This window comes from Rana temporaria, chromosome 8 (assembly GCF_905171775.1).
Source record: "Rana temporaria chromosome 8, aRanTem1.1, whole genome shotgun sequence".
NCBI classification, from domain to species: domain Eukaryota; kingdom Metazoa; phylum Chordata; class Amphibia; order Anura; family Ranidae; genus Rana; species Rana temporaria.
Window position 1 is genome coordinate 84605411 of NC_053496.1, and position 144179 is coordinate 84749589.

Consider the following 144179-nt stretch of genomic DNA (forward strand, 5'->3'; position numbering starts at 1 on the left):
AAAATGATGTCACTTCCCGCAAAGCACGGCGGGAATTTCGAAACGGAGCATGCGCAGTAGGTCCGGCGCGGGAGCGCGCCTAATTTAAATGGCACACGCCCTTTTGAATTACGCGGGCTTACGCCGGAGGCCGCCGGCGTAGGTTTTCATTGCAAGTGCTTTGTGAATCAGGCACTTGCGATGAAAACTTGCGGCGGTGTAACGTATCCACGATACGTTACGCCGCCGCACTTCTACGTGAATCTGGCCCTTAGATATCATGTTTTACTTGCTTATTTTACTTAAAGGTTTTCTAAACTCAAGAACAAAAAAGTAATATATTGCAGCTTATGCATCCTTACCTAGTGTAGCTGCATTAGGCTTATCTTTTCAGACTTTTTGGCCCAGATTCTCGTAGAATCGCGCAAAACTGTGCGGGTGTAACGTATCTCATTTACGTTACGCCGCCGCAAGTTTTGCAGGCAAGTGCTTTATTCACAAAGCACTTGCGTGTAAAGTTGCGGCGGCGTAGTGTAAATCCCTCCGGCGCAAACCCGCCTAATTCAAATGATCCGGGTAGGGGGCGTGGATCATTTAAATTAGGCGTGTTCCCACGCCGAACATACTGCGCATGCTCCGTTTTGAAATTTCCCGCCGTGCTTTGCGCGAAATGATGTCGCACCGACGTCATTTTTTGAACGTCGACGTGAGTTACGTCCTTTCCTATTCACGGACGACTTCCGGAAAAAAAAAAAAATTTAATTCGACGCGGGAATGACGGCCATACTTTAACATGGCAAGTCTGAATATAGGCCACAAAATAGCAGCTCTAACTATACGCCGGGAAAAGCCGACTAGCGACGACGTAAGAGAATGCGACGGCCGCGCGTACCTTCGTGGATCGACGAAAATGCTAATTAGCATACCCGACGTGGTATTACAAAGTATTACACCTACGATCCGAAGGCGTACAAAGCCGTACGCCTGTCGGATCGAAGCCAAAAGCCGTCATATCTTGATTTGAGGATTCAAACTAAAGATACGACGCGGCAAATTTGAAAGTACGCTGGAGTATCAGTAGATACATCGGCGTACTCTCTCTGTGAATCTGGCCCTTTGTTTCTTTAATAGTACCAGGTGACTCTTTCAGTATCATGCATCCTAGATTGTCATCTTGGGCTCCTTGCTCCTGATTTGAACTACAGAACATAACCTACTTTCCTCGCCTTCATAACAGGGTTGTTCTGTAGTTCACAGATTAACCTGGACATGGCTAATAAGACTCTTATGCCGCGTACACACGGTCGGAATTTTCGATGCAAAAAGTCACATCGGATATTCCAACCGTGTGTATGCCCCATCGGACTTTTTCCGTCGGAAATTCCGACGGACTTAGAAAGAGAACTTGTTCTCTTTTTTTCCCGATGGAAATTGCGCTCGTCTGTATGGAATTCCGGCGGAGAAAAAAACATGCGTGCTCGGAAACAATTTGGAAGTAGTGAACTTCATTTTTCTAGGCTCGTCGTAGTAGAGGCAGTCACTGTAGAGCTGAGGGGGACATGCAAGGAAAATTAAAAACAGCATTTTTGCTTGTATATGATTGGGTAATAAAATCAGCAGAGCTTCCCCTCATTTCAGATCTTCCCCTCAGATCAAAAGCGACTGCACTTCCAAGAGCACTTGCAGTGCCCTTGTAGCGCAAAGTGGATTTGCCTTTAGTAAATCAACCCCGTTGTCTTCTATGGCATCTTGAACAGTTCCTAACGAAGGTTAAAAAGGAGCTGCACCCTAAAGTGGAACTTCCGCTCATCAGAACCCTCCCCCCTCCAGTGTCACATTTGACACCTTTCAGGGGGAGGGGGGTGCAGATACCTGAGACAGGTATTTACAACCACTTCCGGCCATACAGTCTGCGGGTAGACTGCGGGCAGAACGTTAGTCCCCCTTCCCCTCCGCCCCCGTTGTGTTCTGGGAAACACACAGCTCCCAGAACACAGCGGAGACCAGTGAGCACGGCGTAGCATGACTCGTGTATGCGGCAAAGGGAACCGTGCAGTGAAGCCGCAAGGCTTCACTTCCTGATTCCCTCACCGAGGATGGCGGTGGGGCAGCAGAGTGACGAGCGATCACTCGTCTTCTGCTGCCGACGGCGCTGGACTCCAGAACAGGTAAGTGTCCTAATATTAAAAGTCAGCAGCTGCAGTATTTGTAGCTGCTGGCTTTTAATATTATTTATACAGCGGAGCTCCGCTTTAATATGAACTCACCCACCTGGGTCCCTAGCTTGGCATTCAGGATATTCCTCAAGCGTCACCGTGTTTTTGATAGTCAGAATTTGGTGTGTCCGTGTGTATGCAAAAATCAGGTGAAAAAGTGCAGCGCAAACAAAATACTAATACATATACAAATAACAGTGAATCAACTGAGCAGTGAAAACTAAAAATAAATAATATGAACCGGTGATAATAAATGTCCACGTGTCCAAAAAAGTCCTTATAAGAGTGTATGATTACACAAATGAATCCAAAAGGAGTGAAGGTGAAGATATAACACCAATAGGGAATCCACCACCGCATGCAAGATGGACTCTCACCTTAATGCTTCGACCCGTGAAGGTCACAAAGCATATCAGCAGTAATCTCAATTAGTAACGGACCTCCAATGGAAACACCATACCAACATTGGTACCAGCAGACCACCATACATAGGAAAAAACACAGAAGATATCTAGTGCTCTCTGTATGAAAAAAGGTTTATTGCTGCAAAAAGGAATAAACACTCATGAGCCGAGTGTATGCTGTAACAGCGTGTCACAATCAACAGCGGCGATGATCGGGGTGACGTCCTGCGTAGCTCCTCCCCTTACGTACGCGTTACGTCCCGTGGGCGGGACTTCTTCAGCGTCAGGTGGAGGGAGTACAACAGACATCCCTCCACGTGTGTATGCAAGACAGCTAGAGCGGAATTTCGTCGTAAAAACCTGTCAGAGTTTATTCCAACGAAAAAAACGGTCTTGTATAAGTGGCATTAGGGATTTTAGTGCATCATTGTATTGTCAGCTCATCATGACCATTTCTGCCTAGATTATGGAGAAAGGTCAACAGAAGCACACAGCAGATCCCAGTATTATCTTATCCGTGTGCAACTTATCAGTCCCAAAAAGCCTCCACTGGTGGTGTCTGATGGTGCCCCATACACATTGCATTGTCTCCATAGGCGTGCGCACAGGGTGTGCCAGGTGTGCCCAGGCACACCCTAATCACCCTGAGCAGCACAGATTCCCCCTACTGCCCTGGCTCCCATATTTCCCCCTGCAGCGCTGCCAGCTTCCCTCTTCTCCTATCGGCTGTTGCTGCTGGGATGTTTTAGGAGTGGGGAAGGTGCCAGTAAATATGTAATTTACCGGCCCCTTCCCTTTCTGAATGAACATCGTGAGTGATCGGTAGTGTGTGTTTGGGCTTTGGGGTGCACACCCTAATGCAATAGGCTCTGCACACCTATGATTGTCTCCCAGATCTTTGTTTGGTCTCTTATGTAAAGAACAAAGAATTGTTGAATACGTATATTTGGAAGTGCAAATCCTTGTATATTTGGGGTCATTAGTTGCTGTTTCTGTTAAAGGTCTCCTTGTGCAGATACTAAAATCTTATCAGATTTTCACAGCTTGTTCAAGTCTCAGATGTCACAGGCACCAACCGTGTATTGATCCTGAATGGATGCCAATACGTTTTAATAACATCAGTAGGATTATGTTCTTCAATATATTGCCAGCCCATAAATCTAAAGGTTACTTAAGATATCTATAAAGCCTGAAATACTACCATAAGTATCTTATAAAATGTTGCTATTCTAATACCACTTTAACTTTTGGCATTGGTACATGCTTGCCAAGCTGAGCAGAATATATAATATATTTTCTTGTCATATAGCACACCTCTCATTACTGACCACTTTACAAGCAAATGCAGTTTCCTGCAGATGGATGATACCGACATTGAAGCCTTTTCATATACATTTGGATTTTATCACAATGTAAATGCTGAGAGATCTATCTCATGTGAAATGAGTGTGCTCAGATCATCAAAACATTAATTTCTATGGCTTTGGAGGAGGAAAAAGAGCAGGAGGTCATCCCTGGAGTCAACTTCTCTAAGGGGAAAACAGTAGCATGTAGTCATAATAAGTTAGAGGCTGGCCTAGGCTGAGGGGAAAGGGTTAAAGGGTCGTACACACAGGCTGAATATCGGGCGGCATCGGCCAGTTCAATAGAAACCAGCCGACATTCAGCCCATTTGTACATGTGTGCTCAGTTCTTAGGCCTCGTACACACGACCGAGTTTCTCGGCAAAAAACAGCAAGAAACTTGCTGGGATTTTTTTTTTTGCCGAGGAAACCGGTCGTGTGTACATTTTTCGACGAGGAAACTGTCGAGGATCCCGTCAAGCCAAAAAGAGAGCATGTCTTCTTTTTCCTCGACGGGAATGGAGAAACTTGCCTTGTCGAGTTCCTCGACAGCCTAACAAGGAACTCAACGAGGAAAACGATGTGTTTCGCCCGTCGAGTTCTTCGGTCGTGTGTACGAGGCTTTAGGCTTTCTGGTCCCAGCCAGCCCAACTATGGTAGAAAAAGGGGACTGCTGAGGTCCAGGAATCTCCATTAGACTCCCAGTCTTGGGACTGCTGCACTTTGTAGTTTGTTTGAGGCAACAGGGTTCCAGGGGACATCCAAATCATGGAGAATATCAGCATTGACTACCACCCCGCAGAGGTATGCCTGGGCAGCCACACAGCTATAGTTAAGATTAGGGTTTGTACTGTTCATATTGGAATCTTGTTATGGGTGGACATCATATGATGTTGTCCCAAAACGGCCGCTCTCGCGTGCCCGTGGGGGTGCGCAATGTGGCCGATCGCAGCTGCGGCGTGTTACTAGGATCATCTGTGCCCTGATTACAATAAAGCCCCAGCAGTGCCAGCAATCAGTGCCCACCAGTGCCAGCAATCAGTGCCGACCAGTGCCAGCAATTAGTTCCTATTAGTGATGCCAGTCAGTGCTGGCTTCCAGTGTCCATCAGTGCCACCTATCAGTGCTGCTCATCAATGGTCATCAGTGCCACCCATCAATGCCCATCAGTGCTGCCTATCTGTGCCACCTGTAAGTGTCACCCATCAGTGCTCATCAGTGCCACCTATCAGTGCCCATAGTGTGGCATATTAGTGCCTCCTCATCAGTGCCACCTAATCAGTGCCCATAAGTGCCGCCTCATCAGTGCCCATCAGTGCAGCCTATAATTGCCCATCAGTGCAGCCTCATCAGAGCACATCAGTGCAGCATCATCAGCACACATCAGTGAAGGAGAAAAATTTACTGGCAGAAAGGAAGAAAAACTTTTTTTTTCTCTAAATTTACTGTGGTTTTTTTAGTAAAAAAAAAAAAAAACAGTGGTTAAATACCACCAAAAGAAAGCTCTATCAGTGTGAAGAAAATGATAACTATTTCACATGATTACAGTGTAGCATGACCGCGCAATTGTCATTCAAAGTGTGACAGCGCTGAAAGCTGAAAAATGGCCTGGTCAGGAAGAGGGTGAAAGTACTGAGGTGGTTAAAGTCTCTTCAGTAAAGTTGCATTAACTGTTTTAAGCCTGGTCTGAAGGTAAAAAAGGGGTTCTTGTGGGTTCTGATGTTCAAAAGCACTAAGGAGTATGAAGTAACACCATTTAAAAAAAAGGGGTTAATTTGGCAAGACAAGAAAGAAGAATGTAGTTAATATGAGGAACAAAGTACAAGGTCAAGCAACCAGTCGTTAGGTGTGGTACCTGGTAAAGGTGATAGGTCCTCCCATAGCGAGGAGGTCCCTAAAGGTCGGTTAACAGTAGCAACCAGAATCGAACCCACGTAACTGAAATCCATGACTTAGTCACAAGGTATGGAAAAGTGAAGGAGTGAACAAGTGTAGCCAAGTCCTGGGCCCCCTTTGGTCTAATGAGAACCTCCAGAGTTAGGGACAGCTGACATCCTTCAGTGTAGAGTGGGTTACAAGGCATGGTGGATGTAATACAAGGTAGATTCATGGGCGCCAGACACTTCTTGAATGCAAAGAGATTTATTGTCTCTTGAACAGAACTGTGGGAGAGAGAGTGTTAGGGCCAGGACACCTTTAGTAGTTGCAATGTTAATTGGCAGACACCTAGACTCCTATAGGTAGACAGTCGAGCAGGGAAAAGCACCCAGCTGTGCACCACATCTACTTGTGTAGACACGTTGTCTTCTATGGCAATCATCTTAAACAGTTCCTAACGAAGGTTAATATGAACTCTTTTACTTCCTCTACAATCTCCCCTTGCATATCTCCCCTCAACTGAGCTCCCAGTCTCTCCAACTTGACTTGCTGATCCACTGCCACCAGATCTCCTGAGCTCTTCCAATCTCTTCACTGAGTATCTTCCTCAAGCGTTACCCCCCTGGGTCCCTAGCTTGGCATTTGGGATATTCCTCAAGCGTCGCCACGCTGGCCTGCTTGGTCCCTGACTTGACACACAAGGCTGTTCTGCAAGCGTCACCTCCACTGGCTGGGTCCCTGGCTTGACACCTGCTGAAGTTTCCCAATTCTTCACTGTCCCCGGTTGGTGAGAATACTGCTCTGGTACTTGCTTCAGCTACTAACTGTGGTCCCTGGTAATAAAGTGGATGGTCCCTTAGTGGCAACAGTTTCCCTTCTACCGCCGACCATGACAGGTTCTCCGGCCAGAAGAACTGTCATTTCTGGTTGGACTGCAAGCCACAATCCCAACTCATCACAATCTGTTCTCTTGCTTCTGGATAGGCCCTCAGACAGCCTAGCTGCCAGATGTCCCTGGGATAGGCCTCAGGCTCTGGCCTAGCAGCCTGGGGCAGCACAACACCATCCAGGTGGCACAGAACCCCGATCACCTGACCTCAGCCAAATAAATAGGCTCTCCCAGCAGGCCAAGGGACCCAAGAAGATCTCTGCCCATTGCCTGGGATACCCATCTATTCCTAATCTGTCCTTGCAATACCCTTGTCTTATCTCATGCCATTAGATACCCGGCCATCTAGTGACAGAAGAGAGAAGTGCAGCAATTGCAGAATTAGGGTGAAATTAATTGATCTCCTAATATTTGGCCAAGGCAACTATACTTTGCAGGTAAATTTACTAGCAACCCTGCCTAAACATCAGGGTGCTACACGAGTGCATGCATGAGGACCACTTCTGCGCAACCAGCCCGTTTATTAAAGTTTATTAACAATCAGTGCCGCAGGCTACAGCCAGTAGTGCTGATTGTTTATTCTGACAGCGGGGGACCCCCGCCCCCGCTGTCAGAGCACAATAGCTCCAAGGGGGTCATTCCCCCATTTACATTGAATGTGTCGATAGGGGAATTCATTTTTTATGTTTAACCCGCCAGTTGAACAAAAAACAAAACCCACTAATGTATGGGCTGCCTTAGATCAGATCCTGTTTAATAATAAAATATAATCATGTAAATATTCAGTCTTTCATGAAACGGGTATTTAGGGGTCACTGAGATTAGGATACGAGAGAGAGAGAATCCACAAAATGCTAATTATTTACAAGAAGCGTCACAAACATGTTTTATCAGCTGCTGAGCCAATCAAATAGTGGGGTCAAGGACAAAACACAAGTTTATAAGACATTTAATCTTCTTCCTAATCTAAACGTGATGCACAACAGCAAATATGAAATGTGGTAAACGGAGATTGGGAGCAGGGATAATTGAAGCTATTTATGACTCCAGCTGTTACATAGTCACGATACATGGCTAACCTCCAGAATTACCTATTGTGTGCATGTGTCCATTTAGAAATTACAAGGGATAAATGTGCATTTTTTTCACATAGAAATAAAGTAGAAAATATTTGCTTCTATGCGGAAATAAAACTGTATTGTTTTCCTGTCTCTAATGTGATCCATGCTCAATGTGCAACGAAAGTTTAGCAATAGACATTGGGCCAGAAAACCCTGGAGATGTAGATACCTAGCCGAATAGACATATAAAAGAAGAAGTATTATAAAGAGATACACAAGACATGGGGTAAAGATTAGAAGAAGAAATAATATAAGCATACGTTTTTTTGGATAGAATAGGAAAGGTTTAAAACACCTACCAGTTTATTTTTGCTGTCTGTGTACCATTGGGGAAATTTCCCTTCACTTCCTGTCCCAGAGATGCAACCAAATTGAGAGAAATACCCTTTTAGATGGTTGTCCCTGGAACAGGTGTCAACATTTTAAGGTTTCCTTTACATCTGTAGCTTAACCACTTGCCGCCCGCCAATGACATATTGACGACGGCAAAGTGGTTGTAGAATCCTGACCGGACGTCATATGACGTCCTCAGGATTCTGAGCCGCTGCGCGCGGCGGTCGTTGTTGCGGGGTGTCAGTCTGACACCCCGCAACACCGATCTCGGTAAAGAGTCTCTCACGGAGACTCTTTACCACGTGATCAGCCGTGTCCAACCACGGCTGATCACGATGTAAACAGGAAGAGCCGTTGACGGCTCTTCCTCACTCGCGTCTGACAGACGCGAGTAGAGGAGAGCCGCACGGCTGCTCTCCTGACAGGGGGGGTTCGCGCTGATTGTTTATCAGCGCAGCCCCCCCTCGGATCGCCACACTGGACCACCAGGGAAGCCCACCCTGGACCACCAGGGAAGGGCAAACTGAAAAAAATGCCCCCCCCCAAAAAAAAAAAAAGTCCCAAAAAATAAATAAAAAAAAGGCTGAAAAAAATAAAAATAAATAAAAGATGCCAATCAGTGCCCACAAATGGGCACTGACTGGCAACATAGGTGCCGCCCCACAGTGTCCATCAGTGCCACCCCACAGTGTCCATCAGTGCCACCCCACAGTGTCCATCAGTGCCACCCCAGTGCCCATCCATGCCCAGTGCCCACCTATCAGTGCCCATCTGTGCCACCCATAAGTATCCATCAGTGCCACCCATGAGTGCCCATCTGTGCCGCCTATGAGTGCCCAGTGCCGCCCATGTGTGCCCATCACTGCCGCCCATGTGTGCCCATCAGTGCCGCCCATGTGTTCCCATCAGTGCCGCCTATGTGTATCCATCAGTGCCGCCTATGTGTGCCCATCAGTGCCACATACCAGTGCCGCCAATCAGTGCCACCTTATCTGTGCCCGTCAGTACTACCTCATCGATGTCCATCAGTGCTATCCCATCAGTGCCGCCATATCAGTGCCTGTAATTGAAAGAGAAGACTTACTTATTTACAAAAAAATTAACAGAAAAAAATAAAAACTTAATTTTTTTAAAACATTTTTAGTCTTTTTTTAGTTGTTGCGCAAAAAAAAAAAATCGCAGAGGTGATCAAATACCACCAAAAGAAAGCTCTATTTGTGGGGAAAAAAGGACGCCAATTTTGTTTGGGTACAATGTAGCATGACCGCGCAATTGCCATTCAAATTGCGACAGTGCTGAAAGCTGAAAATTGGCTTGGGCAGGAAGGTGCGTATGTGCCCTGTATGGAAGTGGTTAAAGCGGGGTATCCACTACATTTTGCATTTTTTTTAAGTATGTTCGTTCTCTAATCGTTTTATCTGTACACATAGGGTCACTTACTATTGCTAAATGCGCCGCCGTTCCGCAGACTTCTTACAAACAAAGGCCCGGATTCACGTAGGAGATACGACGGCGTATCTCCAGATACACCATCGTATCTCTGAGTCTGAGGCGTCGTATCTTGGCGCCTGATTCAAATAATCAGATACGCCAAAATTTCTCTAAGATACGATCAGCGTAAGTCTCCTACACCGTCGTATCTTAACTGCATATTTACGCTGGCCGCTAGGGGCGTGTACGCTGATTTACGCCTAGAAATATGTAAATCAGCTAGATACGCCTATTCACGAATGTACGCCTGGCCGACGCAGTACAGATACGTCGTTTGCGTTAGGCTTTTTCCGGCGTAAAGTTACCACTGCTCTATGAGGCGTAGATGAGGCGTACCAATGTTAGGTATGGACGTCGGAACAGCGTCAAATTTTTAAAGTTTTACGTTGTTTGCGTAAGTCGTTCGCGAATAGGGCTGGGCGTCATTTACGTTCACTTTAAAAGCATTGGCTTTTTGCGAGTTAATTTGGAGCATGCGCACTGGGTTACTTTCACGGACGGCGCATGCGCCGTTCGTAAAAAGCGTAATTTACGTGGGGTCACAATAAATTTACATAACACACGCCCACATCTTCCACATTTGAATTAGGCGGGCTTACGCCGGCCTATTTACGCTACGCCGCTGCAACTTTGCTTTGTGAATACTGCACTTGCCTGTCAAAGTTGCGGAGGCGTAACGTAAATAGGATACGTTACGCCCGCACAAAGATGCGCTCTCCTACGTGAATCCGGGCCAAACACTTTATTATACCGGTGTGCTGATGGTTGTCATTTTGCTTGTGGGCATTGTGAAGCCAACAAGCAATTACTTCCTGGATTTCTCTGGAGACGAATCAGAAAGCGCCGCCCGTCCCGCCCCAATCTCGCACATGCGCAAGGCAGCATCAGCGCCGCACCATCAACCACTTGGTTTGCCATGACAACGAGCGGCGGCTGCAAAAGTGCACGCGATTCTTGCACAGGGGAGGCGCACGGCATCATGTGTCATAATTTCCCAGGAGCATTAGCGATGAGAGCCGAGGGAGCTGACGTCAGCATCCTTAGGCAATAGGAAGGCAGATTTTGTGGGACTGCATAACAACAGGTATTTCAAGGTGAGTAAACATTATTTTTTTTTTTAGGTCTAAGCTACACTATAAAGCAAAATTATTTTTTTTGATGGAAACTCCACTTTAAGGGACAAAAATCGATTTTTGGACTTACCATCAAATCTCATCCTTGGATTACATTAAAGGGGTTGTAAAGGTTTGTTTTTGTTGTTTTTTAAATAGGTACCTTTAAGCTAGTGCATTGTTCACTTACCTATTCCTTCGATTTTCCTTCTGCCCAAGCTGAAAATTGGTCTGGGCACGAAGGGGGTTTAAGTGCCCAGTAATGAAGTGGTTAAGAACCACATTACTTATTGAATTCATCCTACGTTGTTATTATACGACAGTACAGTTTCCTGACCAGCTTCACCTTCTGACTTTCTCATATAAACAAAATGTCAGCAGTGAAAACGGTTCATTTTCTTTACACTCGAACAGGAAGTACAGATCGCTTAAACGGGTTGTAAAGGTTTGTTTTTTATTTTCTAAATAGGTTCCTTTAAGCTAGTGCATTGTTGGTTCACTAACCTTTTCCTTCAATTTTGCCTTCTAAATGTTTTTTTCTTTGTCTGAATTTCTCACTTCCTGTTCCTCCTCAGTAAGGTGTTCAGTAAGCTGTTCTAAATGACTTTCCACCGCTCGGATGATGGTGGAAAGCTTACTGAGGAGAAACAGGAAGTGAGAAATTCAAACAAAGAAAAAAAAACATTTAGAAGGCAAATCAAAGGAAAAGGTAAGTGAACCAACAATGCACTAGCTTAACCACTTCCTTACTGGGCACTTAAACCCCCTTCCTGCCCAGAGGACTTTTTGCGATTCCGCACTGCGTCGCTTTAACTGACAATTACGCGGTCGTGCGACGTGGCTCCCAAACAAAATTGACATCCTTTTTTTCCCACAAATAGAGCTTTCTTTTGGTGGTATTTGATCACCTCTGCGGTTTATATTTTTTGCGCTATAAACAAAAACAGAGCGACAATTTTGAAAAAAAAAAATAAATTTTTACTTGTTGCTATAATAAATAGCTAAATTTTTTTTTTTTTGATTTTTTTTTTTTATCCTCAGTCTAGGCCGATACGTATTCTACATATTTTTAGTAAAAAAAAAAAAAAAAAAATCGCAATAAGCGACTGGTTTGCGCAAAAGTTATAGCGCCTACAAAATAAGGGACAGAATTATTATTATTATTATTTTTTTTTTTTACTAGTAATGGCGGCGATCTGCGATTTTTATTGCGACATTATGGCGGACACATCAGACACTTTTAAAACATTTTTGGCACCATTCACATTTATACTGCAATCAGTGCTATAAAAATGCACTAATTACTGTATAAATGTGACTGGCAGGGAAGGGGTTAACACTAGGGGGTGAGGAAGGGGTTAAATGTGTTCCCTATATCGTTTTCTAACTGTGGGGGAAGGGGGGTGACTGGGGGAGGTGACCGATCTGTGTCTCTATGTACAAGAGACACAGATCGGTCTCCTCTCTCCCTGACAGCACCGCTGTCTGCGAGAGCCGGCAATGAGAAATGATCTCATATGTAAACATATGAGATCATCTCTCATTGGCCGCACAGATCACCTAGCAAACGGCCACTCCGATTGGCCGCTCACAGCGATCTGTGATTGGCTGTGTCCAAGGGACACGGCCAGCACAGAAGTTCCCCGCTGCGCGCCCGGGAGCGCGTGCGGGGAACGCGGAAAGGGGCGGACGTCAAATGACGGCGCCCCAGAGAAGTAGAAACACCCTGCGGCCGTATAAAGTCGTACGGCCGTCGGGAAGTGGTTAAAGGGGTTGTAAAGGTTTGTTTTTTATTTTTTAAATAGGTTACTTTAAGCTAGTGCATTGTTGGTTCACTTACCTTTTCCTTCCATTTCCCTTCTAAATGTTTTTTTTCTTTGTTTTCTTTGTCTGAATTTCTCACTTCCTGTTCCTCCTCAGTAAGGTGTGCAGTAAGTTGTTCTAAATGACTTTCCACCGCTCGGATGATGGTGGAAAGCTTACTGAGGAGAAACAGGAAGTGAGAAAGTCAAACAAAGAAAAAAAACATTTCGAAGGCAAATCGAAGGAAAAGGTAAGTGAGCCAACAATGCACTAGCTTAAAGGAACCTATTTAGAGAATAAAGAATGAACCTTTACAACCCGTTTAACTTCATTGGGTTAAATAAAAGGTTCTCTTGTGTTTGTGAAATCTAAACTTCCCAGCAAGTGGGGAAAGTGGAAAACTTAGGCTGAAGCCTAGCAGCAAATAAGAATAAGGAAATAGATAACTGAGCAGTGGTAGTGTTACAGAGGCCAAATTTACCGCAGCGGAGTCTAATTTAAAATCTAACATTCCTCTATGGTGCCAGCCGCCGGTTCTGCCCTGCAAGCAGTCTGGTGACTTTGGCCTGATTATCACCTTTCATCTAAACGCGGAAGATATTGTCCTTGTAGTAGCCCGATATATTTAAGTATTATCTGCTAACTACAAATCATATCATTTAGGTGGTAGAGAGGATGTCATCAGAGCAATGAATTACTAGGAGAGCGTCCCGCTCACACAGTGGATCCAGTTTCATTGTAGAGGAAATTTTGTCTCTGGCTCAAGCTGTTATGATCTGTCGCTGATAATTTAATACTGATGTATTTTTCTTATGGCCTTCTGATTTCTGTAGTTAAAGTGGAGCTCCACCCAAAAGGGGAAGTTCCGCTTTAAGCGTCCCCCCATATGCCACATTTTGCATGCAATTTTTTGGGGGGGGAGCGGGGACCTCATTTTGACAGGTACCCGCTCCCACTTTGCTCGGGCCGCTTAGGCGATCTGAGCAGAAGTTCTCCTCTCCCCCTCCCTGCAATCTTCTGGGACACGTCACAGGTCCCAGAAGATTCCAAAACAATTGAGGAGGCGCACCCGACTGTGAAGCCACAAGCCATCAGAGCTGGGTGCCCACACTTGTAATGCCGGCTCCGGGGGAGAGGGAGAGAACTGAGCGTTCGGGCGGGCGCATTGCTGAATGAGTGTGTGTTTATGAGTGTGTGTTTATTAACCACTTCCATACCGCGCCATAGGGAAATGACGGCGGCAGGAACCCCCCTCGCCGATCCGGGTGGACGTCATATGACGTCCTGTGTTCCCGGCGATCTAGGGCACGCACGCGGCAGCGCTCAAGACCCGGCGCGGGTGCCCAGCAGCCGCGATTGCCGCCGGGTGCCCACGATTGCCGGTAATCACGGCAGGAGTGTGGATCTGTGTGTGTAAACGCACATATCCACCTCCTGTCAGCGGTGAGGAGACCAATGTGTGTTCCCAGTACAGAGGAACACACATCGGTCTCCTCCCCTTGAGAGTCCCCTCCCCCCTACAGTTAGAACACACTTTAGGGGACATATTAACCCCTTCAACGCCCCCTAGTGGTTAACCCCTTCTTTGCCAGCTTTACCCTCTTTATTTGTCCTGGTGAACTGGCTATTGTGAGAAAAAGGCTGGGAAACTTCTCACTGTCAGACAACAATAGCGCAGCGAGGCACCGCTTCACTCTTCTCCTGCCCAAGCAGTGGGGGAAGGAGGAGATAGCCAAGCTGATGACGTAATTCGCCATGGATCGGTCTCCCGGAAGTGGGGACAGGGTACCTATCATAGACAGTTATCCGCTCCCACTCGAATGGTGCTAAATGTGGCACCAGAGGCAGGGGTGGAGACAAATGAGTGGACATTACACTTTTGTGATAAACATCAATAGTATGCAAGCTCTTGGAGGAAATAATAAGGGACTATATCCGCTTGCCGACCGGCTCCTGTACATTTGCGTTGGCAGACTGGCACGGCTGCGCAAAGTAATGTGTATATATAAGTTTCTTTGAATTTCGCACCGTGCGGGCGTGCACGCGCCCCTGCTGCGAGCTCCGTGACCGTGTCCGCCGGTGTCCTGCGATCGGGTCACAGAGCTGCAGAACGGGGAGAGGCCACACTGGCACACAAGGCATCTCCCCGTTCTGCCTAGTGACAGGACATTGATCGTCTGCTCCCTCTCATCGGGAGCAGCGATCAGTGTTGTGTCACAGTAAGCCCTGCCCCCCTACAGTAAGAATCACTCCCTAGGACACACTTAACCCCTTCCTAGCCCCCTAGTGGTTAACCCCTTCCCTGCCAATCAGTGCGTTTTTATAGCACTGATCGCTTTTTAAATGGGAATGGTCTCAAAATAGCATCAAAAGTGTCTGAAGTGTCCGCCATAATGTCGCAGTCACAATAAAAATCGCTGATCGCCGCCATTACTATTAAAAAAAAATATATTAATAAAAATGCCATAAAACTATCTGCTATTTTGTAGACGCTATAACTTTTGTGCAAACCAATCAATAAACGCTTATTGCGATTTTTTAAATAAAAATATGTAGAAGAATACGTATCGGCCTAAACTGAGGAAAATAAATGTTTATATATTTTTTGGGGGATATTTATTATAGCAAAAAGTAAAAAAAATATTGCTTTTCTTTCAAAATTGTCGCTCTATTTTTGTTTATAGCTCAAAAAATAAAAATCGCAGAGGTGATCAAATACCACCAAAAGAAAGCTCTATTTGTGGGGAAAAAGGACATCAATTTTGTTTGGGAGTCACGTCGCACGACCGCACAATTGTCAGTTAAAGGGACGTAGTGTCAAATCGCAAAAACTGGCCAGGTCATTTGGCTGCCCAATCCTCCGGGGCTGAAGTGAATATACAAGATTTTAGTAATGAGAACGGTATCATTAGCAGTAACAGGTTTATCACAACAATTCAATGCTAAACCCTACCCCTTGTGTACTTCATATAAAGACCCGCTCTCTTTTCTCTTTGTACAAAGGACACTACAGTGGGGGGGGGGACCCTATTAGGGACCCCATCACCCCTGGGAACAAGGATGCCTTCTCACCTGGGGACAAGGACCCCTTTATCATTTGGGGACAAGGACTCCTTCTCATCTGTGGACAGGGACCCCTTCTCACCTGGAGACAGGAACCACATCACCCCTAAAGACAGGGACCCCTTATCACCTGGGGACAGAGTCCACATCACCCCTGGGGACAGGGACCCCTTCTCCCCTGGGAACAGTGACCCTATCACCTATGGGGACAGGGACCCCTTCTCATCTGGGGACAGGGACCCAATCACCCCTAGGGACAGGGACCCCTTATCACCTGGGGACAAAGACCACATCACCCCTGGGGACAGGGACCCCTTCTCCCCTGGGAACAGGGACCCTATCACCCCTGGGGACAGGGACCCCTTCTCACCTGGAGACAGGAACCACATCACCCCTGAGGACAGGGACCCCTTATCACCTGGGGACAGAGACCACATCACCCCTGGAGACAGGGACCCCTTCTCCCCTGGGAACAGTGACCCTATCACCTCTGGGGACAGGGATCCCTTCTCATCTGGGGACAGGTACCCAATCACCCCTGGGGACAGGAACTCCTCACCTGGGGACAGGAATACCTTGTCCCCTGGGGACAGGGACCACATCACCCCTAGGTACAGGGACCCCTTATCACCTGGGGACAAAGACTTCATCACCCCTGGGGACAGGGACCCCTTCTCCCCTGGGAACAGGGACCCTATCACCCCTGGGGACAAGGACCCCTTCTCATCTGGGGACAAGGACCACTTCTCACCTGGGGACGGGGACCCAATCACCCCTGGGGACAGGGACACCTTCTCACCTGGGGACAGGGATACCTTGTCCCCTGGGGACAGGGACCCCATGATCCCTAGGGACGGGAACCCCATCTCCAGACCATGCTGGCTTGCAGGGCTGGCATCAGCCACCCTTGGGTGCCAGGATGGAAGAGGGGACAGTAGAATCCGTATCCCCAGCCACACGCTCCCTCAGGGTGAACTGGCTTTGTATTAGTGAAGCACTTTAAAGTGAGTAAAACCTGTATTGTTATTATTACTATGTTAGGATATTATCTTAATTTATTATCAGGTGAATGCAGCCCTCCATGCATTCACATACATTGAATCCGGCCCTTGAATGGAAAAAGGTTGCTGACCCCTGCAGTTGTGGATTGTGGAAAATCAGTCCTGTTCCTTTAGCTTTAAATTGAACTTGCCAAGATGTGCATATATCACAGGGCGGCTACTGACTGTGAATACAACTTATCCTAATGTACCAACGTCCTGAAAATGTGGAAATGGAAACTAATCTGGATTAATAAATTGGACTTTTGGCAGTAAAAGTAATAGTATAAAAAGCTATAAATATCCCTTTTAATTGTCTGGTCACAGTAGTGGATTGTAATAAATCAGACCTGTATCTTTATTGACTTATCACAGTAGTGGATCCTGAGAAATCAGTCCTGTATCTTTAAGTATCTCATCACAGTAGTGGATTGTGATAAATCAGTCCGGTATCTTTGTCTGATCACAGTGGTGGGCTGTGATAAATCAGTTCTGCCCCTTTAATTGACTGATCACAGTAGTGGATCCTGATAAATCAGTCCTGCCCCTTTAACTGACTGATCACAGTAGTGGATCCTGATAAATCAGCCCTGCCCCTTTAATTTACTGATCACAGTAGTGGATCCTGATAAATCAGCCCTGCCCCTTTAATTAATCACAGCAGTAGATTGTGATAAATCAGTCCTGTCCCTTTAATTGTCTGATCACTGTTGTGGATTGTGATACATCAGTTCTGCCCCATTTGTTGTCTGATTACAGTGGTGGATTGTAATAAATCAGTCCCTTTTATTGTCTGATCACAATCGTGGATCCTGATAAATCAGTCATGTCCCCTTAATTGTCTAATTACAGTAGTAGATTGTGGATACAGGACTGATTTATCACAATTGTCTGACCACAGTAGTGGATCCCGATAAATCAGTCCTGTATCTTTAATTGTCTGATCACATGAGTGGATCCTGATAAATCAGCCCTGTCCCTTAAGTTGTTTGATCACAGTTGTTTGTGATAAATCAGTCCTGTATCTTTGTCTGATCACAGTGGTGGATTAGGATAAATCAGTTGTGCCATTTTAATTGACTGATCACAGTAGTGGATCCTGAAAAATCTGTCAAGTCCCTTTAATTAATCACAGCGGTAGGTTGTGATAAATCAGACCTGTCCTTTTAATTGTCTGAACACTGTTGTGGATTATGATAAATCAGTCCTGCCACTTCAATTATCTGATCACAGTGGGTGGATTGTGATAAATACATCCTGTCTCTTTAATTGATTACAGTGGTGGATTGTGATAAATGAGTCCTGTCCCTTCAATTGTCTGATCACAGTAGTGAATCCTGATAAATCTGTCCTGTCCCTTTAATTGATCACAGCAGTAGATTGTGATAAATCAGTCCTGATCCTTTAATTGACTGATCATAGTAGTGGATCTTGATAAATCTGTCACGTCCCTTTAAATTGATCACAGCAGTGGATTGTGATAAATCAGTCCTGTATCTTTGTCTGATCACAGTGGTGGGTTGTGATAAATCAGCCCTGTCCCTTTAATTGACTGATCACAGTAGTGGACCCTGAAAAATCTGTCCTGTCCCTTTAAGTAATCACAGCAGTAGGTTGTGATAAATCAGTCCTGTTCTTTTAATTTTCTGATCACAGCGGTGAATTTTAATAAATCAGTCCTGTCCCCTTAATTGTCTGATCACAGTAGTGGATCCTGATAAATCAGTCCTGTATCTTTAATTGTCTCATCACAGTAATGGATCATAATAAATCAGTCCTGTATCTTTAATTGTCTGATCACAGTAGTGGATCTTGATAAATCAGCCCTGTCCCTTTTAATTGACTGATCAGCAGTAGATTGTGATAAATCATTCCTGTCCCTTTAATTGTCTGATCACAGTAGTGGATCCTGATAAATCTGTCCTGTCCATTTAATTGATCGCAGTGGTGGATTGTGGTAAATCAGTCCTGTCCCTTTAATTGATCACAGCAGTAGATTGTGATAAATCATTCCTGTCACTTTAATTGTCTGATCACAGCCGTGGATCCTGATAAATCTGTCCTGTCCCTTTAATTGATCACAGTAGTAGATCCTGATAAAGCAGTCCTGTCCCTTTAATCGTCTGATCACAGTAGTGGATTCTAATAAATCAGTCATGTCTCTTTAATCGTCTGATTACAGTAGTGGATCCTGATAAATCAGTCCTGTCCCTTTACTCATCTGATCACAGTAGTGTATTGTGATAAATCAGTCCTGTCCCTTTAATTGTCGGATCACCGTGGTGGATCCTGATAAATCTGTCCTGTCCCTTTAATTGATCACTTTTGTGGATCCTGATAAATTAGCCCTGTCCCCTTAATTGTCTGATCACAGTGGTGGATCCTGATAAATCAGTCCTGTCCCTTTAATCATCTGATAACAGTGGTGGATTGTGATAAATCAGCCCTGTCCCTTTAATCATCTGATCACAGTGGGGGATTGTGATAAATCAGTCCTGTCCCTTTAATCATCTGATCACAGTGGTGGATCCTGATAAATCTGTCCTGTCCCTTTAATCATCTGATCACAGTGATGGATCCTGATAAATCAGTCCTGTCCCTTTAATCATCTGATCACAGTGATGGATCCTGATAAATCAGTCCTGTCCCTTTAATCATCTGATCACAGTGGTGGATTGTGATAAATCAGTCCTGTATCTTTAATGCAGTGCACGCCCACTCAGAAGTCACACAGCTCCAGCCCAGCAGTGTGATGTGCAGGCTGTATGGGGAAGCACCATGATTCATAGCACTCTCTGGGGCTTTGCTGTAGATTCTGGTAAGTTTCTCCATGCTGTTCTCCCGTCTGCTGTCCCATGAAGTTGTGCTGTATGCTCAGCCAGGACAAGTCAGTGTGGTCCTGGGGGGGGGGAGAAGCGGGCACACTTCGCTGCTATTCCCTCTACTCATGTTTCATAACAAACTGACAATGATCCTGGATGGTGTACACGGGGTCGGGGGATGGGGAGAGGTGTCATTGTAACTTGCTGCCTGTGATCGCACACTGCGATGGAGGGCATGGACTGATACACATTACATGACTGTGTTATTTATCTGTGTGGGAGGAGGAATGAGCTGATAAGTCCTCTTGGAGGATGCTGACGCAGGTCCTGATGTGTTGAGCTCAGTGAGCCACCCTGACATAGCAGCCTTGTATGGGGAGGTGATGGGTGATATTACATAAGAACTGGGAGTGATGGGGAGGAGGGTGCGGGTGCTGATGCTGATCATCACCTGTGTATGGCATGAGCTGGGGGGGTGACAGGTGTCACATGGTGTGCGTTTTCTACTTAGGAACTACGATGACTGGGGAATTTTCCATAGAAGGCTGACACTTTCTGAATCATACCCCTCCACATTTCCTTTTTTAACTTGAGATGTGTAACACAACAATGGTATAACAATAATACTGTCACAATGGTACACTTATGGTTAAAAGAAACCTTTGCTGACCATTTCCTGAAAATGCTACCTCCCTGGCTGTCTTACTGCCCCATGCAGATTTGAGGCAGATCTGATGTGCCTGCCTGTTCTGAGCTTAAAGCGGAGGTCCCACGAAAAATGTATAATATTAAAAGCCAGCAGCTACAAATACTGCAGCTGCTGACCTTTAATAAATGGACACTTACCTGTCCAGCGTGCCTGCGATGTCAGCAGCAGAAGACGAGCAATCGCTTGTCTCTCTGCTGCCCCCGCCACCATCCTCAGTGAGGAAATCACTGCCCGGTTCCCTGCTGTGCATGCATGAGTAGTGCGGCGCTTTCCCAGTGCCCCGCTGTCTCCTGGAACCAGTGTGTTTCCCAGAAGGCTGCGGGGGACAGGAAGTGGAGTGACTCCCGTGGGAGTCTCTCCCCGGAAGTGGGTACAAATACCTGTATTATACAGGTATCTGCACCCCCTCCCCCTTGAAAGGTGCCAAATGTGACACCAGAGGGGGGGAGGGTTCCAAAAAGCAGAAGTTCCATTTTTGGGTGGAACTCCGCTTCAAAGAGGATCTTCACCCCGTAAACAAAAATATAAAAGTCAGAAGCTACAAATACTAAAACATACTACACACACTTACCCAGGATACAGCGATGTCCTCACCCAACCCTTCTCTTTGCCAGTCTTCAGGTCCAGGCGCTGGTATCTTAACTCCCCGCGGCTTCACAGCAGTCTGCCCACCGTGCATGTGCAGGCCGCGCCGGGCCCTGTGAATGGTCCCGCAGTCTTCAGGGGCCTGTTATGTGCCACAAGAGGCTGCGGTGGGGGGGGGGTGAACCGGGGGTGCAAAAATAACCTTTAGTAGCTTGAACTACATACAGCTGTGGCCAAAAGTTTTTAGAATTACACAAATATTGTTTTTCAGAAAGTCTGCTGCTTTAGTGTTTATGATGGAAATTTGCATATACTCCAGAATGTTATGAAGAGTGATCAGATGAATTGTAATTCATTTCAAAGTGCCATGAAAACGAACTTAAAGTGGTTGTAAAAAAACAAAAAAACAAAGGCATAATGAGCTAGTATCCATAGTATCTTTATGAATTACTTACCTTACATCGACGCCCCAGCAGTGGTCCTCATACTCCCTCTCCAGCCGGTGACATCACTTCTGGGGGTTTCTTCCAGGTATGGCGGCTCCGACTCCGGAGCCACGATGACATCGCTGGCACATACAGTATGTGCCATTGCTTCAGTGCGCATGTGCCGGTGAAATGAGCACATGCAGGGGACAGGGGATATCTCCTAAACCGTGCAGAAAAGTATATTATTATTTTTAAAACAAAATCTCCAGATGGGTGGTGATCACAAACCCAATACCGTTAAAAATGAGTGCTCTAGGTCAGCGTGGGTTCCACAAACCGTAACTTCGCTAGACCGGAACGCACGCTGACCTAGAGCACTCGTTTTTAACTGTATTGGGTTGGTGATCACCACCCATCGGTTTTTAAAGGAGATTTCGTTTTTTAAAAATCTATTTTTTTTTAATAAAATACTATTTAAACTATGAGAGCCCGTCTCTTTTCTGTATGAGGATACAACATCGGGGTCACAGAGAAGGATATTGTTACAAGATGAACCAGTGTCAACAGCGGATCTCAAACTGTCTTTTGAGGGTTTGGTGACGTGGGCATGGGCATAAAAACGCAGTGCTCAGATTTGTATGTAGCGGTCAGAGACTTCACTACCTCTGACTGTATTGTTTTGCCAAATTTGGGCCTCTGTTCCAGCCGTGGCTGTACTGTGAGTGACCACTATTGTTGTCTGGGGTGTTGGTACCACCCCAGGACAAGGGTGGCAGCAGTCGAGTCAGGGCGTATTGGGTGTTTTTCCTCGGCAGCCAATCAGTGGGGGTTGATCGCCTCGCTGTACATGCTGGGAGAGAGTTGTTAAGGGACAGACGTTATTAGTTCTGGGTCATCGGTCGTTATCGCGGAGCCTGGCCTGTCGCCCCCCCCCCCCCCCCCCGTGTGTGGCCCTCCTGGCCGGGGGTGCGTGTTCAAGTGTTCCTGGCCTCGGGACCACGTTGGTCTGGGGTTGTGATGTACTGAATAGGCCCGGTAGTCAGACTGGGTCTACATTTGCAGAGTGGTCCTGTGCTGTCCGTCCTAGAGGGTGGAAGCCGCTCAATGAAGCACCTATTCTGGAGAGCACCGAGCAGAAGGCTTGTACGCTCAGGAGAGGCCTTGAACTTCATTGAAGGACGCACTAATACTGAGAGGCCAAGTGAAGGTCGCCTGTCAGTTCTGACTTCACAAGAACTTATTTCAAGAAGAGATCCGGGTGCTTAATCCTATGCTGAGAGGATTCTGGACCGAATACATCTTCACATTTGGGAAGGTCTGTGACATAGACTTTGCTAAAGTTTCCGTGTGACACCCTGGCTGCTGGGTTAGTGAGAGAGGCCTATCCGGGTGCACAATACCCACTCTGGCTAAAGTAGCGACGAAAGCTGCGTTTCCGAACAAAAGTTATACACCTGAACCTGTTACCTATCACCCTTCCACCCCTTTAACTACTACTTTTATTCTTTTACCACATTGGGTAATAAAGCAAAGAAAAAGAAGCCTAAAGTGTGGACATTGAAGTTTTTCTCAACTCTCATCCGATACCCTAGAGTAGACGGCAAAGAAATAGAGGTAACATGCAGCCCAAAACAATCCAGCAGCTCCTTCGGGGGTAGTGCTACACGTACAATGTGTGTGTGAGTATATATATATATTTATCGGCGTATAGCGCGCACTTTTTTGCCCTGAAAATCAGGGCAAAATCGTGGGTGCGCGATATACGCCGATACCTGCTTTCCCGCGCCGAGTTTGAACACTGTGCCGGCATATACCGAGCGCAGTACAGTCGTGTATAGTCGGGCAGGCTCGGCTACTCTCGCGCTCACGTCCTGGGCGTACAGGACGTGAGCGCGAGAGTAGCCGAGCCTGCCCGACTATACACGAGTGTACTGCGCTCGGTATATGCCGGCGCAGTATTCAAACTTGGCGCGGGATCGAGCGGGGAGGACGCCGCAGAAGGACGCCGGACCCGACGAAGAGGACACCCGAAGCCGCAGACGGACCGTTCTCATCGGATGGACTGATCGTGTGTACGCGGCCTAAGGCATCCAGGAGAGTCTACTTTATAAGGTTATGCCTCGTACATACGATCGGTTTTACCGGCGGTCAAAAGTCAGCCGGGAAAACCAAGGGGAAAACCGAGAACCTGCTTGTTTGTTTTTCCCCATGTACACCAACAGGAAAACTGCCATGACAGCTTTGGCCATGTGGATGCTCCACTGCAGTATTTCCCATAGGAAAACTGCCGAGCGAAAAAACGCTGAGAATTGCGGCGGGGAAAAAGAGAACAAGTTCTAATTTTTTTGCTCGCAGTTTTCCTGTCGAGAACTGCTATGGAGCGTACACACGGACGGTTTTCCCAACCAAAAGCAAACATGGCAGTTTTCCCGTCGCATTAGGTGTCCCGGTTATAGGGGGACTTTGATTTATAGCGCCCAGGGCTTCCAGATTGCTTCAAACCTACCTGTCTAGAAGTTTTGCTACAATTTGTGCTTGGGTCATGATCCAAGAGATTTTACGCTTTGATGCTAGTATCGAGGCCCTGGGTTTCTTCCAAGCCCCCACTAAGGTAATTTTTGCTCCCATGAGCATGAAGAATATCAGGGTTTGAGTGTGTTTAGGAGTCTTATCCATTCTATGGTTCAAAAAAGCAGTTGTAGAGTCCTGGAGAGCTGCTAAACCAGTGACCTTCTTTACTAAGCCTCTAACATCCCAAGAGTCTCAAGGACAATTATCTTTCAGCAGTTGGTGGCTCGGTGGCTCGGGGATCAGGAAGTGACAACAAGCTCCTCAATCAAAAAAAAAAAAAGAAGAAGCGAAGACTTCAGGTGTGAGGAAGATAGTCCTGGACTACACGGGCTGATAAGTATGTTTTTATAAAAGTCAGCAGCTACAGTAGCTTAACTGCTAGTGTCTCCAATAGTCATCTCCCCCAGTGGTTGTTACAATATAGTAGTTGTTGGCATTATATAAATCCTGTTTAATAATAAAACAACAGTGCTTTAGAAAATAAAGGGAGACAGCAAAGTTACAATACAAATCCATTAGGAGGGCCTTGCTCATAAGAGCTTACAATCTAAAAGGGAAGAGCAAATGATACAAAAGATAATAACTGTGGGAATGTAAAAATGCAGTTTGAATGTGAAGGTGAGATAGGCTTCTCTGAAGAGGCAGACAGATTGGGAAATAGCAGGACAGATTTAGCTAGAGAGTTCCAGAGGATGGGAGAGGCTCTAAAGAAGTCCTAAAGGTAGGCATGGGAGGAGGTAACGAGGGAGCTGGAGGTCTTGGGAGGAACAGAGTGGCTGGTTTAGGCGATATTTTGAGCTGAAGTTGGTGATTTATCTTGGGACAGAGTTGTGGATGGCTTTTTATGATGTTAGTATTTTAGCAGAGATGGGAATCAAAGTAAATGTCAGGGTCCAAGATTACATGTAGTACCAGTGGAGGGACTGATAGTTGTGCTAATGATCTTGATGGACATGTATAGCAATGATCTAGGCCAGGGGACTCCAAACTTTCTAAACAACAGTTTCCTGTCCTTCAGACTTTAGGGGGACTGTGACAACTGGGAGTAGACAATGCCCTGGTGTCAGTAGGAGTTAACAATGCCTTATTTTGAGGAATAATGCCCAATCATTGGTGTCAGTGGGAGCAATAGTGCCCCATTGTTGGTGTTAATAGGAGGAATAGTGTCCAGTCTGTAAAATCAGTGGGAAGAGTAGTGCCCCAACACTGGTATCAGTAAGAGGAATAGTGCCACATCACTGGTATCAGTAGGATTAATAGTGCCCTATCCAGGGCTGGACTGGGACAAAAATTTGGCCCTGGAATTCCTCCAGACTGGCCCACTTTGACAGGTCTCTCCCATGGCGGCCGGACAACTCCCGCGCCCCCGGCCACCCAAGCCCCCTCTTCCCCTTCACTAGCCACTAGCTGTTCTACTTTTATTAGAGTAGAACGGCTGGTACTGGTACTTTTATAGGCGGTACCAGTGGGAAAGCTAGACATTATTTCACCCAGGTAAAATAATCAGTTTGGTGCCCCCCCCTTTTGGGACAAGATTAGGCAGAAGTGAGAAACTCCCAGGCCATAGCTGTTGAGTCAGCTGTCTGTCCCCTTGCTCCTCTGTCATCCCCCCTGCTCCTCTGGTCCTCCCCCTGCTTCTCTGTTCCCCAAAGGTGAGCGCTGCGGGGAGGAAGAGGAGATGAGCGCTGCAGGAAGGGAGAGAAAGAGGAGCGGAGGGGGGCGGCGGTCTGCTGTCACTGAAGCCGGCCCACTGAGCCATCGGCCCACCAGGAAACTCCCTGTAGTCCCAATGGCCAGCCCATCCCTGGCCCTATCATTCGCGTCAATGGGAGAAAAAGTGCCACAAGGACCGGATAAAGGCAAAGGGCCAAATGAGTGATTAGAGGGAAAGTTGGGCCTCTGCTTTAGTAACCAGGGATTCATTTAAAAAGTCTTGATTGGTTGCCATATGTTGACTTTTATAAAATACTCTGTTTTCTGAGAAAGTCAAACAAGTTTTTCTTTTTATAAAAGGCTTAACAGCTCCTCTGTGTTGAGACCTAAAATCCCTGGTGCTTCATTAGCGTTTACCCTTGCATGGGTGTATAACACTTCTCCCCACACGCAAAATGGCACACTCGGAGAAAAGCAATGTATGCTCATAGGTGGGTAAATGCCCATGCAGAAGCCATTGCCATTCATGCACGCACAGCTGCGAACGGTGGTTATGTGCTACTCCTTGGGCGCCATAAAGCAACTGAGATTTTACACCTCAGTACACAGGAGCTGCTAAGCATGAGGCCTAAGTGTTTTATCAGCACTTCCAATCTTTGTGCCCTCTGTGTTTTCCAGAGAAGAAAGAATGTAAGAGGTTCTAAATACTTGAACTGGTTTATGGAAATGTAATTAAGATGATGTTAACCCAGTTAATGAGTAAGCGACTTGGCAAAGTATGCGTGCTTAAGGTGAAGGTGTAAATGTGACATATGAATGGAACATTGACTATGGAGGATTTTACAGATTACAGAGCTCTTCTGTGACAGGCAGTTCTGTCAATACTTGCTGTTGAAGACTGGAACAAGTCACAGCTGTACATGTTTATATGCTCAATAAAGTTTAGCAGCGCATATTTTGCAAGTGTCATATACCAAGAGAATAATTCTATTAGGTCCCAGGAATCTGTTACAAATGACATACCTACATAGAGAACATCTTTAGAAAGACGGAGATAAACCTGATTATTTCCGCATCTCGGTATCACAGCAGTTAGAGATATTATTAACGGATTTAATGAAGGAATGTAAAGACCAAAGTATGAATTTATATATAGAAGTCGCAAATACTTGGAGAAAGCAACTGGTAGATAATCGCTTGATGGCAGGACTTAGATATGCACACATCTTTAGGTTCTTTGTTGTGTAGTGTCTCTTTAATCCAGAAAGATCTGACAGCCATATAGATGCCTTTTGTGTCATTATATAGTCCTATAGCAAATCTCCTGTCGGAAATCATGGATCTTCTGTGACCATTGGTGTCAATACAAGATTCCAGAGTCTAAATCAGTGGGCCACTTTGTTTTGGTCTATCATGGGGGTCGGCAACCCGTTGATTGTGAGCTACATGCAGGGCCGGCCTTTGGGGTGTGCGAGATGTGCGGCTGCACAGGGCGCCATGGGCAACAGGGGAGCCGTGCGGCCAGAGCTGTACTAAGTGGGGGTGCCACACACTGGGGGGCGCCCCCCCCCCCTCCGTGACTTAAGCGGTGACAGGGTGACCGTCACTCCGTGACTTTAGGCAGCACCGTGGCAAATAAGAGCTGCAGAGAGACTCCAGGCACAGGCAGATACCGTGATACAAAGGGGTGGGGGTAGCGGGGTGACATCGCTGCACCATCCATCCCCCTCCTCTCACGGCCGCGGCTGAGCTGTCCTGATTAGCACTGATCGGCACTTCTCACAGAACACCTGATGTCACACAGGCACAGCCGAGTGAAGCCGCCTCCCCCTCCTCTCTGTTTATGTGTACAGAGGGGGAGGGACCTTCTGTGCATGTGCTGCCGCACGCTGATCTGAGGTACTGAATGGGAGGAGTTTTCACTGAGGGGGTTTGTGTAATGTCAAGGGGTCCAGTGATGCAGGGTGCTGTGTAATGTAAAGGGGTCCAGAGATGCAGGGTGCTGTGTGATGTAAAGGGGTCCAGAGGTGCAGGGTGCTGTGTAATGTAAAGGGGTCCAGAGGTACAGGGGGATGCGTAATGTAAAGGGGTGCAGGGTGCTGTGTAATGTAAAGATGTGCAAACTGTTAAAAATATTGCAAATATTTTTTTCCTCGTTGTGTATGTTTAGGTGACCAGGGGGCGAGGGGTGAAGATGGGGGGGGGGGGGCGCCAATGGATTAGCTCGCACAGGGCGCCTGAACACCTAAGGCCGGCCCTGGCTACATGTGACCCCCGCCTTCTATTGCTAGCTGCAGGTCTTCGCCCTCAGCCTCCTTCGCTGAGCTTTCGGTCCTCCTCTCTTCCTCCCCTCCTGCCTCCTCTGCCGCTGTCATCAGTGAGCAGTGGAGAGCGAGTGGCAGCACAGCTCAGGACAGAGGGCGGGGTAAGGAGCTAGCCAAGTAAATTTTTCTGGTTAACCTGCAGGTGATTGGTTGCTAAGTCCTAAGCAACCAATCACCAGCTTGTTACATTGAAAAATTACTCAGCCAGTTCCTGCTACCGCCCCCTTTCCAGAACTGTGCTGCCTCTCGGTCTTGTGTGCACAGGAAGGCTGCAGTGGAAGACTGCATTGGGTGGGAAGGGGGAAAAAGAACACTACTGTGTGGGTGGGTGGGGGGGGGGTTGATGTAATGTAAAGGGGACAGTGAAAACTGCAAAGGGCCCTAAACACGTATACAGCCCATTACCAAGTTCAGCACCATCCAGCTGCAAGCAGCGGGACTGGGTGCTGCACCTGTCCCTCCCTGGTGCACTAAAACACGTGGAGGGGAAAGCAATGCCTCTGTGTGCAAGGAGCCTAAATGGTAATATCCCATTATATTCTATTAATTTAGGAATGCATCCAGGGTTTTTTTTTTAAAGCAATCAGCTGAGTTGATGGTAACAGTAACAGTTGACTTAAGCCTCGTACACACGAGCGAGAAACTCGATGGGCGAAACACATCGTTTACCTCGTCGAGTTCCTTGTCAGACTGTCGAGGAACTTCGACAAGCCAATTTTCTTCATTCCCGTCAAGGAAATGGAGAACATGCTCTCTTTTTGGCTCGTCGAGTTTCTTGACAGTTTCCTGAACGAAAATGTACACACGACCGGTTACCTCGGCAAAAAAATATCTCCCAGCAAGTTTCTTGCTGGTTTTTGCCGAGAAACTCGGTCGTGTGTACGAGGCCTCAGGCTTACCATTTGAGGGGGTCAAATGTAAAACTGCAAGTAGGCTTACAAACAGCCCCGTCGGAACAGGACATGCAATACAAGCAACTGCTTGGGGCCCCGAACTGGCCAGGGGCCCCCAAGCAGGAGCCCGCACGCCCGTCCACTCTGGCCCGAGTGTGCAGCCTCCCCCCCCTCGCACCCACGGCACTGAGCACCATGTTCCTTCCCCACCCCCAGCAGTGCATATTCCGTACGAGGAGGAGGAGGTAGGCTAGGTCTGCCCCACCTCCTCCCCATGTGCCCGCCCACAACCCCTTCGTGCAGCCAATCTGTGCCTGGAAAGGGGGTGTGGGCGGGAGATTTTAAACGAGCCAGCTAATGATCATTCCTGCCTGATGTCACTGCCTGAACGCGGCGCCTGTGCCTCTGAAGACAATGCGGCCTGGGTGAGTGATCCCCCCCCCCCTCTGCTCTCTAAATAAGCCATAGGCTTCCATGTGCTGCACTCATTCCACCCCCCCACCAGCACAGCCACTCATAGTGGGGGGGGACTCTGATGGGGACACCACCTGCTGTGGGGGGGACTCTGATGGGGACACCACCTGCTGTGGGGGGACTCTGATGGGGACACCACCTGCTGTGGGACTCTGATGGGGACACCACCTGCTGTGGGGGGGTGACTCTGATGGGGACACCTGCTGTGGGGGGGGCTCTGATGGGGACACCTGCTATGGGGGGGGACTCTGATGGGGACACTTGCTGTGGGGTGACTCTGATGGGGACACCTGCTGCAGGGGGACTCTGATGGCGACACTACCTGCTGTGGGGGGGGGACTCTGATGGGGACACCACATGCTGTGGGGGGGGGGACTCTGATGGGGACACCACCTGCTGTGGGGGGGACTCTGATGGGGACACCACCTGATGTGGGGGGGACTCTGATGGGGACACCACCTGATGTGGGGGGACTCTGATGGGGGCACCTGCTGTGGGGTGGGCTCTGATGGGGACACCTGCTTTGGGGTGGGAGGGGGGAGTAAGAAGTATGTTGGATTTAGTTATTGTGCACTTTTTTTATGTATATTATTTGATTTTATGGTCCAGTGGTGTTTTTTGCAAATGTTCAATTGTTGAAAATGTTCAAATTTTATGCACATTATATGCAACAGCAGTATTTGCACTGTAAACCTTTTTTATTTATATAACGTGTTGGTGAACTTAAACTGTATCGATATGCTGTGGTTCCTGTAGGCTTTGCGTGCGGGCGTGCGGGGGAGGGGGGGGGTAGGGGTTCCTGGTGTTTGGGGGCCTCCATGTCCATCTCGCTTGGGGCCCCCAAATTCATTCAAATGGCCCTGCTTACAAAGTTATAGTAATTGAGGATTTAATATTCTAATGATTCTTCCATAAGTCTTAAGTGCCGGTTCACACTACCGTGACTTGGGATCCGACTTGTGTCGCCCCAAGTCGCGTGACATGAGAAATTCAATTGAAGTGAATGAGAGCAGTCTTAATGCACACTACTGAAGTCACTCCGACTTCAGAAAAGGTTCCTGTACTACTTCAAGGCAACTTGTAGGCAACTTGTACCCATTGATTTCAATTGAAGTTGCCTCCAAAGTCGGATCACCGTCTTAACTGAAACAACTTTGCAGGAAGAGAAAATCGTTTTCTCAGGCAAACCCCTCCCTCCCACAGAGCGGATTATTGTTTGATTGGCCACTGGCAAAGTTGCCTGTCCTGGAGGCGCCTCGAAGTTGCCTTGAAGTTGCCTCAAGTTGCCTTGCAAAGTCGTGCCGACTTTCATGTCGATGTAGTGTGAACCGGCACAGCTTTGCGAGGCATTTTCGAGGCAACTTGAAGTCACCTCCAGGACAGGCAACTTTGCCATTGGCCAATCAAACAATAATCAGCTCTGCGGGAGGGAGGGGTTTGCCTGAGAAAACTATTTTCTCTTCCTGTAAAGTTGCTTCAGTTAAGAGCCGGTTCACACTGGGGCGGCACGACTACGGGGGCGACTCGGCCAGGCGACCTGAGCTATGAATAAGCACTGAGATACAGTGCGAAACGCGTCAGCTTTTTGTTCAGATTCTTTTGGCCGTGGCATGTAATTTTGTGACCAATTTTTATTAAAAAGGAATTTTTTTGGAGTGCGGCTGTCCCAGCCTTTTTCTTCGAGTCGGCCAGGCGACCTGAAGACGACTTCTAAGGCGACTTGCAAAATGACTTCTGTATAGAAGTCAATGCAAATCGCCCCGAGTCGCCCCCGAAGTCGTACAAGAACCTTTTTCTAAGTCGGAGCGACTTGCGTCGCTCCTTTTAGAACGGTTCTATTAACTACAATGGGACGCGACTTGTCAGGCGGCTGTGTCGCTGTTACGGAACCATGAACCAGACGTACAACAAGAGATAAGTGAAAATAAGAAGGCTTTATTGAAAATCAAGCTGTAAAGCAAAAGTCCAACGGATGGTGAAACCAGAGGTCAGGAACCAGAAGAGTAGTCAGACGAAGCCAGGATCAGGAACCAGCAGGGAAGTCAGACGAAGCCAGGATCAGGAACCAGCAGAGAAGTCAGACGAAGCCAGGATCGGAACCAGAAGCAGCAGCAGTCTTAGAAGCATGTGCACACAGGAGGACCAAGCAAGGAACTGAAGTCACAGACCTCCTATATATGTGAGCCAGGTATCCAGCTCCTCCCAGTGGGAAGGAGGAGCCGCAGGGTGGGAGGCTACAAGAGACCTAGAAACCAAGATGGCCGCCAGCACATGTCAAACGAAGGAGACAGGAGAGAGGTAAGACCATGACAGTACCTCCCCCTCAAGGGCCCCTCCTCCGCGGTGCAAAAAACGGTTTCTGAGGGAAGCGTGCGTGGAAGGCTCGGAGCAAGGCAGGAGCATGGACATCTGCGGAGGGAACCCAGGAACGCTCCTCAGGACCATAACCACGCCAGTGGACCAAAAACTGCACCCGACCGCGAACCAGGCGTGAGTCCAGGATATTGCTCACCTCATACTCCTCGTGATTGCCCACTTGGACCGGACGAGGCCGAGGAACCGAGGAAGTGAAGCGATTGCACACCAGTGGCTTCAACAGGGAGACATGAAACACGTTGGAGATCCGCATGCCAGGTGGAAGCGCAAGGGCATAGGCTACCGGGTTTACCCTGCGAAGCACTCGGAAGGGACCAACAAAGCGAGGAGCCAGCTTGGGAGTGGGCACTCGAAGGTTGAGGTTGCGGGTGGACAACCATACACGGTCTCCGACCTGGTAGGAAGGAGCAGGCGCTCGTCTGCGATCAGCCTGGAGTTTCTGGCGCTGCGCAGAGACCTCAAGGGACCTCTGGATCTGTACCCAAGAAGCACGTAGAGCAGAAAGGTGATCCTCCACAGCCGGAATATCCTGGGGAGAGAATGCCTCCGGTAACACGGCAGGTTGGAACCCATAATTGGCCATGAAGGGAGACGTCCCAGAGGAAGAGTTCACAGCCGTGTTCCTGGCAAACTCAGCCCAAGGCAGGAGGTCAACCCAATTGTCCTGGTGATCGGAGACATAGCAACGAAGGAATTGCTCCAAGGCCTGATTGGATCGTTCTGCGGCCCCATTGGACTGAGGGTGGTAGGCCGAGGAGAAGGAGAGATGAATCCCCAACTGGGAGCAAAAGGCGCGCCAGAACCTGGACACAAACTGACTCCCCCGATCCGACACTATCTCTTTGGGCAAACCGTGCAACCGGAAGACCTCCCGGGCAAAAATTGTGGCCAACTCTTGTGCAGAGGGTAACTTCTTGAGAGGAACACAGTGGCACATTTTGGAAAACCGATCCACAATCATGAGAATGACCGTATGGCCTCGGGATGCAGGGAGGTCCACAATGAAATCCATCCCCAGGTGTGACCATGGGCGCTCCCCGGTGGCTATGGGTTGCAGCAGGCCCAACGGAAGGTGCCGAGGGGACTTACTTTGGGCACAAACAGAGCATGCCGCTACATATGCGGCGATGTCGGAACGTAGGGAAGGCCACCAGAACAGACGTGAAACAGCCCAGGACAGCTGATTCTTACCAGGATGCCCCGCGGTCTTGGAGTTATGGTAGGTTCGCAACAACCGAGTGCGCAACTCCTCAGGCACAAAACATCTGCCGTTGGGTGTCCCAGAGGGAGCACCAGACTGAGCCGCCAAAATCTGCTCACCAAGGGGAGAGGTCAGCTGGTGCGAATGGCGGCCAGGATCTGATTCGGAGGTATGACCGAAGTCGGTATAGATTCCTCCCTGGACAGCTCGGAGTACTGCCGTGATAAGGCATCCGCCCTGATGTTCTTGGAACCAGGTAGGTAGGAGACCACGTAATTAAAACGTGGCAAGAGCAGAGCCCATCTGGCCTGACGTGGTGTCAATCTCTTGGCCTCAGAAAGGTAGGTCAGATTCTTGTGGTCCGTCAGGATGAGAACCGGAACCACCGAGCCCTCGAGCAAGTGCCTCCACTCTTTGAGAGCCTGCACTATGGCCAATAACTCCCTGTCACCAATCTGATAGTTGCACTCCGCGAATGACAGTTTCCGGGAGTAAAACCCACAAGGAAGCAGCGGACCCTCTGGTGTCCTACGCTGAGACAGAAGGGCGCCTACTCCCGTCTCGGACGCGTCCACCTCGAGGACAAAGGGCAACCCAGGGTTGGGATGAGACAGAATCGGAGCTGACACAAAGGCGGATTTTAGGGCCTCAAAAGCCCGGATGGCCTCGAGCGGCCAGACCTGGGAATTACTGCCCTTCCTGGTCAGATCCGTGAGAGGCTTGGCCAGCATGGAGAAGTCCCTGATGAACTTCCGATAATAATTGGCGAAGCCCAAAAAACGCTGCAAGGAACGAAGACCACTGGGCTGAGGCCACTGTAAGACAGCCGAAACCTTCTCAGGATCCATGGAGAACCCCTCAGCGGAAATGATGTAACCTAGGAAGGTTACCTGGGATCGGTGAAATTCGCATTTCTCAAGCTTACCGAACAGCTTGTTCTCTCGTAACCGTTGCAACACTCGTTTGACATCCAGAATGTGGGCCTCCCTGGATTCAGAATATACCAAGATGTCATCCAAATAGACCACCACACACTGCTGCAACAGGTCACGGAAAACATCGTTGATGAATTCCTGAAAGACTGCGGGCGCATTGCACAACCCAAAGGGCATAACCAAGGATTCATAATGACCGGTCCTGGTGTTAAAGGCGGTCTTCCACTCATCGCCCGCCTTGATCCTTACCAGGTTATATGCCGCCCTCAGGTCGAGTTTGGTAAAGACCGTGGCCCCTTTAAGGCGATCGAACAGCTCGGAAATCAAGGGTATCGGGTAAGCGTTCTTGATCGTGATGCGATTGAGACCCCTGTAATCGATGCAAGGCCTCAACTCACCGCCCCTCTTTTTCACAAAGAAAAATCCAGCCCCTGCCGGGGACGAGGATTTGCGAATGTGACCACGGGACAGCGCCTCCATCACGTACTCCTCCATGGCCTCATTCTCCGCAACCGACAGTGGATAGACCTTGCCGCGAGGAGGAACGGCACCAGGTTGTAACTCAATGGCACAATCATATGGGCGGTGCGGAGGTAGGGCAACTGCGCGTACCTTATCGAATACATCCCGGTACTGCTCGTATTCAGGAGGCAACAGAGAGTCCGAGGAAGTACACAGCAACTTGACAGGCCCATGGATGCACTTAGCCCCACACTGTGGTGACCATGAGAGGATCTCGGCCGATCTCCAGTCAAAAGTCGGATTATGCTTCTGGAGCCAGGGGTACCCCAAGACCACCGAGTAGTGTGGAGACGAAATAACTTGGAAGCAGACCGACTCTCTGTGAGCGGCACCAATGGCTACCCCCACTGGAAGGGTCTCATGAGTCACGTGTGACGGTTGGAGGGGTCTGCCGTCTATCGCCTCTAGAGCCAGCGGGGAACCTCGAGCCTGTAGAGGAATGGAATTGGCGGCAGCGAACTCACTATCAATGAAAAAACCACCAGCACCAGAGTCCACCAACGCCTGGGTCGTCACCGAGCCCCCGACCCAGGAGAGGACAACAGTGATCAGTGGTTTATCAACACGGGAAACCGGGGACGAGGAGACTCCACCCAAGATCTGCCCCCGACAGGATCTCAGGTGCGAGCGTTTCCCGGACGGTTCGGACATGCCAACCGAAAATGCCCATCGAGACCACAGTACATGCATCGGCCCTCGCGTCTCCGGAGTACCCTCTCCCCCTCGGACAAGCGAGCAAACCCCAGCTGCGAGGGTTCACCCCCAGACAAGTCAACCCCAGGAGGCGTGGGAGGAGAGGGAGGCACGGGTGGGACAGCAAACTTAGGCGCCAAACTGTTAGGAGGCCTCCGCAGGCACTCCTTAAAGGAAGGTCTCTCCCTGAGTCTGGTGTCAATCAAAATCAGGAAAGAAATAAGAGCCTCGAGCTCCACTGGTAGGTCCTTAGCTGCAACCTCATCCTTCAAGGCATCCGAGAGACCATGAGAGAAAGCAGCGACCAGGGCCTCATTATTCCAACCTACCTCTGCTGCCAGGGTACGAAACTCAATGGCGTATTCGGCTACGGATCGTGAACCCTGTCTGACGGACATAAGGAGCTTCGCAGCAGAGGCGGCGCGAGCCGGCACATCGAATACCTTCCGAAGAGAAGCAACAAAACCGGAAAACTCGGCAACCACCGGATTGTTGTTCTCCCATAAAGGACTGGCCCAGGACAAGGCCTTGTCAGAGAGCAGCGAGATCAAGAACCCCACCTTTGATCTCTCAGTGGGAAAGGCATGTGGCAGCAACTCGAAATAAATGCCCACTTGGTTAAGGAAACCTCGGCACTGAGTTGGCTCTCCCCCAAATCGCTGTGGAAGGGGGGCAGAACCGGACATACCCCGAAACACCGCAGGCGCAACATCAGGTGTCGGGGTAGACTCTGGCGCAACAACCGGAGCGGCAGTAGGAGCGGGCCCAGGAGCGACAACCGACCCATCGGCAACGGGAGCGACATGAACCGTGCGTTCAAGCAGGGTTTGCAACGCCACGGCGAACTGACCCAACAGGGACTCCAGCTGATCAAGTCTGGCAACCAGCGTGGGTAGCGAGGATGGCTCTGTACCGTCAAAATTCATGGCTTGGTCCTAATGTTACGGAACCATGAACCAGACGTACAACAAGAGATAAGTGAAAATAAGAAGGCTTTATTGAAAATCAAGCTGTAAAGCAAAAGTCCAACGGATGGTGAAACCAGAGGTCAGGAACCAGAAGAGTAGTCAGACGAAGCCAGGATCAGGAACCAGCAGGGAAGTCAGACGAAGCCAGGATCGGAACCAGAAGCAGCAGCAGTCTTAGAAGCATGTGCACACAGGAGGACCAAGCAAGGAACTGAAGTCACAGACCTCCTATATATGTGAGCCAGGTATCCAGCTCCTCCCAGTGGGAAGGAGGAGCCGCAGGGTGGGAGGCTACAAGAGACCTAGAAACCAAGATGGCCGCCAGCACATGTCAAACGAAGGAGACAGGAGAGAGGTAAGACCATGACAGTCGCCTGACGAGTCGCCCCAGTGTGAACCGGATCTAAGACAGTGATCCGACTTTGGAGGCGACTTCCATTGAAATCAATGGGTACAAGTTGTCTAGAAGTCGACTTGAAGTAGTACAGGAACCTTTTTCTGAAGTCGGAGTGACTTCAGTAGTGTGCATTAAGACGGCTCTTATTCACTTTAATGCAATTTCTCATGTCGCACGACTTAGGGCGACACAAGTCGGATCCCATGTCGTGGTAGTGTGAACGGGCACTAACTAGTTCTCTTTAATAACAGTTGCCTGTATCAAGCATTAAATTAGATTAAAATATTCTTACTTCAGCTGTCGTTTTTCAGTGCAGATTTGGATGTGATCATTTGTTTTGGACAGTATATGTAATTTACATTACATGCAGTATGATAAATGAAGTCTTTATGCTTGTCCTTTTCTGTAATACAACTATATACCATCATTCTTGTAATTGAAGTTGGCTTTAGGAAAAAAAAGTCACTGTCTGCAAAGCGAATGGGGGAAGAAGGTAGTTCGTGTTTGGACATATAATTATTTCCAGGAGCTGAAGTTCAAAGCATTCAGAATAAAGACAGTTCTTGAATGAACTTTCTGTGTTCTTACAAGAAGCAGGTAGAACGTTACACAAGAGTATAGTGTATTTCAAATGAAATCAGCTCAGTGCAGAAAAAGCATGCTACAAAGCCTCTTTGTACTAAATGATGATTTTTTTTTTTTCTTTTTTCATTTTGTCATGAACACATTTACCTGAAAGACTATTAATAAAGGTAATGGCATGGTCCCCATGGCATCTACACGTAGGTAGAGTTTCTAGTTTTATTTTTTTTTAAGAGAAATATTAAAAAGTCTAAGGCCTCATGCACATGGGCACATGAGACTATACAAAGTAAATTGTGGGCTTATTTCTGCACCCAAGAGACACAACTGCAGCGAATAGCCAGCCATGATAAAGAATAGCTGCACGCGGGTATATGCTGTGCTTGCATAAACATGCATGTAAATCCTCAGTTGCCTGCAAGCTGCACCCAGGGATTTATATCTGTGCCTGTGCTTTTGCAATGTATACTGTATGCTGTAGCAATAATCACTGTGTTCTCCCGGCAGGAAAGGCTCCCTGTGCTCTTCCCCCCTGGAGAACACATTAGGGGTTATTTACGAAAGGAAAATCCACTTTGCACTACAAGTGCAAAGTGCACTTGAAATTGCACTGAAAGTGCAGTCTCTGTAAATCTGAGGGGTAGATCTGAAACGAGGGGAAGCTCTGCTGATTTTATCATCCAATCATGTGCAAGCTAAAATGCTGTTTTTAACCACTTAAGCCCCAGACCAATATGCTGCTAAATGCCCAAAGGCGTTTTTACAATTCGGCACTGCGTCGTTTTAACAGACAATTGCACGCTCGTGCGACGTGGCTCCCAAACAAAATTGGCGTCCTTTTTTCCCCACAAATAGAGCTTTCTTTTGGTGGTATTTGATCACCTCTGCGGTTTTTATTTTTTGCGCTATAAACAAAAATAGAGCGACAATTTTGAAAAAAATGCAATATTTTTTACTTTTTGCTGTAATAAATATCCCCCAAAAACATATATACATTTTTTTCCCTCAGTTTAGGCCGATACGTATTCTTCTACCTATTTTTGGTAAAAAAAATCGCAATAAGCGTTTATCGGTTGGTTTGCGCAAAATTTATAGCGTTTACAAAATAGGGAATAGTTTTATTGCATTTTTATTAATTATTATTTTTTTACTACTATTGGCGGCGATCAGCGATTTTTTTCGTGACTGTGACATTATGGCGGACACTTCGGACAATTTTGACACATTTTTGGGACCATTGTCATTTTCACAGCAAAAAATGCATTTAAATTGCATTGTTTATTGTGAAAATGACAGTTGCAGTTTGGGAGTTAACCACAGGGGGCGCTGTAGGAGTTAGGGTTCACCTAGTGTGTGTTTACAACTGTAGGGGGTGTGGCTGTAGGACTGACATCATCGATCGAGTCTCCCTATAAAAGGGATGACTCGATCGATGCAGCCGCCACAGTCAAGCACGGGGAAGCCGTGTTTACATACGGCTCTCCCCGTTCTTCAGTTCCGGGGAGCGATCGCGACGGAGCGGCTATAAACGAATAGCCGCGCCGTCGTCCTGGATCGCTCCCCGCGGGAATCCGACCGCCGCATGTAGCGGGGGGGTCCCGATCGGACCCCCGACCCGCGGAAAGGCAAGGACCTACCTGTACGCCCATTTGCCTGTACGTGCCATTCTGTGGACGTACATATACATGCGGCGGTCGGGAAGTGGTTAATTCTCCTTGCATGTCCCCCTCGGATCTACAGCGACTGCACTTCCAAGTGCACTTTGCACTTGTAGTTTGCACTTGTAGTGCAAAGTGGATTTGCCTTTCGTAAATAACCCCCATTGTGTCCATGGGAGGGATTACTCAACACTGACTGTGTTGTTGGGGGGACTCGAGCGATTTCCCTTCCTGCAACAAAATACAATTGTAACAACTATGGCCAGCTTTAGGCTCCATGCACACTGGGCTTAAAAAAAATCTGTTATTTTTGGAGTGAAAAACGTCCATATAGAGCATTTTTGGTACAAAGTTTAGATGAGTTTAGGAGAGTTTTACGTTTTTACTGCCAGTGAGCTCCAATCAGAAACGCGAATGAGAAGGTTTTTTTTCCTGCCTCTAAACGTTGTTCTCAAAAATATGCCTGTAAACGTCCTAATGTGTATGGACACCTAGGCCCAGTTTCTCAAAGGGCTTACGACGGCGCAACGCCATGTACGCCGTCGTAAGTCCTAATCTGGGCCGTCGTATCAATGCGACTGATTCTTAGAATCAGTTACGCATAGATATCCATTAGATCCGACAGGCGTAAGGCTCTTACGCCGCCGGATCTTAAATGCAATTTTTTTTTGTCCGCTAGGTGTCGCCTCCGTCGTTTTCCCCAATGAGTATGCAAATTAGCTAGATACGCGAATTCCCGGACGTACGCGTGGCCGACGCAGTAAAGTTACGACGTTTACGTTAGGCTTTTCCCAGCGTAAAGTTGCCCCTGGGTATATGAGGCGCAACCAATGTTAAGTATGGCTGTCGTTCCCGCGTCGAAATTTATAAATTTACGTTGTTTGCGTAAGTCGTCCGTGAATGGGGCTGGACGCCATTTACGTTCACGTCGAAACCAATGACGTCCTTGTGACGTCATTTGGAGAAATGCACCCTGGGATATTTTACGGACGGCACATGCGCAGTACGTTCGGCGCGGGAACGCGCTTAATTAAAATGCTACATGCCCCCTACCTGCCTAATTTGAATTAGGTGGGCTTGCGCCGGGTGATTTATGCTACGCCGCCACAACTTTACAGGCAAGTTCTTTGTGAATAAAGCACTTGCCTGAAAAACTTGCGGCGGCTTAACGTAAATGAGATATCTTACACCCGCCCTAAGTTACGCCATTCTACGAGAATCTGCCCCATAGGATAATATTGAGTTGCTTCTACAGGCAGAACACAAAACTCCTGTAGAAGCAACGCTTTTTATTCCAGTGTGCATGGAGCCTTAGAAGCATTGTATAACAAGAGGGAACTAATTTCATGAGACAAACTGAAATTGTTAGAATATGATTGCAGTCTGTCATTACCATTAGACTTTACCCTGATCCAAAAGGTGAGAATATTTTTTAAGGTATGGTGTGTGAATAGGAACACATAACCCACATGTAGTGGGTTTATTCAAATTTAACTGCAAAGTGGAAATATACTTTACAAGCACATTGGACGTTTTTACAGCTGCTGTTTTTGGCTTCAGACATTTTTTGTTCTACAGTCAAGAAACTCTCTAGCATGTTTTCCTATGTGTCCTTGCACACATAGGCTGTTATCAACTGTTTTTGGCTGGTGTGTTCTTTGGCTGTAAAAAAACAAAACAAAAAAAACGAGGCTCGCCAGCATTTTTTAAGGTTTTTGATTCCATTGGGTAAAAAAAAAAAATATGCTAAAAAATTATGAAAAACACTAAAAAACGTTATTGCAAAAACGTTGAAAAGCTCACTGCAAAGCTACTGGCGTTTTTATAACGTCCAGTGTGCATGAGGCCTAAGGAACGGCATTGATAATACATAGACATTCAGAGATGGTGGATAGGGTTGTACAAAAATATGTTGTATGGGGTTTTTCAACATTTTTCTGTGATTTTCTTTATTTTTTCTAACCTGCATCTGCTTTTATTTTATTTTCTAAAATAGTTAAGATTCTCTCTTTGCTCAGCAAAAAAATTAAAAAGAAATAGCTGTGTAGCTCTATTGTAACTTGTAGGTCTCTTATCAGAATATTTTCTGTTTTAATTATTTTTTTTATTGAGTTATAATGTCATTACAGTATTACAATTTGGAACAATTATAGTAAATTGAACAGTACATTGGAGGCCTGCAACTGTAGATCTCCTTACAGTGTAAGTACATAGCTTTTCCTAGTAGTTGTTGAGTTTAACAAACAGAGGCTTTCTTTAGTAGTTAACAGTGAGGTTCCTATGAAGGTGAATGGTAATATGGTGGACTATAAGGTTGCGTTCAGCTTTACTTGTTGCCCCAGCGATGGTGTAAGACAATAGAGCAGGGGCCATATTCACGGGGGTTATGGTTGGCGGTGTAGTGAGCAATGGGTTAAACAAATAGTCAAGATTAAAAAAGCGAGATGAAAACAAGATGTAGGTGGTTGGGGTGTTGGTAAGGAGTGAGGAGGAAACCAAGAAGTGAATTCTTGCCATCATTTCGATATCTTTTAACACACATACTGTATTTATCGGGGTATTGCGCGCTCCGGCGTATAGCGCGCACCCCTAAAGTGGACCCGCATTCCTGTGGAAAAAAGATTTTTGTACTTACAGTTTTGGTGTCTTGCGCGGCGTCCATCGGCGGCCTCGTCGGGTCCGGCGTCCGTCTGCGGCTTCGGGTGTCCTCTTCGTCGGGTCCGGCGTCCATCTGCGGCGTCCTCCCCGCTCGATCCCCGCTTTCCCGCAACGAGTTTGAATACTGCATATACCGAGCAAAGTACATTCGTGTATAGTCAGGCAGGCTCGGCTCCTCTCGCGCTCACGTCCTGTACGTCCAGGACGTGAGCGCGAGAGGAGCCGAGCCTGCCCGACTATACACAAGTGTACTGCGCTCGGTATATGCCGGCGCAGTACACTTGTGTATAGTCGGGCAGGCTCGGTTACTCTCGCGCTCACGTCCTGCACATCCAGGATGTGAGCGCGAGAGGAGCCGAGCCTGCCCGACTATACACGAGTGTACTGCGCTCGGTATATGCCGGCGCAGTATTCAAACTCGGCGCGGGTATCGGCGTATACCGCGCACCCATGACTTTGCCCTGATTTTCAGGGCAAAAAAAGTGCGCGGTATACGCCGATAAATACGGTAACTGTAATGTTCCATAGCAGGGGTCTCCAAGCTTTTCAAGCGAAGGGCCAGTTGACTGTCCTTAAAGCTTTAGGGGGGCCGGACTGTGGCCAGTGGAAATACATAATGGGAGGAATAGTGTCCCATTGTTGGTATCAATGGGAAGAATAGTGTCCCTTTGATGGTCTAAGTAGGTACCCCAGCCTTGATGTCAGTTGGTTTGAATAGTGCTCCACGGGCCAGATAAACACCAGCAACGTTCTACAGATTGGAGACCACTGTTCCATAGTAACTACATTAATTCAGCTCCCACTTTTTTGCCATGTGCCAGGTTTGGTGCTTGTAGTCTCACTACTAAGAACGTGGAATAATTTGTATTTGGTGACTGGTTTTCTTTTACCGTTTGCACTTGGTAATGGTGAAGGTGACAAGTGAACCATCTAGAGACTGAGTGTTGAACCTTTTCTTAATAAGGTCCACCTCATTGCAGAGAAGTCACAAGATCAGTCACTCGCTGTTTGTCACGCTATACTTTACGTCTGCTGTCGGCAAATGTACGATATGTATGTCTTTCACATCTATGACACAACCTTGCTGAACCAACATAGCTAAGGGTCTTATTATAGGATCAGACTGGCAGCTGGGAGCCACTCTACAAACACTGTTTAAACTTGGCCTTCATGCCAGAGTCCTAAGATTCTATGACAGACCACACAGAGACCTTCCTGTCTTTAGTTTAGGATTAGAACTGATTGCACCAGACTTTGAGCCCCGTGTAAGTGTGCGGATTCAGTGTGTGAGGGTTCTGATTGGTCACACTTAAGAATCCAAGTAGCTGATAGTGTAAAGCTGAACTCCGGGTAATTTTATTTAATTTTTTTACAGCACCAGTCATATAATTAGAGATAATTTATGTCTAATGAATAGTGTACTATGTCCTGCAGGCTGCTGGTTAATGTACAAATCCTCCCTATAGTGATGCCGGATAGGCGGATACCACCCACATCAGCGATCTTCTGGTGCTGCAGGGGGGAAGAGCTGAGGCTACATCCATTCACAAAACTCTTTGGGCTAGATTCAGATTTGTGCTTTCACATGCATAGTACCTGCAAACCGAGGGCTAGATTCAGAGAGAATTTACGCCGGCGTATCTATAGATACGCCGCGTAAATTCAAAGCTGCGCCGGTGTATCTTTTTTCTGTATTCAGAAAGCAAGATAGCAAGATACGCCGACATTAGCCTAAGATCCGACTGGCGTAAGTCTCTAACACCGTCGTATCTTAGGGTGCATATTTACGCTGGCCACTAGGTGGCGCTTCCGTCGTTTTCGGCGTAGAATATGCAAATGACCTAAATACGCCGATTCACAAATTTACGTACACCCGGCGCTATTTTTTTACATCGTTTACGTTAGGCTTTTTCGGCGTAAGGTTGCTCCTGCTATTATGAGGCGTACGCAATGTTAAGTATGGTCGTCGTTTCCGCGTCGAATTTTGAATTTTTTACATCGTTTCCGTAAGTCGTTCGCGAATAGGGCTGGACGTAATGTACGTTCACGTCGAAACCAATGACGTCCTTGCGGCGTACTTTGGAGCAATGCTCAACACCTTTCTTTATGTGAGAGAGAGATGATGTAGAGAACCCCCAAACTCCTGTTTGCCTTGAGTGACGCCTGGGGTGCAATACTGAATATTCACATAAAGAATGCAGTGAAACCCTTGCTAACCGCAGTTGTGGTTCAATCCGTTCACCAGAGCTGTTACAGCTATGCAAAAAAAAAATGTTTTTGTCTTTAGTTCTACTAAGTGTTCTGATCCATACTGCAGCCCCTGGAAGGATCTTGTGCAGATGTCTGGAAATCAAAATTTGCATAGCATCGGGCAAGTCCTTTACCCTTGGGAAGTGGCTGCTCAAGCACTCTTTAGGGCAGGGGTCTCAAACTGAAGGCCCTCCAGCTGTTAAAAAAAACTACAAGTCCCATGAGGCATTGCAAGGCTGACAGTTACAAGCATGACTCCCATAGGTAGAGGCCTGATGGGACTCTTAGTTTCACCACAGCTGGAGGGCCGCCAGTTTGAGACCCCTGCTTTAGGGGATAAGGACAAGACATGCGTGCCCTATACCTAAAACAAATGAACATGTTCGCCAGCACACAATGGATCGTCCAATTACGTCCAAAAAAATCCTAATGCAAAACGAACATCACAATAGTGCAACGTTTCGAGGTCGCGCAGGACCCCTTCGTCAGGCAAGTGACTGCCTGACGAAGGGGTCCTACGCGACCTTAAAATGTTGCACTATTGTGATGTTTGTTTTGCATTAGACATTTTTTCACTTAATTAGACGATCCACGGGGTGCACGCTTGTTTGAGGTTTCCAGTACCCAGCTGATAATCGTTTCAGCACCCATCCCTTTCTTTTATGTGCCATTTTACCAGGAACGCGTGCGATTGGAATATTGACTAGACTAAACCTAGAACAAACTACTTTCTTAATAAGGGTACAGTGTGGATTTTGGGTGGCATGTATTGCTAAGTCTGTGGCACTGGAGGGTTCCGCTGTGCAGTGGAGGTGGGTAGGTTTTTTTTGTAGATTTTAGGAGCACAAGCTTGTTTGAATATTAATAAAAATGGCCCTTCCATTGTTAGTAGCAATAATTTCTTAAACCTAACAAAACCATTTAAAACTCTCATTGGAAGCATTCTGTACACTGTATGGAGGACATCCCCTGAGATGGCATTTTCTGCTCCCCTGACAGGTTCTTTGCTTTTCTCTGAACCCTGTAAAGAGATTGAGGTAAAATTTCAGCCTCCCTCGCACCATCTTAATGCCGCGTACACACCATCACTTTATGTGATGAAAAAAAATGACGTTTTTAAAAACGTCACTTTAATTGACTGTGTGTGGGGGAAAACGTCGTTTTATGTCTTCTAAAAAACGACCAAAAAAAATTGAAGCATGCTTCAATTTTATGTGTCGTTTTTCAAAAGTGCACTTTTTACTTCACAGAAATTGACCGTGTGTAGCAAAAAACGTCGTTTTCTAAGACGTTTTTTCATCCACGCATGCCCAGAAGCTACTTATGAAGCAAGCTTCAATGGTAAAACGTGGTGGAACGTAACCTCACTTTGCAAGATCATTGTGAGAAAACGATGGTGTGTAGGCAACTTCGTCTTTGAAAATTGAAGTTTCAAAAATGTCATTTTTTACTTCACAGAAAGTGTCGTTTTTTTTCATCATATAAAGTGATGGTGTGTACGCGGCATTAGGATTGCTACAGCGAATTTCCCATCTTTGAGACACTTGCCAAGGCCATTACATGCCTGGAGGGGTGCCAAATGCAGCTTTTCTCTTTTTACAGCTCTAGGAACGGATTGATCCTGTGATTATAGCTCTCCCACTTATCAGTTTGTTCAGAAAATGGTATGCAATGGGAACATATGTTTTGGTTATAACCCGCAGTGACATTTGCTATTATTTTTACAATGTATATAGTTGGCCTGGAGAGGATTGTTTTTGTTACTTTTTGTTTCCTTATTCGATTCATTTCAAAAAGCAACTTTGTTTATAAAAAGTTTTTTTTTCCAGTTTGAACAGTGGAGAAATCAGCTCTCCATGTCTGCTTTGTGCTACCATTGTTACTTGCTCAAGTGAGTTTTTCATATACACTACATTACCAAAAGTATTGGGACGCCTGCCTTTACACGCACATGAACTTTAACCTCCCTGGCGGTATGACTATTTCAGAAAAAAGGTGCTGAAGGCGGTACCATTATTTGCAAGGAAATTTGGGCGTTTAATACTGTAGGCCTGTAATTCTTAGGAATAACTCACTTAAATCTGACCAAACAAGAGACTAGTAGGCATCCCGGGTATGACATTTTTTTAAAAACAAAATTATAAATTATAATATAATAAACAATTATAAATAATTATAACAAGTAATAATATAATTATAATAAAAATTATTCAATAATGTAATCAACTCAAAATCACTGAAATTTGCTCAGTTGCAGAATTGTCGCTGTCATTACTTTTATATTTTTATGACGAATTTCCCCGCAAATCGCTATCGCACAATTCTGCAAGTGATTATAATTTATTATCGCTGTTTTCTAGTTGCTCTAAAACAATTTTTGACATAAAGGGACACTTTTGGTTGCTATGGACAATCTACAGTTTGCAGGGAGAAAGAACCGTTTTTATTATATAAAAGAACATGTAGGACACTGGGCAGACCACTAGGGACAAGGGGGTGTGTATTTTTTACATACAGTACTGTAATCTATAAGATTACAGTATACTGTATGTAATGTGTTTGTTTACCTTTTTGAATTTGGCGCCGTTCTCTGCTCCCGTGCGTCTTAACATCGCAGGGAACGGAGATCGGCGGCACAGGAGGACACTGTGTGAATCGAGCGAGGTCCCGCTCGCTCACACAGCGCGGTGGCATCGCTGGATCCAGAAACAAGGTAAGTAACTTTGTCTGCTGCTGCAGCGAGGCAAGCCCGAGTCTGACTCGGGGTTACGGCTTTTGGTATGAAAATCTCACCCCGAGTCAGACTCGGGAATACCGCTAGGAGGGTTAATGGCATCCCAGTCTTAGTCCGTGGGGTTCAATATTGAGTTGACCCACCCTGTGCAGCTATAACAGCTTCAACTCTTCTGGGAAAGCTGTCCACAATGTTTAGGAGTGTGTCTATGGGAATGTTTGACCATTCTTCCAGAAGACCATTTGTGAGGTTGGGCACTGATGTTGGATGCAAAGACCTGGCCTGCAGGCTCTAATTCATCCCAAAGTTGTTCTATCAGGTTGAGGTCGGGGCTCTGTGCAGGCCAGTCAAATTCCTACACCTCAAACTCGCCCATCCATGTCTTTATGGACCTTGCTTTGTGCATTGGTCCAAATCATTTGGGGGAGGGGATATGTGGTGTGGGGTTGTTCTTTAGGTGTTGGGTTTGGCTCCTTAGTTCTAGTGAAGAAACTCTGAAGGCATCAGCATACCAAGCCATTTTGGACAATTTCATGCTCCCATCTTTGTGGGAACCGTTTGGGGATGGCCTCTCCCTGTTCCAACATGACTGCACCAGTGCACAAACAAGGTCCATAGAAACATGGATGAGTGAGTTTGGGGTGGAGGAACTTGACTGACCTGCACACCTCAACCGGATAGAACACCTTTGTGATGAATTATAGCAGAGACTACAGGCCAGGGGCCGGATTCTGATAGGAGATACGACGGCGTATCTCCTGATACGCCGTCGTATCTCTGAGTGCCGGCCGTCGTATCTATGCGCCTGATTCAGAGAATCAGTTACGCATAGATATCCCTAAGATCCGACTGGTGTAAGTGTCTTACACCATTGTATCTTAGACTGCATAATCACGCTGGCCGCTAGGTGGCGCTTCCGTATAGTTACGCGAGGATTATGCAAATTAGGTATTTATGCCGATTCCGAAACGTAAGTCCCGCCCGCGCATTTTTTTACGTCGTTTACGTTTAGGCTTTTTTCAGCGTATAGTTACCCCTGCTTTATGAGGCCTAGCTAATGTTAAGTATGGCCGTTGTTCCCGCGCCGAGTTTTGAAAATTTTACGTCGTTTGCGTAAGTCTTTCGCGAATAGGGCTGGACGTCATTTACGTTCACGTCGAATCCAATACGTCCTTGCGGCGTACTTTGGAGCAATGCACACTGGGATATTTTACGGAGGGCGCATGCGCCGTTCAAAAAAGTAAGGTAAAATTTAAATAAAATACGCCCCCACCATCCCCATTTGAATTAGGTGGGCTTACGCCGCCACACATACGTTACGCCGCCGTAACTAAGGGCGCAAGTTCTTTCTGAATACAGAACTTGCGCCCAAAGTTACAGCGGCGTAACGTATCGGAGATACGTTACGCCCACAGAAAGATGCGATCATCTTTCTGAATCTGGCCCCAGGTTTTCTCATCCACATCAGTGCCTGACCAAACCCAAGTTCAGCTTTCGAATGCTGTGCTAGACGTAAAGTAGCTCGCCACCAAAACAGTAATTGAGAAAAAGCACACAGTCAAACCCTACCCCCTTTTCACCCTAAATAGAAAAATATGTTTATGATATATGTTGGTTTGATTGTCCTATTTAAAAAAAAAAAAACGTGTGTTTTATAATTCACCATAGCAAACCCCCATTTGGTATATTTTTGGTGAGTAGCTTGGTTTATTTATTTCCTAATTCAGAACTGTTGTAGACTCAAGTGAGCTGGAAGAAATTAATTGCATTGAGGGAGTAAGAAAGTTGCTCAAGCAAAATCATTTAATGAACGTTGAGAAGAGGAGTGTAAGGTGTTTCGGGAAACGGTAGGATTCCTAAATGTCAGTGTGGTGTTTTTTCTTACTTTCTATGACAATTACTGTTTAATGCCATAGAGCTTTCGTCAGCTCGGTGCTTTCCATATAATATTGAGTTGTGAACTGTCCAGTAGATGAGATAAGAAAAAAAGATTGTACAGTAGATTTAGTTGTTATAACAATGGTCACATTGACAATGTTTTATTTCTAGGCTATAGCTTAAAGCGGGAGTTCACCCATTTATAAAAATTTTCCCCTTTTCCCCTTAGATTCCTGCTCGTTTTGTCTAGGGGAATCGGCTATTTGTATTAAAATATGATCCGTACTTACCCGTTTTCGAGATGCATCTTCTTCCGTCGCTTCCGGGTATGGGTCTTCGGGAGCGGGCGTTCCTTCTTGATTGACATTCTTCCGAGAGGCTTCCGACGGTCGCATCCATCGCGTCACTAGTAGCCGAAAGAAGCCGAACGTCGGTGCGGCTCTATACTGCGCCTGCGCACCGACGTTCGGCTTCTTTCGGAAAATCGTGACGCGATGGATGCGACCGTCGGAAGCCTCTCGGAAGACTGTCAATCAAGAAGGAACGCCCATTCCCGCAGCCCATACCCGGAAGCGACGGAGAAGATGCATCTCTTAAACGGGATTGTAATGCTCATATTTTAATACAAATAGCAGATTCCCCTAGTAAAAACGAGCAGGAATCTAAGGCTAAAAAGTGCCCTCTAAGGGTGAACCACCGCTTTAAAGGAGAAGTTTGAGATTATAAAAAATACACTGCTCAAAAAAATGAAAGGAACGCTTTGAAAACATATCAGCTCTCAACGGGCAAAAATCTCATGCTGGATATCTATACTGATATGGAGTAGGTAATGTGTTAGGAATGAAAGGATGGCACATCATTTGATGGAAATGAAAATTATCCACCTACAGAGGGCTGAAATCAAAGCCCCCCCGAAAATCAAAGTGAAAAAATTATGGAACAAGCTAGTCCATTTTGCTGAAATTTCATTGCAACAACTCAAAATGGTCTGCAGTAGTTTGTATGGCCCCCAAGTGCTTGTATGCATGCCTAACAACATCAGGGCATGCTCCTAATGGGACGACGGATGGTGTCCTGGGGCATTTCCTCCCAGATCTGGACCAGAGAATCACTGAGCTCCTGAACAGACTGAGGTGCAACCTGGCGGCACCAGATGGACCGAAACATAATGTCCCAGAGGTGTTCTTTTGGATTTAGGTCAGGTGGGAGTGGGGGCCATCCAATGTAATAAATGTCCTCATCCTCCAGGAACTGGCTGCATGTTCTCGCCACATGAAGCCAGGTATCGTCGTGCACCAGGAGGAACCCAGGACCCACTGCATCAGCGTAGGGTCTGACAAAGGGTCTAATTGGATGGCCCTCACGCTCACCTGACCTAAATCCAAAAGAACACCTTTGGGACATTATGTTTCGGTCCATCCGGTGCCGCCAGGTTGCACCCCAGTCTGTTCAGGAGCTCAGTGATTCTCTGGTCCAGATCTGGGTGGAAATGCCCCAGGACACCATCCGTCGTCTCATTAGGAGCATGCCCTGATGTCGTCAGGCATGCATACAAGCACTTGGGGGCCATACAAACTACTGCGGACCATTTTGAGTTGTTGCAATGAAATTTCAGCAAAACGGACTAGCTTGTTCCATAATTTTTTCACTTTGATTTTCAGGGGGGCTTTGAATTCAGCCCTCTGTAGGTGGATAATTTTCATTTCCATCAAAATATATATATATATAATCGGTAGATATATATATTTTTTCAAAATTGTCAATCTTTTGTTTATAGCGCAAACAATTAAAAACCGCGGAGGTGGTTGAATACCACCAAAAGAAAGCTCTATTGGTGGGAAAAGGACATCAATTTTATTTGGGTTCAGTGTCGCACGACCGCACAATTGTCAGTTAAAGTAACACAGTGCCGTATCGCAAAAAATTACATGATCATGAAGGGGGGTAAATCTTCCAGAGATCACGTGGATAATATGCGATTGTGCGCACATATTGGTGAAACGCTCAGCTGTGAATAGCGCCTTGTTCATCCTGGCTGCATGCATGTTCCAAATGAGTGATTATGAAAAAGCCTGCACCTCCCTCTATTACCTTCCAACTTTCCCTAGTCTTCAGCATTTGTTTTTTTTTTTCTATTGGCTGATGTACCACTACTGTACCAGAACTCCTATCTATAAAGTGGAGAGAAGTCTGTGCAGCTTAGAAGATACGCGTTGTGCCCCGCGCATGCGCTCCTTGCTACTGAAGAACTCGGCGATATGCTGCGCATGCGCCAGGTAGAATCTCGTCATCTGTATTTACTGACAGCGACACACGGCGGCGCATGCTCGGTCCTGTCATGGTGAGTTCCCAGACAGAGTGTGTTCTCAGTACAGATGCGGGGGGATAGATGGCTGTGTTGTAGTCAGAGCTGTGTCCTGTGTACGGGCTGTGCTTTGAGCGGCTGAGGGGGCGGAGCAGTGCATGCTGGGAGGTGTAGTCCCGGGACAGGTGGAGGGACTGACAGCTCATGTCATGAAGAGAAAGTACGAGGAGGGGGGGGGGGGGGGGGGCTTGTTGGCACTTGGTGATGAGCTCTGTGCCCTCTGCTCGCTGTGACACTTCTGTGTGGATCATCTCCAGGAAAAGTGTTTTTTTTTTTGTTTTCTTTAGTTTTGGATGAAGTGGGGGAGGGTTACACCCCCCCTGTGAATTGTAGGGTTGTAACCAGAACATGTGATGAGGGGAAATCTTTCATTGGGGACACTTATTGCTGGCCATACACCATACAATCTGATTGTACAATCAACTTTAGATTTTACAAGGCTATGTAATATGGAGGACTGACCTCATACATCTGTCCAGTGTGTGTTCAGTCAGGCCGGCCCTTCTACTACAGACAGATGATTGTGGAGGTTAGGAGGGTTGAAAATAATCGATGCAATCGTGATTCAGCCTGAAACGATTCCGCATTGATGCAGTGATTGGCCGACTCGTGATTGGCGTCATCCCCTCTCTATGCCTGAAAGTGTATGTGGCAAAGAGCGGGGATCTCCCGCTGGGACACTGACCTTGGATCTGTAACTCCCGGCTCTATGATAGACGGGCACACTGATCCCATGCTGGGAAATTCAATCTGTGTGCCATGTCACAGTGGGAGATACCCACTCTGTGTGATGTGGGCACTGGTAGGCTGCATTTAATGGGCACTGGTATGCTGCATTTGGTGGGCACTGGTAGGCTGCATTTGATGGGCACTGGTAGGCTGCGCTGATTGGCACTGATAGGCTGCATTTGATGGGCACTGATAGGCTGCATTTGATGGGCACTGGCAGGCTGCATTTGATGGGCACTGGTAGGCTGACTTTGGTGGGCACTGGTAGGCTGCATTTGGTGGGCACTGGTAGGCTGCATTTGGTGGGCACTGGTAGGCTGCATTTGGTGGGCACTGGTAGGCTGCATTTGGTGGGCACTGGTAGGCTGCATTTGATGGGCACTGGTAGGCTGCATTTGATGGGCACTGGTAGGTTGCATTTGATGGGCACTGGTAGGTTGCATTTGGTGGGCACTCGTAGGCTGCATTTGGTGGGCACTGGTAGGTTGCATTTGGTGGGCACTGGTAGGTTGCATTTGGTGGGCACTGGTAGGTTGCATTTGGTGGGCACTGGTAGGTTGCATTTGGTGGGCACTGGTAGGCTGCATTTGATGGGCACTGGTCGGCTGCATTTGGTGGGCACTGGTAGGTTGCATTTGGTGGGCACTGGTAGGTTGCATTTGGTGGACACTGGTAGGTTGCATTTGGTGGGCACTGGTAGGCTGCATTTGGTGGGCACTGGTAGGCTGCATTTGGTGGGCACTGGTAGGTTGCATTTGGTGGGCACTGGTAGGTTGCATTTGGTGGGCACTGGTGGGCTGCATTTGGTGGGCACTGGTAGGTTGCATTTGGTGGGCACTGGTAGTCTGCATTTGGTGGGCACTGGTAGTCTGCATTTGGTGGGCACTGGTAGTCTGCATTTGGTGGGCACTGGTAGTCTGCATTTGGTGGGCACTGGTAGGCTGCATTTGGTGGGCACTGGTAGGCTGCATTTGGTGGGCACTGGTAGTCTGCATTTGGTGGGCACTGGTAGTCTGCATTTGGTGGGCACTGGTAGGCTGCATTTGGTGGGCACTGGTAGGCTGCATTTGGTGGGCACTGGTAGGCTGCATTTGGTGGGCACTGGTCGGCTGCATTTGGTGGGCACTGGTGAGGCTGTACTGATGGGTTTTTGATGAAAACCATTGGCAGTAATGGTGATGCATGGCGGAATCAAATCGTTTTCCAGGATAATCCTAATCGAATCATGAGACCAGTGAAGATGTGCAGCTCTAGTGGAGGTAGAGGATATCAGGTTGTTCTGCGATTATACTACAGAAAACACCTACCTACCTACCCGTCACAGCCACCCCCAAACTGCATAGGCCAATCCTGTGTCCCGGGATGACTAGCGCATGCACAGGAGTGATGTCTGAAACTTGACACCCAGGGGAAGGTGTCAGTGAGATCGCTGGGAAGGTGATTGTTCCTTCTTCAGCTTTAAACAGTTAGTTCACCTTTAGAGAATAAATGTAATAGTGACTAACACCGCGCCCCGCTGTACTTACCTCTGGGGAACCTCAGCCGTCTGCACCTCTCTATTCCTGTTCTGGGGACAACCCAACATTTGGGATTTTCTTTTACTTTCACTATTGGTGATAACAGTACACATGACAAATAGGGGCTGCCTAAGGCTCGGCTCACATATATGCCAATTGGATGCGTGTTGAACCGCATGACATGTGCATTGAGCTGGCTTTCTATGGAGCCGGTTCACCTAGATCCGGGATGGCTGCTGTCCATTTTTAAAAAGAGTCCTGTATGTATTCAGTCCCGTTCAGGTGCCATTCCAAGTAAAATTTGCACTAGAATCCATTTGAACAAAACCACACCAGACGCCTTTTAAAAATCGCAGCCGTTTAAATGTGAACCGAGCCGAACGGGGACAAAGACAGCAATAAAAACCTAATATATTTTCTAATCTCTCTCCACTATGTCCAAAAAAAACGTTTTGTTCTTAGTTACACTTTGAAGCGGAGTTCCACCCGCTTATTTGCACCCTCCACGGCCACATTTGCACCCTCCACGGCCACATTTGCACCCTCCACGGCCACATTTGACACTTTTTGAGGAGGAGCGGGTACCTACTTTTTACAGGTACCCGCTCCCACTTCCCAGTCAGATGCGCCGCATCGAATTGAGACGAAAGCAACACATTTTTAGAAATCTCTCTAAATGGTTAAACTGACCTCATTTACAGACAGAAGTTCATTCCTTTGAGCTAAAGAACTACATGTTACAATGTTTCTCTTTATCTCCCATGTTGTGATAACCTTGGCAGGTTACGTGAGGAGAGTTGAATCACGATCTCATATATTTTTTTTTTTTTTACGATTAATCGTGCAGTTCTGATGGACACAGAATGACTTTCTATACAATTTTATATCAATTTTTAGGCCTCATGCACACTGCACATTAAAATAACGTTATAAAAACGCCAGTAGCTTTGCAGTGAGTTTTTCAACTTTTTACAACATTTTTGCAATAGCGTTTTTTTGCATTTTTCTGCATTAGCGTTTTTAGCAATTTTTTTTTTTTTTTTGACGAAAAAAATATATTTTTTTCTTTTTAAATGGATCAAAAACGTTAAATGCTGGTGAGTGACGTTTTTGAGTGTTTGTTGGCGTTTTTTTTACAGCAGAAAAACATCTCTCAGAACCCACTAGTTTTATTTAATATTTTTTTATCATTGGTGAGATTCCAACCCTGCTATAGGTCTAACTCTACTCTCTCCATCTTAGCCCAGGTTCACATTGCTCCAACCATGGGCGTCCGCTCCATAGGGCAAGGGGGGGCAATTGACCCCCCCTGGAAAATCGAGAAGGTGTTAAAGAGTTTTGCGACCACGGGCTGTCTAAACGGTCCCGGGTTGGATGTCACACAGGCACAGCGAGTGAAGCTGTCTCCCCTCCAGTGTTCATGTGTACACAGGGGGAGGGAACCTGCTGTGCTTGTGCTGCGCTGATGGCTGATCTGAGGTACTGAATGGGAGGGGGGTTTGTGCTGAATGGGGGTCCATCTGTGCTGAAGGGGGGTCTGTACTGAAGGGGGGTATGTGCTGAAGGGGCATCTGTGCTTAAAGGGGCTCTATCTGTGCTGAAGGGGGGTCTGTGCTGAATTAAGGGGTCTGTGCGTAATGGGGGGGGGGGGGTCTGTGCTGAAGGGGGGTATGTGCTGAAGGGGCGTCTGTGCTTAAAGGGGCTCCATCTGTGCTGAAGGGGGGTCTGTGCTGAATGGAGGGGTCTGTGCGTAATGGGGGGTCTGTGCTGAAGGGGGGGTCCATTTTTGCTGAATGGAGTGTTCTGTGCAGAATGGGGGGGTCCATCTGTGCTGAATGGAGGGGTCTGTGCTGAAGGGGGAGTCTGTGCTGAAGGTAGGGTCCATCTGTGCTGAAGGGGGTTCTGTACATTCTCTAGGCTATATTCATATGGGCATGGAGTGAAGCTGAATTATCTCAAGAGCTATTTCACACTGCCAGCTGGCCGCGTTATCAGTAAAGTGGCGCTTTACCATCATTTTAGCTGCGCTATTTGGCCGCTAGCGGGGCACTTTTAACCCCCGTTAGCGTTTGAAGAAAGGGTTAAATGCGACTGTGTATGGCCGCTGCCGAAGCGCCCCGCCCTGAAAAAATTTCAGCGGACGCCCATGGCTCCAACATAAAAGTCATGTGACTTCCGATCCAACTTTGCCCTGCAACTTCAGTCCAACTTTGATTGACTTAATGTTTTTTTTACACTCTATGGCACTGAATTCGGACCAAAGTAGTGTAGGAACCTTTTCTAAAGTCAGTGCGATTTGCGTCCGATCAGTTAAGATGGCTCTCATAGGGAAACATTTAATTTGACATGTCATGCAACTTGTGCTCTCAAGTCGGATCCCATGTTGCACCAGTGTGAACCGGGACTAAGCCCTGGTTCACACTGGGCTGCGAGAGTGAAGCCGTGCGAGTTCAGCTGAACGCGCACAATTTCACTCCCGCTGGCAGTCCCGATTTCGGCCGCGATTTAAGAGATATCTGTGCAGTCAATGTAAATCGCGGCCCGAAATCGCAAAAAGTAGTACAGGAACTACTTTTTGAAATCGGTGCAGCGCCTTTTTTGGTACCGTATCTACCGGCGTATAAGACGACTGGGTCGTATAACACGACCCCCTAATTTTCCAGCTAAAATGTTGGTTTTGGGATATAGTCGGCGTGTAAGATAATCCCCTTCCTACTAGTCTGTCTGGAAGCTGAGGGGTAGCCAGAACAACCGCTGACAGAAACAGGCTTTTTTTCAGATCTCACTGTGCAATTTTACATGCCTCACTGTGACATTATTACATGCCTCACTGTGCAATTATTACATGCCTCACTGTGCAATTATTACATGCCTCACTGTGCCATTATTACATGCCTCACTGTGCAATTATTACATGCCTCACTGTGCAATTTTACATGCCTCACTGTGCAATTTTACATGCCTCACTGTGCCATTATTACATGCCTCACTGTGCCATTATTACATGCCTCACTGTGCAATTTTACATGCCTCACTGTGACATTATTACATGCCTCACTGTGCAATTATTACATGCCTCACTGTGCCATTATTACATGCCTCACTGTGCCATTATTACATGCCTCACTGTGCCATTATTACATGCCTCACTGTGCAATTTTACATGCCTCACTGTGCCATTATTACTTGCCTCACTGTGCCATTATTACATGCCTCACTGTGCCATTATTACATGCCTCACTGTGCCATTATTACATGCCTCACTGTGCCATTATTACATGCCTCACTGTGCCATTATTACATGCCTCACTGTGCCATTATTACATGCCTCACTGTGCCATTTTTGACCTCACTGTACCATTCCATCCCCTGCCTTGACGATCTCCCTACCTTCTCCTGTTTGCAGAGTATGTCAGACGGCGGCCATCCATTATTCAAAAGCCACGCCTCCTCCTCAGGCTGTTCCATGATCGGCGGAACACTCATTTTCCCAGCAGAGCCTCTGTTCATCGTTCCGCCTATCACGGATGTCCTCTCGTCCGAGGCCGAGGATGAGAAGGCATCCGTGATAGGCGGAACACTGAACAGAGGCTCTGCTGGGAAAATTAGTGTTCCGCCTATCATGTCTGAGGAGGAGGCGCAGCTTTTGAATAATGGATGGCTGCCGTCTGACAGACAGGTACCGGCGTATAAGACGACCCCCGACTTTTGGGGCATTATTTTACATGCAAAAGGTCGTCTTATACGCCGGAAAATACGGTAATTATTGATATTTGGAACAAAAATATGACTGCTTAGTATTTGACCAGCATCACAGTTCATGTTTTCTAGATTTCCTCACACAATAAAAATATCCATGGTTTTCTTTTCGAATTTCCCAAATCATTTTGCTTGTGGTCCAACCTGGAAAGTAGACCTGTTGGTGAACCTTAGGTACCGGCTTGATGAAACTGTATTATAATGTCTGAACGTGTATTGCTTTCTGTTCTTTGAGTGCGGGCCACAGACTCCACATGACCTCGCTAGGGACTTCAACACACAAAGAAATGTTACCCTGAAATAAAAACGTAAAGATCATTTTTAGTAACTTTATCTAGTTATCAGATATGACTTATTTTCTTTTATTTGCCATCCAAGGCCACAGATACAAAGGTATGGCTAACGATGGAACTTGAAGACCCTCCAACATGACCTCTTCCAGTAGATACAAAGCACTCTGCCCCATCATCTCCCTCCCTGCCGTACTGAATACCCCCACCTGACATCTAACATGGAACTCTCATGCCGCGTACACACGATTGGAATTTCCGACAACAAATGTTCGATGTGAGCTTTTGTATGGCTTAGGGTTGTCCCGATACCACTTTTTTAGGACCGAGTACAAGTACCGATACTTTTTTTAAATGTGTCCCCAAATGCAGCCATGTCCCCCCACAAATGCAGCCATGTCCCCCCATATGCAGCCATGTCCCCCCCCATATGCAGCCATGAACCCCCACATATGCAGCCATGTCCCCCCACATATGCAGCCATGTCCCCCCCCCTATGCAGCCATGTCCCCCCATATGCAGCCATGTCCCCCCCCCCAATATGCAGCCATGTCCCCCCCCAATATGCAGCCATGTCCCCCCGCCATATGCAGCCATGTCCCCCCCCATATGCAGCCATGTCCCCCCCATATGCAGCCATGTCCCCCCCATATGCAGCCATGTCCCCCCATATGCAGCCATGTCCCCCCATATGCAGCCATGTCCCCCCCATATGCAGCCATGTCCCCCCACAGATGCAGCCATGTCCCCCCACAGATGCAGCCAAGTTCCCCCCCCCAATTCCCGCCCTGTCCCCCCACAGATGCCGCCATGTCCCCCCACAGATGCCGCCATGTCCCCCCACAGATGCCGCCATGTCCCCCCACAGATCCCGCCATGTCCCCCCACAGATGGCGCCATGTCCCCCCACACATGCAGCCATGTCCCCCCCCATATGCAGCCATGTCCCCCCCATATGCAGCCATGTCCCCCCATATGCAGCCATGTCCCCCCCCAATATGCAGCCATGTCCCCCCATATGCAGCCATGTCCCCCCATAAGCAGCCATGTCCCCCCATAAGCAGCCATGTCCCCCCATATAAAGAAGAAAAAGTGCAACATTGTCCTTTGTTGGTGCTGGCTGCTACACGTTATTATTAGTTTTGGTTAGCGCAACTTTTTCTTCCCTAATTTCATGTCCCCCCATATAAGCAGCCATGTCCCCCCATATATGCAGCCATGTCCCCCCCCCTTACCTGCATGCTGCCGCGCCGCTAATACGAGCGGGGAACATTACGCTTTCATTTGAATAGCTGTAATGATTCGCGCCGCGCTGCGTATAGACACTCCCCCTTGCTCGGGATTGGACAGATCACCCGAGCAAGGGGGAGTGTCTATAGGCGGCGCGGCGGGAACATTACAGCTATTCAAATGAAAGCTGTAATGTTCCCCGCTCGTATTAACCAGGCGGCCGGCGGGATGCGGTGTAGCGGCAGCGACGACGGCGGTGGCGGGGCGGGCTTAGTATTCTATTTAGGCATCGGCGGTATTTGCGGGAGTACAAGTACTCCCGCAAATACTCGGTATCGGTCCCGATACCGATACTAGTATCGGTATCGGGACAACCCTAGTATGGATATTCCATCCGACATTTGCTGTCGGATTTTCCGACAAAAAATGTTTGAGAGCTGGTTCTAAATTTTTTCCGACAACAAAAGTTCTTGTTGGAAATTCCGATCGTGTGTATGCAAAAAAAAAATCCACGCATGCTTGGAATCAAGCAGAAGAGCCGCACTGCCTATTGAACTTAATTTTTCTCGGCTCGTCGTAGTGTTGTAACTTGTACGTCACCGCGTTCTTGACGTTCTGTCGTCGGAATGTCCGATCATGTGTTTGCGGCATTAGAGTGTGGAAGGCATAGAAACGCTGCAGTTTTTTGTTGTTGTTTTGTATTTTATCCATCTGAGCCAAATCCCTTCCATTATATATCCTGGTGACCACTATCATCAGGACAGAAAGGGTGAAGAAGTATAACATTTATTTATTTGCAGTCATCTAGTTCTGGGAGGGTGTCTATTGACGTCCTCTCAGAACCGCGCACACTGAGGACGTGCTCTGTGATCGCTGTGTCCTTTGGACCGAAATAAAGGACCAATCACAGCGACACTTTACCATGTGATCAGCTGTGTCCAATCACATGTAAACAAATGCCGGTTATTGGCATTTCCTTTCCTCAGCGCTGTCACTGTGTAAGGAAAGGGAAGCTGATAACCAGATATCCTGTAACGGGGCATTTACATTGATAATCAGGGCACTTATCAGTGCAGGCCCATCAGTGCAGCCTCATCAGCACACATCCGTGAAGTAGAAAAATTTGTTTACCAAAAAAAAAACTGCGGTGATTAACCACTTAAGCCCCGGACCATATTGCTGCCTAAAGACCCAAGGGGTTTTTACAGTTCGGCACTGCGTCGCTTTAACAGACAATTTCGCGGTCGTGCGACGTGGCTCCCAAACAAAATTGGCGTCCTTTTTTCCCCACAAATAGAACTTTCTTTTGGTGGTATTTGATCACCTCTGCGGTTTTTATTTTATGCGCTATAAACAAAAATAGAGCGACAATTTTGAAAAAAATGCAATATTTTTTACTTTTTGCTATAATAAATATCCCCCAAAAACATATATAAATTTTTTTTCCTCAGTTTAGGCCGATACGTATTCTTCTACCTATTTTTGGTAAAAAAAAATCGCAATAATCATTTATCGGTTGGTTTGCGCAAAATTTATAGCGTTTACAAAATAGGGGATAGTTTTATTGCATTTTTATTTCTTTTATTTTTTTTACTACTAATGGCGGCGATCAGCGATTTTTTTCGTGACTGCGACATTATGGCGCACACTTCGGACAATTTTGACACATTTTTGGGACCATTGTCATTTTCACAGCAAAAAATGCATTTAAATTGCATTGTTTATTGTGAAAATGACAGTTGCAGTTTGGGAGTTAAACACAGGGGGCACTGTAACATTTAGGGTTCACTTTGTGTGTGTTTACAACAGTAGGGGGGTGTGGCTGTAGGACTGACATCATCGATCGAGTCTCCCTAATAAAAGGGATCACTCGATCGATGCGCCGCCATAGTGAAACACGGGGAAGCCGTGTTTACATACGGCTCTCCCCGTTCTTCAGCTCCGGGGATCGCTCCCCGAGGCTTAAGGACCGCCGCATGTACCGGGGGGGGGTCCCGATCGGACCCCCGACCCACATCAAGCAGAGGACGTATAGGTACGTGCATGTGCCTGTCCGTGCCATTCTGCTGACGTATATTTACATGAGGAGGTCGGCAAGTGGTTAAGTACCACCAAAATAAAGCTTTGTCTCAAAAAAAAAAGATAAAAATGTTGTTTGGGTACAGTGTTGCATGACCTTGCAATTGTCATTCAAAGTGCGATAGCACTGAAAGTGCAAAATTGGCCTGGGCAGGAAGGGGGTAAAATGCCCAGTAGGCAAGTGGTTAAAGAGTTAAAGTTGCCAGAGGGAGTGGCTTGTAGAGTGGTGCAAGTCTGAGGTCCTCTCACACATGCTGACCACACAGACCATGGGACACAGCCGATGAATGATCATTGTACAGGTTCACTGCCAGTACCATGTTATCACAAAAGATCACATGACAATTGTAAACAATGGATGGTTTCCTTTCATGCCATCCATTGTATAAAATTGTGTTGCTAGATGTGATTGGTGTTGTGGGTAACTCTGCGCTGCTATAATAATAAGTGAAGCTGCTAACACGGCCAATTGAAAAAAAGCAAAAAATGGAAGTGTATGGGTGAAGGTGCAGCGCTTATAAATACAATGTATAATAAATACTACTATAATAATACTAGTATAGAAATTAACATAAAATGAGAAAACTGTAATAATAAAGAGCAAAACGTAAATAATATCCAGTGAAATCGCACAAGGTTAGAACTAATGTCCAAAGTTGCACTATGTGGTTAAATGTCCATATATGACTATAAGTGACAAAACATCCACCGTGTGTCACGGATAAGTGATGACTCAAACATTGAAGTGATGAGATAAAGTTCTGCTGAAAAGTGACTTCTTAAGTGTAGTGAAATAACCCTCCACCGATAAGGATGCAGGCTTACCAGAAATCTTTGACTCAAAGAAACGTATATTTCATGAGTCAAACAGGCTTAACGGTCAATGTAAACGCCAAAGGGATCTCTTTAGGAACAGGGAATCCACCAATGGCTCTTCAACAGAGATGTACTCGCCCGTATAGTAAGTAGTACTCGCTTGTATAGCATAAGGATAGCCCTCAGGTATGTATTCAGTCAAAAAAGGATAAAGAGAGGAGGCAACATAGTGTGATACCATAAAAATTGCTGAGATTTAATAGGCAATTGCACTTACATGTAAAATGAAGTTACAGCGCATGTAGTAAATAAAGATGAGGCGGCAATGGAGTCTTCCCGACGCGTTTTGTGTCATAACACGTCATCTCCCCCAGATTTTACATTGTTGGAACTTAACAAGGTTCCAAGTAGAGCTACAACATGCAACAAGAAGAAATGAGAGAGACAAAACATTTTTTGAGCATTCAATTAATTGAAAATAACGAATAAACTGAAACAGGCTGTTTTTCAGCTGATCAAAAGTTTAGGACCACATGCCTTTAAAAGGCCAAATCTGTGCAAAGATGTGGATTCATTGTCATTCTCTGTCAGGTAGTCACACGTTGTGATGGCAAAGACAAAAAAACTCTCCCTTTTTGAACGTGGTCGGGTTGCTAAACTGCATAAGCAGGGTCTCTCATCAAGACACTGGAGGATCCTCGACCCAAATTAAGGCCCTTACTGGTGCTGACTGCAGCCCCATAACCATCAGACGGCATCTGAGACTGAAGGGCTTCAAAAACAAAAAACGTCTTCAAAAACCTCGTCTCCTTGAACGCCACAGAACTGCTCGTTTGGACTTTGCAAGAGAGCACCAAACATGGGACATTCAAAGGTGGAAGAAAGTTTTATTCTCTGATGAGAAAAAGTGTAACCTTGATGGTCCTGATGGTTTCCAACGTTACTGGCATGACAAGCAGATCCCACCTGAGATGTTTTCTACGCGCCACAGTGGAGGGGGCGCCATAATGGTCTGGGGTGCTTTTTCCTTCAGTGGAACAATGGAGCTTCAGGAGGTGCAGGGGCGTCAAACGGCCGCTGGCTATGTCCAGATGTTGAAGAGAGCATTCCTCATGACCGAGGGCCCTCGTCTGTGTGGTAACGACTGGGTTTTTCAACAGGACAACGCTACAGTACACAATGCAAGGGACTTCTTCCAGGAGAATAACATCACTCTTTTGGCCCATCCTGCGTGTTCCCCTGATCTAAATCCAATTGAGAACCTTTGGGGATGGATGGCAAGGGAAGTTTACAAAAATGGACACCAGTTCCAGACAGTAGATGGCCTTCGTGCGGCTGTCTTCACCACTTGGAGAAATGTTCCCACTCACCTCATGGAAACGCTTGCATCAAGCATGCCGAAACAAATTTTTGAAGTGATCAACAATAACGGCAGAGCTACTCATTACTGAGTTCATGTTTGGAAGTTGGATTTCTGTTTTGGGGGGTTTTTTTTTGTTTTTTTTGTTTTTTTGGAGGTGTGGTCCTAAACTTTTGATCAGCTGAAAAACAGCCTGTTTCAGTTTATTCGTTATTTTTAATTAATTGAATGCTCAAAAAATGTTTTGTCTCACTCTCATTTCTTCTTGTTGTATGTTGAAGCTCTACTTGGAACCTTGTTAAGATCCAACAATGTAAAATATGATTTTTGCCATTTTTCAAGTGGTCTTAAACTTTTGATCAGGACTATATATATATATATATATATATATATATATATATATATATAAAATGTGTAGGATTAGTTTACTCCCATTCACAGTTTATGGAAATTTATGGAAATTTAGGCTGTTGCCAATTTTCAGAATTTGTCTCGTGGGTCAGTCTGCGCTCCGGGGGTGCGTTATCTACCCCGGGCGGCAGCTGGCGCTAGAGGGGTTCTGACAGACCCACCTTCTCCCAGCAGCCAGAGGAGTTCTTCCCTTGTTGGGCATGCTGGAAGGGGGATATATCTGGGCAACCGCCTTTTGGCCGTGCTGTTCTGTGCGGGGCCCGAGTTCCAGGTGCGGCACCCACCTTCAGGGTGCGCGCATCCATGGGCCCCGCCACCGTGGCCTGCTTTACTGGGGTCATGCACCATGCGGAGCCTCATCCTAACCAAGAGAGGGGCCCCAGCGAATGGCTGGGTCCCAACCTTCTGCAGAGAGGATCCTAAGCCGGGAGCTGTGCGATGGGGGTTTGGCTCGGGAGAACCTAGAATCAGAGGTTGTCCAGGAGGCCTAAACGAACCATCGGGGATCCAGTCACCACACTGTATGACAGGTATGCTCAAGCTGTCAGTGGGTGACACTATCTGAACTTACTGGGAGGATTCGCAATATCTAATTTCACAAATCTCAAATTGTTAAGCCTGTGGCAGAGGCCTGTTCCTCCCAGTGATACTTAGGTGGCGCTCTGGCTGCCAGGCCTGTGATAGACGCCTGTCCGGGGGCACTTTACCCACCCTAATTGTGGTGGCGACGAATTGGGTTACATTATTGCTGAGAGCAGGCTTGCTCTCTTTCATATCCAAGGCCTGATACTAAAGTTTCTCTACGCTCATCAACTATTCTCTATAGTGTGTCATGTTGATGTTGGCCATGTTAGGCCTTGGAATAAACTCAATTGACGTCTGGACACTTGCTCTTTATTCACACTCACAGCTATCACCCCTAGACCAAGTCAAAAAGGTAACTTAAATAGGCCGATCCCAAACTAAACAGCGGCTCCTTCGGGGGTGAGCGCTACACACACACACACACACATATATATATATATATATATATATATATATACATTTTTTTTTTTTTTTTTTCAAAAATTGTGACAAAAAAAATTGTTAAGAAAAATCAACAAAAGTGGAGTTACTCTTTAAAAAAGCAGAACTGAACCTATAGATGTAAGTGCTTCCCAAAACAATTACATTGATGGCATGACAAGAGTGCTAACTGTCACAGATGCTTGTGCTGCTCTCATCAAGTCATCAAATCTCTGGTGTCATAACTGATCACGTGTGCAGTGCCCCTAACGATCAGTGTACCAATGATCAGATTATCGCACAATCGCTTCTAAATCATTATTTTTCATACGATTTTCTGATCATGTGTGCAGGCCCTAAGATGGCCGCTTCCTTGGCTGTAAAGCATAAGAAGGGTATAGTTCTGATTTAAATGCCTTTAGAATTTTAGAGCAAGCACCCGATAACTACCTTTTTCTGAAAACTTACAGTGTGCCCTGAGAACTTTGCAACCCAAATCAAGTGCTAAAAATGTCAAAGGCTCCTTTCACATGATCAGGTTCGCCTGTCAGTTTTTCAGAGGGACATGATGGGACCCTCCAGTCTCTTCTATGGAGGAGAGGATTTCAGCGGACACATGTCCACTGACACCCGCCACCACCAGATCCGATCCTGTCTGCCAAAAACAGACGGAAGGGGGACCTATTCCTCATACGTCTATTAGATCAGATGGAAACAGACAGGTGGTTCCTTTCCATCCGATTGCCCAATAGACTAGAGCGCTCTGCTCAGCAGGGATCTGCGGAGAGAGATCCCCACTGAGCAAGTAGATCCCGCTGCACGGAGGCGTCTGTGTGAAAGGGGCCAAATTTCATTAAAAGGTGGCATTTTGCCCCATCACACACACAAATGCATACATACACATAAATTCATGTACCAACGATATGGTGAAATATACAATTGCCCTCCAAAATGTCTACGTTGTGATTTATTTTATTTTTTATAAAGAAAACCAAGGTTTTTAGATTTGAAATATTGAGGGTGAAAATGTCTGCAAGATCTTGCATATCATATGATTATTTAGCCACTTGCATTCATGACATGACAACTTCTGAGCAGTCCCTTTTAAAAGAGAAGTATGGGGTTTCTTTTTTTTATAGCTAGATATATGTACCTAGGTGGATGGAGCATTAAACTGATGCTGCATCTGTCTCCCGGCGTCTCTGTACTGAGAACCGAGCCACCAAACACCGCCGATGGCTCGGTTCTCACTCCTCCCTGAGAAGAGCGATGCTGACTGTCAGTCAGCATCTCTTCTGCTCTACTTCTCAGCGCTCATTGGAGAGCTGAGCCGTGGAGGGGCGGGAGCGGGCGTCTAAGACGCACGCTGAGACTGCCATCAATCAGGGCAGCTGGCAGATCCAGACTTGGAAGTCGTGATGATGCGCTGCCTCCACTGATGGCAGTGACATCAGCGGAGAGCGGACTTCAGACCAAACTCTGCTGAAAACGGGTCACATGCGTGCAAAACGAATTGCACTCCTGTGACCCAGAGGAGAAGCCCAGCCTAAAAAGCTCAGGCTGGACTTATTTTTAAGGCTAGGTTCGCTGCGCTCTGTCACTGGCCCAGCAGAAGGGGAGGGAGGAGGAAGACCGAGCTGCTGACGTACATTGCTGCAGCCTGGTACACCCCCCCCCCCAAAAAAGGTGCTAAATGTGTCACCGGAGGGGGGGAACTGGATAAGCGGAAGTTCATTTTTGGGTGGAACTGCACTTTAAGGCCGGTCGGTTTTTTCCATTTCATGCTTGTTTTATCGGCTTATGTGATCAAAGGGCCACATATATGAAAAAAAAACATCTTTGGGGTTCACATATAAATATCTTATATTGTTCATATGATAGCATTTTGATTTTCATGCAACAAAAAAATTATGTATCCATATTTTATTTTTTTAACAGATAAAACTGATCTTACAGCAGAAGGATCGGGGCTCGCTACAGAGGTGAGATTTCTTTTTTTATTTTTTTTGCTGTGACAACCTGACTAGCTGTCTGGTCATGTGATCACATGACCAAAGGCTACACTGACGAGCAATCTGGATATTACAGCAGGATTTCTGCTATCTAGTAACACTGGGGTCCCCCGCCCTCTCCAGAAAGCATCCTTATAGAGGTATTATCTTATGGCATAGATCAGTCATAAATGGGTTAATGGGTTTTATTAATGTTGCACTACCCCCGAAGGAGCTGCTGGTTTAGATTTTGGGTTTTGCACGTTACATCCAAGTTCGTTGTCCAGGGAAGAAAAGTCGGTAGAAATTGGAATGTCCACACAAGATGTAAAACCTTCAAGGGGAAGGTTCAGGTATGCGGTACAGAATGCACAAAAAGTATCGAAAGTTCCTGTGTTCACCACTCACTCCTGAGTGGGTATTGCTCACCCGGATAGACCCCTCTCACATGGCCTAGTACCCGGGATGATGCATGGACAGTATAGAAACAGTCTCTGCCACAGACCATCTGAGAAACAAAATTGGATAGCCAGGAATCCTCTGCCACAGGATTTAAGTCCCAAACTTCCTGCCTTACAGTAAGAGAGCCTGTAAGACGAATTGAGTAGTGGATCCCTTTTATAACGAGGTCACCAGGCCTATCCCGAGACATCAGCTTGCCTTGCTTGGTCTCCTCCAGGGCAGGTCCTCTCCCGGTTTCCTTCGTTAAGAAGCTTCCCCCACTTGGATGGACAGCTTGGGATCCCTTCTAGAACCATAGGCCTCAGCCAGCATAGCTGGGCCTACCTGATAGGAATACAGCCTCGGACCAACGTGGTCCTGGGGCTGGAATCACACTCACACGCCTCATGCCAGGAGGGCCACAAAACGAAGGACCCCGAAAAACGGCATCTGCCCCTTAAGAATCCCTTCCCATCATGCACAGCGGGGCACCACTCCCACTGGGCTGCTGCCAAGAAGGGTCACTTAACACACCATGGTTCGCCCGAGTTCCAACATGGACCTGAGGTGGTAAGGCCACCTACAGGCAACAAGGGGAAATTTCTATCAAGCACAACCATAGCCAGAATGGAGGCTAGTTTACACAGAATTAGTAAGGTCTGAGCCCAACTATTGGCTCAGACACCCCCTAAATTTATAGTAGCACCCCAGCCATTGGGAGCCCGGTGCTACATAAATAACATTCATGTTTAATGTATTTATATTTTTTGCATGTAATATGTTTACCTAAAGTGTTAAGGGCCCTTTCATACAGACAGACCGATCGTGTCCCCCTCTCAGTTTTTTAGGCAGAGCTGATTAGACCATTCATTGTCCTCTATGTCCGTTGACACCCGCCGACATCCATGGAAACAGACAGATGGCGGTTCAGATGACAGTTGGATGGAAACAGACAGACAGTTCGTTTTCTATCCGACAACCCTTAGGGCCAGATTCTCGTCCAGCGGCGTATCTTTGCGGCGGCGTAACGTATCCGATTTATGTTACGCCGCCGCAACTTAGACGGGCAAGTGCTGTATTCTCAAAGCACTTGCTCCGTAAGTTGCGGCTTCGTAGCGTAAATCGTCCGGCGTAAGCCCGCCTAATTCAAATTTGGAACAGGGGGGGCGTGTTTTATGTAAATGTTGTGGGACCCGACGTGATTGACGTTTTTCACGAACGGCGCATGCGTCGTCCGTGGAAATCTCCCAGTGTGCATTGCTCCTAATACACCGCAAGGACGTATTGGTTTTGACGTGAACGTAAATTACGTCCAGCCCCATTCACGGACGAGTTACGCAAACAACATAAAATTTACAAATTTCGTAGCGGGAACGATGGCCATACTTAACATTGGTACGCCGCACTTACGCCACCATATAGCAGGGGTAACTATACGCCGGGAAAAGCCTAACGTAAACGGCGTCACTTTACTGCGTCGGCCGGGCGTACGTTCGTGAATTCGCGTATCTAGCTGATTTACATATTTCGACGCGTAAATCAGCGTACACGCCCCTAGCGGCCAGCGTAAATATGCAGTTGCGATCCGACGGCGTAAGAGACTTACGCCTGTTGGATCTAACAGATATCTATGCGGAACTGATTCTAAGAATCAGGCGCATAGATACGACGGCACAACGCAGAGATACGGCGGCGTATCTGGAGATACAACGTCATATCTCCACTGAGAATCTGGAGGACAGCGGGCTGTGTCCGTTTCTGCTCTGCATCCACAGACACGGACCTGTCCTCCATCTGCTCAGTGGGCATCCGTGGGAAGATTACCTGCTGGGCAGGAGGACTCCACCAGTGTGAAAGTGGCATAACCGTCTTCTGTTTTATATTGTTGCTCCTGATCATTTTAATACATGTGTTACATTGTTTTTGTGCACTGGCTTTAATTCTTGTCCCTTGTCTTGTCCCCTTCACTTAACAGGAGTCTGGAAGTGTAGCACGTATTAAACAGCCAAAGGCAAACTGAAGCAATGAGCGATACTTTAGAAAAGTTCATCTTGAGAACAGACATCACATTGATAAAAATGTGAGAAATTCAAGAGATTTTGCCGCTTTTTGAAGATCCTGGTCCGCTGTGTCCAGGGATTGTCTGTCTCTAGGCATATTGTCAATGGCAGCCCAAAGAAGGCGCATGGTAAAAGAATTCAATCCTTACGTCACTTGCTATATCTGCAAAGGCTATCTCATCAAGCCCACCACCGTCACCGAGTGCCTGCACACATGTGAGTATTGCTTTTCAAATGCAGCGCGAGACTCTTTCAAAGGAGATCAAGGATAACGAAGGCTGTTGGATGAAAACAAAAGTAATATATTGCATCTTACCAGCTCATATTTGTGGTGGCTGCATTGGCTCTTCGTTTTACTTTAGACCCTTTTCACTTTGTGCCGCCCCCGGCATCGGCAGTAAAACGCTGCTATTTTTAACAGCGATTTACCGTCGGATTTGTGGTGCCTTTTGTCCGCTAGTGGGGCAGTTTTACCCCCCCCCCGCTAAAGGGTGAAAAAGGGTTAAAACCCACCCGCAAAGTGCCGCTACAGCAGCGTTTTTCCGGCGGTAAGTGGCGCTGCCCATTGTTTTTAATGGGCAGGAGTGGTGAGTTTACCGCTCCTAATGCACTCCAAAGAAGCTGCTGGCAGGACTTTTTCTGACGCCCTGCCAGTGCACCGCTCCAGTGTGAAAGCCCGAGGGCTTTCACACTGGAGTGAATGGAGCAGCTGTTTTAGGGCGTTTTGCAGGCGCTATTTTTAACGCTATAGCGCCTGCAAAACACCCCCAGCGTGAAAGGGGTCTTAGGAAAAGAAAAATGTGTTTATTTTCAACCTGGTGATCCTGCCAGTAACACACTTCCTGTTGCTGGGTGACAGCATTCACTTACTGTATCTATAGAGGAGAAACAATTTCACTCCAAGACAAGACTACAGAACATCTCCCCCTCTTCTCTTCTCCATAACATAGAGGAGATTGTTTTTTTTAATCCTAACACACTTCCAATATCATTTCAAATAACACTGCAGTGTGTACAAGAAGTTGGGAGCTTACTGGGTTTTTGGCAGGATAGATGAGTATCCTTGTCTGTATCAAACTGATATACTAACATGGTATATTTAAAGCGGTAGTAAAGTTATTTATTTTACTTTAACCTACAGGTAAGCCTATAATAAGGCTTACCTGTAGGTAAAAAAAATATCTCCTAAACCTGTACGGTTTAGGAGATATTCCCCTTGCAATGAGCCGCTGAATGCAGCGGTGCATGCGCACAGGGGATTTTCGGCTTAAGGCCCGGCAGCCGCCGGACCTTGCCGGAAAGAAGTCTCCCGCACACATGCGCGGGAGTGACAGCATCACGGCTTCAGCCACTCGCAGCGCTAGGGCGATACCCGGAAGACACGCCGAGGCGAAATGTCAGCTGCCTCGGCGTGGACCGGGAGGGACACAGACGCCTCGTTCTAAGGTAAGTATTTCATAATGAGCCAGTATGCGGTGCATACTAGCTCATTATGCCTTTTCCTTTACAGGTGTAAAGAGAAAAAGCAGTATTAAACCTAAAAGCAAACATATTGCAGCTTATCAGATATGCTGGCTGTATTTGTTTTCGTTTTTAGGCTTTCTTTCTTCTTTTTTTATCTGGCAATCCAACAAGCAAGTCTGTTTTTTCACTGCACAAACTCTCCAGCAGAATGTATCAGTTTACATGGATGAGACAAGCTATCTTGTATATACGCCTGTAGTGTGAACGCCGCTGCCGCCCCGACACGCCAGAGGGATGCTTTGCCCTCTATGTAGATGGTTCACATCTCCACGCCGGATGACTGACGCCTGCCGCCTGAAAAAAGGTCCCGGACCTTTTTTTCAGGCATCTTTCGGCGTTCGGCTAGGAGATGTGAACCATCTCCATAGAGGGGGTCACAGGCTGCATTCACAATCGCGGCGTTTTTTTGCCGCGAATCGCGGTACAAAATGCCGCTATTTGCCGCCGCAATTCGCGGGAAAAAACGCCGCGATTCACTACGCTATAGTGTGAATGCAGCCTTACTGGTAGAGGTGGTTGGATGATCAGCTTTTATTTATTCATGCAAAACTTTATCCCCAAAATGTTTGCTGTAACTAATTACAAAGTGTAAGCTGGAGCTTGGCTCCATTTTGTAGGTGGCTCTAAGTCCCCATTCACATCTAGGCGTTTTGTCGCCTGTAGTGCGACGCCACTGCCGCCAGAGGGATGAAAAGACATTGCCCTCTATGGGGATGGTTCACATCTCCACACCTGCCGCATGTCGCCTGCCGCCTGAAAAAAGGTCCCGGACCTTTTTTTCAGGCGGCTTTCGGCGTTCGGGAACCATCTCCATAGAGGGGCACATCTAGGCGGACAATCGTGGCGTTTTGTCGCTGCAAATCGCGGTACAAAACGCTGCTATTAGCCGCCGCAATTCGCGGGACAAAACGCCGCGAATTTGTCTGCCTAGATGTGAATGGAGCCTTAATCTGCTAATACATTTAACGCTGCCCTGCAAACCCCCCCACTGACAATACTGCTGTGCCTCCTATTCTCCTTCATCCAGAGTGGTGTCTCACTAATACTGGAGGTGTGGTGTGTAACTGGCCAGATCACGAGGGGAAAATTTTCAAACAAAAGAAAACTGATGCAGCCACCACATTTAATGCTTGGTAAGCTGCAATATATTACATTTTGGGTATAATATCACTTTAACAGAACAAGTAAGAGTTCATATGAAGTTCATGGATGGGGTTTACAGGCACTTTTATGATTTGCTTTTGTAATTGGACTTCCACTTGGCCGTTTTCTTTTCTTCTACTTTCCAGTCGCACGGCTATTGTTTTGGAGTATCTGTCTTGTACCCTTCTAGTGGCATTGTTTGTGCATCAGTTTGTAAAGATAATGTGCAGTGAAAGTGATGTAGGCGAGCAGCTTGTCACACTGACAGGAACACAGTAAATCCTCTTCCCTTTTGACTTTCACAAGTTATTTAAGCAAATAATCCTCTTATCTGCTGACATGCAGATCTGTCCGGTAGCCATTAAATATGGAAACGGTGTTCCCTGAAATGGCAAGTTTAACCACTTCCATACCAGGCACTTACGCACCTTCCCGCCCAAGCCAATTTTCAGCTTTCAGCACTGTCGCTCTTTGAATGGCAATTGCGCGGTCATGCTACACTGTACCCAAACAAAATTGGCGTCATTTTTTCCCCACAAATAGAGCTTTCTTTTGGTGGTATTTGATCACCTCTGCGATTTTTTTTTTTGCGCAAAAAAACAAAAAAAAGGCTGAAAATTTGGAAAAAAAATTACGTTTTTATTTTTTTCTGTTAATTTTTTTGTAAATAAGTTTTCTCTTTCAATTACGGGCACTGATATGGCGGCACTAATGGGCACCGATGAGATGGCACTGATGGACATCGATGAGGTAGTACTGATGGGCACAGATGAGGTGGCACTGATTGGCGGCGCTGGTATGCGACACTGATGGGCACTCATAGGTGGCACTGATTGGCACACATAGGTGGCACTGATGGGCACACATAGGCGGCACTGATGGGCACACATAGGCGGCACTGATGGGCACTCATGGGCGGCACTGGGCACTCATAGGCGGCACAGATGGGCACTCATGGGCGGCACTTATGGGTGGCACTGATGGATACTTATGGGTGGCACAGATGGGCACTGGGCATGGATGGGCACTGTGGGGTGGCACTGATGGACACTGTGGGGTGGCACTGATGGACACTGGGGTGGCACTGATGGACACTGTGGGGCAGCACTGATTTTGCCAGGTTGCCAGTCAGTGCCCATTTGTGGGCACTGATTGGCATCTTTTTTCTTTTTTTGAATGCTTTTTTTTTTTTTTTTTAACGTCTTTTTTTTTTTTTGCAGGCTTTTTATTTATTTTTTTGCCCACCCTGGTGGTCCAGGGTGGGCATCCCTGGTGGTCCAGTGTGGCGATCCGAGGGGGGGCTGCGCTGATAAACAATCAGCGCGAACCCCCCCCCTGTCAGGAGAGCCGCAGATCGGCTCTCCTCTACTCGCGTCTGTCAGACGCGAGTGAGGAAGAGCCATCAACGGCTCTTCCTGTTTACATTGTGATCAGCCGTCATTGGACACGGCTGATCACGTGGTAAAGAGTCTCCGCCGGAGGCTCTTTACCAAGATCGGAGATGCAGGGTGTCAGACTGATACCCCGCATCACCGATCGCCGCGATGCGCGCCCGCACGGGCGCGCGCGGCATGAAATCCTGCAGGACGTTGTGGAACGTCCTGTCAGGATTTCATAACCACTTCCCGGACGTAAATCGGCTATAGGCCGGACGGGAAGTGGTTAAAAGAGGCTGTTTGTTTTGGGACAGCGGACAACCCCAGTGCCCTATTTTTTTGGGTGATGTTTTATCACTTTTGCTTTAACATTGGTACCAATTTGTACTGTTTGCTTATTCAGTAACTGCAGGTGATGAGTCTCTCCATGCAATATTCTTGAACTGCATGCCACTTTATAAGGCCCCATGCACACGAGAAGCAAATGCAAACGCATGTAAACTCAAGTTTTCAAAGGCAAAAACCGGCGTTTAAAACGCCCGTTTTTTGCCGCGAATATCGCAGCGTTTTGCTGCGTTTAGCTGCGTTTTACCACGTTTGCGGCTATCGGCGTTCATAACAAAGACATTGTAGACCCTCCCAAAGCTTTGAAACGCAAAAACTTTTGCGTCTGAACCCAAAATTTTGCGTCTGAAAAAACGAGCCTAAACCCAACTGCTTTAAAACCCAAAAAAACGTGAATGTGTGCATGGACACATAGGATAACATTAAATGTGTTAACCTCCCTGGCGGTATGATTCTTTCAGAAAAAACATGCTGAAAGCGGTACCATTATTTGCAAGGAAATTTGGCGTTTTATATTGTAGGCCTGTAATTCTTAGGAATAACTCACTTAAATCTGACCAAACAAGCTTCTAATAGGCATCCCGGGTATGACATTTTTTTTAAAACAAAATTATAAATTATAATATAATAAATAATTATAAATAATTATAACAAATAATAATATAATTATAATAAAAAATATTCAATAATGTAATCAAATCAAAATCACTGAAATTTGCTCAGTTGCAGAATTGTTGCTGTCATTATTTTTATTTTTTTTATGACGAATTTCCCCACAAATCGCTATCGCACAATTCTGCAAGTGATTATAATTTATTATCGCTGTTTTTTAGCTGATCTAAAGCTATTTTTGACATAAAGGGACACTTTTGGTTGCTATGGACAATCTACAGTTTGCAGGGAGAAAGAACAGTTTTTATTATATAAAGGTACATGTAGGACACTGGGCAGACCACTAGGGGTGTGTATTTTTTACATACAGTACTGTAATCTATAAGATTACAGTATACTGTATGTATAGTGTTTGTTTACTTTTTTTAATTTGGCGCCGTCCTCTGTCCCCGTGCGTCGTAACGTCGCAGGGAACGGAGATCGGTGGCACAGGAGGACGCTGTGTGAATCGAGCGAGGTCCCGCTCGCTCACACAGCGCGGTGGCATCGCTGGATCCAGGGACAAGGTAAGTAAAACTCCCTGTACATCCAGCGAGGCAAGCCCGAGTCTGACTCGGGGTTACCGATCCTAGCCCAAAAATCTCACCCCGAGTCAGACTCGGGAACACCGCCCAGGAGGTTAAGGGGCAGTTGAAAAAAATGCCCAAATGCCTCTGAACTCGAGTTTACCAGCGTCTCGTGTGCATGGGGCCTAATCTCTCCTGTTTTACAAATACAATGGACTCCAACACATTGCTGACTATACCCTGGAGCCATTCTATTGGCACCGGTGATGCTCTAGTACAGGGGACTCCAAACTTCCTATACAAAGGACCAGTTCAGACTTTAGGGGGGCCAGACTATGGTCAGTGAGAAAATTGCATAGCACACCTGTGGTTAGGTGGAGGAGGAATAGTTCCCAATCATTGGTATCAGTGGGAGGAATAGTACCCCATCAATGGTGTTAGTGGGAGGAATAGTGCCTAATCATTGGTGTCAGTAGGAGGAATAGTGCCCCATCATTGATATCAGTGGGATGAATAGGGTCGTATCAGTGGGAAGAATAGTGCCCCATCATTGGTATCAGTGGGAGGAATAGTGTCCCATCATTGGAAGGAATGGCGCCCCATCATTGGTGTCAGTGTAAGGAATAGTGCCCCATTGGTATCAGTGTGAGGAATAGTGTCCCATCATTGGTATCAGTGTGAGGAATAGTGCCCCATCATTGCTATCAGTGGAAGGAATAGTGCCCCATCATTGCTTATTAGTGGGAGAAGTAGTGTCCCATCATTGGTATCAGTGGGAGGAATAGTGTCCCATCACTGGTATCAGTGTGAGGAATAGTGCCCCATCATTGCTATCAGTGGAAGGAATAGTGCCCCATCATTGCTATCAGTGGAAGGAATAGTGCCCCATCATTGGTTATTAGTGGGAGAAGTAGTGTCCCATCATTGGTATCAGTGGGAGGAATAGTGCACCATCTTTGGTGTCAGTAGGAGTGATAGTGCCCCATCGTTGGTATCAGGTGGAGGAATAGAGCCCCATCGTTGGTATTGGTAGGAGGAATAGTGCCTCATCAATGGTATCAGTTGGAGGAATAGTGCCACGTGGGTGTCAGTTGGAGGAATAGTGCCATGTGGGTGTCAGTTGGAGGAATAGTGCCATGTGGGTGTCAGTGCGAGGAATAGTGCCATGTGGGTGTCAGTGCGAGGAATAGTGCCATGTGGGTGTCAGTGCGAGGAATAGTGCCATGTGGGTGTCAGTGCGAGGAATAGTGCCCCATTGTTGGTGTCAGTGAAATTAATAATGACCTATTATTGGTGTAAGTGGGAGGAATACTGCCCCATCATTGGTGTCAGTGGGAAGAATAATACCCCATTGTTAATGTCAGAGGGAGGATGAGTGTCCCAAGTGCCGGATAAAGACCAGCAAGGGGCCACATCTGGCCCGTGGGACGTAGTTTGGTGCCACCTGTTTAGATAAAATGAGTTGGCTGGAAAAGCGCTCTTGTACAATAATGTGTTCTAATTTTTAATATACAGAATTTCTACAACAAGTATATTGAATCATTTCTTATATCTACATCTCCTGTGCTTTTTTTTTATAAAGTTTGTAAGAGTTGTATAGTCCAACATTTTGAAGAGAGCAACGATTGTCCGAAATGTGGAAACCAGGTCCATGAAACCAATCCTCTAGAAATGCTAAGGTATGGAAATGCTTTCTCTTCCTCTTCTAGAGAAATACCACTGGGGGTGATTTTGTATTGGACCCTCTAATGTGCTGCCAGTGTTCATTTGTCTGCAATTCAATCATATTTACTAACATTCCTAAACGAATATATATATAATTAGATGGGCTTTGCAGTTTTATAAGGCTGTGAATAATACCACCGTGTAATGTGGGGAAGCCAGTTGTAGAAATGATCTCTATTCAAACGTTATGTTCATTCATGCAGTTATAGTAAATAGTAATAGTAAAAGTAGATTTGTTCATTATTGGGTTAGGATACAATTTTAGATTCCAGATGTCCCCCCCCCCCCCCCCCCTATTTTCAGATGTGTTAAATGGAATCGGCAACCATTAAAGATAAGCAAATTGTCAATTTGCCCACACATACAAATCTAAAGTTGGGGATACAGATTAAAGCGGTTGTAAACCTTAATTTTTCACTTTTACCTACAGGTAAGCCTATAATAAGGCTTACCTGTAGGTAAAAAGAATATCTCCTAAACCTGTACGGTTTAGGAGATATTCCCCTCGCAATGCGGGCGGCGCATGCGCAGGGGGGATCCACGGTGGAAGATCCGGTGCATTGCCATGAAATGAGATTTGCCATGGAATGAGATGGTCCGCCTCCATCTCATCCTATTGGCTCACTCATGTCACGTGACAAAACATCAGTCACAGCTAGGCTATCATAGGGAGAGGATCTCCTCTCCCTGTGATAGCCCGATAGCACTGTCAGCAGCGTGCCTCCCGCCAGCGCTAAGTACACCCCGTGCCCGCAGCTCTACTCCCCGATTAAGTACACCCCGCAGCTCTACTCCCTGTCCCCCGCAGCTCTACTCCCCGTCCCCCGTTAAGGCTCAGGGAACAGGGCGAGTCTACGCTATTAGCGTAGACCTAGCGCTGGCTACGTTACGCTACTAACGTAGCCAACGCTAGGTCTACGCTAATAGCGTAGACTCGCCCCGTTCCCTGAGCCTTGACGGGGAGTAGAGCTGCGGGCGCGGGGTGTACTTAGCGCTGGCGGGAGGCACGCTGCTGACAGTGCTATCGGGCTATCACAGGGAGAGGAGATCCTCTCCCTATGATAGCCTAGCTGTGACTGATGTTTTGTCACGTGACATGAGTGAGCCAATAGGATGAGATGGAGGCGGACCATCTCATTCCATGGCAAATCTCATTTCATGGCAATGCACCGGCAGCCGCCGGACCTTGCCGATTTTAAATCTCCCGCGCGCACGTGCGGGAGTGACGTCATCGCCGCTCCAGCCAATCACAGCGCTGGAGCGGCGATACCCGGAAGACACGCCGGAGCAAGATGACATCTCGCTCGGCCTGAACCAGGTAAGTGTTGTTCACCTCGTTTTGAGGTAAGTATTTCATAATCAGCTATTATGCGGTGCATACTAGCTGATTTTGCATTTTGCCTTGCAGGTAAAAAAAATAAAAAATTATATATGCGGTTTACAACCGCTTAAAGCTATGTGGTTCCACCTGAATATAAGTGTGTCTGTAGATTGGACAGCAGCCATCGTTAATGCTGTATGATGCAATGCAGTGTCACACAGCTGTGTGTGTGTGTGTGTGTGTATAGCTTCACCGCTGACACTCAGTTTGCATTTCTATTTATAGATGTGCTACAGCTTTAGTTTGCCATAAACTATACCATCAATATACTATTGTACTCTGATTTGTGTTACCTTTTACTTAATAAAGGTCTTCACTGGACAACACATTTTCACACAACTACTTTTGCCTCATATCTATAAGAAAATACAGCCTCCTACGTGTCCTACAGGACAAACAATATGGTTGCTGATGGATAAAACAAAAATATATGTAATGCAGTAAAACCTTGTTTTGAGAGCGTTTTGCAAGACAAGCAAAATTGTTTTATAAATTTGGACTTGATATACAAGCAATGTCTTGATTTACAAGTAGTATCATGTCACAACTGAGTATAAAATAGCGAGGCGCCTCTAATGCCTCGTTTCCACTGAGCGGATCGGTTCGGTACGGTGCGCTATTTTGGGTGTTTCCATTATGAAAGTGTGCCATAAAACCAAACCGTACCGCACCATTCTGCGTCCTGCTTCAGATGTGGGGCCATAGAAAATGGAACGGTTCGGTTTGGGCGGAGCTACAATACATTCCACTGATTGGTGGACACGCTAGGCATTTTTACTAAACCCTGTATGGCCCCCGACAGTCTGACTTGCAGTGGAAACGCTGACCAGAATAGACCGGACCATTCTAGCTGTTCCAAACTGTACCGACCCGAATCGTACCGCTCAGTGGAAACGAGGCATAAGTGTAGCAATATGGTTACATTTAATGAAGATACAACATTTAGCAACTCACATGGTTGATGATTAAAAGAGGCACATCTAAGTATGCAGACATCCGGGGTAAAGCTGTCCACATAGACTGTCCTCCTCACCGCCATTGATGTCGTCCCTTCCGCGAGTTGTTCAGTCTTCCTTTCAGATCGCTCTACTGCAGGATAGTCTTCCTGGTCACGATTGCAAGACTGATAGAAGTAAGAGGCCTCGTACACACGGCCGAGGAACTCGACGTGCCAAACACGTCGAGTTCCTCGGCCAGTTCAGCCCTGAAGCCGCCGAGGACCTCGGCGGGCCGAGAGCTCCCATAGAACAACGAGGAAATAGAGAACATGTTCTCTATTTCCTCGCCGAGGTCCTCGTCGGCTTCCTCGGCCGAAAGTGTACACACGGCCGGGTTTCTCGGCAGAATTCAGCCAGAAACTCGGTCGGAAGCTGAATTCTGCCGAGGAAACTGGTCGTGTGTACGGGGCCAGAGCCGGCGGTGAGGAGGACAGTCTATGTGGACAGCTTTACCCCAGATCCCTGCATACTTGGATGTGCCTCTTTTTTAATCATCAACCATGTGAGTTGCTAAATGTTGTACCCTCATTAGATGTAACCAAATTGCTACACTTAGAGGCGCCTCTCTTCTCTCTTATACTCTGTAGCTCCTGCTGGATTTAGCTTCTAATCCCCTTGTGGAGGCTGCCATTTGTGGATGGACATTTTATGGTTACACAACCTATCACATTTCTATAATCTTTGGGGGATCATTAAGGTAAAACTGACACTGCCACAGATCGCATGGATGCTGTGCAATTGCAATGCGATGCACGAAACACACATGATTCGCTTATCACATTGCTATAATCTTTTTATTTGGACTATAAACTGAAGGACTTAAGAATAAATGGTTGTGGAACGAATCATTTGAGTTTCCATTATTTCTTATGGGAAAATGTGCTTTGATATACAAGTGCTTTGGATTGCAAGCATGCTTCTGGAACAAATGATGCTCGCAATCCAAGGTTTTACTGTATTTCCTTTTGCTAAAAAACACCGAACATTGGTTATTCAACTATTCACTGGCTGGAAGACTGGATTTACAGGCCTGTATATTATAAGGAAATGGTTTTGGTTTTATTGTATACATTTATTTATTTTTCTAAAGAAAGGTAAAATGTACTCATATTCTACCATGAATTGGTGAATATAGTCTGTGTGTCCAAAGCCATTAGGCCCCTTTCACACTGGGGCGGGAGGTGCGGTGGCGGTAAAGCGCTGCTATTTTTAACTGTGCTTTACCGCTAATTTCGCTGTGCTATTTTGCCACTATCAGGGCGGTTTTACTCTGCAGAGGCGCATTGCCGGCGGTATAGCCACGCTGTCCTATTGATTTCAATGGGGGGGAGCAGTGGAGGAGCAGTATCCACACCGCTGCAAAGATGCGGTTAGCAGGACTTCTTTTCATGTCCTGCTAGCGCACCGTTCCAGTGTGAAAGCAATCTATAGAATTTTTTAAACGTTGCCTATGGAGATTTTTAAGGGTAAAAGTTTGACGCCATTCCACGAGCAGGCTCAATTTTGAAGCGTGACATGTTGGGTATCATTTTACTCGGCGTAACATTATCTTTCACAATATAAAAAATAATTGGGCTAACTTTACTGTTGTCTTATTTTTTAATTAAAAAAAAAATGAATTTTTTCCAAAAAAAGTGCGCTTGTAAGGCTGCGCAAATACGGTGTGACAAAAAGTATTGCAATGACCGCCATTTTATTCTCTAGGGTGTTAAAAAAAATATATATAATGTTTGGGGGTTTTAAGTAATTTTCTAGCAAAAAAAAAGTTTTAATCTTGTAAACACCAATAGGTGGATTCAAGTAGGCCGCCGCATCTTTGCGGCGGCGTAGCGTATCGTATTTACACTACGCCGCCGTAAGTTAGCTAGGCAAGTACTGTATTCACAAAGTACTTGCCTGCTAAGTTACGGCGGCGTAGCGTAAATACGGCGGGTGTAAGCGCGCCTAATTCAAATTAGGCTGAGGGGGCGTGTTTTATGTTAATGGAGGGTGACCTGACGTGATTGATGGTTTTTACGAACGGCGCATGCGCCGTCCGTGTACATATCCCAGTGTGCATTGCGGCAAAGTACGTATTGGTTTCGACGTGGACGTAAATTACGTCTAGCCCTATTCACGGACGACTTACGCAAACGACTAAAAATTTTCAAATTTCGACGCGGGAATGACGGCCATACTTAACATTACTAGTCCAGCTATTTGATGGAATAACTTTACGCCTGAAAATGCCTTACGTACATGGCGTATCTTTACTGCGACGGGCAGGCGTACGTTTGTGAATAGGCGTATCTAGTGATTTACATATTCTACGCCGAACGCAATGAAAGCGACACCTAGCGGCCAGCCTAAATATTGCACCCTAAGATACGACGGCGCAAGCCGACGTATCTTAGATAGGTTTAAATGTATCTCAGTTTGAGAATACACTTAAACTTAGGACGGCGCAGATTCCGAGTTAGGTCGGCGTATCTACTGATACGCCGGCCTAACTCTTACTGAATCTAGCTACAAGTCTGAAAAACAGGCAAGGTCCTTAAGTGGTTAAATGAACAAGCTGAGGTTAGAAGCTGATTGGCTACCATGCAGAGCTGCACCAGATTAGGAGTGCTGCAGTTTTAGTAAATCCCCCCCCAAAGGCTTTTATTGAGTAGATTTCAGGAATTTTGGGACTTTGGCAAGAAGTTCCTAAACTCCCATTTAGCAACATTTGGTCCACATAGTCACACTGTATGTGGGGAAAATAGCCACCCTCTGCTCAGGACAATGTGGACTTACAATATTGCGTGCCAACACAGTAGCACAGAAAACCTCCCCTTCATAAAATGCCATTAATAAAATGGGGCATGTGTGCAGTGCAAGAACATTAGTTCAAGTAGTTGTAGCTCTGCATCTGACCGCAATATATGTGTACTGCTTGTAACCACAGACAGACAGGAAGTGAAGAGGGGAAAAAAAGCCTCCTTAAGTAGTGCGCAAAGAGATAATGACCTGAAAAAAACAAAAAAAAAACAGTATGTAAACTTTGCGAGTTATATACTAAAGGCAAATCCACTTTGCACTACAAGTGCACTTGACAGTGCAGTCGCTGTAGATCTGAGGGGGACATGCAAGGAAAATAATAAACAGCTATTTAGCTTGCACATGATTAGATGATAAAATCAGCAGAGCTTCCCCTCATTTCAGATCTTCCCCTCGGATCTACAGGGACTGCACTTCCATATGCAATATAGTGTGAAGGACATTATGCTGGCATTGAGTTATTTATGTATGGAAGGTTTAATGACACTTATTATTATTATTATTATTATTATTAGGTAGTTTAATCAGGAAATGCACTTGTTCAATTGATTTTATTTTTTATTGTCAGGCTGGATAACACACTTGAAGAAATCATATTTAAGTTAGTGCCAGGACTTCGGGAAAGTAAGTATTGTATTTCTACTTTGGGAGCTGAACTGTTTTGTTGTCCAAGACTAACTTTTGGTTACTGTTAAATAGGAGAAGACCAAAAGGAAACTGAATTCTGGAAGAGAAAACATCCAGGAGAAAGTGGAGAAGGTAGTTTATGTTGTTCTGTGCATGTTTTATTATTTCGTAGGAAAACCGTTTTTAGATCATTCGCAGCACAAATAAAGCTGAACTCCAGCTTTACCTTCAGTCTTGCAGACTCCTCTCTTGTACTAAAATTGCTTACCCTGATCTCACTGCACGATGTGAGCTTTTAAGGCTCCTTTTACATTACCGCGTCTCCAAAGTCGCGCGACTTCCATTGCAACGGGACTTTTATTTGACTTAAAGGGACACTAAAGGAATTTTTTAGCTAAATAGCTTCCTTTACCTTACTGCAGTCCTGGTTTCATGTCCTCATTGTTTGTTTTTGCTGTAATCCTTCTCTGTTCTGAACACTCCCTGGTTGTCTGTTTCCTGATGAAAAAAGTCATGGGAGCTTTCTCTCTGTGGTCACTAATCAAGGAGGTGTGATTACTGTGTGTCTAAAACCCCTCAGCACCAATCTGTTTTTTTTTTCCAAACCATCACTGCCCTGTATTGGCTCTGTGCAGCAGAGAAGCAGGAAACATGCAAAAACGAAACTGAAACTACAGGTACATTATACGATTGATTTTTATCTATTTTTAATCATTTTTAAAAGGAATCAGTTAACTATTATGTCTCTATACCCTGTAACCAGTCATTTTAGCAAAAAAAATCATTTCCTTTACAACTCTTTTAACATTCTCTGGGCCAAAGTTCAGACCATCGTAGTAGTCGCATCGACTTTTGTAGTGTCCGTAGGAATGTCTCTCCTAAAACCTCGTACACACGATAGGTTAAACCGAGGACAACGGTCTGATGGACCGTTTTCATCGTTCAAAACCGATCGTGTGTGGGCCACATAGGTTATTTAACCATCGGTTAAAAAAAAGCCAACTTGCTTTAAATTTAACTGATGGATTCCTAACCGATGGGGGAAAAAACGATCGTTAGTAGGCACAACCATCGGTTAAAAATCCACGCATGCTCAGAATCAAGTCGACGCATGCTTGGAAGCATTGAACTTCGTTTTTTCAGCACGTCGTTGTGTTTTACGTCACCGCAGTCTGACGCGATCGTTTTGTTTAACCTATGGTGTGTAGGCGCGACGGACCATCAGTCAGCTTCATAGGTTAACCGATGAAAATGGTCCATCGGTCCGTTCTCATCGGATGGACTGATCGTGTGTACGCGGCTTGAGAGTCCTGCAACTTGGGGTCTCACAAGTTGGATCCCAACACCTAGAACACACTACTAGTTTTTTTTTTCTCATTCAACCGGTCAGCTTTTTTCATACCGGCTGTCATGCACATGGGCCAAATGTCGGCTGGTTTCTGCTGCTGCCCGTGTGTACTAGGCTTGAATCTGCATTCACACCTGAGCGTAGCGGTTTTCCGGAGCGATTTTGTCGCGTTTTTTATGCATGAGTTTTTTAGCGTGTTTTTGAGCTTTCCCGTTAAAAAATACTAATTATTGGCCAATAGGGAAAGACTCTCAACTTGACCCTGTGAGTTTAAAAATTCTCTTGGAATAGGCGAGTTTGATCAGTGCCTCCCTCCTTCTAGGGATTTTTCTGGCCTCAGTGAACATGTGGGATGTGGAACGATCTCATGATGCATGTCAGCCTTTTGGGCTGAGGGGGTGTCCTAGGTTTTCCATTGGTGCAGGGGACAGGAGATGTATGTCTTCCAAACAACAATCTTCTGGAACTCGATGGAGTGATTTGGTTGTCCCTTCAGTGCTGTACTGCTCAATTACAAGGTCACCCCAAAAACAATTCAGTCAGACAATGCCACAGCAGTGGCTTACATACACCATCAGGGAGGCACCAGAAGTCACACCACCATCCACATCCTAGGTGTGGGAAATTGGCATCTTCATCTGGAAATGTACCAAGCCTTTTGCCGCAGGTGCAGGATATCAGACATGGATCTCTTGACATCCAGATTCAATAGCAAACTAGACAGGTTTGTTGCCCAGTCCAGAAACCATCAGACCTTTGCAGTGGCTCAGTGGTATCAGTTCCACTTGATGTATGCCTTTCCAAATCTCCAGCTTCTCTGTTATCTGCTTCACAGGATAGAGATGAAGGGAATTCTGGTGATTCATATTGCACCGAACTGGCCAAGGATGTGGTATGTAGACATACTTGCAGACTCTCCTTGGTCCTTTCTGGATCGTCCAGTTCTTCTGCCCAAGGGCTGGTCCACCATCCTGCTTCTTGGTTGCTGGTTTTACCGGCTTGGATGTTTGAAGCTCAGGTCTTAAGGGGCAGAGAGGCCTATCGGATTCAGTCATCCCTACCTTCCTGAAAGCTAAGGAGTTAACTTCTCGCAATGTCAACCATTGCACTTGAAAAGCCTAATTTTGTTGTGGTGCAAGACCTGAAAGTACTCCATGGGACACATCCTGGCTACTTACTGTCTGGTCTAGCGCAGCATCTGGTACCATCAAAGGGCAAAGCTAGCCTTGGCTGGTCTGTTTCAGAGACCAGTGTCCTCTCAATTCCTAGTTAAGGTATTTGTGGAGGGTGTTGCACACATCTTTCTCCCTGTATGTACCCCTATGACTCCATAGTGCCTAAACCTTTGGCCCTTCAAAGGCTGCCCTTCAAACCTATAGGGGATTTTCCCTTGTCTGACCTTACTCACAAGGTGGCCTTACTGGGCCTTACCTCTGCACAATGGACCAACCGTATCCTGTAAGAAGTATTTACTAGTTTTACACAAGTACAAGGATGTCATGAGGCCTAAAGCATCTTTTCTCCCTAAGGTAGTTTCACTCCTTTCACATCAACCAGGACATTGTCTTTCCCTCCTTATGTCCTGCTCTAAATCCTCCCAGGGAAGGTTCTCTCCACTGTCTTGACACAGTATGCCCTTTGAGAGTCTGCTTCTTTTTTGTTCAATACATTTTTATTGAAATATTTAAATGTAACATTCATAGCTATAGATATTAGGCCTGAAAGGGACCAATCCGGAATTGGAAGACAATCTCAGAATAGGCCGGAGAGAAAGTGAATGCGAACCGGCAGTACCAATGCTCTATGTTTAAGCATAAGGTCTTCCATATGCTGATCTGGGAAGGGAGAGGTTGCTGTGTCCACCACCACTCGGGTATAGTGTAGCTGAGCTGATTTGATATGGGGGGGGGGTGGTATTGCTGTGTCCACCACCCACCTATAGTAGTATTAGTAGTAGTAGTATAATATTAAATATTTTAGTACACCATTTGGTTCAGAATATTTTTTTTCTTGTTTTCCTCCTCTAAAATCTAGGTGCATCTTAGGCCCCTTTCACACTGGGGCGAGGGCGGCGTTGGCGATAAAGCGCCGCTATTTTTAGAGGAGCTTTACCGCCAATTTCAGGGCGCTATTCGGCCGATAGCTGGGCGGTTTTACCCCCTGCTAGCGGCCGAAAAAGTGTTAAAAACCACCACAAAGTGCCTCTGCAGAGGCGCTTTGCTGGTGGTATAGCCACGGTGTCTAATTGATTTCAATGGGCAGGAGCAGCGGTATACACATTGCTCCTTCACTGCTCCAAATATGCGACTAGCAGGGCTTATTTTTGACCCCTTTCACACTGGGTCATTTTGCAGGCACTATTGCGCTAAAAATAGCCCCTGCAAACCGACCTGAAACAGCCGCTGCTGTGTCTCCAGTGTGACACTGGAGCCGTGCGCTAGCAGGACGGCAAAATAAGACCTGCTAGCCTCATCTTTGGAGTGGTGTGTATACTGCTCCTCCACCACTCCTGCCCATTAAAATTAATGGGACACCGCGGCTATACCGCCGGCAAAACCGCCCTGCTAGCGGCCGCATAGCGCTGCAAAATTGGCGGTAAAGCGCCACTAAAAAATAGCAGCGCTTTACCGCCGATGCTGCCCCTGCCCAAGTGTAAAAGGGGCCTTACTGTCCTGCTAGCGCACCGCTCCAGTGTGAAAGCCCATGGGACACTGTAAGGCTAAACAAAAAGGGAAAAAAAATCAGTGTGTAACCAGCTTTTTACTTTGATTTTAACTGCACACTCAGTCTCTGCCCCCTGTTACTTCATTTTCAATTTCTTGATATTATATAACAATGCTGTGTGTATAGAATTTTTATTAGCCCTGGTTGTTAGGACTGCTCTATGTAGACTGCTGTTTTTGTATTAACCTGGCTTGTGTTGTTTTTGTGTCCTTGTATAGTATTTACATTGGTGGGTAAAATGCTGACATTGCTGGGGAGGAGTATGCTTTAATGTAATCAAGGTTACGAGATAATAGTTTTCATTTAGCAGATCAGGAAGTATTAACTTCCTGAAATGAACTATGAACATTGAGTGTACTTTATACTGCTCAGTATAATAAAAGGGTGAACTTTAGGAAGTGAGAATTTCCTGGTAAATAACATTTATTTTTCTTTCTATTTTACAACGCTGCATGAAAGTGAAGTTCTGGCAAATGTGATTGTTAATATACCACCTTTGCTCCAAGTAACTATCTCTGAACAATAGGCAAGAAAGTAACTGCGGAGAGGAATTCGGAACGATGGGCTAGATTCAGGTAGCCGGGCGCATTGTTACGGCGGCTTAGCGTATCGTATTTATGATACGCCGCTGTAAATCAGAGAGGCAAGTGCTGTATTCACAAAGCACTTGCCTCCTAAGTTACGGCGGCGTGGCGTAAATGGGGCCGGCGTAAGTGCGCCTAATTCAAATGAGTATGAGGGGGGCGTGTTTTATGTAAATGGGTGGTGACCCGACGTGATTGACGTTTTTTACGAACCGCGCATGCGCCATCCGTGTACATATCCCAGTGTGCATTGCTCCAAAGTATGCCGCAAGGACGTATTGGTTTAGACGTGAACGTAAATTACGTCCAGCCCTATTCGCGGACGACTTACGCAAATGACGTAAAAAATTCAAAATTTTACGCGGGAACGACGTCCATACTTAACATTGCGTATGCCTCATAGAAGCAGGAGCAATGTTACGCCGGAAAAGACTTACGCAAACAATGTAAAAAAATTCCGCCAGGCACACATGGTCGGTTTGGACCGATGAAACTGAACTTCGGTCCATTCTCATCAGTTTGGAACGACTGTGTGTACGCGGCCTCATGGACTTTCCACCCTAAGACCAGACCATCCCCAGTGGCGGGTAAGATGATTCCAAGGGGTGAGGGTGGAGAGAGTGAGAGGGTGGGAGTTCTCCCTAGTGTCTGGCGAGAACAGCTCGGGAAGTCAAGGCCTCAAGAGGCAGCAAAAAGGATTGTTTGCTACCGCTGCAGGCAAGAGGGACACATTGCAGCAAATTGCCCGGTTGTGGATGAACCCATGCAACGCGACTTTCTAAGGGACAGACGTCAGTCGCTGTTTGTGAGAGTCGCATGCACTGCTATTCGTGGAACTGAGAAACATGTATGCAAAATGTGTATTAATGGTAGAAATGTTGTTGTGTTGCTAGATTTAGGTAGTCTGGTGACACTGATAAAGGCTGAATTAGTTTCTACAGATGTCTCTGGAAATAATAAGGTAGCTGTTATTTGTGTGCATGGGGACACCCGAAAGTATCCTGTGACTACACTGTGTTTTGAGACCTCCAAAGGTACCCTCTCTCATCAGGTGGGGTTAGTGTCTCACTTACCACATGATGCCATTGTGGGAAGGGATTTTCCAAAGTTCTGGGAACTGTGGTATTATCCTGAGCCTCCCACTGGTGCCTCTACATACCAGGAATCTGATAGCCAGAATTCCTCTGAGAGTGGCGAGGACTCTCCAGAATTCCCCTTGTCGGTATTGGCAGGGGAGACTCAAGAAACTGGGGAGGAGCTAACATCCTCAGACAAAAACATGCCATCTGTAGAGTGTTCTGATCTCGAGGTTCACAGGGAAAACTTTGCCACTGAACAGTTAAAAGACCTCACCCTAATAAAGGCACGGGAAAACGTAGTGAAAATAGATGGCGAGTTAGTGAACCAAGGTACGACCTGCACTTACCGTACTTCATCATGGAAAGGGACCTACTCTATCGGGTGGCTCAAAGGGCAGAAGAAACCATTGAGAAACTTGTGGTGCCCAAACCTTACCGGAAGTTGGTTAGAGTTGGCCAATGGGCACATTCTTGGAGGTCACCTGGGGACAGAGAAAACCAGAGAGAGAGTGTTGCAGAGATTTTATTGGCCTGGGGTCATGAAGGAAACAGAAAATTATTGTTCCTCCTGCCCTGTGCGTCAGAAGTCGGCACCTATGCTACATTTCCGTAACCCGCTAGTACCCCTTCCCATTATTGAAGTTCCCTTTGAAAGGATCGCCATGGATTTGGTAGGTCCAATAGTGAAGTCCGCTAGGGGGCATCAGTACATTTTGGTTATATTGGACTATGCCACCTGTTATCCGGAGGCGATTCCTCTCCGAAATACCTCAGCCAAAACTATATCCAAAGAGATATCTCTTGTTTTTAGCCGCGTGGTTGTTTGTAAGGAACTGCTTACGGACCAAGGTACACCCTTTATGTCCCGGGTTATGAAAGAACTGTGCAAGTTGTTCAAAGTGACACAATTGCGTACATCTGTGTATCACCCCCAAAGAGATGGGTTGGTTGAATAATTCAACAAAACCCTTAAACACATGTTAAAGAAGGTGGTGGATAAAGATGAAAGGATTGGGACTGTCTTATTCCCTATTTAATGTTTGCCATTAGGGAGGTACCCCAATCCTCTATGGGTTTCTCACCCTTCGAGTTGCTCTATGGCAGACACCCAAGAGGGCTGTTGGATATCGCCAGGGAAACTTGGGAAAGTGAGAGTTCTCCCCACAGGAGTGTGATTGAGCATGTCGCCCTGATGCAAGATAGAATTGCACAGGTAATGCCAATTGTAAGAGAACATTTGGCCCAAGCACAGTTGGCACAAGAGAGCGTATAACCGTGGGGCCAAGACTCCTACCGTCTCCCCGGGGGATAGGGTATTGGTACTTATCACTACAGTTGAAAGCAAGTTTCTCGCCAAATGGCAAGGCCCCTACGAGATATTGGAAAAAGTGAGCGAAGTGAATTACAAGGTCAGACAACCAGGAAGGCGAAAGTCCAAACAGATCTATCACATCAATCTGTTGAAAGCCTGGAGGGATAAGGAATCCCTAGTCGCAGAAACTTTGTCACCAGCTCAGTCTGATTGCGTGATTCCTGAGGTTGGAATAGCAGTCACCTTGTCAAAGCCCCAACAACAGGAGGTTAAGGAGTTTGTGCTTCACAACAAAGAGGTTTTCTCTGAGCTGCCGGGACAAACGTCTGGGGTAGAGCATGATATTATTACCCCGCCCGGTGAAAGGGTGAAGCAAAACCCTATCGCATCCCAGAGGCCCGACGGGAGGCAATATGTGAGGAAGTACAGAAAATGCTTAAGTTGGGGGTGATAGAGGAATCCCAAAGTGATTGGTCCAGTCCCATACTGTTAGTGCCTAAACCGGATGGGAGCTGGCGTTTTTTGTAACGATTTTAGACAACTGAACAAAGTAACAAAATTTGACACCTACCCCATGCCACGTATAGATGAGTTGATCGACCGGCTGGGAACAGCCCGGTACATGACAACTCTCGATCTCACAAAAGTTTATTGGCAAATTCCCCTGGCCAAATCAGCCAAGGAGAAAAACGCGTTTGTAACCCCAGACGGGGCATTCCAGTATAAAAGAATACCGTTTGGGTTACAAAATGCACCGGCAACCTTGCAGCGGAAAGTGGACCAGATTCTGAGGCCTCATCAGAAGTATGCTGCAGCTTACCTGGATGATGTAATTATTCATAGCACAGATTGGGCCTCACATCTGCCAAAAGTGCAAGCAGTCCTAGACTCTATCCAGGAAGCTGGGTTTACGGCCAACCCAAAGAAGTGTACCATTGGACAGGAAGAGGCCAAATATCTTGGGTACACCATTGGGAGGGGAGTGATAAAACCCCAAGTCAATAAAGTTGAGGCCATACAGAATTTGCCACGTCCTAATAGCAAGAAGCAGGTACGAGCCTTTCTGGGAACCGCTGATTATTTTCGGTGATTTATTCCCCACTTTGCCTCTCAGGCTGTGCCCTTAACCAACCTAACCAAGGGGAAAGATTTGGTCATGGTTAAGTGGACCCCAGACACGGAAGCAGCGTTCCAGGCCTTAAAAAAAAACCTTATGTAGCCAGCCGGTCTTGTACTCACCAGATTTCTCCAGGGAATTTGTGGTACAAACGGATGCCTCGGACGTGGGGTTGGGAGCAGTGTTGTCCCAGGTCTGGAATGGGGAAGAACATCCGGTTATTTATCTCGGTAGGAGATTAAAGTCCCATGAGGTAAATTATGCCACCATTGAGAAGGAGTGTTTAGCGGTGAAATGGGCTCTAGATTCCCTTAGATACTACCTGCTGGGTCGGCACTTTGACCTAGTTACGGACCACCCTCCCTTAAAGTGGATGGCCCAAAGTATACAGATGTTTCCTGGCCCTACAAGAATTTAACTTTACTGTAAAACATCACCCTGGCATCCTAATGGGGAATGTGGATGCACTGTCGCGGGTGCATGCCTGCCTGAATGCTGGTGTTCCAACCCCAAGGTTGAAACAAGAGGGGGAGGGGGGTATGTGACAGTAGGAAGGGTAAATTCCCTGGTTGCATCCAGGATGCAGTGTATATATCTTCTAGGTTCAGGCTTTATGCCAGTTTATACCTCTAGGGGGAGTGCTGGGAGGACTTGATGAGCCCAGCTGAATTAGGTGGGCTCATTAGGTCCTCTACAAAAACTCCCAGCATGCAGAGAGATATGCTCCAACCTGGAACAAGATCTGTGTGAATAGTCTGGGGAGTGATCTCTGTGCGGTGAGACCAAGCCTGTGTGGCTACTATTACTAAAACTCTAAACAGCAGGGAGTTGGGGCAGCACAAAGGCTGTACCCAGTTGTTGGTTAGGGACACCTACGTGTATAGCGAGCAGGTCAAGTTGACCAGGATTTATTTTTGTATTTCCTTTGTTTTCTGTCACATTTCTTTTTGTATATACCGTAGTTAAAATAAAACTACCATTGTCTGCTGTGTGCCTAACTTTTTTGTGTGCTGAACCCGTCCAGGGTAAGAGTATTTCATCCTCCCTTTGTGTGAAGCAACCTTGATTCCTTCAGACAATCGGTCATTCTACATCCAGTGTTTCTATCTGGAAGAAGACTTTCAACGTCACATGGTCAATATATATATATATATGGAATCACTGTATCTGGTTGTGATACTTTCACTTAGTATATATTGCTTTCATGTTTGTTTATTAGTCACATTATGTTTAATTGATTCATTCAGCGCTGCACTATTTGTTTTTATTTTTTAATCTATGTTACCACACAACAGTCATTATACCTTTTATTCTCCTGTACTGTAAAGGAGAATGTAATTGGCCTAGGCGATCCGAGTGGAAGTCCCCCCCCCCCCTCCCCGCAGTCTTCTGGGACATGTCAGAGGTCTCAAAAGACTGCCATACCATTCACAAAGCGAATGCATGCATAGAGGCCAGCCGGCTACAAAGCCAGCTGCCCACAGTTAGGATGCCAGTGCTGGAACCCGAAGATAGTGAAGAAGTAGCCCGGGTGAGCAGTGGATCTCTGAACAGGTAAGTGTCATTTTATTAAATTCAGCAGCTACAGAATTTGTAGCTGCTGACTTTGAACTTTTTTTTTTTTTTTTTTTAGAGTGAGCAAACGTTTTAACTGTATTTACCTGCGTCTTAATTTGTGGAATATAATTCCTTGTCCAGGATTGTTTAGGTAGTAGTATTCTTCCCAGCTTGTTGCCAAATTCGTAGAATGCCTTTCTACATCGTGTAAGTTTTTTGTTTATTGATAAGCAGGGAGTTTAACTTGCCTCAAAGGCCAGTTTAGAGAGTTTAAATTATATTCTTGTGATATTTGATTTATATAAATTGGGTCTTGTGAATGCGTTGAATATAACTTCAATCTCCATGTATGTGGCGAATAGTTAATTTGCATCACCTTTGAGTTCTCTGTATACAACATAACACAGGTTACATGTTGGCATAATAAATTGGGGTATGAAGGTTTAAAGATAATGTTAAAAGGACTTAATTAAAAGTTGTTTTTAATACTTTTCTTTAACAGATGGATACCCAAACAATAAAAGGCTTAAAGATGATGGAGAGGAAAATGATGAAAACAAAGACTACCACAGAAGCGACCCCCAGATTGCTATTTGTCTTGATTGTCTTCGGAATAATGGGCAGTCTGGGGATAACGTAAAGGTAACTGCAGTTAATTACTAATGTTCTCCAGTACCCAGCCTTCCAGCAGCTGTCCAACCACTGGGTGCGTTCAGCCGTCCTTTTTCTCCTGGTGGCATTTCCAGAAGTCAAATGAAGAAAGGCTGAAATAAAGTGACAACAGTAATATCTGTCCAGAAACCGTAAGGCCGGGTACACACGAACAAACATGTATGGTGAAAGCGGTCCGTCGGACCGTTTTCACCATACATGTCTGCCAGAGGGCTTCTGTACGATGGTTGTACACACCATCGTACAGAAGTCCGCGCGTAAACAATACGCGGGGCGTGTCCGCGGTGTCGCCGCGTCGATGACGCGGTGTCGCCGCGACAATGACGCAGCGACGTGGGCGGCCCGCCTTTAAAATGCTTCCACGCATGCGTCGAAGTCATTCGACGCATGCGAGGGACGGCGGGCGCCTGGACATGTACGGTAGGTCTGTACTGACGACCGTACATGTCCGAGCGGGCAGGATTCCAGCGGACGGTTTTAAAACACGTCCAGGAATATTTGTCTGCTGGGAAAAGGCCCGGCGGGCAAATGTTTGCTGGAATTTGGCCCGCTCGCGCCCACACACGACCGAACATGTCTGCTGAAACTGGCCCGCGGACCAGTTTCAGCAGACATGTTTGGTCGTGAGTATGGGGCCTAAGAGGTGCCTAAAAAAAAAAACATAATTACAAATGTAGATGGTATATGAAAGGTACTTGGTTATCAGGGTTGGGATAACTTATGTGTGGAGAATACATAAAATAAACATAAACTAAAAGTTCAGTTCAGCTTTAAAATATAGGAAATGTGAGTAGAGGATTAAACATTTCTATATAACCTATTCTATTTAAAGTGGAACTACACTGCCTCTGAGCACCACAAACCAAAAACTCCATTTAATTTGTTTTTAATATTCTAAGCAAACCTACCCATCCATCCATGTCTCTGTGCTTTATTTTGCTGAGAAATCATTTTGAAAAACACCCCCCAGCATTTCTGGACGTGGCCATGTTGAGTTAGGGTAGATGATGTACAGCGAGGGGAAAAAAGTACTTGATCCGCTGCTGATTTTGTACGTTTGCCCACTGACAAACAAAGGATCAGTATATCATTTTAATGGTAGGTTTGATTTAACAGTGAGAGACAGAATAACAACTAAAATATCCAGAAAAATGCATTTCAAAAAGTAATAAATTGATTTGCATTTGAATGAGTGAAATAAGTATTTGATCCCCATCAATAAGCAAGATTTATGGCTCCCAGGTGTCCTCTATACAGGTGCTGAGATTAGGAGCACTCTCTTAAAAGGAGTGCTCATAATCTCAGCTTGTTACCTGCATAAAAGACACCTGTCCACAAAATCAATCAATCAGATTCCAATCTCTCCACCATGGCCAAGACCAAAGAGCTGCCAAGGATGTCAGGGACAAGATTGTAGACTTAGGCCCCGTACACACGACCGAGGAACTCGACGTGCCAAACACATCGAGTTCCTCGCCGAGTTCAGTGTGGAAGCCGCCGAGGAGCTCGGCGGGCCGACTTTCCTCATTGAACAACGAGGAAATAGAGAACATGTTCTCTTTTCGGCCCGACGAGTTCCTCGACGGGTTCCTCGCTGAAAAGTGTACACACGACCAAGTTTCTCGGCAGAATCCAGCTCCGACCGAGTTTCTGGCTGAATTCTGCCGAGAAACTCGGTTGTGTGTACGGGGCCTCACATAAGGCTGGAATGGGCTACAAAACCATCGGCCTGGGGCTCTGTGCAAGATCTCCCCTTGTAGAGTTTCAATGATCATGAGAACAGTGGAGAAATCAGCCCAGAACTACACGGGAGAATCTTGTCAATGATCTCAAGGCAGCTGGGACCATAGTCACTAAGAAAACAATTACCAACCCCCGTCCGTCCCCCACACCCAAAAAAAAGTAAGATTCCCCCTTCCTTTTTTTTTTTTTAATTAAGTAGTACAAGAGAGTGCAGGGTTTAGGAGTGTGTTATGCAGAAAATGCAAGGATCAGGAGTGTGTTCTGCTCATAATGCTGGGTTCAGGAGTGTACTGCGCTCAGAATGCTGGGTTTAGGGGTGTGTTACACTCAGAATGTTGGGTTCAGGAGTGCACTGCGCTCAGAATGCTGGGTTCATGAGTGCACTGCGCTCAGAATCCAGGGTTTAGGGGTGTGTTGCACTCAGAATGCAGGCTTCAAGTGTGCATTTGGCTAAGAATGCTGGGTTCAGGAGTGCACTACACTCAGAATGCAGGGTTCGGATGATGTGAAGGATGGTAGAGGACACTCCCCCCTTCACATCACCCCCCCCCCCCCCAAAAAAAACACACACAAACACTGGTGTCTTCTGCCCCCTCCCTTTCCTCAATAGCAGTAATCTCTGCCTCACATAGCATAGTCTCCTACCTGTTTCCACAGCGGAGACCGGGAGGCAGCACAGTTCTGGACAGAGGGCGGAGCTGGCAGTGACTTTTCATATTAGCAAGCTGGTGATTGGTTTCTTAGGACCACCCTTTGTCCTAACAACCAATCGCCTGCGGTTAAACATAAAAAGTTAATTTGGCTGGCTCCTTCTCCCGCCCTCCGTCCTGAACTGCGCTTCCTCCTGGTCTCTGCTGATCACAGCGGCAGATGAGGCTGCGGGCAGGAGGGACAGAGAAGGAGCAGGACACAGAAGGCACGGCGGAGACCCACAAAAGGCTTGAGACTGGGAGGGAGAAAGGATCAGCGCAAGAACCTGTTTGCGGTCTACCCGTCACCTGCCTGCGGTCGACAGGTGGATGGGGATTGACGGGTTGGCGACCCACGAGTTAGACAGTATGCCAGGCTTGAAGCGCTGATAGGGATTTCCTCTTTGTCTTTGCGCACTCTGTTTTGTTTTCAGGCTTTTATTTGACAAAATTTTGCACTATTTTCATTTTTAGGGGTTGATGAAGAAATTCATCCGTTGTTCAACGCGCATAACAGTTGGGACTATCAAAAAGTTTTTAAGTTTAAAACTAAAACTACCAAGTACTTATGAGGTAAGAGCAGAGCTGAGAATTGGTAATATGTACATTTAAAGTAACCACGGTATACACATGATTTACACCTTCGGTTTTAGGCACACTGGGGTCTAGATTCACGTAGAATCGCGTAACTTTGTGCGGGCGTAACGTATCCTATTTACGTTACGCCTCCGCAACTTTTACAGGCAAGTGCCGTAAAAGCGTAGCGTAAATATGCCGGCGTAAGCCCGCCTAATTCAAATTGTGAAGAGGTGGGCGTGTGTTATGTAAAACAGGCTTGACCCGACGTGATTGAAGTTTCTCCCGAACATAGCATGCGCTGTCCGTGGAATTTCCCAGTGTGCATTGCTCCAAAGTACGCCGCAAGGACGTCATTGGTTTCGACGTGAACGTAAATGACGTCCAGCCCCATTCACGGACGACTTGCGCAAACAACGTAACTTTTTCAAATTTCGACACGGGAACGACGGCCATACTTAACATTGGTACGCTGCACTTACGCCACCATATAGCAGGGGTAACTATACGCCGGGAAAAGCCTAACGTAAACAGCGTAACTGTACTGCGTCGGTCGGGCGTACATTCGTGAATTTGCGTATCTTGCTGGTTTACATATTTCGACGCGTAAATCAGCATACACGCCCCTAGCGGTCAGCGTAAAAATGCAGTTACGATCCGACGGCGTAAGAGACTTGCGCCTGTGGGATCTAATAGATATCTATGCGTAACTGATTCTAATAATCAGGCGCATAGATACGACCGGCCGGACGCAGAGATACGACGGCGTATCTGGAGATATCTCCATCGTATCTCCTCTAAGAATCTGGCCCTGGGTACTTAGCCCTGGTGCATGGAGCTCTAGCATATAACTGTGGGAGGAGAGCACCAGTGCACCGTCCAGCCCCACTGCAGGCAGCCAGTCAAACTCTGAGGGGCCGACAGCTGCTGCGGCTGGATGGTGCACCTAGAAGTTTGCGTTTTGGGCATTTCCTAGTTTGCTAATGTCTTTGCCCTCAAAATGCGTTCGCCAGCTAGGATCCCGGTAGGATGTTTCCTGGGCTTGGGTACACGTTGAGTCTGATGAACTACCGTGCTACTAAATGGGAACTAATATATCTAGTTTTTCCAGCCTGAAGCCTCGTACATACGCACGGTTTTCTCGGCAAGAAACAGCAAGAAAACTGCTGGCAGAGCATTCTTGCCGAGTAAACCATGCGTGTGTAGGAGGCTTTGAGGTTTCTCGTCAAGAAAACTGCCCAGAATCTAGACGAGAAAAATAGAGAACCTGCTCCCTATTTTCTCGTCCTGATTCTCTGCAGTGTTTTCGTGTTGCAGAGAAACCCGAGCGTCTGTATACTTACCTGTCTCCGTGGAAACCCGCGCATGCTTGAAATGACTTTGACACATGTGCGGTAGCTTCCAAGGGATAGGTAGGGTGAAGCAAAATGGCGGCGACGGCATTGAATGTGACGAGCGCATGCTCATCATAGTCAATGACGTCACCGCGTTCGTGCCATTTAAAAGAACGGCGGTTCTTTTGAATCGTATGTCTGTACACTCGGCCGGCAAGAGAATCTTGCCAGGAATCTCGTCAGGAAAAATGTTTCATGCAAAAAAACATCTGACCAAAGCGCGGTGACGTACAACGCGACTATAAAGAGGAGGTTCCTTTTAAAATGGCGCCACCCTTTGGGCTGTATACTTGATTCTGAGCATGCACGTTTTTTTCCCCTCGGAAAAGCATACACACGACCGTTTTTCGTGAGAAAAAGACTGACGGGGAAACATGACGAGAAAAAAGAGCGCTGGTTTAAAAAAAATTCCGGGCAGTTTTTTCGTCGAGAAAACTGCTAGGGAGCATACACACGACCTGTTTTCTCGTCGTGAAAACTGGTCGTGTGTACAAGGCATTACAGTATACAAAAAGAAAAAGCCGCGCCACAAAAACAATTAAATCACACACATTGGGGATGTGATGAATCCGTGGCAGTTCAGATGACACAAGTATTCACAATGTTCACAGGCAATAAGATACAGTCCTTGCAGTGATCGATCCTACGTTCCACAACACCCAGTGACAAATATGCATACAGTGACCCTCCACCGGAATATGGAAAGCCGCTTACCAGAAGGCAAGCGGTTTGAGGCAGGTGGCTATAGCCCAGCCCAGGCCTTTATCCCTCTGATGGGTCCCAGGAAGCTCTCTGTCCCCTGAGCGTGATGTCTCAATACCACCGTGGAGATGAAAATAAAGAAAGACAGGCGCACATAGCGTAACTCTGTAGCATACACTTTATTTTAAAAAGGGTAAAATATACTCACAAGCGAGCGTGTTTAAAACAGCATTAAAAGGTAAATTGCCGGCCGGCATACAGGAGCCCTACTCCTAGTCGTGGTGGCGTCACTGCGTGATCCTTCCCAGACGCGTTTCATCGCGATTGGACGTTGTCCCTGCCCTGTTACTGCACATTCCACCAATCACGACCACCCATTGGGAGTCTTTAATTTTGGTTGCACCTAGCGTCCTGCTCCTGAAGTTGGCGACATAAAACTCATCCATCATGACGGTCTGCTGTGTCCATTGTATTGGCATAGAACACCTTTGCCACTTGTCTCTCAGAACTCTGTTCGGATACCTTGTATCACATTTGCACATGTAATTCAGAGATTTGGTTTGCAGGAACTATGCATGTGAAAGCACAAATCCCAGAGATCTTTCCAAGCCAGACACAAGCATAGCAATTTTCATTAGCGACGGGGCTGATTTAGGAGAAAGAAAGAAAAGGAGAAAGTAATCAAAGTGTCCCCACTGCCTGTATTATTAATTTTGAAGCTTAATGAATCAGGAGATGCCTTTACTGTGCAAGTCCAGCCAAAAATGTTTTGTTTAGTTTTGGATATAGTTGAAAAAGGAGTAGGAACCTTTATCAGGTTATCCAGGGCTCCATTAGATTTTCCTGCACTGTCACTGGGATACTTGCTTTGTCGGTAGGGATGAGCCCCCCCCCCCCGGTTCGGTCATGTATCAATGCAAAAAAAAGTTTTAACAACTGACGTTTTTTGCGGGAGCAGTGATTTTAATGATGCTTAAAGTGGGGAAAAAAAGTGAAATATTCCTTTAAATATCATACCTAACGGGTGTCTATAGTATGCCTGTGAAGTGGCACGTGTTTCCCATGTTTAGAACTGTCCCTGCACAAAATTACATTTCTATAGGAAAAAGCGTAATTTAAAACTGCTTGCGGCTGTGATTAGCCAAAGCATGCGGGTCATAGTGCATGCTTGGCCAATCATCAGCCAGCAATGCACTGCAATGCCACAGTGAATTATGGGCCGTGACGCGCCACTCGAATTTGGCACAAACGGCCTATAATGTTCGAAATTCGACGAATGGTCGAACAGCTGATGTTCGAGTCGAACATGGGTTTGACTCGAACTCAAAGCTCATCCCTATTAGTCAGGAAGTTAAAAACCTGCAAAAGCAACAGAGGCTGAAATTTAGAAGCAGAGGGAGGTTATAGTCTAAGACTATAATGCTGCGTACACACGATCGTTTTTTCCATCAGAAAAAACTCAGACAGATTTTCTGACGAAATTCCGCTCAAGCTGTCTTGCATACACAAGGACACACCAAATTCTGACCGTCAAAAATGCGGTGACGTACAATACTACAAAGAGCCTAGAAAAATTAAGTTCAATGCTTCCAAGCATGCATCAAATTGTTTCCCAGAATGCATGTTTTTTTTTCTCTGTCGGAATTCCATACAGACTAATGGAATTTCCGATGTTCTCTTTCTAAGTCCGATGGGGCATACACACGGTCGGAATATACGATGAAAAAATTCCGTCTGACTTTTTTCATCGGAAATTCCGACCGTGTGTACGCGGCATTAGTCTTCCTCTGCTGGAAATGTATGGGTGATTTTAACTGCTTTCTGCAGACTACATCCATGTATGCAGCCTCATGGAAGTAGGTCTTTATCCGTGGGGCCACATACTGTGTATATATATATATATATATATATATATATATATATATATATATATATATATATATATATATATATATACTTGATGGTTTGATCAGATGCTTTTGAAGGCAGAGGACTGTCACTGCCCATGCTATCATAAGGAGTTTTGTCCATCCCTTGTGATGGCATTAAAGCTTATCCAAAAATATAAAAAGACTGCTAAAAAAAAAAAAAAGTTAATGAAATAAATAATGAAAAAGAAATTACGAATGCATATGTAGGTCCCACACGCATATGTAAACACAATGATCACACAACACATGTGAGGTGTCACCGCAAAATGTTACAGCAAGAGCAATACTTCTAGTTCAAGACTTCCTGTTTAACTCTAAACTGGTAACCTGTTAAGGCTTTTAAAACCTATGAATAATTTAATTGGTTCTAAAGGCAGAAGGTTTTTTACCTTCATGCATTTTATGCCCTTTATACTTACCTGAGCCCCATCTCAATCCAGTAATGTGCATGAGAGCAGCCGCTCTCCCTGGTCTCTTTCTCCTCATTGGCTCATAGAACTGCGGGAGCCATTGGCTTCTTCTTCTGTCAATCACAGCAAGTGAGACAATGAGGAGAGAGCTGGGGGGGGGGGGGGGGGGCTGAGCCGCACTATGTGTGTGAATGGAGAATGTCCATTCGCAGGAGCGCGGTTCAGGAGCAAGCCCTCTTGCTACAACCATAACAAGAGGTTTGCTATTGGGGGCACTCAGAGTAGAGGGGAGGAGCCAGGACTGCCATCAGGGGACCCAAAAAGAGGAGGATCGAAGCTGCTCCTTCAAGACCATTGCACAGAGCAGGTAAGTATACCATGTTTTTTTTGTTTTTTTAATTACAACCTTTTAGAACCACTTTGTCATGATGTCATTACGGCACGTTGTAGTCTGTACAGAGTGGCATAACGCAAAAATGGAGGCTTTTAGAGCAGTGTTTCTCAGCTCCAGTTCTCAAGGTGCCCCAACAGGTCATGTTTTTAGATGAAAAAGCTGTGGTAATTACAAGGCAGTGAAACTGATCAAATCACCTGTGCAATGGAAAGCCTGAAAACATGACCTGTCGGGACGCCTTCAGGGCTGGAGTTGAGAAACCCTGTTTTAGAGGAAAAGGAAGCAGCGTTGTATCTTGATTGGAGGAAATAAACATGCGAGCTTTCAGCGGCAGGGGGAAAGGTAAACATATGAATATCCTTGCTGCAATTTGAAAAACAACCAGTGAGATATTTAACATATTACAGATTTACATCACATATTGATTTATTTGTCGTTTTGACAATAGTTTTTCTTTAATCTTATTGCATTATTCTATTTTTCAGCTGGATGTTCTATGCAATGGTGAGATTATGGGAAAGGACCATACAATGGAGTTCATATACATGACAAGATGGCGGCTGAGGGGTGAAAATGTAATTGCGTTCATACTTTTTAAAATCTTTGTTACTTTTCCAACTGGTGATCCTTCCAGTAATGTTGGCCATAGATGGCTGAATTTCGATCCATTTGTGGCTGTGCCTGTTCAATAGAAGATAGTCGATCGATCAGCTTCTATCAGATGGGCTCCTTGGATCATTTTTCTCGATCAGTTGCTGACCGGTGTATTCTGACAGTATAGAGTCCCGCTGTTACAATACAATGGGGGTTATTTACTAAAGGCAAATCCACTTTGCACTACAAGTGCAAAGTGCACTTGAAATTGCACTGAAGGTTCAGTCGCTGTAAATCTGAGGGGTAGATCTGAAATAAGGGGAAGCTCTGCTGATTTTATAATCCAATCGTGGGCAAGCTAAAATGCTGTTTTTTATTGTCCTTATATGACCCCCTCGGTTCTACAGCAACTGCACTTCCAAGTGAACTTTCAGTGCAATTTCAAGTGCACTTTGCACTTGTAGTTTGCACTTGTAGTGCAAAGTGAAATTGCTTTTACTAAATAACCCTCAATGTCCCAGTAGGACGGATTCCTCTATCCACCTTGATTATGTTTCTGGCTGAATAAAACAGAGTCATCTATGGCCAACTTTACACACTTCTGTCTGCTCCATAACATAAGGGGGGAGTATTTTGTATTCCTCATTCCCGAGAACAATAAAACTGATAAAAGTGAGAACAGGCAAAGTGTGCAGAAATTAATTGGCTCGCAAGATTTTTGGCAGGATTAAAGTGCTTCTGAACTCTGAAGGTTTTTTTTTTTTTTTTTTTTTTTTATCTTAACCCCCTGCTGACCCACTCACAGTAGATCTACAGCAGCATAGCCAAGCACAACATTGTATCTGTATGCCTCAGTGTGCTTCCTGGTTTGGCATGCGTCCCCCCTGCTGACCTATGCTGTGATTGGACACAGCATGAGTTTGTCAGCAGGTTTCAGCCAATGATTTTGGTTGAAACCTGCAGATTGGCTGTGGCCAATCACAGCACAGAGTTCTGTTCAACTTTTATTTCAGGGAGAAAAAGCAGACAGGTCTGTTAGGGTCCTTTCACACTAGCGGACCGTTCGTCCGCTCATTACAAGTCCGTTAACGGACTTGTAATGAATCCCTATGGGAACGCGTCCGTTAGCGGATGGAGCATCCGCTAGCGTCCGCGTCAGTCGGGATCCGCTTTTCCGAACGGAAGAAACCCTATTTTTCTTCCGTTCGGCGGAAGAAAAGGGCAGAGCGTTAGGGCAGAGCGGAGCAGAGACAGGGCGGTCCCTGCACTGTGTGCGGGGACCGCCCTATCCGCCGACAGCTGAGCGGGGACCCCCGCTGAGCCGACGGAGACACACAGAGCGGATCCGTAAACGGTCCGCTCCGTGTGAAAGAGCCCTTAGTAACAGCAGCACACATTACGCTTGTTTGGCCCACAGTTAACCCCTTGATTGCACCTTGATATTAACCCCTTCCCAGACAGTGCTATTAGTACAGTATTATCACTGAGCACTGTATTAAGTGTCACTAGCGACATCTCTGTCAGTAAGTGTCCCTCCCAGCCAGTGTCAGTTAGCTTTAGTTAATGGGTGCCCAACCAGTGGCCCGCAGAGGCCTCTGATGTGGCCCGCGACCTCCTGCTCTGGGATGGAATAGAATACTGTTATTAAAGGTCAGTTTATTACTAAAATCACTGTGTGTATATATGGGCATATCTCTTCTGCAGTGGTTACTGGGCTGCTTTCAAACTGACCTGCAGGTGCAGAGCAGTGTGCCTGCGGGTTACCTGCACTGAGCCATAGACTTCTGTAATTACCTGCGAGTTTGGTGAGCTTTCTGAAAGTGCACCAAACCTGCAGAATATAATAGAAGTCTATTGAAAAGTGCATGAAAGCCAAAGGTACACTGCGTTGCACCCATGGTGCCAATAAACCACAGCACATCAGTGTGAATTGTATGTGAATTGACCAATTGGACCCTCCATTCACATCAAAGTAGTAGTAGTAGTAGTGGCAGACATAAACTGACTTGTGTCCTACCTCCAATCCCAGTATAGTGGGCTGTGTCCGTGTCCGCGCTGCATATGCAGAGCGGACATGCCATCCACTCGCTCCGCTCAGTGTGGCCTGCGACCGGTTACCAAGTCGCTTAAGTGGCCCTCGCTCTTCAAAAGGTTGGGCACCCCTGCTTTAGATTATCCACCACACTATAACAGTCACACTATAAGTAGCTGATCACCACCATTCCCAGTTTAGTGGCTATACGGATCAGTAACAATCAGAACTATGCTAGTGTCCCTAATAGTATAGTGTTCCCAAAAACGCAGTTTGGTTTTTACCAAAGACATGTAGCAGAATATATTTTGGCCTAAATTTTATGAAGAAATTTTTTTTTATTGGATATGATTTTTAACAAAGTATAACATTTTTTTTTTTTCAAAATGTTTGGTCTTTTTTCATTTATATAATAAAAAATAAATAAAAACCCAATGGTGATCAAATACCACCAAAAGAAAGCTCTATTTGAGTGGAAAAAAATGTTTGAATGACACTTGCATACAGTGTTGCATGACCACGGCATTGCCTGGTAAAGTAGCGCAGTGCTAAATAGCCCAAAAAAATGCCCTGGCTATGAAGGGGGTAAAATGTTATCAGCGTCAAGGTAAAAAAAACATTCCACTACTTACCCCCCACCACTTACCTGAGTCTGAATATCTAGCGCTGCCATATTTTAGCAAGCCTAACAAATCTTGGTTTCTGGAAATTAGAACGAATGATCAGTCTTATTGTATTTTCATGCAATGTGTTCTCTTTTGTTTATTGTAGTCTTATCCAATGGTATTGCAATATCGACCGAGAATTGACTTTGGTTAATTGGTCAGAACACACTGAGAAAAAACTCTGCACTGTGTTTACTCATCGACAGATTGCACAATGAATGGATGTGCCTAAATACATGGACTAAAAGGACACCATCTATTTTCAGCATGCAAATATGGATGTGGTGACTTTCTCTCCAGTTTGCCAGTAGTCTTCTTCCTAGTTTATTGTTCAGAAATGAAGTGCCAGTCTGCTCCACAGCCTCTGACTTCTAGGTGTACTACCAACATGCTGCAAACCCCAGATTGTCAAAGTGGCTGTATTACTGTTCTGCTGTGTTATTGCTTAGCAGCAGTGTGTTTGTTCATGACATGTACATTTTGGTGAAATCGTATCTGGTCTGCACTGTATAGGTTGTCCTTGCAAACATTTAACTGACAAAGTAACAAACACTTGCATTAGGAAGCCAACATGTATTTGTGCTGAATGTCCTAAAGACTGTTATATTATTGGCTGTGATTTGCCAGCTGCTTAGATGCTGCCGCCCCCTGCGTTTTTTTCTACGTGTTTTCAATTTACAAAATGGCAAAAAGTACTTGCTGGTCAATGTTGTCTCAAACTCCATTCAGGTAAAATGCTTAAAGCAGTATTAAACCCAAAAGCAAACATTTATTATAGTGCCAGCTTACCAATTCTTAGATGTGATTGCTGCATTTGTTTTCTTTTTACGTTTTTATTCACTTGGTGATCTAGCCTGTACATCTGCTGTTTTTACATCAGAACAGGCTGCCCTGCAGATGTGACAGTCATAGGGTTGAAATAAATCATTTATTATTATTATTATTATTATTATTATTATTATTATTATACAGGATTTATATAGCACCAACAGTTTGTGTGGCGCTTAACAAAAACACTGCCAGATGTGCTTAAAGGGGTTGTAAACCTTGGTGTTTTTCCACCTTAATGCATCCTATGAATAAGGCCCCATTCACACGACCGGACCATTCAGGTCCACCTGTCAGTTTTGAAGGCGGACCTGAACGGCTGCTCCATGCAATCCTATGGAGCGTCGGATGTCAACGGAGACATGTCCGCTGACATCCGATCCCCCAAAATCAGACGGATGGCGATACGTCCCCATCCGTCCATGGCGGATCAGATCTCCCCATAGGAGACCGCTTTGCTGCACAATCCCCTCCCCGCTCAGTGAGCAGAGAGGGACTTGTCATCCACCGGCTCAGCAGAGATCTGCAGAGAGATCTCCCGCTGAGCTGGCGGACTCCGCTGCTGTCAATCAAATCCAATGACGTGGGGGGGTGGGGCTGAGTCATACACTCGCCGGGGGCGGGGCTGAGTCATACACTTGGCCGCTATGCACGCCAAGTGTATAAGACAGGAGCGTGCCCGCAAGGTAACCCCCTCGGGAGAGAGCTTCCCAGAGGGGGTTAGCTTTTGCAGGGAGGAGCCGAGACAGACCCCAGAAGATAATGTTAGGGGCCAATCTGTGCAAAACGAACTGCACAGTGGAAGTATGTATGACATGTTTGTTATTTATTTTATTTTTTCTTTTATTTATTTTTTATAAACGAACCCATAGTATCACTTTAAATGATCATCATTTGTTTATGTAAAACCTTTATCCCAAAGGGAAAAAAAACATTGCCGTAACTGCTTAAAAGTGTTAGGCTCCGTACAGACGAGCGCACAGTCCGATGAAAGCGGTCCGCCGGACCGTTTTCATCGGACATGTCCGCTCGGAGATTTCGGTCTGATGGCTGTACACACCATCAAACCGAAATCCGCGCGGACAGACAGCGCGGTGACGTGGCGGTGACGTTGACGCCGCCAAACCAGGAAGTAAAATACTTCCACGCATGCGTCGAATCCAGTCGACGCATGCGGGAGATATCTGTCCGCTGGTTAGGTGTACTAACCAGCGGACATGTCCGCCGGACAGCTTTCCAGCGGACATGTTTCTTGGCATGCTAAGAAACATTTGTCCGCTGGAAATCTGTCTGCTAGCCTGTACACACGATCGGATCTGTCCGCTGACACTGGTCCGCGGACCAGTTTCTGCGGACATGTCCGGTCGTGTGTACGGGGCCTAAGCTGTAGTTTGGCTTCAATTTGTTAGTGTATCTTATATTGCCCTCCCCCCAGGTTAACAGTGCTGCTGTGCAAAGGTGTCTGAAGGCTTGCCCCTTCATCCAGAGTGGGGGCACTCAAATACACAGGGTGTTTTACTGGGCAGATCACCAGGTTAAAATAGAGGGGAAAAATGCTTTAAAAAAAACGAATGCAGCCATCACATCCAAGGATTGTTAAACTGTAATATATGACATTTTTGGTTTTGGGCTTAATACTGCTTTAAAGTAAGATGTGTCAGGAAACCCAGAGTAACTCCAAAGCCTACTGTCTGTTTCAGATCGTTCATAACCTGAACTGTGGACATCATCATCATCATGTCTGTGACAGAAGAGACGTGTGTCCATTCTGCAGAACTGCCCGGTGCTTGCAGTGGTTCATACTAAGATCACTGCAAGTGTCACTAAATGTTACCAGTTTTGCTAAATAATAGATACAGTTCACAGACTGCGTGTTCTTTTCATGTGTTTATAGTGAAGACATTACAGCCAATGTGTTTGTAAGGCATGTCAGATGGGTGGCTTCTGGGCGGCATGAAGCCCTCTTGCTAGTGATTTGTGGATTTAAGAATTTAAATCCAAACGCCAGAAAGAAGTTAAAAAAAACACCCTTGCAGTGGGCCTTTACCCACCTTCCCCCAGTCCAAGGATTTTTGTTCATTAGGTCTTGGGGAGACATGAAGAAGCTATCTCACTTGAGTCCTCACTCTGGTGCTTTCTTCCTATTTCTGAAGCTCTGGTCTGTGGTTGGAGCACCAGTGTCCTCATACTCCATACAGGGACATTAAAGTGGAAGTAAAGTCCACTTTTTAACTTATACCTTCAGGTAAGCCTATAATAAAGTATACCTGTAGGTACAGTGAATGTCTCCTAAACTTGCACTATTTAGGACAGTGTCGGGAACTTTTTCGGCTGAGAGAGCCATGAACGCCACATATTTTGAAATGTAATTCCGTGAGAGCCATACAATATGTTTAAAACTATAATATCCACATCTCCCCCACGGTAATATCCACATCTCCCCACATCTCCCACCCTGTATATACGATTGTCAGCTTACTTACCTCTACACAAGCAGACAGATCCACGAGCAATTGTGGCGGGTGATGACATCAGCGCGCTGCTCACCTAGGCCACCGCCGGGTGTACCAAGATGGCCGCCACTCCAGAGCTAGACCGAAGCCGCGGCCTTTCCTATGGGCTCAATCCGTGGATCGGCACACCACGCGATCCGCGGATTGAGAGGCGAGAGCCAGATGCAGCCATCAAAAGAGCCATAGGTTCCCGACCCCTGATTTAGGAGATATTCACACGGGATGCAGCCAGTGACTTCACCGGCATACCCGTGCCATACCTTCAGGGCTCTGGGCCGGGGGCCTCCCACGTGGGAGTGACATCTTCACGGCCCTGGCCATTCATACAACCGGAGCCTGGAAACCCAGAAGGAAGACCGGTGTAAATAGGAGCACCAGGGAGCCGTGACAGCGCTGCGCTGGAGGGCTCCATGTTCAGGTAATTTTGTGATATTGTGCTAGTATGCCATGCATATTAGTACATTAAAACTTAAACCTGTAGGGAATCCGATTTTTTTTTTATTTGATTTTTGTGACGGTTTACTACCACTTAAACCCTGTATGGTACACTGAGGTGATTGAAGTGTGACCCGAGTCAGTTGCAGCTTAGAGACTAGCTACGGGGGACTGATTGCAGCACAAAAGGGAGCCTGCAAGAGTGAGGAGTAGGGTAAGTATTTACTCCTTAATCTTTTGCCCCTAGACCAAACAAAGGTGGGGGTGGGGGGTTCCACTGTAAGGGTGTATTTATTTTTTTATTTATTTTTTCATTGAGTTGGGACTTAAGATTGAATGAGGCCCAAGCTATACCCCGGCTGATAAAAGCTGCTCTTTGTATTTTTTCAACTCTGTAATTCCAGAAATGTTTTAGTGCCCCTTTTCTTTGGCCAACAATTTTGAGATTGTACCCAAGTGCTACAATTTTGTTTTCTGGAATACGATGAGCGTGGCCCACGGCAGACAAAATGTGGCCACCTGCATTTTATTTCCACACAATTTGACCCATAGTTGCACTTGGAGTTTGACATGCCTGGTGTATGTGGCCTTACTAAAAGTGAAAACTGTCCAATTTCCTGAACTTCTTGGAATGGGCAGTTTTTTATTCTTGATAGGAGAGTTGATGGTTCCAGTACGTGCAATAGTTTTGGGCATGGCAACTTCAATGCAGTGCTTTTGGGTAAAATAATTTTAGCACTAAGTACTTTTGAGGGCAGAATATTTTTTGTTACACTTGAAAATTTGCTAGAAAAGAATGCAAACTAATTCTACTCACTTCCAGTCCTAGTATTTATACAGGAATATTTGGTGGTAATGGCAATAGAATGCTTGCAGAGGTTCTAAACCTTCTCCGGAACTATATATATATATATATATATATAGTTTGCACACACTTTTGGAGATGGCCTAGAACAGGTATATGCAATTAGCGGACCTCCAGCTATTACAAAACTACAAGTCCTGTCATGCTTGGGGCTGTCGGTCTTGCTATGCCTCATGGGACTTGTAGTTCTGCAACAACTGGAGGTCCGCTAATTGCATATCCCTGGTCTAGAACCTCTGTTGGCTTTTAATTGCTGCCCGTAGTTTTGCTGGGGAGATTTACTTGTTTTCTTGTCATAGTAATTACTGTCTCTGTGAGTGGAAATGGGCTCAAATCTATAAGAACCTGACCAAGGTTCTAACCCTGTACCACAACTAAGTGTTTGTTGTGCTGTTTGTGTTCCTTTTGGAAAGATTTTGCTTTGCTTCCCATTTTAGCGACTGCCATTGCTGGGAGAAAAAGTGAGAGAAAATATTCATAATGGGGACACACCAATAAAATCCTGACCCTTCCCTGTTATTAGAAGAAAAAAATGTTTTGGAGTTACTCTTTATGGGCCAATTCACACCAGTGCAGTCTGCTGTGTTGCATTAACTGCATGCACAATAATGTGCAAGCCTAAGGCCCCATACACACGAGAGGATTTATCCGCGAATACGGTCCAGCGGACCGTTTCCGTGGATAAATCCTCTCGAGGATTTCAGCGGATTTCTCTGCGATGGAGTGTACTCACCATCGCATTGAAATCCGCGCCGAAATCCTCTGGCGATGACGTGTCGCGCCGTCGCCGCGATTATGACGCGGCGACGTGCGCGACGCTGTCATATAAGGAATTCCACGCATGCGTCGAATCATTACGACGCATGCGGGGGATCCCTTCGGACGGATGGATCCGGTGAGTCTGTACAGACGAGCGGATCCATCCGTTGGGATGGATTCCAGCAGATAGATTTGTTTAGCATGTCAGCGAATATTCGATCTGCTGGAATCCATCCCAGGGGAGAAATATCCGCGGAAACAGATCCGCTGGAGTGTACACACCATAGGATCTATCCGCTGAAACCCATTCGCTGGGATTTTTCAGCGGATGGATTCTATCGTGTGTATGGGGCCTTAGACTTGGCTCATTGAAAAGACATAACAAAATACTGCAGATATATGTGCCCAGCTCAAATTTCATGAATCGGGTTTACATCCACTTTAAGGCTTTTGCTACTCAGCAATTGTAGTTTAACCTCCCTGGCGGTCTTCCCGAGACTGACTCGGGGTTTGATTTTCCTGCTACGATCGGTAACCCCGAGTCAGTCTCGGGCTCGCCTCGCTGAATCCACAGGCACTTTTTACTTACCTTGTCCCTGGATCCAGCGATGCCACCGCGCTGTGTGAGCGAGCGGGACCTCGCTCGATTCACATAGTGCTTCCGTGTGACGCCGATCTCCGTTCCCTGCGACGTTACGACGCACGGGGACGGAGAACGGCGCCAAATTCAAAAACGTAAACAAACACTTTACATACAGTATACTGTAATCTTATAGATTACAGTACTGTATGTAAAAAAAACACACCCCCCTTGTCCCTAGTGGTCTGTCCTGTGTCATGCATGTCATTTTATATAATAAAAACGTTTCTTTCTCCCTGCAAACTGTAGATTGTCCATAGCAACCAAAAGTGTCCCTTTATGTCAAAAATAGTTTTAGATCAGCTAAAAAACAGCGATAATAAATTATAATCACTTGCAGAATTGTGCGATAGCGATTTGTGGGGAAATTCGTCATAAAAAAAAAAAAATAATGACAGCAACAATTCTGCAACTGAGCAAATTTCAGTGATTTTAATTTGATTACATTATTGAATAATTTTTATTATAATTATATTATTATTTGTTATAATTATTTATAATTATTTATTATATTATAATTTATAATTTTGTTTTTAAAAAAATGTCATACCCGGGATGCCTATTAGAATCTTGTTTGGTCAGATTTAAGTGAGTTATTTCTAAAAATGACAGACCTACAGTATAAAACGCCAAATTTCCTTGCAAATAATGGTACCGCTTTCAGCACCTTTTTTCTGACAGAATCATACCGCCAGGGAGGTTAAGGACTAGAGAAGAGAACAGGACTGAATAAATATGTTCTTATTTGCACTTATATGAAGGTAAAATATATACAGTGTGGGGCAGATCCACAGAGCGAGTACGCCGGCGTATCTACTGATACGCCGGCGTACTTTCAAATTTCCTGCGTCGTATGTTTGGTTTAATCCTCAAACCAAGATACAACGGCATCTGGGCTAGATCCGACAGGCGTATGGCTTCGTACGCCTTCGGATCTTAGATGCAATACTTCGGCGTCCGCTGGGTGGAGTTCTCGTCGTTTTCCGCGTCGAGTATGCAAATTAGCTATTTCCGACGATCCACGAACGTACGCGCGGCCGTCGCATTCTCTTACGTCGTCTCTAGTCGGCTTTTTTCAGATTATAGTTAAAGCTGGTGTTTTGCGGCATATAGTTAGATTTGCCATGTTAAAGGATCACTAAAGGAAATATTTTTTTTTAGCTAAATAGCTTCCTTTACCTTACTGCAGTCCTGGTTTCCTCATTGCTCGTTTTTGCTTTGATGTTGCTGTAAAACTGCTCTGATCTCCACACTTCCTGGTTGCCTGTTTCCTTATAACCATAGTACTGGGAGCTTTTCACTATGGTCTCACTCTAAGCTGTCATTACTGTGTGTCTAAAACTTAACAGAACCAATCAGATTCATTTTAAAAACAAAACAATGCCCTGGATTTGTTTGTTTTTGTTCTGTGGGTCTCTTTACTTCACATAAACATGAAACCAGTTTAAAAACGAAAGTGAAACTGTAGGCACATTATATGATTGAATTTAATCTATTTTTAATCATTTTTAAAAGGAATCAGTTAACTTTTATGTCTCTATACCCTGTAAACAGTCATTTCAGCAAAACATTTTTTCCTTTAGTGACCCTTTAAGTATGGCCGTCGTTCTCGCGTTTATTTTGAATTTTTTTTTTGCGTAAGTCGTCCGTGAATCGGGATGGACGTAATTCACGTCTATGTTAAAAAATTTAGCGCAATGCATGGCGGGAAATTTAGGGACGGCGCATGCGCAGTTCATTCGGCATTGCGGGGACGCGCTTCATTTAAATAAAACACGCCTCCTACTCGCCGATTTGAATTAGGCGCCCTTACGCCACGAGAGATAGACTACGCCGCCGTAACTTACGGCGCAAATTCTTTGTGGATTCGAAGTTTAAAAAAGTAAGTTACAGCGGCGTAGCGTATCTCCCATACGCTGCGCCGGTGCAGATCTCTGTGGATCTGCCCCTTTGTCTGTATCTGAAATGTATATACACACAGTATACAGTGTATATATATATATATATATATATATATATATATAATGTGTGTGTGTGTACATACATCCACCACCCACCACATCGCAATGCGTTTCTATTATTCTTTGCCAAATGTTTAATACTCATTAGTCTTCCATTTTAATTTATTGGACAATACAGATAGAATGCAAATAATTAAAGCTGCATGTAAAATTATTTGGGCGATTTTGTGAGTTTGTAATACGAGGTCTATAATGTTTCTTTTACCTTTAATAATGTATAGCATAAGTTTTTTTTTTTATTTATGCATTTACAGCTGTTTTTTTTTATTACTTCTCCATAATTTTATGTAAACATTTTAAAAAAGGTAGACTGGTAGCACTTAATAGTATCGTTCTAGAAAAATGTGTGCCTCATTATTGAATTATACAGTATATGATATAATATATTGTTTATATAAGAAATCTATAGTAATGTGTACAGTATATGCACTGTGACTAGTTAGGAAGAATATGGTTATTAATACTTGTTTATTGACGTGGATATATTTTCTTACCTATGTTTCTTTGAACAGAAAACAAAATTAGGACATGCTGACATACATATATAAATCAATAAACGTTAAAACGTTTAAGATGCCTTTACATTCAAATAAAATAAAAAATAACCAAAATTGATGTATAACTACAGAGGATGATCTCTAATAACTATATACATAGTAAAAATGACCAAATTCCTTGCACTACCATATTCGAAGAAGGGACTTGATGTCAAGAAGTATATTTTTATAAGTTATTTTCAGTTTAAATCTATTTTGTACCTGTTAAAGAGTAAGTGAGCTTCTTGCATTGTGCCGGTTCCTTTTAAATCTAAATTTTTTTAACAATGCAGAAGGTGAAATGCGTTTTTTACGAAGTGGCTCGTTTTTGTAAATAAATAGTCAGGAGTTTAACATGTAACAAAAAAGTTTCCTCTCATTTTAAAACTGGATTGTTGGTGTATTTTTTTTTTTTCCGTTCCTTGAAAGGGAAGCCAAATTATCATTATAAAAAGACTGATCACTAAAGGTTGAACGTGTTCTATACTCCCTTTTTATGGGGAATTGTGTCATTTTCTGAGCAATATTTTCCTTCGTGTTCATCTCAAACTGTTGTCTCCATTTCTTGCCTGTCAAATTGTATTTGTATTAGTAAAGAAAGAAGAATGTGTTCTCACTTCTGTTTTCATCAATAAAAAACTTCCTGGTGTACCCCTTTTACATCAACCAATCTTTTTGCTGTTTATTTACTCTGTATGCGTGTCGTTTTTCAACAGGTTTTTCCAATGAAAACTGAAATTATCTCGGGCAGGGGGCGGGTTAGTTATCGCCCACATCCACCCTGACTGATCAGCACATTTGTAATGGTTCCAGACTGGCTGTAGCCATTCATCATTCTTAGAAAGATGCTAACAGCTTTCTGAGTATCAATGAAAATAATTGTTTATTAACCACTTCCATACAGGGCACTTACGCACCTTCCCGCCCAAGCCAATTTTCAGCTTTCAGCACTGTCGCACTTTGAATGGCAATTGCGCGGTCGTGCGACGTGGCTCCCAAACAAAATTGGCGTCCTTTTTTCCCCACAAATAGAGCTTTCTTTTGGTGGTATTTGATCACCTCTGCGATTTTTTTTTTTTGCGCAACAACTAAAAAAAGACTGAAAATTTTGAAAAAAAATTACGTTTTTATTTTTTTATTTTAATTTTTTTTGTAAATAAGTACGTTTTCTCTTTCAATTACGGGCACTGATATGGCGGCACTGATGGGAACCGATGAGATGGCACTGATGGACATCGATGAGGTAGTACTGACGGGCACAGATGAGGTGGCACTGATTGGCGGCGCTGGTATGCGGCACTGATGGGCACACATAGGCGGCACTGATGGGCACACATGGGCGGCACTGATGGGCACTCATGGGCGGCACTGGGCACTCATAGGCGGCACAGATGGGCACTCATGGGCGGCACTTATGGGTGGCACTGATGGATACTTATGGGTGGCACAGATGGGCACTGTGGGGTGGCACTGATGGACACTGTGGGGTGGCACTGATGGACACTTGGGGTGGCACTGATGGACATTGTGGGGCAGCACTGATCTACCCATGTTGCCAGTCAGTGCCCATTTGTGGGCACTGGTTGGCATCTTTTTTTTTTTAAAAAGCGCTTTTTTTTATTTATTTTTCCATGCTTTTTTTTTATGTTTGGCCCACCCTGGTGGTCCAGGGTGGGCTTCCCTGGTGGTCCATGTGGCGATCCAAGGGGGGGGGGCTGCGCTGATAAACAATCAGCGCGAACCCCCCCTGTCAGGAGAGCCGCCGATCGGCTCTCCTATACTCGCGTCTGTCAAACGCGAGTGAGGAAGAGCCATCAACGGCTCTTCGTGTTTACATCGTGATCAGCCATGATTGGACACGGCTGATCACGTGGTAAAGAGTCTCTGCCGGAGACTCTTTACCGAGATCGGAGATGCAGGGTGTCAGACTGACGTCCATGGACGTCCTGTCAGGATTTCAGAACCACTTCCCGGACGTAAATCGGCCATAGGCCGGGCGGGAAGTGGTTAACCACTTGACAACCAGGCCAATTCTGGCACATGTAAAAATCATATTTTTTTTGCTAGAAAATTACACAGAACCACCAAACATTATATATTTTTTTCAGCAGAGACCCTAGAAAATACAATGGTGGTCAAAAAAAACAGTAAAGTTAGCCCAATTTCTTTGCATAATGTGAAAGATGAAGCTACGCCGAGTAAATAGATACCCAACATGTCACGCTTCAAAATTACACACGCTCGTGGAATGGCGCCAAACTTCGGTACTTAAAAATTCCCATAGGCGACACTTTTAATTTTTTTTTTACTTGTTACATGTTTTGAGTTACAGAGGAGGTCTAGGTCTAGAATTATTGCTCTCACTCTAACGTTTGCGGTGATACCTCACATGTGTAGTTTGAACACTGTGTTCATATGTGGAATTTATCCAAATAATCTCTAATCGTGTTCCAAATGCAATAAATTGTGGCCTCATCATACAGACTGTCTCCCCAAGCCATTGTTTACAAAATAAAGAAAGCTTGCAGGAACCCCCCCCCCCCCCCCCCCCAGCACTATATTTAAAGGAATATTTCATTTTTATTGTTGTTTTTCATTTTTTTATGGTTTCACTTTAAGCATTAGTAAATCACTGCTCATTTTAAAAATGATATATTTTTACAAACTTTTGTTTCATTGATACATGTCCCCCAGGGTGGTACCCGGACCCCCATAACTAAGTAAATCACAACACATATCTAATCCAGGAGAAAGAAGCTGCCAGCCCGTCGGTTCCTTTTGGCACTTCTTATACCCCTTTTTATAGGCCATCCCACAATACCATGTGCTATGAATGTGACCTTGCAAATATGAATACATTTCTTTGATAGAGGCTTTTTGCCAGATGTTTGGGTTTCTCTATTCTCGTTATTTAACATATCCTGTCTTCTATGTAAAAGATGTATCGAACGGGAGCCATGACATCACCTACAGCTTATTTGTTGCAAAACCTTCTTATTAATGGATTGATGTTACACTGCAACTGTAATTGGTGTATATCCACAATAATTTTTTGGGGATAAAACAAAAAACCCTGGACACTGGCAGACACATTTTTTCCCCATTTAGCTTGCTCTCCCTGCGAGTCCAAGAACTCCTCAATGTACCCCACATGGGTCCCCACTCTTCTCCTGAACTGTGGGTGGAGCTAAATGTAGCAACAAATCACATGCCTCCTGGATCGTCCTGTCTACCTGTCCAGGGTTGCTAGTGAAGTGCCGCCCTCAGATGCAAGAAACAGCCAATCAGGATACAGCCCAGCTACTGCTCTCCCTGCAGCTGTCCATCAAATAAGAGAAGGAGAGAAGAAAAAGTCCTTGCTGCATATGTTCTGTCACTGCTGCTGGACTAAATTCAAAGGGCCAAATCCTCAAAAGAGATACGACGGAGTAACTGCTGTTACTCCGTCGTATCCCTGGTCCTAACTATGGAACTGATCCACAGAATCGATTTCCCATAGTTAGGACGAAGATCCGACATGTGTAATTAAATTACACTGTCGGATCTTAGGATGCAGTACCGCATCCGCCGCTGGGGGCATTTCGCGTCGAAATGCCGCCTCGGGTATGCAAATTAGGACTTACGGAGATCCACAAAGCTTTTCAGCTTCGTTTTTTCTCTGTAAGCTTTATTTTGCAAATGCAAAATTAGGGCTGCTTTTACATGGTGTAAACTGTTTACACCTTGTAAAAACAGACCTTTCTTGCTCGCGACGCGATTTTTTTTAAATTTAAAAAAAAAAATTTGGCGCCGTATCTTTTTTTTACCCAACGCAACTTTATTGTCCTGTCGCAATCCACAAAGCCCGACGTAACGTAATTTCGCGCTATGCACGTTGGGAAAATGACGTCACGAGCATGCGCAGTACGGCCGGCGCGGGAGCGCGCCTCATTTAAATGGGAATCGCCCCCTGGAGAAGAGGAACGCCTTGCGCCGGCCCGATTTAAGTTACACCGCTCAAAATTTCTAGGTAAGTGCTTTGTGGATCGGGCACTTAGTTAGAGATTTTGCGGTGGTGTAACTTAAATGGAAAAAGTTACGTTGCGCCGGGTTTTTGAGGATTAGGCCCAAAGAGCATAGCCCAGCTAGTGATACAGTTTGACCTGATATCAGAAAGGACATCATGCAGAAGCACATACCATAATTGTTGTCATCATTGCATCAGGCCTCTCAAGTTCAGCATTTCAGTTAACCTTTACATGGACTTTTTTTTACATTGGCCTCATGCTGAAATTCACTGTACTTTAATTACAAATTTACCAGTACACCTAAGAACATTACTGATTATTTCCTATATTCTTTTAAAGCATTAAGTTACTTCATGAATACATTGCATTTCTTTAGTTCTGACTGTTGGGCAGGATCTAGTGTGCGTTGTAATAATATGTTATGTAACAGTTTTTATAAGGGTAATAGAATTTTTCCTAACTTATCCCTTAGAATGAGAAGTGATTTATTGGTCCAGTTTCCATTAAACAAACTGAAATCTGCTGGCATGCTGTAATTTGAGCACCTCCTTTCAATGGCAAATATCCAACAACCTCATTTGGAAGGCATGTTGTTGCATTTATAATTCATAAAAGTGTTGGCTTTAATCCCAAACCGACATAGGAAGAGAAAATGTTCTCAAGGCATTCAAAAACACTGCATACTCAATTTTCCAAGCTACTAACTTTTACTACCATTTTTTATCCTTTTACAATGTTTTTCTAAAATTTCCCTTTTACGGGAATTAATTTCAGTCAAATTGGTTTCAGTGGTCTAGCTTAAACACATTATAAGTATTTGGTTTACCTGTATGAGAAACTTAACTCATAATTTAATTTTTTAAAGCAATATGATTTGGTCTGTCATGTCAACTTCATGTAGATAGAGCAGTTGTTTGCTTTAAATAGGCTATCATGCTGACCTGTTTATGGTAATGGAATACAACTAGCAGTAATTCCCTGTCAAACAGTGGTGTGTAGCAGAGGCGTAACTAGAATCTTCAGGGCCCCGGTGCAAGAAACCATGAAGGGCCCCCACCACGGGCGCTACCAGGTCTACAAAATATCTCGGGCTAGAGCTCATAGCAGCAAAGTAAAGAAATGTATATGCTTGGGCGGGCATGCACATGTATATAATATACATGTGTGTGTGTATATATATATATATATATAAAATATTGTTACATATCTGAGTGCGGATCCCCCTTAACATCAGGATCCCCAGAGATCCCCCCCCTTACACCAGGGTCGCAGGAGAGCCCCCCCCCTTACATCAGGGTCCACAGAGAGCCTGCCTTTGCATCAGGGTCCCTTGAGAGCCCCCCTCCTTACATCATTGTCCCCAGAGAGCCCCCTCCTTACATCATTGTCCCCAGAGAGCCCCCCTCCTTACATCATTGTCCCCAGAGAGCCCCCTCCTTACATCATTGTCCCCAGAGAGCCCCCTCCTTACATCATTGTCCCCAGAGAGCCCCCCTCCTTACATCATTGTCCCCAGAGAGCCCCCCTCCTTACATCATTGTCCCCAGAGAGCCCCCTCCTTACATCATTGCCCCCAGAGAGCCCCCTCCTTACATCATTGTCCCCAGACAGCCCCCTCCTTACATCATTGTCCCCAGAGAGCCCCCCTCCTTACATCATTGTCCCCAGAGAGCCCCCTCCTTACATCATTGTCCCCAGAGAGCCCCCTCCTTACATCATTGTCCCCAGAGAGCCCCCTCCTTACATCATTGTCCCCAGAGAGCCCCCCTCCTTACATCATTGTCCCCAGAGAGCCCCCCTCCTTACATCATTGTCCCCAGAGAGCCCCCTCCTTACATCATTGTCCCCAGAGAGCCCCCCTCCTTACATCATTGTCCCCAGAGAGCCCCCTCCTTACATCATTGTCCCCAGAGAGCCCCCTCCTTACATCATTGTCCCCAGAGAGCCCCCTCCTTACATCATTGTCCCCAGAGAGCCCCTTCCTTACATCAGGGTCCCCAGAGAGCCCCCCTCTTACTTTAGGGTTCCCAAGAGCCCTCCTTACATCAGGGTCCCCATAAACCCCCCTTACATCAGGGTCCCCAGACAGCCCCATCTTACTTTAGGGTTCCCAGAGAGCCCCCCTTACTTCAGGGTCCCCAGAGAGCCCCCCCTTACATCAGGGTCCCCAGACAGTCACCCCCCCCCACTTCCAGAGGTTTCCCTGTACCTGGCTAGTCTCCGTTGTGCACCTTGAACACCCAGGACTTCTCCATAGGTGAGATGGGAGGCAGTGATCAGCGACTGTATAGTGCCCACAAGCCACAGGATCTCCCTGGGGCTTGTAGTTCTCTCTCCGACTGTATCCACTGAAGAGGGGATGGGCCTCTAACCCGGGCATCTATCATCAAAAGTGTAGAAGCAGAGCGACTCACTTAAGAGTGAAGCTGATACATGCCCGGGTCAGAGGCCCCTCCCCTCTTCAGTGGATACAGTCAGAGAGAGAACTACGGAACGCTGGCACTATACAGCTGCCGATCGCGGCCTTCCATGTCCCCCCTTGTTAGGGTGACCGCATTTCCAAACTGCCATTCAGGGACAATTTTGCCAAGGATCGGGGGGGGGGGGGGGGGTTGATTTGTCAGGTGAATGGCTGTTTTAGCACTCATATCATCCCAACACCATGCTTGATATGGTGTCAGGATCATAGGCGTGCACACAGGGTGTGCCAGGGCCCACCCTAATCACCCCGTGTGCCGCAGAATCCCCCTGTTTGGACCCCTGGTATTTCACTGAAGTCCTCTAATGATTCCTAAAAAAATAAAAATTCTGTAAAAATAATAAAAAACAAAATAAAAATGAAAAAAAAAAATCATACCGTCCACTACTCTACCAGTCAGTCACTTTGAGAGGCAGCTGACCTACCTGTCCACTACGCTGACCTACCTGCCCACTACACTAACCTCTAAAATGACCTACCTGCCGACTACACTCCTTCCTGCAGTACTCACACTACTGACTACTTCCCCACACAAACACAAGGTAGATCAGGGGATTTCACTCACCACTCCAGGCCAGGACTCCATCCATAGATCATCCATAGATAACTGCTATCCACCAGTCCCTTCTTGAGGGTGACATAACTGAGCCATGAGGAAAGGGACACTTTGAGATGGATCACTATTCACTTCAGAGGAAGCACTCCTCCCCCGCAGGCCAAGAACACCACCAGCAGCCTCCACACGCTCGTCTGCACCGAGCACCGCCCCTCCCACTCACACACACGGACCGCCTGTGACAAGCACCTGAGGAATCATGGGGGACAGGACAGGCTGGACCAGACCACTGGAGTCTCTGGGCGGGGGGGGGGGGAGGTGTAGGTGCTGAGGACTGGAGTCTGCTTTATTGATTGTGCACAGTGATAATAGGGGCTGCTGGACTCAGAGCCTGGAGGAAGTCACTCTTGGGATGGGATAGCAATGACATTCACAGCAGCGCAGAGGCAGAGGACAGGTTTGGAATGAGCACTGGCTGCTCACCCCCACGCTACACTAATGGGCTGGCCCGGCCGGATGACGGTGGAAAATTGCGAATGGCTGCCTTCATCAGTTTCTATCCGGCCCGGGACGATTCTTGGGAGGCCCCCCCACAGCGGCAGAACGACAGGGCCCAGTCGCAAGTGCGACTGCAGCGACCCCTATAGTTCCGCCACTGGTGTGTAGCCTGTGGCATATTGTTACTATTTGGCCTGTATGATGTTTTTAGCAATGCCAATATGATAACTAGGCATGCCCTTCTTGATTGGCATAACGTTGACCATTACAGCATGGAAATAAGGCCCCTTTCAGACAAGCAGACTCTGGCAGCGGATTCGCCTGCTGAGCGGGGAATCTGTCCACTGCATGCTGAGCAGGTGGATGACAGGTCTGTGTCCGCTCAGCTGAAGCAGAACAGATACGGACACAGCCCCACTTTCCCCTATGGGCGGTCAGATGGAACTGACCGCCTGTCCATTTCCATCTGATTGTCATCCCATCCAATCGGCCAGACAGATGGGAAAGGGATCCCCTTTTTAGCAGACAGGATCAGATTGGATGTCAGCAGGTGTCAATGAACATGTCTGATCAGGTCTGCATGAAAAAACGATAGGCGGACCCGATTAGTCCGTCTGTGTAAAAGAGGCCTAAAGAAGATGAAACTAAAAAAAGTAAACAACATTCTACCACGCTAATAATAAACAAACACAAAACACACCAATAAAGTCCCAAATATAAAAGTAAATAAAAGTAAAAATAATAATGTAAGTCTGCTTCAAATACATAGGATGAGAGCAATCCAAAGATGCATACAACGCTGTGTGATAGAAGATGTCAACAAAATTCCATTTTCACCACGTGGACAACAACTGAATGGACTCTTACCAGAGTAATTGGACTCTATTACAGAGTTCAATTGGTCTGCAACCAGTATCCTATTACACAATGCTAAGACTTATATAGTGTAATCAGATCCTCATAATATCGCCAATTCACCAATTGTATGTTAGATATACATAGTAACAGTAGTGATACAGGATTCCTCCATGAAATCAAAATAAAAAAATGCCCACATAGCGTGAATCCGTAAAACACTTTTATTTAAAGTAAAATGGAAAAATTACTCACTTGTGAGTCATAAAAACAGCGTTGTACATTGGAGTCTCGGCCCCCTAATTAGGAAAGAACCATCTTGGTGTTCGAGTTAGACTCGAACATTAGGAAGAAAAGTGTTACTGCGCTGATCTAATTATCCAGAGGTATTAAATCTCTGGGAGTATGGACATAAGTGAAATATCAGGGCCACAATGTACCCAATCTTAAATGTGAATAACCTGGATACAAACAATATATAAAAAATATAAGAAATATATGAGTCATACAAATGTGACACAGTGATTTCAAACTTGAATCGTATATCTAGATCAGTGTGTCAGCATACAATCCATATGCCACAGTGCTTCTATGAGAAAAATGGCTGTTGTTGCTGCTACTGACCAACCAAATAGTGAAAACAATACGAAAGATATTACAAAAAATATTGTGTATATATGTGTATAAAACTACAATATGCAGTATGCCAACTGCACCGTGAGTTGTCCAATAACCGATATTGGAACAAAATAAATATCAAAAAAGTGAAATAATTATCAAACAACCATACAAATGTGCAATGTGCTGACTGCACTTAAAAATAGTCCAAATGACAGGCAATCTTGCTCTTATACAATAGGTTCCAGCAAACACAAGGTTCAATGTTGGTAGTACTGTGTAGAGGAAAGTGCCGCTATCTCTTCCACCCGACAAAGATGTGCCACCATCACCAATGGTTAAAATCAACACTCACCAGACCCCAGATATTATTAGGCTCCAAAGTGGTGTCTTTTCTTTGTCGGTCAGTGGGTGTTGCCTCCTTTTCCCTTTTACAAGGTGTCATCAATTCCTCAAAAACAAGGGGCTCATCATGGTGTAGTATATTAAAATATGTATTTATTTAAAAAAGGTAAAAAAATAACACTTACAATATAAAGTGCCTCTGACCGGCACTGAGTGTCTTTGGCAGTGTCAACCGTTAAAAGCCGCTGACCAGCATTTAAATGGCGTCCTAAGAGGTGTGCTTGCCCCGCTGTGCTCCGCATGTATTGCTACAAGGGGTCCGGGCGCGCTGGTGTGCTGCACCCTCTATGTGCGTGTCCAAACAGCCTCTACGCGTTTCGCTAATTGCGTCGTCAGGAGAGCTGTGGACACTACTGTTTAAGCTGTATTTATACCCCTGTGGATTCCCTGAAATGCTGCAAGGTAGTCACAGGAAACAGGAAGTCTTCCGGCCACCATCTTGGCTGATGGCACAGGAAGTTCCTGTTCCACCATTTTGGTTACTGGATACCTGGCTATTTGCCAGTCCTGGCTGTTGTTACTGGGTGTCAGCAATAAAAATATGGATATACCCCTGTGGATTCCCTGAAATGCTGCAAGGTGGTCACAAGAAACAGGAAGTCTTCCGGCCACCATCTTGGCTGATGGCACAGGAAGTTCCTGTTCCCCCATTTTGGTTACTGGATACCTGGCTATTTGCCAGTCCTGGCTGTTGTTACTGGGTGTCAGCAATAAAAATATGCCCAGCAGCCAGGGTGGCTGTATGTGTGGGGCGCTATGTGCGCTGCTACCTCCGTTCGTTTGTGCACCTCCCCCCCCTCCGTGTGCGGGCGCTTATCGCCCTGTGTGTTATTCCCTGTATTATCGCCGCAACCGGAAGTGCTTGTGCGGCCATCTTGCCTCCGTCACCGGAAGTGTCCGTTCCGCCATTTTGGTTACTAGCATCCTATGTTAGTCTATGCCTGTTTTGGGTAATGGCTAATTCTCCACACAGGATGTAATGTTAGTCATTTTAGCTACTGGCAATGGTCCCTGTGTAGCAGTCACCGTCTCTGGTTGACGCTGCCAGGGACACTTTACAAAAAACAACATTTTATCACCTATATTACTTTAAGTGGTCAAAAGCTGTGTTTATTAAAAAAATATATTTACTAAAAATTAATCAAACACCATGAGGCCATAAACAGCAGGAAACAAATACAGTTTTCATTTTTCTGCTGCTATATTTTGACTTTTCTGTATAAACACTTCTCAGCGTGTGTTATTACTGATATTTTAACCCTGTATTGTTTAATACACATACTCATTGGTTTCTAATACTTGATGGTAAGTGATCGATCATCTAGTGATCTAGTGCTGTTTAAATTTTTTTTTTTTTTTTTTTTTTTTTCTTATAATTTTTTCAAATCTATAAAAGTTTCAAAACTGTTAAAGGCCCTGTTTGGCGCAAACTTAATGCCCTTGTCTAATACCAGTAGTTCCTCCTGGGAGAATTCAATGTTAGTTAGGTTGAAGATCCCTTCACCTAACCCACACTTTTTCTTTTTGCTTCCCCTTCTGTACCCTCTCCTTCTTGGGGGTTGTGATTCCACCCCCCTCTGCCGGTCTGGAAAACCGGCATAGGTGGTCTGAAAGACTCCCCCCAGTCCCTCCATTCCCCCTGCCATTGGGGTGGCCCATAGTTTTGGCCATAGTATCCTCTCCCTCTACCCCTTTGGCCTCCCCTCCAGGGTCTGGAGTATTGGCCATAGTAAGGGGGGTAGGAGTGTTGTTGGGGTGGTGGTGGTGGAGGTGGTCCCCCTTGTTGGTTTTTATTTGGGGTGGATTTATGTGCAATATTTTTAACAGCCGGGGTGGCTGCTTTCTTTTTCACACTAGTAGTCTCAATTTTCCCCTGGGAGGTGCTTGCACCCTGTGTTTCGTTCGTTTCCATTTCGTCATTGAGGGATGTATTATTCGAATTGGGTATTATATCATTCTCTTGCCAGCTATAAATTTTTCCTGCTGCATAATCTTTCTTATCTCGTTGGTATTTTTTAACCTTTTTGTTTTTGATTTCATTATCTAGTTTAGTCAGGAAATCTTGCAATTTTTTAGCTCTGGTGCTGTAATCATCAGTGCTGCTATGTGGGGTCATGTTCTCTTTAAGGCCGTTAATGGTTGTTTCAATTTTCTTTAGCTTTATCTTTCTTCTATCAATAATAATGTCCAATAGTTTGTTTTCACATCCATTAAAAAAGTTATACCAAGCTTGTGTTAGGCCCTCCTCTGTTAGCCCATCATTGGGTCCTAAATCCCACCTTAACCTACGTGGTGTTATGTGGGCTTGTTTGTATTTTTCCAGAAATAGTGTGGGTTAGGTGAAGGGATCTTCAACCTAACTAACATTGAATTCTCCCAGGAGGAACTACTGGTATTAGACAAGGGCATTAAGTTTGCGCCAAACAGGGCCTTTAACAGTTTTGAAACTTTTATAGATTTGAAAAAATTATAAGAAAATTAAACCAAAAAAAAAAAAAAATTTAAACAGCACTAGATCACTAGATGATCGATCACTTACCATCAAGTATTAGAAACCAATGAGTATGTGTATTAAACAATACAGGGTTAAAATATCAGTAATAACACACGCTGAGAAGTGTTTATACAGAAAAGTCAAAATATAGCAGCAGAAAAATGAAAACTGTATTTGTTTCCTGCTGTTTATGGCCTCATGGTGTTTGATTAATTTTTAGTAAATATATTTTTTTAATAAACACAGCTTTTGACCACTTAAAGTAATATAGGTGATAAAATGTTGTTTTTTGTAAAGTGTCCCTGGCAGCGTCAACCAGAGACGGTGACTGCTACACAGGGACCATTGCCAGTAGCTAAAATGACTAACATTACATCCTGTGTGGAGAATTAGCCATTACCCAAAACAGGCATAGACTAACATAGGATGCTAGTAACCAAAATGGCGGAACGGACACTTCCGGTGACGGAGGCAAGATGGCCGCACAAGCACTTCCGGTTGCGGCGATAATACAGGGAATAACACACAGGGCGATAAGCGCCCGCACACGGAGGGGGGGGAGGTGCACAAACGAACGGAGGTAGCAGCGCACATAGCGCCCCACACATACAGCCACCCTGGCTGCTGGGCATATTTTTATTGCTGACACCCAGTAACAACAGCCAGGACTGGCAAATAGCCAGGTATCCAGTAACCAAAATGGGGGAACAGGAACTTCCTGTGCCATCAGCCAAGATGGTGGCCGGAAGACTTCCTGTTTCTTGTGACCACCTTGCAGCATTTCAGGGAATCCACAGGGGTATATCCATATTTTTATTGCTGACACCCAGTAACAACAGCCAGGACTGGCAAATAGCCAGGTATCCAGTAACCAAAATGGTGGAACAGGAACTTCCTGTGCCATCAGCCAAGATGGTGGCCGGAAGACTTCCTGTTTCCTGTGACTACCTTGCAGCATTTCAGGGAATCCACAGGGGTATAAATACAGCTTAAACAGTAGTGTCCACAGCTCTCCTGACGACGCAATTAGCGAAACGCGTAGAGGCTGTTTGGACACGCACATAGAGGGTGCAGCACACCAGCGCGCCCGGACCCCTTGTAGCAATACATGCGGAGCACAGCGGGGCAAGCACACCTCTTAGGACGCCATTTAAATGCTGGTCAGCGGCTTTTAACGGTTGACACTGCCAAAGACACTCAGTGCCGGTCAGAGGCACTTTATATTGTAAGTGTTATTTTTTTACCTTTTTTAAATAAATACATATTTTAATATACTACACCATGATGAGCCCCTTGTTTTTGAGGAATTGATGACACCTTGTAAAAGGGAAAAGGAGGCAACACCCACTGACCGACAAAGAAAAGACACCACTTTGGAGCCTAATAATATCTGGGGTCTGGTGAGTGTTGATTTTAACCATTGGTGATGGTGGCACATCTTTGTCGGGTGGAAGAGATAGCGGCACTTTCCTCTACACAGTACTACCAACATTGAACCTTGTGTTTGCTGGAACCTATTGTATAAGAGCAAGATTGCCTGTCATTTGGACTATTTTTAAGTGCAGTCAGCACATTGCACATTTGTATGGTTGTTTGATAATTATTTCACTTTTTTGATATTTATTTTGTTCCAATATCGGTTATTGGACAACTCACGGTGCAGTTGGCATACTGCATATTGTAGTTTTATACACATATATACACAATATTTTTTGTAATATCTTTCGTATTGTTTTCACTATTTGGTTGGTCAGTAGCAGCAACAACAGCCATTTTTCTCATAGAAGCACTGTGGCATATGGATTGTATGCTGACACACTGATCTAGATATACGATTCAAGTTTGAAATCACTGTGTCACATTTGTATGACTCATATATTTCTTATATTTTTTATATATTGTTTGTATCCAGGTTATTCACATTTAAGATTGGGTACATTGTGGCCCTGATATTTCACTTATGTCCATACTCCCAGAGATTTAATACCTCTGGATAATTAGATCAGCGCAGTAACACTTTTCTTCCTCATGCACTATTGACCCCCACTAAGGGCACACAGTACTGCAGCAGATCACGGTTCACATTTATTTATTTATTTATTTTCTTTTGCGCCGGTGACATTCACAACCAATTGTAGACTCGAACATTGGCTGTTCGCCGAACAGCGAACAATTTGGGGTGTTTGCGGCAAATTCAAAAAACCACGTCTATGGGAGAATTCTAAAGTGCTAATTTTAAAGGATAATATGCAAGTTATTGTCCTAAAAAGTGTTTGGGGACCTGGGTCCTGCCCCAGGGGACATGTATCAATGCAAAAGTGAGCAGGAGCAGTGATTTTAATAATGTTTAAAGTGAAACAATAAAAGTGAAATATTCCTTTAAATTTCGTACCTGGGGGGTTTGTATAGTATGCCTGTTAAGTGGTGCATGTTTCCCGTGCTTAGAACTGTCCCTGCACAAAGTGTGATTTTTGAAGGAAAAAAAGTAATTTAAAACTACTTTGGTTACAGTGATTTTTTTATGCCTTGACTTCCTTTGGTGCTAAGTTGTCTAACTGGAACTGTGCCTAACAAGCTATCTACTTTATGCTGATGCAACCATCCAGCTTCACTTACAGATCCGCAGCCATTCCAGTAACTTCAGTATCCAACCTCAGAGTTTTTTTTTCATCACCGTCATAACTTGATGATTGCATTTATCCGGATAAATAGGGGTTTACTTCCATTATCTAGGTCTAGTGGTCAATTCAACTCCCCACTTTCTTTTAATGCAACGTTGTACTTTTTTATTGTGTTATTTATATTAATATAGATATCCTGGAGGAACATTCCCCTCTAGATAATTTTCTGTGTATATATTTTTAGGGGAATGTTTTTTGTATTTTTCTATACTCATCAATAAAGCCTTGTTCATTCACTGATGATTATTTGTGGTTTATTCGCTCTTAGATTATCGTTTGGGCCCCCTATTGGCCCAAAACTCCCCCGTTTTCCCATGTCCCCATCAACATGGGGACATCCTCCTCATGTTAAGGGCATGTGGCCTGGTACGGTTCAGGGGGGGGGGACTCTCTCGTCCCCCCTCTTTTCCTGCGGCCTGCCAGGTTGCGTGCTCGGATAAGGGTCTGGTATGGATTTTTGGGGGAACCCCACGCCATTTTTTTTATTTGGTGGCAGGGTTCCCCTTAATATCCATACCAGAGCTGAAGGGCCTGGTAATGGAATTTGGGGGGACCCCCACACATTTTTTTTTATTCTGGTTCCCTGCACAAAGTCATTTTTGAAGGGAAAAAAAGCCATTTAAAATTATTCGTGGTGTAAGGGGTTAGCTCGGTAGCGGGGTGTGTGACCCCTTGGATGGGTTCACCACACACTGAATTTATACAGACAGGCAGTCGAAGACGGTTGAAAACAAAGATTTGGGTTTATTCTTTTATCTTGCTGGAAACAAGTGCAAGCATCCAAACAGCATAAACAAAATTAAACATAAAATAAACCCTGGCCACTTTGGGCGTCTACCTTCCACACAGGAACCTAGCTATGGAGTCTGGCTCAGCCTAGTGCTGGGCAGACAGTGCTGGTCATACAGCAGAAAAACAATAGTCTTTTGATTTTTATCACACAGAAAAATCAATTTCCTCCGCACCTCCTCAGAAGACCTTCAGCTACTGCTCTCTTTCACTCAGAAAGCCTCAGCATGCAGAAAATCAGTGGTAATCCTCTGGACTACTTATAGAGGCCTTAATTGCCTCATTCTGAACAGCTGAAGTTTTTCAACGCTCTTAGACCTTTTCTGGCTACTTTTTGCAGCCGACGCCTAATGACAATTGGCGTATCGTCTAAACAAGGCAGAAATGTAGGTCCCGTCTGTGACAACACCCACAGATTTACCTGACTTCCTGTCCCATACCCCCCCCTCTTGTTTCAACCCTAGGGTTGGGACACAGGTTGCCAAGCAGGCATGCACTCGGGACAACCCATCTGCATTCCCCATTTTAGCACCGGGGCGATGCGTTACCGCAAAACTAAATTCCTGGAGGGCCAGGAACCACCTATTTATTCTCCTATTGGTATCTTTGTTCTGTGCCATCCACTTCAATGGGGCATGATCCGTCACCAGTTCAAACTGTCTACCCACGAGGTAGTACCGGAGAGAATCCAAAGCCCATTTCACCGCCAAACATTCTTTCTCAATGGTGGCATAATTCTCCTCATGGGCCTTCAACTTTCGGCTTAGGTACATAACAGGGTGTTCCTCCCCTTTGATAATCTGGGACAGTACAGCTCCTAAGCCCACATTTGACGCATCTGTCTGAACCACAAAGTCCCGTGAAAAATAGGGCGAATTTAAAACTGGCTGACTACATAAGGCCTGTTTTAAAGCCTGAAAAGCTGTTTCTGCTTCAGGAGTCCATTTGGCCATTACAGACTCCTTCCCTTTGGTCAACTTGGTCAGGGGAACAGCCTGTGAGGCAAAATGGGGGATAAAGTGGCGATAGTAGCCCACGATCCCCAAAAATGCACAAACCTGTTTCTTGTTGGTGGGACGTGGCCAATCCTGAATAGCCTCAACTTTATTTATTTGGGGCTTGATTAGACCTCTTCCAATGGTATACCCCAGATACTTCGCCTCTTCTAGCCCAAGGGTACATTTTTTTTGGATTGGCTGTAAACCCGGCTTTCCAGATGGAATCCAACACAGCCTGAACTTTTGGCAAGTGTGATTCCCAATCCTCACTGTGGATGACAACATCATCGAGGTATGCAGCAGCATAGGCTCGATGAGGCCGAAGGGTCTTATCCATGGTGCGTTGGAATGTGGCGGGAGCATTTTGTAACCCAAAAGGCATCCTCCGATATTGGAAAGATCCGTCTGGAGTTACAAATGCTGTTTTTTCCCTGGCCGACTCCGAGAGAGGAATTTGCTAATAACCCTTGGTCAGGTCTAACGTTGTCATGTACCGGGCAGTGCCTAGGCGATCAATCAGTTCATCTATGCGGGGCATGGGATAGGTGTCAAACTTAGTGATTTGATTCAGGCGGCGAAAGTCATTACAAAACCGCCAACTTCCATCTGGTTTGGGCACCAAGACAATGGGACTGGACCAATCACTATTTGAAGATTTCTGACACCTTTGATGGACTTTTTTTGCCCAGTACTATAGCATTTTTTTCAGTTGTTTAAGAATAGATCACTTTATATGGACACTTTATTGAGTGATATTTGGACTTCTTTAGCAACACGTTTTTGATACTTTATCGCACTGGTATGTATATACATAGATGAGGTATACAGTATATGTTAGCCCTTAAAGCGATTTAGATATTGATGTAACAGGTAAGCGCTGTATAAGTTTGGGGGATTATTGCCAGTGGTGGCTGGTGTTTTTTTGTTTGGGGGGCGGCAAACAAAACCCCCCCCCCTACCCCCACTGTCTGCTGATTCACACCCCATCTAGGCGGTGGGCACATCGGGCAGCGGCGGGGATCATGCATCGGTGGACACATCGGTCTTCTTCATGTGGCTTCTCCTCCTTGCTTCCGCTGTGCGAATCCTCTCCTCCTCCTAGGCGTCCAATTGGATTGCCGGTCCTTTCAGTCAATCAGGTGCTGGGTATCAGACCCATTTCCTGATTGGCTGGGAGGAGGATCAGTGTTGCAACTGCGTATATTCATTCCCTGTTGTAACACCTGGGTGGGCTCATGGTACAATGCTCTGCGCCAGGACCCCACCCTATTTTGAAGCCTATTAGAGCCTTTAGCTCTAATCAGGTGTTTAAAAAAAAAACACCCCCGCTGCTGTAATTAATGCGTCCGACGTACTGAAAGGGCAGAGCGCATGAATGGGGGTAGCGGCCGTGGATTATAAAGCATCAATTAGTACGTGGCGGCCATGGACAGAGGGGACGGTGCCCGGTCGCCCCTAATGGACAGGCTGCCACTGACTATTGCTATAGCCCCTGTCACAGGGATTGATACTTTATACAGCTGCTTTACCTTAATTTTGATCCTAACATGGTGATATTAATATCCTAAATTGCATGTGTACCTAGTGGAAGTCCTGTTCCTAACTGTCATTTAACCACTTAAGGACCCCTTCACGCAGATATACGTCGGCAGAAGGGCACAAGCACGTACCTGTACGTCCTCTTTAAGAGCTCTGCCGTGGGGTCCTGGTCCGATGCTCCGTGACCACGCCCGCGGGACCCGTGGACCCGATCGCCGCCGGTGTCCCGCGATCGGTCTCAGGAGTAAACACACCTTCCCCATCCTTCATTGTGGCAATGTCAGTGATCATCTGTTCCCTGATATAGGGAAAGACGATAACTGACGTCACACGTCCAGCCCCGCCCCCCTACAGTTAGAAACACATATGAGGTCACACTTAACTTCTTCAGCGCCTCCTAGTGGTTAACTCCTAAACTGCAATTGTAATTTTCACAGTAATCAGTGCATTTTTATAGCACTTTTCACTGCAATGTGTCAAAATTGTCCGATGTGTCCACCATAATGTCGCAGTCACGAAAAAAAACGCTGATCGCCGCCATTAGCAGTAAAAAAAAAAATTATTATTAAAAATGCCATAAAACTATCCCCTATTTTGTAAACGCTATAACTTTTTTTCGCAAACCAATCGATAAATGCTTATTGCGAAATTATTTTTACCAAAAATAGGTAGAAGAATACGTATCGGCCTAAACTGAGGAAAAAAAAATTATATATTTTTTGGGGATATTTATTATAGCAAAAAGTAAAAAATATTGCTTTTTTTTTCAAAATTGTCACTCTATTTTTGTTAATAGCACAACCAATAAAAACCGCAGGTGATCAAATACCACCAAAAGAAAGCTCTATTTGTGGGAAAAAAATACGCCAATTTTGTTTGGGAGCCACGTCGCACGACCGCGCAATTGTCAGTTAAAGCGACGCAGTGCCGAATCGCCAAAAGGGGCAAGGTCCTTAACCTGCATAATGGTCCGGGTCTTAAGTGGTTAAACATGTTTGTTCACACACTGTAATCTTTATACAAGTGTATAAATCATAAGAAGTAGAAGAGTAGGCCTGGTCTGGACAGGCATTTGGATGAGTATCACTGTTATTCTGGATGAATGCAGATATCTGGGTGTGTTGTCTGTCCCAAATGAATAGCGGCTTAATTTTCATTATGTTTAATCCTTTGCTCTTCCCTCCACTGACAGCCTCTCGTCACAATCTCTGTGCACGGTTTGTCATACTAGTCATGTTTATATGCTCATCCATGCCTATTTTTAGCTGCATGTTCCAGTTACATAAAAAAAACCCTACAAGGGAGCTCAATCTCCTCTTCACATCCACAGACCACTAGTACAGGGCTAGATGTGAACCCAAGGATGGTTATTTAAAGTGGAACTTCACCCTCTCAATCAACATCGACTATTTTAATCCTAATGCTGCTGGAATTAGTATATAGATAGGAAAGTATATAACATTTACTTGTTTTAAACCCTGATAGGTAGATTCACAAAGAGTTAGGCCGGCTTATCTACAGATAAGCCGACCTAACTCTGAATCTAAGCCGGCCTATGTTTAAGTGTATTCTCAAACAGAGATACACTTAAACATACCTAAGATAGGCTGGCTTGCGCCATTCTATCTTAGGTTGCAATGTTTCTTTTGGCCGCTAGATGGCGCTTCCATTGCGGCCGGCCTAGATTATGTAAATGAGGGGATACGCCGATTCCCGACGAATTACGAGCGTACGCCGGGCCTACACCGTCGAGTTACGTCGCTTCCGTACGCGATAGGCCGCCTAAAGTTATTCCACCTATGAGGTGGAATAACAATGTTAAGTATGGCCGGCGTTCCCGCTGCGAGGTTCGAATTTTTTATGTTGTTTGCGCAAGTCGTCCGTGAATCGGGATTTACGTTGTTTACGTACGCGTCGAAATCAATAGGCCCGTACGGCCTACTTAGCTGCAATGCGCACTGGGAAATGTAGTCGCCCGGCGCATGCACAGTGTAATAAAACTTAAAAAAACGTGAGGTCAAGCCTTATTTCAATACTACACTCCCCCCTCCCAGTGATTTGAATTAGGCGCGCTTACGCCCGCTCGTTTTAGGCTACGCCGCCGAAAATTTGAAGGTAAGTGGTTTGAGAATCACTTCTAACCTAAATAATTTACGGCGGTGTAGCCTAAAAAGAGTAGGCTAGGCCGTCCTAATTTTAGGCGCCCCTACGTGAATCTACCCATGAGTATTTTTCTCAGCCAGGCACACCCTCCTGCCTACATGCTTGAACTAAGGGTAGATGAATTCTAGGAAGCAAATACTATGTAGTGGTACCCCCATGAGGGCTGCTAATAGACTCTGTACCCCACTGATTACCTTGACTTTGCAAATCCTCCGTTACCTCTGACACCCTGAGTTCAGTCATATTAATGCAGCGTCCCACTCAGGACATGTGGGATCTGCAAAAGTATTACTTCTTTGTCATTGCTATATTGCATGTCATTTTGCATTGTATACCTGTGGTATCCCTGTTCATAGGCTGGTCAGGTGTGCTTCTTACTTCCCACCACAAGATGGGGATAGCACCACTCTGGGAAATCTATCCCAGCTCAGGCTTATCTGTGGTCAGTTGTTCAGTACAGGAAGCAGTGTGCAGAGAAAAAGGAGAATGTGAAGGTGAGAGAAGGTCAGTCCAGAGAAGGGACACATTTAAACTGCTAAAATCAAAGGATAAAAGCCATTAATCGGCAGCAAAGACCTTTGAGTATAAAGGTGAAGGATTTATTAGCCTCCGGCAACCTCACCCATGTCACTGGATTCAAAAAGGACCAGACACAAGTAAGCATTATTACTGAACCACAGCCTGAGTCCAGGCCTACTAAAGCCTATTAGCAGTGGATCAGCAGAATTCCTCTATTTACCCAGAGACTGTATTCTAACTGGATGTTTGTACTGCAACCCAAACCAGACACAGTAAAAGTTGTGAGTTGTATTCTGCCACTGTCTACCTCATTCTTTAACATTGTTACTACAACTGGTTGTACCACCATTAACGGTACTGGCGTCACGACAAATATCATCAAGGGACCCAGCCGCCACAAGCACTCTAAACACCCCTGTCATCACGGGCACCTCAACCACCATCTTGGCTGGCGTTTCCCTATCGCAGAGCGTGCCCCGGAGGATTTCGTGCTGTCTTCCCTTTCACTGTGCGACCGGCCCAGGGAGGCTTTCTGCTAACCGTGAGTAAACCGATGAACTGTATTATTGCTGTCTCTCATCGGCCCACCGTGCACCTCACGTGTTCCCCTGCGGTTCTGGCTCGTCGCATAAAAAAAATTGGCGTCACGAACAGGATTATTACCCCTGCGCCCTATCTAAAAGACTGTTGCATCAGAATAAGCCCCGTTGCTTTATTGAGAGACTGTTTACTTATTGCATGCTGTGTGGGGCCACAGAACTGTTTAAACTGTTTAAAAGTTGCATGGAAGCGTTATCCCAGTTATCAGCATAAAAATCGCAGCATCCAAAGTGAGAAAATCAGACATTTGTGTGTTAACAAAACTGCATGCAGTATTTGAATTGACTATTTCCATTCACTTAAAATGGCTGCCAGAGACCTTCTTGTCCAAAAATTCCTGCGCCATCACTGTGGATAGGTTAGTGACACCCCCTGAAGAGCGGGAAAGTTTGGTGCCACCCATTCATGCAAAATCGCCTTACCTTTGCTGTGTCAATCCTGGGAGGAAAGTGTGACAAACGCACGCCCCAGAAGTCGCGAGACTTTGCATGTGAGCAAAAGGAGAGAAAATAATCGCATTGCTTGCCGTCCGAGCAGTAATCGCAACCTGTCAGTTGCCTCTACTAACTATAAGGAGCACTGATAGCTGGAACTCTGCCAGAGACCCAAAATCAACATCGCTGCAGCATTGCATTCAGCTGGCATTAAATTCTTAAAGGGCCATACACCCGCAAGACAGCGGTTGCCCATAGCAACACCGCACAAAAAGTGTCTAAAAACGCATTTGACTTACCTAACTAGAACTCACCTGCTGTTACCATGTCTGTGCAAGGAGATGACGTGCAGCCCGACCTCAGAGGACCCCCTGCATCAGTCGCAGTCGGTCCCAATGCAATACCAACCGCTGCAGCACCAAGTTTAATGCCTTTAACCATGCCTTATTATTTTGGGGCCCCCTGGTTCCCACGATATTCTGGGGAAATTCATACTTTAAGGGACTTTAAAGAAAAAATTCTGGCTATGTTCAGATTGTACCCTGTATCCCCAGAGCAACAGATGGAGATTCTTCTTGCGCAATTGGAAGGAGCTGCGCTCAGAGAAGTGAAATCCTGGCCGAGCTCAGAGAGAAAGACCATGGAGCAGATTTTTCAACGTCTCTACACCACCTTTGAACCCAGAACCGTGTCAGAGGTCAAGATGAGGTTCTTCAGCAAGAGACAGCAATCTGGTGAGTCACTCAGAGACTTTGCATTATCTTTGCAGGAAGCCCTTAGAGCTGTTGTCCAAGTAGACCCCCGTGAGGCAGAAAATCAGGACAAAACCCTGAAAGAACAATTTATTGAAGGCGTCCATACAGACAATCTAAAGAGCCAACTAAGAATGTTAGCCGCCCAACATCCAAGCGCTACCTTCTTAGATTTCAAAGAATTAGCTATCAGCATCCTAGGAAAAAGCCCACCAACAGAACCTGTTAGATCTGTTGACGTGCCTGTATCACAGCTGGTTACCCCTGTAAAGTCTTTACCTATAGTCAGTCAGGCAACCCAAGCTCCAGTTCCTGACGCAGTTGCTGCCTTGACTGAGCAAGTCCGTTTTCTGACTAAAAGTCTGGAGAAAGTCCACCAGAAATTGGAACAATGGGAAAAACCATTAATGCTAGAGGATGAGAAACCTGTGTCCAGAAGACTCCTACCCTCTAATTCTAGAGAGACTTATTCCAGAAATTCTGGCGGACGCCCCCCTGACCACACTAGTACCCCTAAGCGGCCTATCTGCACGTACTGTCACAAACCAGGCCATACAGAAGCAACCTGCTGGCAGTTAAACGGGAAACCCCCGAGGCCAAGGACCACCCCTCGGGAGGTAAACCAATAGGTCCAGAAGATCCCCACTGGATGCCAAGATACGTTGGATCCCGTCCTGAAGTGGCACTTCAAATAAATGGAGTCCCTTTTGTTGCCCTAGTTGACACCGGATCCCAAGTCACCACCATCCAACAAGCAGCCTTTGAAAAATACTGGGATCAAAATCAGCTTACCCAGCCTCCAGAATCCTGGCTGAGTCTCGTAGCCAGTAACGGCAAACCCATACCAGTCCATGGTTATTGGGAACCTACCATTCAAGTAGGAGGAACTACACTACCTCGACAAGGCCTTATTGTGGTACAAGTCAGAGACAATAACCCTAACCCTCCAATAGTCCTAGGAATGAATGTCCTCAGGAACTGTTATGTTGAGATGCTAGAAGCCTTGCACCAGTTAGTGCCTACTGCCCCTCCTGATTCTAAGAAGGTGATCCAACAAACCATCCGTGTACTAAATGCGCAACAGAGATTCACCAACGAAAAAGGAGAAATTTGCTGTGCCCGCATCCGGGATAAGCAACCTGTGATCCTCAAACCCAACACCGAAACTCTCTTGTGGTGCCGAGCTGTAGTCGGAATCCAAGGTCAAGACTACCAAGCCCTGGTAGAGCCTGTTGTTTTGGAAGACTATCCTCTAGTTAGAGCTGCAAGGAGCCTAGTAACCGTCTCTGAAGGTAAAGTGCCTATACGACTCCTAAACCTGAGCGATAGCAGTGTAACACTATCAAAACACCTTCCTATTGCACAGCTAATCCAAGTCACTTTTCAAGATGTCATCAGTGTGGCTACAGCTACCACAGAGCAAATTCCCAAGAGACAGAACCCCCAGGATCAAAATGTAAACACATCCTGGTGGAAAGAACTTCATGTGGGAGATGCTTCCACACCAGCAAACCAAATGGAGGGAGTACTAAAAATTGTGAAGGAGCTTCACCTTGCCTTCAGTAAGCATTCCACCGACTATGGAGAAGTGGATATCATCAAGCACTCCATTCCTACAGGTTCACACCCACCGATCAAGGAAAGATATCGGCCTATACCACCAACTATGTACCAATCCGTAAAGCAAATGATCCAAGAGATGAAGGACTCCAATGTCATTAGAGACAGCCATAGTCCATGGGCTGCACCTCTAGTTCTTGTCCGTAAGAAGGATGGTAACATCAGATTCTGTGTGGATTACAGAAAAATTAACCAAATCACCCACAAGGATGCTTACCCTTTACCACGCATAGAGGAATCTTTGACAGCTTTAGGATCTTCAGCCTACTTCTCTACCCTTGATTTAACCAGTGGATACTGGCAAGTACCCATGGCACCTGAAGATCGTGAGAAGACTGCATTTACCACCCCGATGGGCCTATTTGAGTTCAACCGCATGCCTTTTGGACTTTGCAATGCGCCAGGAACCTTTCAAAGATTAATGGAGCATTTTTTAGGACACAAAAATTTTGAAACCGTCCTGTTGTACTTAGATGATGTCATCATCTACTCCAAATCTTATGAAGATCACTTGAAACATTTGGCCGAAGTTTTTCAAATCCTCATTAAACATGGACTCAAAGTCAAACCATCTAAGTGCTATCTACTGAAGACAGAAGTCAAATACTTAGGGCATATTGTAAGCTCTGAAGGTGTTAAACCGGATCCAGAGAAGATAGCCGCAGTCCGAAATTGGCCTACTCCTACTACAGTGAAAGAAGTGAGGAGCTTTCTCAGTTTCGCAGGATACTACAGACGCTTTATTCCTCACTTTGCCCAAATTGCGGGGCCAATATTAGAACTTCTGAGAGGACATCCTAAGAGGTACCAAAAGTCTCCAATACCAGTTGAATGGAACACAGAAAGAGAAATTGCCTTCCAGCTCCTAAAGAAGAAGTTAACAGAACCACCAATCCTAGGCTATCCAGATTACCAGCAACCATTTCATCTTTACACAGATGCTAGTAAGAAAGGTCTGGGAGCTGTCCTATCGCAGGTACAGGAAGGAAAAGAAAGAGTTATTTCCTACGCTAGTAGATCTCTTAAAGGTACTGAAAGAAACGACCAAAACTATAGTTCCTTTAAATTGGAATTCCTCGCACTCGTGTGGGCTGTTACAGAAAAATTTAAAGATTACCTTGCCGCAACACCATTTGTGGCCTTCACAGATAACAACCCGCTAGCACATCTGAATACCGCCAAGTTGGGAGCATTGGAACAAAGATGGGCCTCACGCCTAGCTAACTACGATTTCACCATAAAATACAGAACAGGAAAAGCAAATGAAAATGCGGATGCATTATCCCGTCTGCCTACCCAAGAAGACCCTACTACACAGGAAGATGTTTGGGAAGAGGTAGAAATGCCAGCTTTTTACAAAAATGTTGCCCAACAAGACATTATCACCATCAAAGGAAGAAAAGTCCTTAATCTTCAACAACAAGTGGATCCAAGATCCCAAGTGGACAAAGAAAGGTGGATCAAGCTGCAAAATGAAAGCAGAGTGTTGGGAGAACTGCAAGATTTCTTCACCAGCGGAAGAACCCCTGAAAGAATTCGCAGAAGAAATGCTGATCCAGAATTGTCAAAACTTTGGAGACACAGAAAACATCTCTTCCTACAGAAGGGCCTACTATTAAGAAGAACTTTAGACCCAATTACCTCGGATTGTCTATACCAAATCTTAATACCACGCCGAGATGCAAGAATCATTCTTGAGATGTATCATGATCAATCAGGACACTTTGGCGTGCAGAAGACAGAAGCCACCATCCGTAGAAGATTCTACTGGATTGGGATGAGAGGAGACATTGAAAAGTGGTGTCGAGAGTGTTCCACCTGTGCTGTTGGAAGAAATGAAAAACATGACCAAAAAGCACCCTTACATCCCATTGTAAGTCGAACACCGCTAGAAATAGTTGCAATTGACCATGTGAAGCTGGAACCAAGTCGCTCAGGTTACACATACGCCATGACCATCATTGATCATTATACCAAATTTGTTGTAGCCGTACCTGTCAAGGACCTGACCGCTAGAACAACTGCAGATGCCTTCTGGAAACATTTCCTATTGCCATATGGATGCCCAGAAAGAATCCTTACAGATCAGGGATCTGCCTTTGAGTCGCAACTCTTCAAAGAACTGTGTACACTTCACAATTGCCAGAAAATCAGGACCACAGCCTACCACCCTCAAGGGAATGGACTTTGCGAGAAAATGAACCAAACTTTAATTGAGATGTTAAGAGCAGTACCACCTGCTACAAGAAGTGATTGGCCTACTCTATTGCCTCAATTGATGTACACCTACAATAACACCATTCACTGTTCTACTGGGTATACACCTTACTATCTCATGTTTGGCCGACAAGGTAAACTACCTGCTGACCATACTTTGGGCGTACAAGTGCCTGATGCAATCAACCCCCTACCAAAGACTGATTGGGTGAGTGAGCACCAAAGACGTCTAATTGATGCACAAGAAATTGTTCAACATCGCATGGAACGTGCTCATGAAAAGCAACAAAGAGATTATAACCAATCTGCCAAAGCAGAACCTCTCAAAATTGGTGACCATGTATGGTTAAAAAACAACCATCGCACCAGCAAGTTAGATAGCAAATGGGAGAGAGAACCTTACACCATTACAGCTATTCTCAATCCAGAGACTGATACTTATGAGATCACTAAAGAAAACAAATCACGTGTAGTACATCGCAATCGCCTTAAGTTATGTCTCAAGGAAAGTACTCAAGAAGAAACTCTTCAAGAAGAAGCTATCCAAGAGGAAACACAATCCATAGAACCAGAGCCTACAAAATCATCTGATTCAGAGAATCCACTACAGTCTTTTGGAAAAGCATTATTAGACTCTGATCCTTTACAATGGTTCCTTACACCATGGCTCAATATCTTAGTGCCTGCCAAGAACAATACAACCGCACTTCAACCAGAGGAGCTATCTCAAGAAGTGTCTACTACAGCTCAAGAGACACCAAGTTCCCTTGAAACAAGGCCTGTAGAAACTCAGCCACTAAGAAGATCTGACAGAACTACAAGAGGACGACCACCTGTCCGTTTGGAGGATTACCTGCACCAGCAGCCGAGAAGTCGACTACCGACTCTGTCATCTCATCGTTGAGTGCATCCTTACGTCGTCTGAAGTTCCAGAGTGAGAAGAAGACTTACTTGGGATATTATGTTTATTTCCTTTAAAGGACTTTTCAAAAGGACTACATACCTACTGTTTTGCAACGTTCAAGCCTGCACCCGGAGATAGACTTTCACGTACCTGAGCCTCCGTGATATTCATCTGTTGACATTTTCCTGTGCCCAGGGAACGGACTCATACCCTGTGAGCCTCCTGAGATGTTATTTTTGTTTTGTTTTTCTTTTTCCATCTCATCGTGGACTATTCTGGTTTTGCCATACATACCAGTCTTCAGAGGAAAAACTACACCCCTTTTTGTCACCTTTTGTCACATTTCGTTGTTGCCTGAGATATGTTTGCCTAACCCATTTTACTTGCAGATACAAGAAGTACAAGAATGGGGTTATATTGTTATTTCCTATGCATGCATGCTTTTCCCTTTCTCTTATATCTTACAGGAAGACACAACATCGAGTCAAAAGTGTGCCGAGGTCGACACACGTTTTACCATGGGGGTATGCAGCGTCCCACTCAGGACATGTGGGATCTGCAAAAGTATTACTTCTTTGTCATTGCTATATTGCATGTCATTTTGCATTGTATACCTGTGGTATCCCTGTTCATAGGCTGGTCAGGTGTGCTTCTTACTTCCCACCACAAGATGGGGATAGCACCACTCTGGGAAATCTATCCCAGCTCAGGCTTATCTGTGGTCAGTTGTTCAGTACAGGAAGCAGTGTGCAGAGAAAAAGGAGAATGTGAAGGTGAGAGAAGGTCAGTCCAGAGAAGGGACACATTTAAACTGCTAAAATCAAAGGATAAAAGCCATTAATCGGCAGCAAAGACCTTTGAGTATAAAGGTGAAGGATTTATTAGCCTCCGGCAACCTCACCCATGTCACTGGATTCAAAAAGGACCAGACACAAGTAAGCATTATTACTGAACCACAGCCTGAGTCCAGGCCTACTAAAGCCTATTAGCAGTGGATCAGCAGAATTCCTCTATTTACCCAGAGACTGTATTCTAACTGGATGTTTGTACTGCAACCCAAACCAGACACAGTAAAAGTTGTGAGTTGTATTCTGCCACTGTCTACCTCATTCTTTAACATTGTTACTACAACTGGTTGTACCACCATTAACGTTACTGGCGTCACGACAAATATCATCAAGGGACCCAGCCGCCACAAGCACTCTAAACACCCCTGTCATCACGGGCACCTCAACCACCATCTTGGCTGGCGTTTCCCTATCGCAGAGCGTGCCCCGGAGGATTTCGTGCTGTCTTCCCTTTCACTGTGCGACCGGCCCAGGGAGGCTTTCTGCTAACCGTGAGTAAACCGATGAACTGTATTATTGCTGTCTCTCATCGGCCCACCGTGCACCTCACGTGTTCCCCTGCGGTTCTGGCTCGTCGCATTAACTGTATTAAAAATGTAGAGACTCAGTATTAAAGAAACAGTTCAAGTATGTATACTGTATGTAGCGCTACCCCCGCAGGAGCCGCTGGTTAGATTGGGTCGGCAAGTTATGTTACCTCTGTGATATGTCTAGGGATGATGATGATGAAAGCAAATGATGGAATGTCCAAACAGCAGCGTGTCGTTTTCTGTGCTTTTTATTCTTGCCCAACACGGCAATCAATTAACTTGAGGTAGATAGAGATAGGTTGGTGAAAGGAGAACTTGCACATTCAGGCCTATGGATTGCGGAAACAATCCTGCTTCCAATGGGACTCTAACCCTTCGTCGCCACTCCAGCCGGAGTGGGTATAGTGTACCTGGACAGGCCTCTCACACCGACCTGGCAGCCAGGGTATCACTCGGAACTTTGAGAAGAAACAAGTCTCTGCCACAGACTTGGCTGAAATGAGGATGGGAGTGGAACCTCAGCCACAGGCCCTTACTCTAGAACACAATTTTGTTGAAGCAGATCGTTCTCAATATGATGGCACCTGAATCTTCCCCAGGTAGTCTTTCAAATGGTCACCGACTGACAGATTGCCATCAAACAAACTGTCAGTGTCCAGTCACCTCGATCCCCGATGAATTGTCTGGGTCCTGTTGGATCGCCTGCCTCCGGGCTCACCTCAGACTGACTCCCCATCGAACAGCCCAACTCGCTTGGGATCTTCTTTAGAATTTTGGGGACCCAGTGGATAACTGGGGCCCCCCCACAGCTTCAGTTGCTCCCACCAATGAGGGCGCAGAAGCGAGAACTCCGCGTAGCACGTGCGCCCCGGCCTGGTAGGCCTTATCGCCGGGGCCCGTGATGTGCGCACACCCTGAAGGTGGGTGCAGCACCCGGAACCAGGAACAGAACGAACCCGCAAAAATGGCGTCCGCTCTAGAAGTACCCTCCCCCAGCATGCCCCGCGAGGGAGAAACTCCTCTGATTGGCTGCTGGCAAGAGGTGCTTCAAGACTGAACTCCACTGCTGCCACCTGTCGCCCAGAGATGGAAAGCTATCTCTGGAACACAAAATGAACTGGCAGTACAGCCCAGCTAGAGTAGAGGCCTAATTTACATAAATTAGCCGGATGAGAGCAACATAACTCTCTCATCACCCTTCAAATTTAAGATAGCACCAGGACTGAAAGTACACAGGCGCTACACACTCCCCCCACTTGAAATGACACTGTCCCCAGTGTCCTAAAGGCATTCAAGCCTGAATGCCTGGCCTGATTCTGCGTAATAGCAATAGAGAGAAAGTAGGAAAAATATCAATGTAAAACTTTGAGATACAAAACATTAGCTTCATTGAATACTACAGTAAGAACCACACAATCACACAGTCCTAGCTATCTACTCTGCCCCATGCTCCTACAGCGTTGATAGAAGGTCAAAAACCTGCAAAATAAAATAAAAAACATACACAAAATATATACACTCTCATATATTGATAATTTCTATATACAATCTCCAAGATCAGAGTTGAAACTGCACCCTCCAGCCGGAGTGTGAAATTTCCCTTCCTCCCAAAGAGATACCAAATAACAAAGTTACATTCGCAGTCTGGTCATCTCCTGTAGTCGCATCAACAGTCTCTGGTTATTTCTTGTAGTCGCGTTCGCAGTCTGGTCATCTTCTGTAGTGGCATCCACAGTCTCTGGTTATTTCTTGTAGTTGCATTCGCAGTCTGGTCATCTTCTGTAGTCGCATTCGCAGTCTCTGGCTTTTTTTGTAGTCGCATCCTGCAGTCTGGTCATCTTCTGTAGTCGCATAATGCTGCACTGATGGAGCACTGTAATGCTGCACTGATGGGGCACTGTAATGCTGCACTGATGGGGCACTGTAAGGCTGCACTGATGGGGCACTTTAAGACTGCATTGATGGGGCACAGTAAGGCTGCAAGTGATGGGGGCACAGTAATGCTGCACTGATGGGGGCACAGAAATGCTGCACTGATGGGGGCACAGTAATGCTGTACTGATGGGGGCACAGTAATGCTGCACTGATGGGGGCACAGTAATGCTGCACTGATGGGGGCACAGTAATGCTGCATTGATGGGGCACAGTAAGGCTGCATTGATGGGGCACAGTGATGCTGCGTACACGGGCACAGTGAGGCACAGATGGGTACTGATATGCTTTATGTTACTATTGTTAAAGTTGTTAATATTTATTTTTGGAACGTAATTCTGCTTAAAATATTTAACAGTGTAAATTCATGAGATAATTTACAAGGTCATGTTTAGGGGCGGACTTAGGGGTAGGGCAGGGGAGGTGTTGGGTGGGGCAACTGATGGCGAGTAACTCTTAAGGCCTGGCTAGTGGCTCAGGACTTGAAATTTTGAGCCCTGGACTATTATATTCAAATTGGCTGGCTCCCTTTAAAGGGTCACTAAAGGAAAAAAAATAGTTTTTGCTGAAATGACTGTTTACAGGGTATAGAGACATAAACGTTAACTGATTCCTTTTAAAAATGATTACAAATAGATAAAAATCAATCCTATAATGTGCCTGCAGGTTAGTTTCATTTTTAAACTGGTTTCATGTTTCTGTGAACTAGAGAGACACACAGAACAAAAACAAACAAATCCAGGGCAGTGTTTTTTTTTTTTAAATGAATCTGATTGGTTCTGTTAAGTTTTAGACACACAGTAATGACAGCTTAGACCACCGTGAAAAGCTCCCAGTACTGTGGTTATAAGGAAACAGGCAACCAGGAAGTGTGGAGATCACAGCAGAATTACAGCAACTTCAAAGCAAAAACGAACAATAGGGACATGAAACCAGTACTGCAGTAAGGTAAAGGAAGCTATTTAGCTAAAAAAATAATTCCTTTAGTGATCCTTTAAATGAAGTCCAATGCAATTAGGGCAAATGAGGAAAAAGGATAGCAAAAGGGAAAAGGGTATTCTTTGAAATCCAGATATCTTCGGCTAGCCTTGTTGTATTGTAACTAAAGTAAGCCTTGATAATAGGGTGTAGCAAATTTGACAGAACTTTAAGGTATCCTTGTTGTATTGTAACTTCCTCTGATATGATCCTAATAGTGTTATCCAGTATAGCTACTAGAATCAATAATGTGAACTGGGCAAAGGTGTCTGCTTTCAGTGTTCGTTATAAAATAAGAACTGATTTTAAATGGAACTACAAGTAACACCAGTACAGTACAGTACAGTACAGTACATGAACTGTGTAAATGATGTCTGAAAGCAGTTTAACAACAAGATGGGCTATGCCCGCTCACCACTCTGGTACTCTGATACGGCTGGCAACGATGTAAGTGATGAAGAAGACTCTATCAGGAACTCTCTCTGTATCCTGGTTCTGGGAAATGACGCCCGCCGTGCCACAATGCATAGTTGCCAACATTTTTAGGAACAAAAATTTAGGGACACTTTTTTGCATGTAGGCAGAGCCTTGCTATTGGGATGGGCATTTGGTTGTAGGCGTGACATAGCAAAACAAAGAAAAATGCGGCGTGCGAAGGGAGCCACGCCAGAAAATGGGCATGGTTTATGCAAAATAGTGGGTGTGGCTTAAATGGGCGTGGCTCAAAAGGGTGTGTGGTTAGAGTCTGAGATGAATAATGGAGGAAAGAAAGAAAGAAAAAGAAAGAAAGGCTCAGATCCTACACCACAATAGAAATATATGAATTCCAGAAAGTTTAACAATAAGCATCAAAAGACAAAGATACTCCAAACACCTGGGATTAGCGCTTCAATCATCACGGCACCATGGTTGTTATGGTGTCAGGGTGATTGAAGCACAATATTTCTATTACTACATTGTAATATAAAATGAAATAATTCAACTCACCATAATGCAGAATCAGTGGAAGCCCTGAGCGTGTCACCTGCCACGTCGCCTGCCACCAGATGCCATTAAGTGCGTACCCAGCAGAGTCCGTCCTTGCATCATGTGCCTCCCTAGTAAAGTCCCCCCTGTGCATCAGGTGCCTCTCCAGCAGAGTCCCCCTTGCATCAAGTACCTCCCCAGCAGAGTCCCCCTGTGCATCAGGTGCCTCTCCAGCAGAGTCCCCCTTGCATCAAGTACCTCCCCAGCAGAGTCCCCCCTTGCATCAAGTGCCTCCACAGCAGAGTCCTTCCTTGCACCAAGTGCCTCCCCAGCAGAGTCCATCCTTGCATCAAGTGCCTCCCCAGCAGAGTCCTTCCTTGCATCAAGTGCCTCCCCAGCAGAGTCCTTCCTTGCACCTAGTGCCTCCCCAGAAGAGCGGCTGGCTCGCTCCTGCTGTGATTAGCCGACTTGATGTCCACCTGCTTTTGCATATCCTCAGCCACAGAGACAGAACTGCAATCTGTCTATGTAAACAAGGCAGATTG

At 45.7% G+C, this 144179-nt stretch overlaps 1 protein-coding gene across 3 annotated transcripts; it reads left to right on the forward strand.

The window, feature by feature from the left end:
• The first annotated feature begins 19394 nt into the window (after positions 1-19394).
• PCGF5 (polycomb group ring finger 5) lies at positions 19395-103749 on the forward strand. Of its 3 annotated transcripts, XM_040362126.1 has the most exons (11): positions 19396-19490; positions 24001-24124; positions 65483-65526; positions 67952-68252; positions 75185-75281; positions 81074-81129; positions 81205-81264; positions 91356-91495; positions 94432-94530; positions 99850-99939; positions 102762-103749. In XM_040362126.1, exons 4-11 carry the CDS (start codon positions 68141-68143, stop codon positions 102807-102809), a joined length of 702 nt encoding a protein of 233 aa, XP_040218060.1. In that variant the 5' UTR covers positions 19396-19490; positions 24001-24124; positions 65483-65526; positions 67952-68140; the 3' UTR covers positions 102810-103749. The 3 variants fall into 3 exon arrangements, with proteins under 3 accessions (XP_040218062.1, XP_040218060.1, XP_040218061.1); XM_040362128.1 differs by lacking the exon at positions 24001-24124 and having other exon boundaries at positions 19395-19490; XM_040362127.1 differs by lacking the exons at positions 19396-19490; positions 24001-24124 and adding an exon at positions 50145-50324.
• The last annotated feature ends 40430 nt before the right edge of the window (positions 103750-144179 follow it).

What these genes read in the sequence shown, in the direction of transcription:
- PCGF5 (XM_040362128.1), top strand. Translation starts at nt 68,141, where the DNA reads ATGGCAGCCCAAAGAAGGCGCATGGTAAAAGAATTCAATCCTTACGTC. An exon ending in AATCCTCTAGAAATGCTAAG is followed by an intron (nt 75,282 to 81,073) that starts GTATGGAAATGC and finishes TTTTATTGTCAG; the next exon opens with GCTGGATAACACACTTGAAG. An exon ending in TCCAGGAGAAAGTGGAGAAG is followed by an intron (nt 81,265 to 91,355) that starts GTAGTTTATGTT and finishes TTTCTTTAACAG; the next exon opens with ATGGATACCCAAACAATAAA.